Here is a 140,406-nt window from a genome sequence, read left to right on the forward strand (position 1 = left end):
CCAACAACTTTTCCAAACCCAGTTATCGGGTAATAATCGCCGTAGCCCACTGTACTTACAGTTGTTAAACTCCACCAGAATGCGTCGGGAATGCTGGAAAAGTGACTTCCGTCCATTCCTAGATCTGTGTAGAACACCGCACTCGAGGACAGAATAATTATCATAAACATAAATAACATCATCATTTCTAGCTCGCTTAGGCTCTCGCGAACGGTAAACATCATTACTTTTAATCCGCGCGAGTAACGGGTTAGTTTCAAAATGCGAAATATTCGTAGAAGTCGCGCGATTCGGAGAACTGCCAGAGATACCAGGCGACGATTCCCTCCGATTAAAATGGTGAAAAACGGTATAATGGCTAGGAGATCTACAAAGTTTAGAGGCGATAGAAGGAAATGGAAACGGTTCGGAGCCGATGCGAAGCGCACCAGATATTCAATTAAGAACCAGGAGTAACAAATAGTTTCCAGAACTATAAAAACTTCCAAGGTCTTGTAGGTACAGTTTTCCAGTTCCTCGCTCAACTCGGTCGTATTGCAGGTCAGCATTACGTTTTCTCCGTCTTTCTGGGCTGTTGTGTCGTTGCATCTGACATTCACTTTAGGGTCGCATTCTTTGGCTCCTCTAAAGCTAGGCAAAGTTTCGAGGCAAGATATTATGACTGATGTGGCAATCATGAATATAGAAAACAAGGAAATGACTCGTGCAAAATTGGATGTATCGGGATGTTCGAACAAGTTCCACACTCGAGTTTGAAATGTCCATTGGGGAATAACACGCTGACGCCGTCGATCTTGATACAAGCATTTTGCTACACTCTTCAGAGCTTGCTCTCCCAGTTGAAAAAACTCAACTTCCTCCGTAAACACGCTGGCTGGAATGTCGTCAGGCCATATGAGCCTACCACCTGATTGGTAATAAAATAGAATCGATTCGAAAGCCACTCTGTGGCGATTAAAGAAATATTCCTGAACGGTAGGATTGTAATATTGTTTCCTTCTCGAGGGGCTACCGAGAAGAGTGTCTGGAAAACGACGAAGCGTTTTTTCTTTCGTTTCAAATGTCATCCCGCTGACGTTGATCACAACACGCTCGTCCATTTTATACATTCATGTTCGTTGTCTCGGCGAAGGAATTTACGAAACCCACTGAGCAAGCCACTTTCGAAGCTTGTAATTTATGGATAAAAACAAACCCCGATTGTACCTGTAGAAATTTGTTTGCCGCCGCATTCATCACGTCAATTGTGACCCACTTTTTGCGGTGCCCAAAGTTCGATTTCTCGTCAACGATTCGCCATTTTCAAATGGTACGCAAGGCCTTGTTTATAAGTTAAAATGGTCTTGACAGTCACTCTTAGCTTGAATGCAGCTGCACGATTGTTTTGAATATCGAGAAAAGGAGAGAGACGAAGTGATAAGTAATTTAATGAAATATGGATAAGCAGATCTGGTGCCTACGCGCAAAACAACCAATGAACGCTTGTGAAAACAATAAAAAATTTGACATCTGAATGTCTAGAATTAACCTTCGGCCCACTTTCGACTAAATTGACAAGGCCCTTCGTTCACTCAAGCAAAATAAAATACGGATGGCTTTTGGACAAGAGGAAATATTTTGGTAAGATGGATTGAAAACAATCAATGTTATAACTATAAGTGCTATTTTATTGCTTAAAGGAAAATCTATGTACAGCGCAACAGCAGAATTATTTTTTATTTAACGTGGACGTAAATTTATACACAACACCCCGATGCGGCAGGTCTAATTTAAAGGAATACGTATATCAGCTTAGCACCTAAAATTGTTTGACATCTACTTCTGAATTCCTGGTCATTTAATTACAATAACAAGATGATCAGGAGAAATGCGAGTATCTAGACAAAAAAAAAAAAAGAAAAATAGGAACAATTTCATATTTTGTTAACTATCAAAACGAAAACGCACTTGGAATAAAAAAATATTGATCAAGGCTAGTCGAAAACCAATAACAGTTCATCCATATTTATTGCAATTTCACATGTCATAGCAATATTGAAAAATCCTCGCCATAATATTGTAAAATTGCATCGTTTCGAATTAAAATATTTACGAAGACCACCAGTCGGCGGGCAAAATAAAGCAGACGGATTTTTATCAAATAAACGCAAACAATTTGTTGCGTACATCAAACAAATATTGAACAATGTGGAAATTATAATAAGCAAGATTTAAATTTAACCAAAATTAAATATGCCATGACGACATAAATGAAAAAAAATAATGAAACGTGGAAATATAAATGATAACATAGATTCCAAACATTTCTTGTTATTTCACTCCTTTTTTTTTCAGTGTTAGCGAATTTACATAAACATTGGAGAGCCTATCAGCTAGCATAATAATTATTATATTCCTATAACGTTAAATTCCACTCACGAAATTACCTTGTTATTTTCCTAAATTAATTAAACAGCATATGGTCCCATGCCAGACTCCTGAGAATTTTTATCGGTCAAGGTTTTTAATTTGTCATGCTGGTTAGTACGCAGTACGCAGACTTTCACCATTTCCTCTTACGCGCAAAGCAGGAGTTTTAAATTTATTTTTGGTCTTACAAGTGAGGGGTTTATTACAAGGGGGCTTACTTTAAACAGAATTAAATCGCCGCTCTTCAATTAGAACCCAGCGGTCCGATTCACAGTGCTATGCTGTTAGTAGCCCATATACAGTAAGAAAACTTGCTGATTGATTTTGTTTAAACAAATCCGCAAAATTACTGTTGAATTAATAGAATACAGCATGACCTCTCAGCGGCCGTGGGTGTAAAAAAAAGTTATCTACGATTAGTCCATAACAATGCAATGGGGAGAAAATATGGGGCAGTAGGAGGGGAAAGGGCGATAAATATACCAAGTGGGTCACGTTCGATATATTAATATTCTAATATGGTTTCAGGACAAAATTGCAAACTTTTTAAGTTCCTTTTGTCTTTAATTCCCAATGAGAGACTTGGATACACAGAAAACACCACGAAATATAAAACTGAGTTTGCCCTGAAAGCCTCGGAGCCATGTTAGAATGTTGATATATCGTGGCCTATTGAATTTCATTGTTTTTATCCCGTTAAGGGGGCATGCAAAAAAGACGATTTTATAAAGGAAGATGGCTATATGATATAGAGGATATACTGTGCATATGCAGAGACGTAAGCCGACTAAATACAGTTGAAGCTTATCCAGAAAATATATTTCGGGCAGAGCAAAAACGATGACTAGCTTAGCGAAAAGGATAGATCAGGTAGGCTCTGCGGACATTCAGTTATTACAAAAAAATAAAAGGTGCAGCTTTCTTTGGAAGTTTGCGATTGTTAATGTTAGATATTCCTTGTCGTGAAAGTTTGCATCATATCAAACTCAACTTTCCGCCAAAATGCCACGACAGCATCCACAGAATTCGACAACCAAGCTTTGACCTTAGCACAGCTAAGCTTACTTTCGAAGTAACCCTAACCCTAACCCAAATAAAAGATATTGTTGTTGTTGTTGTTGTTGTTGCGATTGTTGTTTATGTCTAATATTCCTTGTCGTGAAAGTTTGCATCGAACTCAACTTTTCGCCAAAATGCCACGGCATCGGCCTTAGAATTCGACAACCAAGCTTTGAACTTGCAAAGGTAATCCGTCAACAGTTTCCTAAGGTAATCATTGTTCAAGCATTCCTTTTCATGGTTCGACGTGATGAGGAAAACTTGACACAAACGCGCAGAGACAACGTCATACAACAAGTCGAACTCCAGACCGGGAAGAGGATAAACAGCCTGGTACCCAGCTAGGAGATAACCGCTGACCAATAACACGTCTTCTTCGTTGATGAAGGCAGCTATGCTATTTGCTAATTCGAACAGCAAACACGAGTGACGTATGTCCCCAAAATCAACCAGTCCTGAGATTTTAAACTTGTCACTGCTCATGTCGATGAGGAGATTGTCTTTATTTACATCATTGTGGATGGTTCCCCGACGCAGAAGCGAAAGTTTAGGAGCCACCTGTGTGGCAAAAGTATCTAGTGCTTCGCGGACGAGATCTTTGTTTTCCTCGCCTTCAACGGAAGTGACGTAGGATTCGAGCGAAAGAAACTTTTCCATGCTCCATCTATCCAATTTTCCACGTAATACGGGACATTGGAAATCCTAATTATAAACAAGAAGAAAATTAAATGCATGATCTTTTTGTGCTCGTAAAACTGGCATATTATGTTGAAAAAAGGACCTTTCACCCTATAAATTTTTTCTGTGAAAAAGAGGAACGGTCATTCCAAACGTGAGAGGACGGAAATAATAGACCTACATCTAAAACGTGTTTTTGCAGGATGTTATTACTAAAAACCGCCACCAATTCCTCAAATAATGGCTCTTTTCCGCTAAACGTCACGTGACATGTCACATGACCTGTCAGAAGTACCAATTCTACTTAAAAATGTCCAGGACGTCAAAACCTAACTGTGTGCTAAATCTGGTTCCATTGCCATTTATACATTCAGAAATATGACTAGTTCGTATAGTTTGATCGTCCGGGTGAGTGTAGTTCTGAAAAGAACTGTTGTTGGTGACTTCAAACCATTTACTGAGAAATATGACTAATAAATTATTTTCACTAGTAAAAGCCTTTGACCCAGGCCTTAAACTACATGAGAAGTGTGGTCTTGATTGACACCAATTTTCTTTAACCAATAGAAATCGTAAAATATAGATTTAGCCAAGCCTAGAAGTGGAGCTCCTGATTACAATAATTAACCATAAATGAAAATCGGATTTTTTCCCCTGGATCAGAAACTCAAAAAATAATCAGTTGCGAGCATGTGATTGTTCTGTGTGAGATTTCACTATTTTTTCTAGTTACATTTTAACAAACCATACCAAATGAGTGTACCCAAGATTATAAAAATAACTACGTACGTAATATATCAGTGACGATTGTGCAAGGAATTTGTCAGAGGAAAAGTCAACAACGCGTCAGGGTTTAATTTGCGCCGAAATTTTGCCTTTGCACGTACTCCCTCCGTATCCCTCGGAGTAATAACCTGGCTTGAGCCCGCGATCCAATCAAAAACCTTGTACCGGGTCAACGGTAGACTTAAAAAAAATACACGCGACCTCGATGAGCTCTTGATCTGAGCCCGCGACATGGTCAAGTGATACTGGTCAGCGGATACCTTTTTTTGACAGCTGTCAATTAATCATAACATGGATGTCCAATATCAAAGCTATACCCATGATAATTGTGCTACTCTCCTATTTTTCAAGGAATGGGGTTTGGCGTACGGACGTACGAGCAGTCACGTGACAACCAAAATTTTTGAGATCGATAGGTTACCAAATTTTCTAAGGTATGGGGCTCCGCTCTCACGCCCTCGGCGCGCAGAAGCTCCGCTAATACTATCACGCCAAAACGAATTCAGTTTGAAGTTTAAGGTGCCTTTTTGAAAATCTCTTTATCCGCAGGCTTTGGCCTTTTGTCAGTAATGAATAATTATCATGTTTATGCTGTGTGAAGGCCATGTCCGTTGAATACAAGCAGAAACACTTTATAGTCTTCCAACTTACAGCACATCTGCCGCTATGTAAAGTTTCCGATGTTCGTCCTCCTATCTTTCATTCGTTTTTTTCCTTTCGAAACAAGACAGCTACGGGGCGAAAGTAGCTTTCGTCAAAACACAAAATATGCCGTTTAAATCTTCGATAGGTGATCAAACAGTTCTTCAATATCGGCGTTATTATTTTCACACGCCCCACAACGTCGATGGAGAAGGAGTTTTCTCACAAATATCAACTTTGAAAACTGTTCCGTCAGATCAGAAATCAGATTGGCACACATGTGCAGAAGGCCCGGTGTCAAATGCCCTTTAAGGTGGGGGTACACATGAATTGAAGTGAAATTCTAGGAAGTTTAAAGAGGGATTAAAAGGATAAAAAGGGGTTTGGAACACCACCAGACAGTTGATTGCCCCCGAAAGGGCACCCCGGGTTGGTGGGCAACTGTTTGGTGTACGTCTACCAATTTCTAATTTCAAATTCTAATTTTAAAACAACATCAAATCTTCAAAATTTCCTATTTCCATAATTTTACTAATCCTTTGAGAAAAACTATTTATCCCCAAATATACCCAAAAATCACCAAAAAAATTACAAAACAGCCCAAAACGTAGCTATGTGAAATGAGCAGAGAGATTTTTCACTGCTTGAAACGTCAACGAGATATTTGCATTCAAACCATAATACCCAACAAAAATATGGCCTTCATGTTAACCCCCGCCTTAAACACAGCAAGAGAGTTTACATCAACAGCGGGAGCTCTCCCGCTCTTGATGTAAACTTTCGCCCAAAAATATCGCGTCGCCCAAAAATATAGCGTCGTCCCGACTAGGTGTCCTTAGGGTCTCCGAGGATGCACTCATCCTTGACCGTCACGGGTTTTACCAATGTCCATTATGCATACCTGAAAAGACTTGCTCAACCTGCCAAGAAACTGACCAATGTTGAATAAATTTTCACAGCTAAAATTCCCCAAACTCTCGGCCGTTACGCCGGGGAGAAAAGATATGAGACGAATAACACACCATTCATCTTTTATCGCAAGACTTCCGCTTTTGTCTTCCAGAATTGAGGGCCCTTCTCCAGGAGAATCACTACATAAAGGAACTCGAATGAGGCGTTTGATCTCTGAGCCTCCATCCACCGGGAACAATACTGGACAAGGGAAATTTCTTTCTCTCAAAAATGTCATTGCTTCGTTTTCAGTGTCGACAAAATCTCCATGCTCACTGTCAACTGAGTTTAATATCTTGAGGACGTATTCTCCTTGTTCCGCGATTTCTTGAGGTGTGCATAACTTGTTTCTCCGTCCTCGAACGTAGAAGTTTCTGTCGCTGTAACGGCTCAATTCCTTAATCTCGCTTATTCTTTCAAAGTTGTAAAACTTCTTTACTAACTGCGCCGCGAAGTCAATGTTGACGCAGGGTCTGTGAACAGATGAACTCATAATGTTTAGTAGGTGATGTCACCACATTGAATCTCACTATCAGTGTTCACCGAACCGAAGCAAGTAGATACGTAAAATAAACATTCATCTAAACAATGATCTCCACAGATGCTCTGTACAACACATGAGCCTCACATTCATGTGAAAAAATTCTTTGTCTGGAAACATGAGTACGAGGCTAAGGATGTACAAAGCACTGCAGGGGAACCGCTATTCAAATTCAGACGGCATATATGGAAAGGTCTACTTGGCGCGAGGGTAAAGCGGCCTTCACTCGGCAACTCGGCTTCAGTTGGCGAAATCGTGTTCACAAACTTCAAAAAGTTGGCAAACTCGTTCCTTCACACGTCAAACTCGCGTCAAGCCACAACACACGGTAATTTGCAGTGGCACTCACGTAGTACAGTGAAACAGAAGAAGAAAAGAAACAGAAAGCGGTAGAGAAATAGAAAGGTTGGAGGAAGCCCAGTTTGTCCACTAGCTCCTCCATTTTCTTTTGTTTGTCTTTAGTATTTTTTGTAGGCTTCAGATGAAACGTCCTGCACAGCCGGACAATTGTGAACCTCTTCGATAAATTTAAAAGTGGCCTCACGTTCATCTTGACTGGCGTACGCCATTTTGTGAAGTGTCGCGCAAATAAATCACGTGAATAGAGCGCGTGTTTTGGTTGGTTGACAGTTACCAAGACGTTTGCCAATCATTCACACGTCAGATACGAGCTTACCAGCGCGAAAAATTTGGTGAAAATGGTGGCGAGAATAGAGGCAAGTTTATCGCCAACAGTTTGCCAACGTGCTCGCCGACTTTTTTATGCCTTTCGCACTCAACAACTTGAGTTTGCCAACACGGGTTTGCAAACTTCAGTTTACCCCGTGAAGACCGCTTAAGGGCCGGAGAAGGGGAATATCGGACCCAGGCCTTGACGGTACAGATTGCCGGAGTGCAGCGAGGGGTTCGCACAGAGCTGATATTCCGCTAGTATCGTCCGAAGCAAGGCTGGTTTATAAAAGATTTATTCAGGAGTGGATTCATTACCAGATCAGTACACGACTTAATAACTGAAAAAAAGCTGTAGGATATTTACCCGGTCCGATCCATTACTTTGAAAATATCAGACCAACGACAATCAGCCTGATTTGCTGAGTTATTCAGTTATTGGCTTCTCATCTGTCTCGGCAGTGACTGAAAAGCTTTTCAAGAGCGATGCTCAGAATGAGACCAACTGCGAGCCTTGAGGGACTGATAATTCCTGCATATTTCGCGTCAAACGAAGGCTGCTGAGTTAATCCTTAATCAATCCTTCAACAAAATTTTAAGAAAAGGACGACGCTTTTCAGTTTTAAATGCATGTTTCGACAGTAGGGAGTTTAATTAAGACGCTTCGACGGCGACGCCGAGCACAATTAACGTAGATTGAATTATGACTTTACATTTTACCTACGAATTTCGCGATTCTCTAAAGTCATTTAGTTTGTTTCGCTTTGTCAAAACTATTACGAAACTGGTCATGGAACACAGCGTAAAATTCGAAATATAAATTTTAAAAATTATCCGCTGTGGTTCACGTCCTCCACACGACGCAGAATTTGGTCGTTTCACGTTGTTGTTTTACAGAGGACGGCAAGAAATGTTCCAAGACTTATTATGCACGTGCACAGCCATTGTCCTGCTCATTAAACCTTTTGTTTCGCGACGTTCCCGTTACCTTTGCCGTCGCGGTTTTCTTAAACTTCCCTGTAACGTCTGTCACAGTTACAACTGGAGTGAATTTGAATATACAAGTTGAGAGAACAGTTTTGCTTTAAATCAGCAAATTAATCATGTTATTTGTCTCTTTTATTTTAATTTTTCTGCACGTTTTTTTCTGCATTTGCCTTTTGTTCTTTTGTTTTCAATTCTAGGTATTTTATTCGTGTTATGTAAGTTATTCTAGGTAACATCTAATGTACGTATACACCGACTTGTCGAAACATGTATTTAAAACTGAAAACCGTTGTCCTTTTTTTAAAATGCATTAGTAGCTTGCTGATATGTTAAAGAAGGAAATTTGGATCAGTTATAGAGAAATCTTCTGGTGGAAATTCTGGGTGGAAAAACTCTGTAAATATTAATATTTAATTTGTATGTGCTTGGAATTAATTTAGCTCAAAGAGAATGAGTTTCATCAAGTTTATGTAGTTGGTATTATTTAAATCTGGGTGGTTAGCTCGATTTAGGCGTAGCGTCCTAGCCAGGTGAAATAACAAAATGCATTTTACCTGACCAGTTTCCTAGAATAATTTATTGCTATTGATGGTACATGTTCTGTTCCTAATTTAAAATTATATTTTCTACGAAGTAAAAACCACAGCAGACCATATTTCTTTAGTGAAGATTGCAGATGGACAATTTTAACTACGTTAATTAAATGTCTCCTTGTAACACTCATTAAAAGGAAAAAGGTGTTATTCACTGAAAACCTTTTGGAAGTCGGTTTCCTTCAAAGGACCTCCGTACAGTAACACATACCTTGCCACTTTTTGATTTCTGTTATTAGAACTAATATAATAATCATTTAAATACTAAACTACGGTAAAGGTGTAGCCAGTAAGACCGCCTTTCTTCTCCAATAAACTAGCCCGAGTTGTTTTTTGAGAGGGAATGCACAACAATCTCTGTTTGAGTTTTTCTGTGCATTGCTGTAACTTGTGTTTTAATTTAATTTTTTAGAGGCAATTCTTGTAATTTTTATACGCTCTCGCTGTTTTAATTGGCCAGACTCTCTTGGAATGATATAGAAAATATAACATGAAAAGGATTTCGACTCTGGTACTCGGTCGAAGGAGAATATGGTAATGATTCTCATGCGCAAGCGTAGTGCTGCTTAGCGGGGACTGCGCAAAACCTTACGTAAGCCTAGATTTCGTGGTATGATTGTCAGTTTGATGCTTGATTGACAGTTTTCACCAGGTCAACCTAAAAGAGCGAGAGCAGAATCTTAGGTTCCAGAGTATAAGAGTTGTAAGAGGTAATGTTGCTGTAAAGTCAATGAAGAAGAAGCATAAAAAGAAGACAGATCGAGTCGTCCATTTGTAGAAGAGGTCGTTTCTCCCCCACGATCGTTTCTTTTACAACTGCGAGCTTTGAGGGACAAATAATCCGGCCGTGCGTATTTTCGCGTCAAACGGAGCCTCAGTTATTGCGAACTTATGTCAATCAATCATCATTCACTGAGAAATTCACGAGTTTCCCCATGGAGCAGTTTGAGTCTGTATCTGCATTGTACGTACGTTAATAATAAAAAATTGCGAAATGACACGTACCTTGACAATCTCTTGCTCGTACATACAATTTCAAGCGAAAATGTTATTAGCATCGAACATACGACTAGTGCTGTTTTTAATGTTTTATTTTTTGGAGGGGGGGGGGGAGGTTAGTTTGGCCGTTTTCTGAAAGAGAGAATTCTATACGGTTTAGTTAAAAACATACTGAATTGTGTTGTTATTACATTTTTACCGCACAAAATTACATACTCTTTTCAAAATCTCGGCCTTGAGCGGTTATTCTTAAAATATCCTAAACTTTTCGCAAATTTCAACGCCGATATTCCTATAAAATATAGCATTCCTCTAAAAAAAGAGTGTAAATATTCTGTGTGGGACGTGAACAAGAGACTATGATATAGTCTTCTGGACGTTAACCAAAATTTAACCAAGTAATGGCACGATGCGGGATTGAAAAGCCTGTGTTGGAACCAGGAAAAAAGGCTGGAAAGACGTTTATTCGAATTGCATGTCCAATTTAGTCCAGTCCGGGTAGTCTGGAGCCTAAATTCACAGGATATCGCCTAATTTGACTGTATTTCATTGATGGGTATCGCGGGCTCATTTCCAGTGGCTGGTAATCGAGCATACTAACAGCGGACCATTATTGTTTGACTGGAGAAGTGGGGGGGGGGGAGGTTTGGTGGTTGGGCAATTTTCTGGGGGCATGAATCATATTTGAGTTGCACATGAGTTTTTTTGATGGGCAATAGTTTGTGTAACATCAAAAAACATAGTAATGATAGCAAGAAGCACTTGCTCCATTTTTTACCCCTTGGCTCCCCTTACACGATTCTTTTCAGCATTTTTTGCTGTGCAGGATTTTGTTTTGGAAATTACCCAACGCCCCCTCTCCCTGCCCCTAAAAAGAAAGGGCCCGTCCCTAAAGCATGCTAAAGCACCCCTGCTTCGTCGATTTTTTGCTCTCGCTCCAATTTAAGCGCGGCCAGAATGAGGAAAAGCTCTTCCAGTATGGGAACACTTGCTACGCAGGCTTTCTGTAGATAAGCATCTCCTTTGAGGTGTTTTGCTTACTGTTATCACGTGGAGGAAATTAAAAGTGCTAGCGGTAGCCCTCTGTCACGTAAGAAGAACCAACTTCCTTCACAGCCGATGCACACTTGTACTTATAAAAGCAAGAATGGCTGCTTGTAGGATTCACAAAAAATTCATCACTATTTCAAGCCCAGGGTTCTTAAATAAAATACCGCTATTTGAGACCCAAACGATCAAAAGATTACAATACGGTAAATCAGTCGAATTAGCGCCGAGGCGCTTATTTCAAATTTAGGAGAAGACGGGGGCGCTTTTTCGAGGGGGCGCTTATTTAATTTTTCCCAAATCGTGGCCTGATATGATCATCATCTGCGTCTATAAACAACATAAGCTTTTTATCGATATAAAAAGCTGATCCTAAAGTTTAAATCGCGGCACCGCGTGTTCACAAACTGAAACAATATACAAATCTAGAGCCACGTGACGAAAACTATAAATCCTCAACCTTTGTTGTCTCATTACTCGGTCCAAAAAATGGGGCGGGGGGAGGGGAGGGGAGGTAGGCGCTTATTTTAAATTTCGGCCGATAGGAGGTGCGCCTATTTGAAGGTGACGCTTATTCGACGGGAGGCGCTAATCCGAGGATTTATGGTATTTTAGAAACAAGCCACATCAGCCTTGGCTGGTTTTCATTCGGGTCTTCTGTCCTGTTGGAATCGGCATTTGAAGATGTTGGTTTTTGTACACGGAGAGAGGAAAACCGGAGAAACCGGAGAGAAACCCTCGGAGCAAGACGAGAATTGAACCAACAACAAACTCCACCCACATATGGCACCAGGCCGGAATCGAACCCTGACCTTACTGGTGGGTGGCGAGCTCTAGCACTCTAATGGAATGTCCCCACCCCTCCCGGGTTAGTTCCGGGTTGTGGTTTGTCAATTACGCCATAAAAATACGACTTTCGAACGGAAATATTTACTCGAAATAGTTGGAACCGAGTCAACGAGTTGACACACGGATAAAATTTCGCGCTGCGCTAAAGAATTTCCGGTAAACATAAAGAAAATAGAAATGTCGTTCCTACTCAGTGGAAGTTCTAAAGGCAAAACATCCTCGCTCGACAACTGGACGACCATAAGAATTCGATCCTGAGCCTTCTTACCTATGAGCGCTCCCTTCCAATGTGGTTTTGTTACAAGCGCCGCGATTCCATCAATCAGCCTGGCCTGTACCAAAAAGCGACCCCTTCAATTCTACCTAAGCCTATCTTGTTTTATTTCAATTACAGAGCCAACAGAGCGCACTGAGATAATCCGTCCGTCTTTCATCTTCTTCAGGACATCATTCCTTGAAACGAAAGATCCTTCTTTAAACACGTTAATGTCAAAAATAAGTAAGCGCCCCGTAATTTGCCCCCTTCCTATCTATTTTAGCAACAATTTCACTTCACATTGGGTGGTCTATCTGACAAACACCAGATCTTGACGTCATAGGAAATGTTTCCAATCAAAACATTCCGCGGGCGCCATATTGGCGGGAATAGGCCACCCAGACGACTTCCGGAATGCAGGTGTTAAAAGTAATATAGAAGACAATAAATACCACAAATTCGATTTCTATTTTCCTTCCTTTACTTTTCTCGCCATCTTTCTCTAAAGGTTATGTTAAAATAGTTTGAGCTGCACGAGTGAACTTGAGAGAGATTCTTGCAAGTGATACTTTATTGTACGTATGAAATTTGGCCAAGACAAGGCGGCATAATATGGCGTTATGTAATATTCAACTGCCTGATAGTTTTATACACAGCTGCCTGGAAGGTTACAAACTTCTCCATCTGTAGTAAGGTCAGTCGATTTCGTTACGTTCGCCACATTCTCAACCTCTTCTTTGATCGCTGGGAGACTCCACATGCTCTCGCTTTCTCTTCGAGGTGACCAGGCCATGTCGAAAGAATTCACAGAACCCTGAGAGGCCGATCTATTTCTGGGACATACTTGAGTTGGAATTACAAAGCCAGCGTCGCTCGCTGGACGAACCCTGTTCTGATTTCCGCAAAACAACGAGGCAAGAAGCCTTTTGATGTTCCTTCTGATCGCTTTTATGTGAAATCCATAAATAACAGGATAAAAAAGACTGCTTGAATAAGAAACCATAACAAACGCAGTCTGCAGTTCATATCGTACACACATTTTTTCCGATTCTAAAAGAATCGCTATGACGTAGGGTAGCCAACAAAATATGACGGTACCAAGAACGAGAAATGTTGTGCGTAAAGCCTTAGCACCGCTGAATGCGCTTGAGTTCGACGCTATAGAGCTACGATTTGTCCGCGGACCCATGATCGACGCGGGCAATGCGGCCAGTTGTCCGACTCTTGCTTGTCGTCGTGCTGCTTTAACAATATGATAATACGCGTATAACATGACCAGTAAAGGTATAAAAAGTGTTAGACTATAAAGTTTCGTATAACCCTGGCTCATGTTGTCGCTCCAAACAACGGTACACGATACCTTCGCGGGTTGATAACCATATTTTCCCCAGCCGAAGAGTGGAAGCGAAGCTAAGAACAGACTTGCTCCCCAAGTACACACGGTGAAAAAGCACGTACAACAAGGAGACATCCTGTTAGCGTAATTTAGCGGGTTGACTATGCAGTGATACCGATCAATACTCAAAAACATGACCGTACCCAAAGATGTCGCGGAGAAAAGCACAGTGAGAAATCCGCTCGCTTGACACCAATTGTCGCCAAAGATCCATTTCTGCTTGACACTCGAAGCGAAAACGAACGGCAAAACAGTGAACGAGAGGAGAAAACTGGATGCGCTCAAGTTCAGAAGAAGCTTGCTGGAAGAATGCGACAACAACTCCGGTTTTTTCGAGAGGACATATCCTACCAAAGCATTGCAGATCAAAGACGACACCGAAAGAAGCAGGAAGGCTGTGGATTGAATCCCAACGATAGTTCCAGGCAAAGACGGCATGTCTGTTGCTCCATCGTTACAACTTGCATTTAAATCGCCACTCATACCTCTGTTCTGTTATTCGGCTAAGCTCACGGCACATGCAATGAAGTCGTGAAATTTAATATAATGTTTTCCCCACAGATATGACCCTGGGCCAGAGGCCGAAAAAAAACGTGGATTTACGGTGTGATGACAAAGGTGTTAGATAACATCGTTGTTACAAATTAACAGAAATCAATCAGAAGTAGTCATTTGTGGTTTTCTGAAAGGAGACACCTCCGAATATTAATTTACACTCGCAACTTTATAGGTCCGACTGTTGAGCTTCCCCGAGGTAAGAAAACATCACAAAAACAAAAAAAAAGTACCCTCTCCAGCTAAAAACGTATTACGCCACACAGCTGGTAAACAATTTCTCTGAGGTGGGCCGATTGGAAAAATAAATGATAGCGTTTTCTCCACCGACTCACCCGGTAAGATGAAACGGAAAGCGCCCATTTCCCAGCCAGCGGTGAGATAAGCCAGATATGTTCTTGTGTCACACCGTGGTGGTCCGTGCAGATATGAAGATTTGTGGTGGTTTGGGTCACTCGACCCAGCCGATTTTCTGTATTTAGGTTATAAGAAGATCATCCCTTCTTTTGTTCTCAACAGAAATTAGTTTATGAGGTGTGTGGTTCGTGACTTGACCCTTTTCAGATTGGACTTTTTTGGGGGGAGGGGAAGGGAGAGAGGTGGGTGGTTATGGAACAACAGTCTCAGTTGAAATAAAATGAGAATTTTAATCCTCATTTTCTTCCCTTTTTCCCGAATAAAAACATGCAATGTTTTCCTCATCATTGACCTGAGGGAAGAGGTTTTCTTAATTTTTTATTTCAATTGGAAATAAACCGCCCACCCCTCCGAATCAACTGTTGAAACCCGTACTAAAACCAAAACGCGTCATTTTTTTCATCATTGAAATGGGGGAGGGGTGGTTTTAATTTTTCATGCCTAGAATTGACCGTTATTATTGCAGGTCTGATATTTATAACACGTCCAAAAATATCTTTCTTTGAGTACCGCAACGCCATATGACGTAGAAATTTCGTCATTATTGTCGAACAGCCGCCATCTCCATGTGCATCTGATTTACTAGACAATCGTTCCACCAGCCTGTTGTCTGTTGTCCTACTTTCTGCTGCTACACCGTGCGGACGAGACCCAAACAGGTTGAAACAGTTGTCCACAGTTACATTTCTTGACTTTCAGTTTCGACTCTATCATGTCGTTGTCCTGCGATCTTAGCTTTCTACGTAGTAATCATCAGCCTTGCTTCATTGTTTTAATAATATATCTCCAGAAACACAGATTGACTTGGATTTCGTGATTTTTACAAAACGTCAGAAAACTGTCAAAACTGGTAATCGGCCTTTTCTATGGTTCGATTGCAATCGCTATGCACTGGGAATTGAAGAAAAGAATTAAAAAGTCGCGAATCAAAAAAAAAAAAAAAAAAAACCTTCAGCTCTCCCAACCTCGTTCGCATGGTCTTTCCAAGATGGCTGACACTGGGAACGAGGTTACCTGTGCTGAATCAGCGGACTGTCAGCGGTGATAGCAAAAAATGCGGGAATACTTTTACAAACACCGGTGACAAAATACAAGAAATCTCGTGAAATTCTGAAAATGTAGTACACTAAGTCGTCAATTTCAGCCGTCAGAAGTCACTAATGGCGGTTTCTAGTCCAGAATCACCAGTTCCCCAGCGCCGGATCTTTATTAACCGTGTTGAAAATCCAAGCGAGGAACATGAAGAACTCAACAAAATGGCGCACGGTGTTATCGCAGAGAGTCGAAGGTAATCTTGGGGGAGAACCGGTGAACTTTTCAAAGCAGTTGTTTGGGTTTCATTGTGCAAATTAGTGGAATTCTAACGTATGCACGATGAAATTTGAAGGCTAATCAAAGGAAGTTTTCAGCCAATGGGGCAATTTTGGGGTGGGTTGTGGCCGGGGGGAGATAGTTTGGGTGTCTAAATGACTAACACCTAAGACCCCCTCTGAATCTAAAAATTTAGGACCTGGGACCCGCTCTGAATCTCAAAAACTAAGACCTAAGACCCCCTCCGAATCTCTTAGGTCTTAGGTCGTAGATCTTAGGTCTAAGGTCTTAGTTTTTGAGATACCCAGATAATTTAGTGGTAAGCTGCAGTGACAATCATAAGCTTAAGTTTATATTAGTTGAGGAGTCCTTAATTGATGTACCTTTAACGAGTACAGGAGACATTGCAAGATTTCTTATGCACTGCTGTACAAATTAGGGTGATCACCAATACCATGGGGACAGAGGGGTAGGGTCAGGGACAAAGGTGGAAATTTAGGAGGCATTGTAAACACTATGATGTAACATTGGTCCTTTTTCAAGTGAGTTTTGAATCATAGTACTCAATAAAAAAATTTCTTATCAACAGATCACACTCACACAAACCTCTCTTCTGTTTGCATTAGGCTTTGTACAAAAGGCATCCCAGGTCAATGTTCCCGTCTGGCCTGTTTTGGGCACATACTCAGGTTTCATATTAATATTTTGGATTAAGTAAATTTTTATTGACAGTTACTTTAACAATAATTAGTCTGGGGTGGAACAATCATTTGGCAATCGTAACAGAACATCTTAGTTTCCCAAACCATTTTCAGCAGTTTTGACAATCAACCTTTATGTTACAAATGGTTAGTTCATTTTTTCATGTTTGATTTTATTTGCAGTGAAGATGTCTTTTCCAGCTATGTATGCTATTCTCTACACCAAAAGAATATTCAGCGTCATCCAGGAGACATTGTAGAGGCTGGATGTCTGGCAGTAAGTTATTAGTAGTAAATTATAGTTAGTGATTCATCACCAGACTCCCAGAGTGTGCCTGAGCTTTTTGGAAGCACTAATGGACCATTGTGTTTTTCCTGTCCAAGGGGAGTACTGTTTCTCCAGATAAGCTATAATTTTTGGGTAGATTGGACCAAAGTGATACCTAATTGGCCACTTATGCTTATTTATAAAACACTATCTGCTCTGCAGGCTCAACAGTTACCAGCAGCCAAATATGCATTGTTTGAGTCACTTCCACAAGATTTGGTAGAGACAGGTGGGACTTCAGTTGTAATAATCATTAGCATTGTCTTCTCCTCCTTCTCTCTTTTCCCTCTCTTCTCCCTTAGGCACCACTTCCTCCCCATTAGCCACCTCTTCCTCCCCCTTAGCACTTCCTCCTCCCCATTAGGTGCCTCCTTCTCCCCCTTAGCACCTCTTCCTCCCTCTTAGGCACCTCGTCCTCCCTCTTAGGCACCCCTTCCTCCCTCTTAGATACCTCTTCCTCCCTCTTAGATACCTCCTCGTCCTCCTCCTCCTCCTCCCCCCTTAGCACCTCCTCCTCTCTCTTAGGCACCTCTTCCTTCCCCTTAGATAGCTCCTTCTCCCCTCTTTGGTACCTCCCCCTTCCCCTTAAGCACCTCTTCTTCCCCTTTAGGCTAACAAATATGGCACAAGGAAATTTCACTGGAAATTATTTAAGCATATTTGATTACTGGTATATTGCAACAAGTGAAATTGTAATTATTTACAACACTAACTCCAACACAAATAGAATCACATACAGGCTACTATTTACATGAAAAAATCTATAAATTTAAGGCGATTAAAGGCATCAAATGCACTCAGACACATAATCTTTGGTTATTCCTTGTAATAAGTTATTTATGCATATCATTCTTTCAGGTAAACTGAGTGATCTACAGCTGGAAGGAGTTTTATATGCTGTAAGTTGATCATGAGTTCCAGGAGATATCGATAGTACCCCAAGGATAATCTTGACAGGGAGGAAGGGACTTTCCTAAAGCCAAAGTTTTTAAAGAAAAGTATGAAGCTAGGCCAGGATTTTCAGAGGAGTAATAGGGCTGAAACCAAAAACATTCTGTGAGATGGCCAAAGATATTTTCTGTATTATGTATCACAGTGCATATTCATGGCAAATTATCCTTTCAAAAGTAAACCAGTAACAGTTTTCCTTAAGAATTTTTTTTCTTCCAGCTCTGTGTTCATCCTTGTTTCACATGGTATATTTCTGTCATTACTGATTTAATCATTGTTAGTAGTCATATTGGTTTCCCTGACGTTTTCTTTTCTAGTGTCAGAGACATCAGATTGTGCTTGCCAGTGGACAGAGGGCAGGGTTCTTTATTGGAGATGGTGCTGGTGTTGGGAAGGGGAGGCAGGTAAGATACTGACAAATATCAAAACTAGCTAGAAATGTGAAAACCATACACCTTATCACTGTAAGTGGTTTGACGTACACTGTATAATACACATTAAATGCAGGTTGCAATTGTACCAACCACATAAGGTGAATGTGAATGACCCAAAGAGTGGCTCATGTTTTTTTTGTTCTCTTTCAAGACAGTAGACCTAAAAATTATCCATGGTAAAATGTGGTAAAAGTGGAATATTAATAAAATGAGTTATCAAACAAAGACATGCCAAATTATTCTTACTAATGTCTAATGACATTTTATGGTGTCATGAAATTATCTTTGGTCCATAAGAGTGTAAACCATGGAAAATGTGGCTATTAAAAAATAGAACTCTGAAACTTTGTGTTAACTAATTATAGAAGGCAGATCAATGATAAATCAAGTGGATGCATATCTACATGAAGGATTGCTTTATTTCTACTTGAAGCTGATGAGTTCTTTGGAAATTGTATCCCAGATGTCTGTAATTACATGTTTCAAGGTTTTGCATTTAATTGGAAAAGTCAAAATGTTCTCAAGTTTTCTGAAAACTTGCCTTGGTTCAGCATGCTACAGGCAACCAATATTTATGCTGGCCATTTTCATGGTCTATACTCTCACTGATTACTTTCAATGAGTGTACAAGAGTAATTGTGAAATGCCATCTTGACACTCCTTTAAATAACAGTTTCTCCTTGTCTTGATATATTGTCAGACTTGAATGCCTTCAGGATTATATTTTAAGGTAAAATTGGATGCTGATGAGAGCGACACTTCATTGAATCTCTCTGACATTGCCCTTCATAATTGACCTAGGATGGAAAAAATGGTCATGATAAATCAATTTTTTTTAATCAATTTCCATTCTAGATTTCTGGAATAATATTGGACAACTTTGCCCGTGGAAGGTGCAAACATGTGTGGTTTAGTATTTCAGCTGACCTCAGACTAGATGCACAAAGGTTTGTCTTAATAATAATAATAATAATAAATAATAATAATAATAATAAATTATAATAAAAAATTATAATAGCAATAATGGTTTATTAGCAAATCCGAGTGAGTTGGCTCTTCTGATGTGGCTAAATATAATTTAGGCAAAGTTAAAACCGAGACAATGCGGGCAGCGGTCTTCATCATGGTGGCTCATCTCAGACACAAGTGGCGGGGCCTAACCTTTGCACAGGTCTGGTTTCTGAGATTCATTGTGCATTCACTTTTGTTGGCATTTGTAAAGCCCTTTGTGCTGTTTTGTGCCTCCCTTCCCCTCCCCTTATGGTATCAATTCATCTCCACTGAATTCTCGTTCAGTGTGATGGTGCCAGATGGTGGTTGCCACTCACAGGGTTGCCATGGATACTTTGGTGCTTGGCTCCTACGCTCTCGGTCCCACCATCCTTCTAGGTGCCAACCCCCAACCTCATCTATTGTTAAACAGTTTAATGCTAATATATGCTAAAAAAAATACAACTTTTTTTGTCTAGCTTACCATAAAAGACTATATAAATTGACTATAAATTGTCACCTTTCTCTTAGCCTTCTCATGGCAGCCAGCCATGTTGGATTCTCATTTGCCTGGCTTGTATATTGGAGTCATTGTAAAGAAGTTGTCACATCAAGTGTTCTTGACGAAGATTCTCCTAGCTCTATCTTTGAAACTTTAACCACTCATCTTTAAAATCAAAAGTTGTTTTCAGTTTTTCAGGATTCTTTCCAAGGTTAAAACTGATTTTTACAACCAACATTGCAGCAAGTTTGTCTTACCTTCTTCAGGAATTGAGAAAAATAAAAGATCTTTATCTTGACTTTTTAATTTTCTCAATATTTTCTGAAGTCAAACTGGCCAAAAATGTCACTTTTAAAAACCAGTTTTAACCTTGGAAAGAATCCCCCAAAAAAACAGAGAGCAACTTCTGATCCTCCTATAGCTAGTTAGGGGATAGCCTAATTGGACACAATCGATATTATTATTAAAACATCCTTAGTTAATTTCAGAGATTTACATGACATTGGTTGCTATGCAAAAGTGATTGATGGTTGCCAGCAGCTTGACAAGGAGACAAGGTAAATAAGTACTCCAAAGGAACATTTTACAGACTTCCTTTTCTCTTTTTCCGATTCCATTTATTTTCTCCTTCCTTCCATATTTTGAACTCTACTCTAGCCAATTAGTTTAAGAGTTACTCTTTGATTTCGGACTATTCTCTCATTTCTAAAGGGTAGTAATGTGCTGTTCCAGCCCCACTGAAGGTTTTTTTGGCTTGAACAAAAATATGTACAGTAAACAATGCACAAGTAAAGTTTGCTTTATTTTCAGAAATTTGTGAATTTTGAACATTGTCAGCAATGAAGGGTATTGATATTATATTTTTTTCAGAGTATTTGGTTTGCCTGCTGACTTCAAAGAAGGGGTAGTTTTTAGTACATACGCCACTTTAGTATCATCTGTCCAAAAAGGTACATATCAATTTATTATTATCCCTTTGGTGTCCCATCTTAGTAAAGTACTATGTTTAGGTTTCCTTCAATTTAACTCGCCTAACTAGATCCCTTAATAATTATTATGGCCAGAGACGACATTGGAGTAATTAGGGAAAATTGACATGTTGACCTTAGTTCAGTGAACTCAGATTTGCCAAATGAATGTTGTCCTTTTTTACCAGGCACTAATCGTCAAAGCAGACTGCAGCAGTTGATCGACTGGTGTGGCGGAGAGCAGTTCAATGGCTGTCTAATATTTGATGAGTGTCATAAGGCAAAGCATTTTGTACCAGTAAGTGACTTACTTATGTTTTCCGTTGCTGTAAAGCATCTAAGATATGTTATTTTGATAAATTTCTTATTACACATCAGTGTTGTTGAACTGAGTTACATACCTATCTGGATTAACCAAGGTACCAATGTGGTGACTGTTGATTAAAGCTGCAAGATTTTATCCTTGGTCTTTTTGGTCTACAACCATCTTGTGAAAATACCAGTCTCCTTGCATACCAGTTACATGTGACTGGCACCCAATTATCATGATAAAAATGTAAATTTTGTCATGGTTTTTCAATTTTGTCTTCACTGAACCAACAACAAAGCTTCACTTTTTTGAAAATAATGTGAATGAAGTATTCAAAATTTTTGAAAATTTTATTTCATTCTTACTTCACTTTTTGTGTTGTGCTATTTTTAATTAAGGGCAAAGAGGAAACAAGTACAAAAGTTGCCCTTGCTGTCACAACGCTACAAAGGTAATATTTAAATTGAAGAGGTAAATTTTGTAATGATTCCCTATTATGTTTTGAAAGGGGCTTTTTTGGTTGGAATGTACTTATCTCTGGAAAGGGTTTGAGAATCGTCTCATTATTACTTGCCCGTTAGACACAAACTTAGTTGTCTCTGCCAATCTGCTCATTAAAACATGACCTCAAGTTATAAGTCACTTGACATGTAAGGCTAAGTAATAATAATAATGATAATAAGTAAGTGTTCAGACAAATTATTTGCAGAGAGCTTTTTTGACGCATAGTCGTAGAACACAACACTTTAATCCAGGTCATCTCATGATTGTGTACAACTTTCAAATTACAGACATTTCCACCATTTGTGTTGTCTTGAATTGATATATGCCTACAGTAAAAACTGAACAAAGAAAAGTACCTAAATTAACAACACATTGGGGTAAAGGGAAATTGTAAACCTCATACTTACATATTCTGTGCGATAAATGGGGGGGAAAGTACAAAAACTGTTACAAACAAACATAGAAATCGCAGTCCCTGACATGAAACTACTTTTCAGACAAAAACCGTGTTAAAAGGTGAACTGATCAACATGACATGAGTGTGGGACGAGGAAAAAATCTGAGTCCCCGGGGCACTCAGATTTTTTCTTTGTTCCGTGCTCATGTCATGTTAATCAGTTCACTTTTCACATTTCATTACCAAGCTTAAAACTCACCATCTTTGTTCACTTATCACAAAAACCATATTCTACCGAGCCACATGACCTAATCAATATCAGTTTGTCCATTTGGCCACTTGTTGGCCCCAGCAGTAAGGCGTCCAGTCTGATATTCAGTATCTCAACTTTGTAGGATCCTTCCAAAAGCTCGTGTTGTGTACTGCAGTGCAACTGGCGTAACGGATGTTAAAAATATGGTAAATAAATATAGTTTTAAGTATACATGTAAGTTCATTTTAGATGACAAAATTTGTAAAGAAATGGCTGCGTTTCAATTCTTACGTGATTGCTTGTCATCGTTTTGAAGATAGTATTGGGCAGAATATTTAGCCAACTATGGGTGTTGTTTTTTTTGTTCCTAAATACTCCTAGTACTTCATGCTACGAAAATGGAGACAAGTGCCAGCCCGATGTGCCACTAGGCTGGTATGTCTAGACTATACCTAGGTTTGATTCTTCTTTTTCCTCAGGCATTCATGGAGCGACTTGGTCTGTGGGGAGATGGGACGGCATTCAAGTCATTTGATTCTTTTCTAACCAGCATCAGTAAGAGAGGACTCGGTAAGATTTTAATTTGCGGTTTTGTTGTCTAGCCTGTAGATTCGTAACCTAAGTGCTACATGTATGTAACATGAGCCAAGTGAAAGTAACATACTCGACAATTTGGATCCAGACCTGCACACTATTTTGGTGTTCAATGTGCATTGGACCACTGACCCACCCAAAATATAACTTTGCTCTGTATTAGCTTTTTGAATTTGAAGTAGTCTCTTTTGAGGGTCCAGGTTACGTCTCAAGGGGGCCAGTTTGCTGAACCCTGACTGGATTCATTGTGTTATGTTCTTGGCCATGACATGTTATTATCAAAGCGCCTTTCTTCACCCAGGTGTACAAATGGATGGCAGCAAATTTAGTGCTGGGGTAACCCTTTGATGGACTAGCATCGCATCCAGGGGGAATAGAAGTACTGCTAGTTGCTTAATGATTTGAAAAGCTCAATAAGCTCTGGCAGTGTGGACCACATGGCCTGATGAAGACTTTACCTACTCTTGATTTATGCAACCAACCTACCTCAGGCTCTTCACTTTAAGTGGAGCATAGGCCATCAACAACTCTCCTCCATTTCACTCAACTCTGGGCTGTCCTTTCTGCCTCGGACCAGGTGGTGCCACTTCTCTTTAGTTCTGACTCAGTGTCACACCTCCAGCTATGTCTTGGCCATCCCCTTTTCTTCCTCTTCCCCCATGGGTTCGGCGGGGTCCAAGTCAGTGCCAGGGGAGTGATGTTTATTTATGCAACAGTGGGGACAAAATCAAAACCGATCAGTGAACCTTCATTTGCAGAAATGCACATGTACCATACTACATGTATATTATGAACACTTTCATGTCCATTTCATTAATCTTTATATTTTAGGTGCTGCTGAAATGTTAGCTATGGAGATGAAGGCATCTGGAATGTATGTCTCTAGAGGACTTAGCTTCAGACAAGCTGAGGTATAAGAATATTATTGCACTGAATGTTATGAAACTGGATATCTGCTCAAATACTGGCCATAAAATGAAAACAAAACAAAACAAAAGTTTATTTGAGATTCATGGTGTCTATGTTACCTTAGCTTGGTAATTTTTCAAGTTTTACATTTGGGTTAAGCAATATAATTTGTACAAATCCTCAGCTATTTTACAGTGTATAGTAATAGATGTACAGCAGGGGTTTCATTGAAGGCGGGACACCAGGCAAATGAACTGGCTGTGAGGATGATTTTGCCTGACTGGTTTGACATGCTAGAGAAAAGTTTTTCTTATAAAGAAGTTATTTTCAAAAAGTTTGGCTGCCTTTGAAAACCAGTTGCCCTCTTGCTGAAAACAGTAATGAAAGCCCTGTTAACAATTGAGCCTTGGTACTTCAAACTCTGATAGGAAGAGAAAATCAGTTTCAAACAGCAGCGGTTCAAAATAAGCAGGTCAATTTTGAATATGAAAAAATAATCAATAATAATTAATTCACCATAAACAGAATGGAATGAAATATTTTATTGACCAAGAGTAGGAAAGGAACATCCTATAGACAAGACTAAAGCATGGTGAAAAGATCAAATTTCCATATCCCAGCTTTAATTTTGTGACATAATGATTGTTTTTGTTTTTTCAACTTTGTTTTGGAAGCTTGAAAGTTAGTTCGAAATAGCCAAATTTGATACTAAGCTTAAATGACTGTAAAAGTAAATCGCAGGGAAATGGATCTAAGTTTGAAGTAAGTTAGGGAAGTTTGAATTATCTGAGTTCAAATCAGCTATGTCCAAGGTTTATTATTTTGTGCCTCATGTTGTATCTATGTTTTTCATATTTTTTTCTTCAGTTTGTTAATGTAGAGGCTCCTTTAACAGCAGATCAGATTAAAGTTTATGACACAGCAGTTCATGTTTGGTAAGCATGCAGCAATCAGTTTCCATTTTCTCATTACTATCTGATAACAACTCAAAGGAGGTAGGCTTTGAGAATGAAGGACCTGACCATATTCTCAAATCCTAGTGGGATGTCAGCTTTTCTTTTTGTAGTAAGTCATGTTGTCATTCTCTTTCCAATCCAAGGAGTGAGTTAAAGAAGTCACTTGAATATGCCATTGGTCGAACTACAACTTCCACACCAAGAGTATGGTCAGTGTTCTGGTCCAGTCATCAGAGGTTCTTCAAACAACTCTGGTGAGTATTGGTGCCCCCACAGTTGGTGCACTCAACTTTGTATCAAGCAGTTAGGGTTCAAGCCCTGGCCAGGGACTCATGTTGTGTTCTTAGGCAAGACACTTTCCTCTCACAGTGCCTCTCTCCACCCAAGTGTATACATGGTTACTGGCAGATTTAATGCTGGGGGTAACCTTGGGATGGACTAGCATTCCATCCAGGGGGGAAGTAGAAATACTCCTAGTTGCTTCTTTCTACAGAAACCAGAGAATAGCACCGGCCTGATGGGCTGCTTGGCAAACATGCTGACTTTACTTTACCTCTCTTATGCGTAACAGTATAAGTATACTCTAAGAGTATGATCCAGACAGTTAGTTTTGAATTTGTGTTGGGTTGCCAACCATACACTGTAAGTGAGTGTGGGGAAGGGGTGGAGTTGGGGTCTTTTAGAATAGAGAGATGTGGGCTTTTGTTCAAAGAAAAATTTGTCTTTAAGTGCATATAGCTGAAACATATTTCATTTCCTTTTTTGATCTATTGCACAGTATGAGTATGAAAGTACCTACTATTGTACAGGAGGCCCAGCAAGCGCTACAGGACGGCTACTGTGTAGTGATTGGTCTGCAGTCCACTGGAGAGGTTGGTTTAGCTTGTTTGGAAAAGAACTGAACAAACCCAGCTCAAGAAAATGATTACAGAAATAATTGTTTCAGTTAAATTCCGATTTCTTGAATACTCCCGATAACTCAAACCAGAAGTTGTTTTCCTCCCGACCCTTGAGTCTAACTTCTCGATTTTTCAACCAATTTTCGATTCCCTTGGAGGTTCGAGAAAGTAGGATTCACTGTATGTTCAGTTCTGGTGTTTTTTGATGAACAAGCTAACAACCATCATTCTTCATTAAATAAATTACAATATTTAGAGAGCAAGCCACATCAGCCTTAGCTGGTTTTCATGCAGGTCCTCTCTCCTGGTCCAATTGGAATTTGGACATGTTGGTTTTTGTGGAGGGAGGAAAACTGGAGAACCCGGAGAAAAACCTTCGAAGCAAGGCGAGAACCAACAACAAACTCAACCCACATATGGCACCAGGGGCACCTCGAGGGGGCACCTCGAGGGTCCTGAAAAGTTTTCACACCCGAAAAGCCATAGCAAAATCTCAAACTTTATGACGTCAGAGCTGTTTTTTGGACATTCTTAATATAAACAGAGGCACTTTTCATAAAAGAAGTTTCAGGCGTATACACCTCTCTGTCTTTAATACCGATGAACAAAAACTGGCTTTGCAGGGCCCGAAAAGTTTCCGGGGCTTTCGAGAAATGGGCCCCAGGCCTGAATTGAACCCAGGCCACATTGGTGGAAGGCGAGCACCTGTGCGCCATCGCTGCTTCCCTCAGTATTCCTTCTGCCCTCAGTATTTCTACTTTTTGTGTGCACAAGTTAACTGCCAATTCTATATCACGGCTAAGAACTGTCTTACGTTTTTTTTTTTTACAGTTTTGATTTATTTTCATCTCATTGTGTTTTGTGTTGTTTTTTTTTTCTAGGCGAGTTTAGAAAGTGAAATAACACGGTGCGGTGGAGTATTGAATGGTTTTATTTCCAGCACAGAAGAAATCCTCTCTCGGTTTATCACACAATATTTTCCAACTCAGATAATCAAATCGGTAAGTTGTTCCATGTTCTAAAACATTTGAATTCAACCAACATTGAGTTGATTTTATTATTCCACTATTATGCCATTATTAGGTCAGGAGAACGCGCAAAATATGAGCCCGCATTGCAGTGTAGAGTCCCGTTTCCCTTTTCTATTATTATTTTTGTCGTGTATGTACCAAGGGTAGGAGAATTTGATTGCCAGTATATAACTTTGAGGTGGGTCATTTCAAACATATTTTGGCCCAGGAGATGGGAATTAGTCCCAACTAAAAATTCAAAATATAAAATTCCCGGGGGAGAGGGGGATTGCCCAGGAGAGATGTTGAAGTTTTGAATTGACTGGTGCATTATGTTCAGTTGACCGCCTACGTATTCATGGACCTTCACTACACTGTGGGTACTCACTTGTACATCAATTTTAGTAACCATGCTGCCAAAGTTGACTTGACCATTTTGTTGTTGTTGTTGTTGTTTAGAATGGCGATGTAGTTGAAGATCAGTGGAGCATCCAAGCAAAGAATCTTCTGTTAACGTTTGTCAGGAAAATTAATCTTCCAATTAGGTTTGTACTGACATGTTCAGCCTGGCATATACAGAGCTTTTACCATCTAAGCTACAAAGGGCGCTGTTTCCATCTCACCGTAGAAAGATTTTCCACAACATTTTGCAGTGCTTTGCGATTTGAAAGAACAGTAAAAGAAACGTGTACAATTTGAAAAGTGAATACAGTATAACATTACAATTAACAGGAAAATTAGATTTTTTTTGGTAAATAGTAAAAATGTGTTGAGAATTTGAGGTAGAATTGTTCCATTATTGTGCTTACTCTTCTTTATCCTTCACCATACTTGTTCCTATATGGATTATTATTAACTTTTTAGTGTTTTTCTATCTTGGTAAACTACTATTTTCAGGTTTCCTTCAATTTAAAGGCCAAAATAACTCAAAATGCCGTGACCGAGCTCCTTTTGCCTTTTCTCTTTTCCAATTCCCAACCTATATAAAAACGTTTTTTTTTTTAATTATTTGCACACCTTTAATATATATTGTAACACTTTTTCTTCCCCAGTCCCCTTGATGACCTCATAAACCAACTAGGGGGACCAGGGAAAGTGGCAGAAATGACTGGTAGACGTGGCCGCGTGGTAAAAACCGAGAAGCAACCTCAACCTCATTACGAGGCTCGAGAATCAGACAGCAGCAATGTGGACAGTTTAAATATTCAAGAGGTGAGAGCTATGGTGTAGCGCAACTATCATGTGGTGTCTTCCTTATAGCTATCGAATCTGAATCCCAAGCAAGTGCTCTGGGCTTTTTTTTTTCGACTTGTCTCTCTTCAGCAAAAAGGCGCTAAACTGCTTCGTTTTATTAGTCTCCGGCTTTCATCCGCACCATTTTAAACATCAGAACTCGCCTGCCCTGTCAGAAGTGTTGGGCTTAATCTTGCAACGTGTTGCATCTACGGAAACTTTTAGCGCTGTAATGCTGTAGCATTTACATTGTAAATAGTCCTTACAAAGTCACGTCTCAAAAGGATCCGATCGCGGACAATTTGCATCTCTTACTTTCATAACTGGAGCGAAACATAGCTTGTTGTGTTCACTGTTGTAGCATGTGCTCAGGTCTTTATTTTTACTAATTTAATATTCTTATTTTAGAGAAACAGCTTCATGAATGGAACAAAACACGTAGCTATTATATCAGATGCTGCTAGCACCGGTGAGTTGCATTCAGTAGAACTGCTAAGTATGGGTAAACAGAAGACCAATTACGCTTACAATCGTCGGGTTTTGACTTGTTTGTTTTATCGAGAAATTTCGCGCTAAACTTTGCCATTGGAATTTTGGTAATTTCACATGTGAAATTATAAATTAACGCTGAAATTTCGCGCCACAATTAAAGATTAATTTGTCTCCCATGATATTAGTTTGATTATTAAGAATCAGTTTATGAACTCGAGATTTTTATGAGGTGATAATTGATGAGGCCGAAGGCAGCTGTAGTTGGAACTTGCCGTCGTGCACGTGCGCTCATCGGTTCATCAAAAAATTTCGAGGTTTTAACGAAGTCGCATAACGGTTAATTTCCTTTTTTAGTATTCTAGGGAATTTAATTATCCAGTAATGTTTCTAATCTTCCTCGAATGAGCAAGTGAAAATAGAAGGCCCCAACAAACCGCACATCGGCAGAATGAAGAATCAAACAATATAGCCAAAGACTTTGTCCTTATTTGTTGATTTGTCCGTTACAGGAATCTCATTGCATGCTGACCTCCGAGCAGCCAATCAGTGTCGTCGTGTTCATGTGACAATTGAGTTGCCATGGAGTGCTGACAAGGCTGTTCAGCAGCTGGGAAGATCACATCGGTCAAACCAAACGAGGTATGAACCCTTTCTGAAGAGTGCCAAACTTCAAAATTGAAAAACGTCCCGAATGATGCTTTGCAAAATATTGGACATCCTAATTAAAAGTACCATATTAAGTACCAGTCAATAGCTTTTGAATGGTCACACACTAGAGTTTGATGTGAAGTATATATGAAATAATTCATATATGAACTGCGGTTTTAGATGAAAGTGAAGAATGATCATCGCAGTAAATTTTCCAATTTAAGCAATTGGAAAGAAGCAGCCTGAAAAAATTCAGGGCTTCAACGGGATTCGAACCCGTGACCTCCGCGATACCGGTGCGATGCTCAACCAACTGAGCTATGAAGCCACACATTGGGAGCGAGGTCAATATATTGAGTTCATATATTCCCGTAAGGAGTGAAATGATGTGAAGTATATAATAATTCATATTTGAACTGCGGTTGTAGATGAAAGTGAAGAATGATCATCGCAGTAAATTTTCCAATTTAAGCAATTGCAATTTTTTCAGGCTTCTTCTTTCCAATTGGTTAAATTGGAAAATTTACTGCGATGATCATTCTTCACTTACACTAGAGTTTCATCCGTAGCCTTAACAGTTAGAACCACCTTGTACAGAGCAATACACAGGACCACATAAAAGTACTGCTCCATAGCGTTCATTTGAATTGTCACACACTGGTTTTTTCACAGACCTGAGAGAGCTGTTTGCTGTTCATTTTTGCTTTCATGAATTTTTTGTTCTTTGGTTTTTAGTGGTCCAATCTATAAACTTGTAACTACAAACTTGGGTGGAGAGAGAAGATTTGCAGCGGCAGTTGCTCGCAGGCTCCAGTCACTAGGTAATGTAACAAGAAAACCAGCTAAGCAGGTTATGTTGAAATCTGTACATTTTACATTAACCAATCAGGATGAAGTTGTTTCTTTTTCTGCAAATTAAGAAACGCATATAAGGGCAAGAGGAATGGTGCTAGGCAGGAGAAGTCTTGAGGATTCTGTTCTTCTTTTTCGATAATTGTTTTAAATTTATTTAGTTGTCATCACTCAACTGCAATGATATATTTTTTTACCAGCAAGCGACAGCAAGTTAATGTTCACTCTGCGAAGGGGATTCAGGAGGGGAACTGGGGGGGGGGGGAGGGGGGGTTAGAAATACCCTGGTCGCATTATGGCACTGAAACGGGAATAAGATCCCGGGGTATGAGACACCTTGGCTCGATGCAGACCTGGCAGCGTTCCTTAAAACGTGTGCAATTTTTGCATTCTATTTAAAATGGCGAGGAGTTATAAGGCTCATACCTCACCAACGTAGGGCTAGTACAAAGGAAAACGTTGATGATACTAATACCTCATGAGCGTCTTAACGTGGAACGTAAAGAAAAAGCTAGAAAGACAGAGCTGCTGCTATAAGTAGTGTGGCATATGTCTTTTCCACAGAGTTTAGATACCCCACCTGTCTGCAAATCTGTCGTTCGAGAATCGGACTCCTCGGTCATCAACTGGACACTACCAAGTAGACATTCTTCTCGATATCGAGGGATTGCTTACTACCACTATATGCCTTTTCACAATCGTCCACATCTGCTACATCATTCCAAGCTTTAGTTTCTGTTTCAAGGCGGTAATGAGTGGTGCTACAGGCGGTATATTTTATAGGAAAATTCATTACCTGACGAGGGAATTCTACCGGTTATCGCCTGTAAAGGAGAACACTGCTGACTCTGGACAATCCATTAAAAAACGCACCTTGACATAGACCCAATTATAGTGACTCTCCTAGCTGTAAGTGTATACAATGTGAATATTGTGTTGGTGTTTGTTTGTTTGTTTGTTTGCCAGGTGCACTTACCAAAGGCGACAGACGAGCTGCAACTGGGGCCGACTTGACTCAGTTCAATTTTGACACACCGTATGGCCGGTCCGCTCTTAGAAACATGTACCAGTCCATTACTCTGGTATGTTTCATAGTTTGTTGAAAAGAATAAACAATATTTGGGTCGTTCTTTTAACATTGTGTTATTCTCTCTCCTTCATAGCAATCCATTTGTCCAGGAGTCGCTTTGTCCAAGGTCCTCTCAGCAGCTCATATTCCTGATAAATATGAATTTACAGAGTTTAACACAATAGCCAGGGTATGTTAAGTATTTCCTTATTCGCTCACCGTGATGCATATGTCTGTGTGTTCCCAGACAGGTGTACGTAACTTCCCACTTCACTGAAACTTTTCTCTCTTGTTTGCGGCGACACGTTAGGTAAACACGCACCAGTTTTCAAGTGAATCTCTGCTACTATCCGTGTTTAACTTTCCCTCATTGGCATAATACTTTGTGGACAGAAGACGTCGTGCCTTCAAAATACACTGAAAAACTTGTTAAAAGGAAAGGAAAGATTCTCAAGTATTTCGCTAATTTGTTCACATACCTTATCTTTTCTCTGCAATCCTCTATAAAGCCCTGACAAAACGGACTGACTCGTAGGTAGACGCAAGTTGAAAACTTGGGTCTGCTTTCGACTCCGTTTGGTTAGGCCTTGCGTGCACTTGCGTGAATTGCGTGAACCTGTGTGCAAGTCATGGGAAGTCAACGAAAGTGCGCGCAAGGCCTGGCCAAACGGAGTCGGAGTCGTAAGTAGACTCAAGTTTTCAAATTGCGTCAACTTACGAGTCTGTTTTGCCAGGGTTTAAGAATCAACCATGTCATAATACCTTCCCTTGATGTTTTTTGTTTGCTTTTACTGTTTTCTTTCCCAGCAATGTCTTGTATCCATGGGTGTGACCGATGCAAGTTTTGTAGTAAAAGACAAAGAAGCCAGTGATGTTGGAAGATTTTTAAATCGCATTTTAGGGCTAAGTGTGGAGCGACAAAACTTGGTAAGCATAAAACAGCTGCCTGTTGCCTTGTAAAATTGACAAACTTTGGTTTTCTTACAATCAGTCGAAGCAACTTCATTTAATATTAATATTTAGTATTTAATAATATTTTTATAATAATATATGCCTCAAATTAACATGCAAACATGATCAAATGCGCCTTTTTGTAGAGCAGTTCATCACTTCGTAATCGTCTACTGGAACTTTCGCTTTGCTTAGCGAAGAGCTAAATGTTAAAGGAACAAATTTTCGAGGTATTTACGTTTTTACATACCCGATTCGTACCGACCAGAGCACGAACGGTCCGAAACACTCCTAAACTTGTCACCAGATTGCATCCGTCACTTAGCAACGTATTTACCAGATCTCTCGTACTCGGCCAATCATTGAACTGTAAGCCAGTGATGGATAATAATTTTAATTTTATTGTAGTTTCTTCCCTTATTCTGAGAATAACTTAAATAATTTCTTCTCACCTCTTTCGTCTGTAGTTATTCTCGTATTTCTGTGAATGCCTTAATGCAGCAATCGAAACTGCAAAACGAGAAGGCAGGTAAGTATTGGTTTGCTCTGACTACGCCTCGAAGGAATTTACTTTAAATTTACACTGGAACTGAGATTCCCTTCGTTAGCTACCTTGATTTATTGAACAAGGGAATATTTCCAGATGGTTGACCATTTATTTCCTAGTAAGAATGTACATTCGAGTCCATTCGAATCAACAAATGGACGTCAGTTTTTCATGCATGCGTCTGTCCTGTTATTGATCGTGAATTTCGTCATAACATTGTCAAAGTAGCTGTGGATCTGCAAACTACTTTGACAACGTTATGACGAAATTCATGGTCAATAATAGGATAGACACATGAAAAACTGACGTCAATTTGGTTTTTACAATAACAAAAAGCATAAATCATAAATTTATGTGCCTGTTCTCTTGTTGACAATGGAAATTAACCAATGAACGCGCGAGAATTTATGCAATTATTGTAAAATTCCGCTTCACAACTGTGACCACGGTATACAGAAATTAAATCTAAACAAAACTGAAGCCCTTAAGTCTCCCTCAACCATGTCATTAAATAGTGCGTGACGTTACATAGGTACAGTGAAGGCGTGACAGATGTATCTGGATCTTCAATCACGATGGTTGGCGATCCTAAACCGGTTTTTACCGACTTCCAAAGAGGCCTCATGGAAACAAAGTAAGCGATTGAACAATGTCAGCCGAGTTTCGTTTTAACTGACAGCTGTCAATCACGGTCATTGTAACATAACACTTTTCATCAACAGACACGTGACTCTTAACGTCGACCGCGGGATAGACTGGGACTCGGCCGTGAAGCAGTTTCAAGAGAATGGTTCTAACAAGCTCGACGGCTTTTATTGTTCTAAAAGGGAACAGAAAGGACAGCGGTTGTACCTGTTAGCGATACAGAAGAAGTCCTCAACACGTCTTTTCAACGTTACAAGGTAACAAAGTCTGGAGAATATGCCTAAGGCGGTTTTGTCTCCTAGAATGTTTCTGAACCCGTTATATTTGACTCAAGGCAAGAGTCCTTATACACTGTTTGATTGACTTGTTTGTCCTCTCAGAAAATGAAATCACGTATTTGGCTCACCTTAATTTGTAATACGAAAACCATGATGCCAGCTGTTGTGAACACTTCCCAGGGTTGTCACAGTCAGGGAAAATCAGATTTCATTCAGCAATTTTGTATCAGGTCAGAGTTTCTTAGTCCCTGTTCAAAGTCAGTGAAAAGGCAGGGAATTTTATCCTCAAGTAACTGCAAATTATTTTCATATAGCCGAGGCAATTTTGTATTTTTTAATTATCTTAATCATCTATTTTTGTTGATTCACGGCCAGAAAAATCATCCTGCACGGTCATCTTGTTTAACAATCAGTGAAAAGTCAGCATTTTTTTATTCTGGTAGGTGGCAATCATGCTTCCTTCTGTCCGGGGTGCAGTCCCGTCCGATATGAAAGAAGCAATGTACTTTGGTTCAGTTATAATTCAGCTTTGTTCTGATGTTTCATCTTACAGACCAAACACAGGCCGGTCGCCATTTGAGGAAGAAAAGGCCGATCTGCTGCATAAGTACAACAAGATTTCTTTGCCAGACGCAGGTAAGAATTCTATGAATACGAGAAGAGCTATCGTTCAGTTTTCTATGTCTGCCGCAGGCTCTGTCTCTCGTAATCGTAATGTTGCACTTCTTCACTGCAATGCGGTAATTTAATTCATCTGTAATGTGAGTATTTGTCAGTACAGTTGGACTGATTTAGCGCTCGCCTTTACAAATCCAGGCACCAGTCCAGCTGACTCGGGTTCCATTTCAGTCAGGTATTGTGGTTTGGCTCTCTCCTTAAAACCAAAATTTCCAAATTCCAATTAGATTCCGGTTTCCTCTGATTCTCTCCTTGAAAACCAATAGTTTCAAATTCGAACTTGATTCCAGGTTCCTCTGGCTTTGTCCTTAAACATCAACATTTCCAAACTCCAACTTGATTAGGATGATGGACTCGAATGGAAACCAGCTGTAGCTGAAGTGCCTGTCTTCTCTAAAGATGTTAACAATGCTAACAGTCTCTATGCTATTTCTATCATCTCTGTTTCTACTTCAACAGAATCGGGATGGAAAGCTCAGTATGAGAGAACAAGGGATCACTGTATTCATGGCTTAGGATGCAAGACTGGACGTTCTTGTAAAAGTAAGTCTTGTCCAGTTCTGGCCTTCTCTCTGTCACGCAATGTTAGGGAGAGACTCAGGGTCTCTCTCTACCGACGTTGCGTGACAGAAGAGAGGGGTTCAGAACTGAACTAAAGTGAGCCAGACTGTGCCAAGTCTAACTTCGTTTCCAGGTTCTCTCCTTGGGATATAGTTTTCACTCGCGTGTCGAAAAGTAATTGGTTTTGCATTACTACACTACGTGATTGGCTTACAAAACTCGATCCACTTTTTCATCCAATCAGAAGTAAAACCAAAAGCAATTTGCGACTCGCACACACGTTTTCCCGCGCTTCACGTCAGTCAGCTACGTGTAATTACTTCGAATTTTGATTGGTTCACTGGATTGTCTGTGTCGTTTGTGATTAGCTAGAGTGATTAATTTGGTTTTGGTTTTACGACAATCAATTGAAAACCGCTGTATACGTTTCAAATTAATCTTTATGTTAAATGAACTCATGAGCTGTGCTATTTTCGTTCAACTGCCTTTCAGCTGGTTGTCGTATCACTCAAATTAATTTATTATGTGGTGGAATTATTCCTCTGTTATCTGCCTTGGAACTGGCCATGGCAAAACACGCCGATAAACTCGGACTTACGTAAGTAAAGCTTTTTGTTTGCTTGTTTCTAAGTTGCTACTGTAATTTCGTTTTTCTTTAACTGATATCTTCATATTAAAAGGAATGTCGGCCTTTTTTCCTCCACTCTCTTATCTTCTTTTTGTTGCCTTTCTGGACTTTTTTCCCCCGTTCTTTTATAATTCGATTTTAAGGCGGCCTTCCACGTGAAGTAGTGATACCTAACATGTTTTTTTCTTTTTTTTTTTTTTTTCATGTGCTTTGCTTATAATACTTGTGTTTGCTTTCACAGTAAGGAGAGTCGGTCTTTAAGAGTAGTCCGCGTTGAACTGGATAGTGGTCAGCGGCTAGTTGGTTTGCGTTACCCAGAGCAACTCATACCGGAAGTAACCTTATTTCTCAAGGAACAAAAAGTTATCGACTCGGTCTTAGTAAGTGTGATTTTGTGTCCTATGTTTTGCTCATTTGCTCTATGAAGTTTGTGAGGAAGTAGGGATGTTGCTAAGCGACGTGACGTTTGCCAATTAAGACACAACCTAATATCTTTCGGAATGTAAATGCTATTCCTGATTGGTCCGGAACCCATCGGCAAATTCAAAGAGGATTTGCAGAAACTTTCTTTTACCCCGAATGCACTTCTGGCATCTTCTCCTAGTCTGTTTTGTTTACCTTATTGTGTGTAATGATTATTTCCCTCTTTAGGAAAAACAAAGTGGTGTTTTAGGAGTAGCTGGGCCTTCACAGGAGACATCAAAAGCCAGCCAAGCGTACGAAGAAGCGGAAGCCCCGATCAATCCAAGAACTTTAACAAAGGCGACAACACCACTTGTGACTATTAAAAATTTCTTTAAACCAAGGGTTGTTGAAACAAGACCGGAGCACGATGGAAATGCCTCAGAAAAAGTCGAAGAAGCAAGTGGAGAAAATGGCTGTACTAAAAAAGACTGTGGCATGGCAATTGCAGACAGTCCTTTTCCGTCTACTAAAACTACGACGAACAAACAAAGTGTGCCTGAGAAAAATAGCAAAGGAGTTAAATCTGTTTACTTTAAATCCCAGGGATCGAATCACGAGAAAGCTCCGCAGGAAAAAACTTCTGTGGGTGGTCTTTCAAGAATGAATGGCCTTGTAAGTCATCTTCCTGACTCCCTTTCAAAAGAGAACTTGCAAAGAAAGGCATCATTGAAGAGGGCTAACTCTGACACGGCTTCAAGGACCAACAAACGGCAGAAGCAATCAAGTATTCTATCTTCGTTTGGGAAAAAGACTGAAAAGCTTGTCGATGAGACGAAGAAGGAAATTTACTGTCCCGTTTGTGGTGTGAAATTTGCCAATGAAGTGAAAAATGTGGAGATAAACAAACATATTGATGGCTGTCTCACTAAATGACGACCTTCTGTGGAGTTAGTGCTTGTTAAAATCTGTGTCAACAAGAAAGTAAGAAGAGAATTTTTATTTTAAAAAAGTATCAGTGAAGGGAACCATAAACCAAAAGCTACTCAGGTATGAGTGAGGGGGAGGTAAGAATGAGGCCTAAACGTTAAACCGAAAGCGAAAACCAGACCCAAGGATGTCCAACGAACTAGAACGCACCCCCGCCGCCCCCTTCCCCCCCCCCCCCCCCCCCGAAAAGAAAAAAAATCGTTTTTGTCTGCATAACATCAGTTTAAAAAAACAAGAACTCTTCTTTTTCATGTAGTTTGCATCAGTCCGGGACGTCTGTATACGAAACTTAGCAGTTGTGTGGGGCAAAAATGAGGGAGGGTACAAAAGAAAATTCTTGGTAGTAGTAATTCTGTATTATGACTAGTAATTCGGTTAAAATTAGAAAATGAATTTTCTCCTATTTATTTCAATTCCAATCAATCCCTCTTTTTAAACAGTGCAAAAATCGTCAAAAGGTTTCCTGGGGCAGCTACGGAAGGGTTAGATTTTGTGAAACCTCGAAAAGAATGAAAAAGGGATTAAAAAAAACTAAATCATTCATCTATTTATTTTTTTTAAAAGTTATGAAGACCAGTGTTTTTAATTAATGCAGATTGTAAGCTATATGAAGCTTGCCTGTTATATAAAGGATTGGAAAATACAAATTGAATGCTCTGAGATACGAATAAAGAGTATTTTAGAAAAGCGCTGTGATATTGTTTTATTTTCTTTTATCTTTGTTCTTAGCCATGGTCTCCTTAGAGACTCTGGGAATGAGGTTGGATCTAAACTTCACTTTAGGTCTCTTGATCACCTGTGATTAAAACATCACGCAAAGAAGTGGCTCGAGATTGCTAAATGAAATATTTGCAAGACGAAGAAAGTCGACGAGCTACCCCTGAGAGGTACGATGGTCACTCCACAAGTTCTATGTGAGCTGTCCTTAATCTACAATCATGGACAAAAGTCTTGGGACAAATTTGCACTTTTGGCGCTTTTGCGCACACGCCCGGCGGGAATACAACTTCACCTGCGGCTGCCTAACCTCGCCCTCCACACCCCGTACAATGTTGAAAACTAATACCTGCAATGTCACCTGATTTTCAACATTGTGTTGGGTAGGGAGGGAGGGGGGACGGCAACGGGTTTTCAAAGGATATAGCAGTTCTAGAACACAGATAACTCGTTACATTACGTAATTGTCCATGGACTTTTGTCCACGATTGTAGCACCGTTAACCTCGGAGCCGGAGAAACCCTTGGCTCGAGATTGAGCTGACCGCTGTCCGCCGTCCACTTACCGGACGCGCGCCTCATGACTCTCCGAATCCAGCTGATAAACAGCCAACACGCAACCATTATCAGTGCTTACGCTCCCACCCTCAACGCTGAAGATGAAGTCAAGGAAGCATTCTACAGCCAGCTCAACCACGTTCTCTCTACCATCCCGCGAGCCGACAAGATCATCCTCCTCGGAGACTTGAATGCCAGTGTCGATAAAGAGCGCGATCTCTGGGTAGGAACCATCGGAAAGGCAGGAGTAGGAAACGTCAACGCCAACGGGACTCTCCTTCTGACCACATGTGCCGAACACAATCTGGTGATAACCAACACCCTGTTTTGCCAGAGAGACGGCTGAAAGTTTCCTGGAAACACCCTAGGGCGAAACATTGGCATCTCATCGACAATCACTTCTGCTATCGTGGAAGCCATCTGCCAGCAAATGTCGACCTTCAGGATGAAATCTAATATCGCCTGAAGTGCGCAGGGACTGCGTTCGGCAAGCTCCGTACGCGAACATTTGAGGACCGTGATATTCGCACGGAAACAAAGCTCCTGATGTATAACGCTTCTCTTTGCATCCGAGACCTGGACACCCTATCGTCACCATCCGAAATCTCTCGAGAAGTTCCATCAACCCTGTCTCCAGAAGGTCCACAAAATCAGCTGGGAAGACAAGATCCAACGTATTACAAGACGCGAAAACAACTGGCATCAAAGCCAGCATCATCAAGAATCAACTCAGGTGGAGCGGCCATGTAATACGAATGCCAGACCAACGTCTTCCTGTGCAGATGTTCTACTTCGAACTGGTAGAAGGCAAGCGTTCAAGAGGGGGCCAGAAGGAGCGCTTCAAAGATGTGCTGAAAGCGAACCTCAAGAAGTGCAGCATCAATGTCACTCAGGAGGACAGGCCTCTCTGGAGAACCACTAGCGGCGAAGGAACTGCAACTTTCGAAGCGAGAAGATGTCAAGGGTTGGAGGAAAAACGGAGACATAAGAAAGAGCGCCAACAACAACCACGGCCTGCTCTCCCGCCCAGTACCAGTTGCCCACAATGCGGCCGAGCCTTTTGGGCAAAAAGTGGACTGATATGCCATCTGTGGACACTCCGCTGATCAATACGAAGATTATCATCCTCGACCAAAACCGGGGATAGCCAGGACGACCGGAAGTGAAGGCGTGAGACGAGTTCTTATAAATAAACGCTTCGTAAAAACTTAACTTTTTCCATATGCAGCATCTAGCAAAAGCTGTTTGTTGTCAAAATTGATAACTTTAATCTTTCTTCTTATAATAGGCGTTTTGACTTGTTTCTCAAGAACACACTGATTTAGTCATTGGTACTGCATAATGTTATCGGAAATGGAAAGAACACTTACAATTAAACCTACATGCAAATTTCCAGGATTATATCCTTTAAGACGGAATTTTTATGAACGTTAGAAATTAGGATGTGTGAGGGAAGGAGATCCTTTGCCCTCCAGTCACTCTCCACTGGTCTTTCTTACAAATCCTTGTAATTTTGCAAGTTTTTAACCTGCCAGGAAATCCTTGCCTTATTCGGTTGAAGAGCCTACAAAGAATTTTCCACTCTCTCCCAATATTTTACCCCTTTTAATACATATTCTGGCCATATTCTGGCCACATTCTGGCCATGCACACATGCACGCTCTCCAGTTCTGAAATCGGTCTCGTGATCAATATTGATGCAAAAGCGTGACCTCGTGTTGATTTGTGTTAATTATGCAGGCAACACCTTGCCCCCACTAAATCTGCATACGTTAAGCCACGCATGGTTGCGAACGTAAACAAGAGTCTAACAAGGAAAATTCTTATAAGTGAAAATCAAAATGGCGTTTACTTTAAGTAAGCTTATGACCTCGTTCCAGTCGGCTTTTCAAAGCCATTCTGGAGCAATCAGAAATACGACTATAGCACTGATCGTTTTTGGCATCAACGCGGTCGTTCAAAGCGAAGACTTCTTCCAGTGTCCGCCGGACGGTTTCGCATTTTATGGAGCCTGTTTCTTTGTCATTCCTGCCCTGTTTCTGTTTCTGGTCACACTATTTCTACACAATGGATTTTGGAATCTTGTGCGTGGATGCTGTTACTATGAACAACACGAAAGACGAGGCGGCAAGCGGTTCTGTTGTTTCTTGTACCCTCGCTGGCCCTGCGGCAAGAATCTCGTCGAAATCATTTTTCAGAGTTCTCTGTCTGGGTTTATGTGGATTTTCTGGGCCTTGTTACAACGCGATTATTTCATCTGCGCCGCTCTTGGAGGCACGAAGGAAGCAAAGTTGATCAACGCTTCTGAGGCGGAGAAATTGAAAATCGAAGCCGACTACGCGAATGCGGGAAAAAATTCACAAGCAGCTGCTCTCCTGTTACTCGCTGGGGCATTGATTATAGGCTTTGTTGTGGTCTCCGTTCAGCGCTGCTGTTTTCAGCGAGAAATCGGCTCTTTACCAAGTCCTTATACCTACCAAAAGCTCGAGTCGGAAGCGGCAGTCGAAGCTTTCAAAGCCAACATGGAAAAACTTGCACAGGGGCAAGGAAAAAGACGAGCAGATTTGTACTTTGCCTCAATGTACCCAAAGAAAAATCCCTCCGATATACTCAAGAGCGCTTATCAAGACCTCGTAACGGTGAATAAATTTGACAAAGCGTTCCCTTCCTTGGAAGACTACCAAGAGCTTCAAGCACAAGCTGCAGTAACCGCTTTCAAGGAAAAAGTGCAACAGGAAGGCAAGCAGAAAGTCGAGCTGACATTTATTGACACTACGTGGCGAGAATACGAAGAAAGCGATGCGTTCAACCTTGTCAACAATGCGTACGAGGCAATGGCAGAACGATATCCACGATCAACAGGCGACAGAACACAGCCATATGTCAAGGAAAAGACCGAGGGATCGAACGGCAGCAGGGAAGGCGGTCTTTCTCACGGTGTTGAAATGCTTCCAAGAGCATAAAAAGTTTTATTGCAAGGATAAACCGCTCTGAGATTGAACAGATTTTACAGCATGCTGAGAACATACCCAAGCTGAGAGTAGACATTTTTATTTTATTTTCTGCACTCGTTTGGATCAAGTCTTCCTTCAAGTCTTCAATTCAGCTGTACTTTAATTTCAAATATATTTTTATATATGTTTTTCTACTTTTAAAATATTGTCTTTCGTTAACTTTTCGTTATGTTTATCTTCGACCTCCGTTCTGCATATCATATTAATATTTTTTCCAAAAGTGTGATGTTGCGGGCAGTTAACTGGAAGGGCCAAAAAGGGACTGGCTGAGAGTGAAGTGACCGAGGGGGAATGGTGTAGAGGCTGCCTGTAGACAAAGGTTGTAAGCCGCCGTTCCGATGCACCCGCTGTGCACTAGGATATTAGAGGTTCAAGGTTTATTTTTCTCTTTCAGGCAAACAGTCTTTAGAACATGACAGCTAGCCTGTGAATACAGCCGCCTCTCATTCGCTCGCAGTAGCGGGAGCGAATGAGAGGCGGCTGTATTCGCAGGCTACATGACAGCAAATTATTGAATATATTGAAATGATTTGTCGATCAAATCGCGAGCGATGCTGGATTTGAACGAAGCAATTTTTCAACTACTTCCGTTTTGTCAGTACTGGCCTAATATTACTGAACTCACTGCAGAACGAGAAAAATGCAAGTTGTTTCCCTTGGCCATGAATAAGTGGAGATAAATTAAGTGTCCTTCTTGTCGTGAGTAAAGTGCAAAACAGAGCTTTTGTTCGCGGTAGTAAATCTATGAGCTAAATATTTGGGTTCCGATTTGAACAAATTACACTGCAATATTCAGGCTGCATCAAAGGATAACATGGCGTGGCATGTGAAGCATGTGAAACATGTGTTGAGCGATGTCTTGAATTAGAAAATTTATTGCGATTGTGTCACTGACTTAACGTTGATGGGCGACCATTCAAATAAAAATACAGAACAAAGCATGAACAGTTTTGTCTCTCATTTTGTGGCTGTTCAATCTTTTTCTTCTATCGTTTGTATTTTAACTGACTGAGCTATTAGTCAGCTAAGGCAACTAACTGGCAATCTGCAGTTTTTGCGTGATCCAAAAGATTTAGCTCATATCTTAGTATTGGGCAATGTTGAAACTGGAAACCTATTAAATACCCAAAACAACTGAGAACAATAGACTGATAGCTTCTCGTGATGGCAAGTAGTAACGGTCATTGTCAGCCTGAAGTGTTAACAGAAGTCATTTGCATTGCCTTTGCACAGTACTGTAGTATAAATTAAGTTGTCATGCTCTAGGCCGGATTGCTGGTCTGGAAAAGAAAAAATCTTAGCACCTTGACTAACAAGTACTGTAATTACAGCATAGCACCTGCTACAAAAACATTATGCAACATTGCACCGTCATAAAAATTTTTAACATAATATGCAAACCGTAATTTGGCCGAGGAAAAATGTAACTTAATAGCGCTACATGAACGCTAGAAAAAAATTAAAAGCACATGAACAATTTTTTTGAAAGAAATTTAATGAAAGATTTGCTCAAGGCCCGACGAACAACGCTTATAATTTTTATCTTAACTCTAATTTGGTCTGTTTCTGGTACCTTAAAAGAAGCTAAATAGACTGCCTACTGTACGTTAATTCTTAGGGCCTGTTTACAAGGAGGGAGGGTTACCCTAGCAAGCGGGTTACCCTAGCATTCATACATTTCCTCTTTTTTCCTTCGTCGTGTTTACAAGGCAGCCAGGGTTACCCGGGTAGGCGGGTTACCCTATCTTCGTGCTAGGGTTACCCTGGCAGGTGGGTTAACTTTTTCCCTCGTAAACACCCCAGGTAGGGTTAATCCGCCTACCCGGGTTAACTTTCTACTTGTTTCCAGACCCTTTGAGTGTGATAGTGCGGTCCGCTATGTCCGAAAAATCGCTCCCGTAGGACTTTCGTGCCGAAATTGATTTTTTTGCTATTTTGCACTAATTTTGGGTCGAATAATAAAAATCCGATGGGGTTCAAATTTTCCGATTCCGTCTTCCCATGTTTCTGGCTCCTCAAGAACTAAATTTATGTTAATTTATGCTAATTAGATGCAAAAATAGGTTTTGCGAATGTCTTTGCTCTTAGATTCAAGGTACAGAGACCAAGCTTTACACGAAGCTTGCTCTTGGTGACGTTCGTCGTATAACTTAGATTGGTTACCATGGCAGCCAGCGATGACGTCAGGATTAACTACCTACTAATTTGGTGGCGCCCATCTTGGATCCGCCATCTTGGATTTTCGAACTCTCGTACTTCTAAAGGAAAAAAGTGCATTTTTAATAAACTATAAGGGTGCGTTTCTTTAAGAAAATCCAAGATTGGATTCTTAAATCCGAAAACGGATCTTGTGTTTCTTTTCTAAACAGATTAATCCAAGATCTCTCGGATCAAGGAACCAAAGAATCCACTCTGGGCAAGGATTTTTCGGTTCCTTTGATGCACCATGATCTGAGTGATCTCGAATTGATCTGTTTTAGTAAAGAAACGCAAAATTCGTTTTCTGACTTAACAGTCCAATCTTGGTTGTTTTATAAGGTCATTCCGCTGAAATAGAACCTGCACTGAGATTTTTGTCAAACTTTGCCTATTGATTGTTTATATTATAGGAACTTAAATTTTGAAATAAAAATGAGGGGTCCCCATGTACTTTTAGGAGCGACAGCACCTTGTTTGTACCCAATAAATCTTTATAATAGCACCATGATTGTAGTCACAATTGCTTGCTAAATTCACGTTTCCGACCATTGTTTCTTGTTCTACTCTGAGAATTGGTTCATATTTATTTTACACAGAGAAATTTATTATTCAATTCAAAACAACAGAAAAAAAATGATAGGTCACCGTACTCGATTTCGAGGAAATGACGATTTACCTCTATGGCGAGGTCCAGCCGTAAAGGGAAAGCCGCCATTTTTTAATGCGCGCGCGCTAATCACGTGTGAAATTATGCGCAGTAGGGATGCGCAGTGCAATACTGGGGAATGATCTTAACAAAGAAACGCACCCTAAGTAACGAATGATAACATGTGCTGCTCGAACTGACAAGTTTCTTTTCAGGGCTTAAAATTGCGAAACACGCCTCGAGTTTGGAGTTTTACGGCTGGTTTTTTTTTTTTTTTTCACTTAGGCCTGGTTTAGACGTCGAATTTCATATGCGCCGAATCAAATACCAACTTGAGTCGCTTCGAATGAAAAACATGCGGCATTTGATTTAGACGTGGCATTTCTCATGTGCCAAATCGAAATCGTGAGCGCAGGAAGCACAGTAATGGGCATAATAAAGTTTAGTTTTTTCCTCCCGATGGCAAGTTTGTAATGGAAATTATTTAGGCAAGGCTAACGCAGAGAATGGTGAACAACTGAATAAAATGAGACACTCTATTCGTAACTTTGTATCCTTTAAAGAGGCCCTCCACGAGCGTAGTCCAGAAATGGTTAACATCTATGACGACATCCAGCCCTGGTACTCTGAAAAGGTCAAACCACAAGACCGTGAAGAACAAGGACTTGAAATCTTGCGCGATTTATGATAGAGTACCTCAAGTAATTGCACAACCTGTTACAGCTCATCCATGCTTGCCGCTCTGGGGACTGGGAAGGCTACCTGGCAGAGATGGAATGCCTGATAAAGTACTTCTTCGCGCACGATCTCCTCAACTGCGCTCGGCCAATGCCAGGCCACCTCGCGCAGATGAACGCACTCGAGCATGAGGACCTTATGAGATATGAGGCATTGAAGTCCGAGGATTTTGTTGTAGCGAAGTCAGAGATCCCGTTCACGAGGTTGTTCACAGATCAGACGCTAGAACAGGAGATCAAAGTATTAAAGCGCCACGGAGGTATGTTCGGGTTAAGTCAAGACGAAGCCGCCCTAGATCACCTTCTTGTCACGTCACTGTATCTCTACCGTATGGTAAAGCAATAAAACGCTTTCCTAAAGTGTCCGAGGCTTCTGAGCGGAACGAGCACTATCAGCTCTCTTGGGATGTTGCTGTAAGAACGCGAAAAAACGCCATGAAACTCCGCCAGTCGATAGAGCTACACTGCGAAGGTAACCCATTTACAGTTGAGTCTCCCTTGAAGAGTGTGTTGTCGTCAGCTCTTGTGCCTGAAAAAGCAAAGGAAGATATCCAGTGCTACGCAGAGAAGGGCCAAAAGCGGTTTGAAGCATTTGTTGAAGACAAACTGTTGCAATCTTCTAAGTACTCCTTATGGGACGCTATGAAAAAGCTGAGACTGGTCACTTTGTTCGCCAATGGATTATTAGCGCGCTTCTCCAGCAACACAACCATCAAGCTGGTCATGCTTTACAATAACAAAATCAAATGTAGTTTGATATTGTTGCGCTCATCTAGTGAACGCAACACCTTCCGATCCCTAACCAGGTGTTGCGTTCACTAGATGCGCATTTGTCGCAAGAGATTTGTGTATCCTCTCCGGACACTGACGTACTAGTCCTGCTACTTAACTTGGTTTCCAGGGGACGTCATGGAAACCTGAATAGCCTGAATTTTTGACAGGCAAGGATGCAAACTACAGAGAGATTGATGTTACTCAGCGAGTCCAAGCGATTGGAATACACAAGTGTCAAGGTCTGATTAGATTGCACCACCTCACAGGAGCCGACTGGGGAGAGAAGTTTGTTGGTATCACGAAAAATTCCTGGGTGAAAGCTTACATGGCACTCGATGACGACCATCTCGCGATCGACTGTTTCAGAGAGCTTGATGAGGGTCTTATCCAAAACCAGTTAGCCAACAGAGAACTGCCAACTCAAGTTAAAGACCTAGAGAAATTTGTCTGCCAAGTGTATTGCAAAGTGGGACCTACCGACCCTTCCTGAACTTCGATGGGAGCTCTTTTGACTCAGGAACTTGGAAGGTGAGATGCTGCCATCAAGCGCGCAAACTTCCTAGCCATGCGTGACAAATCTTATACCACCAGCTGCCCAGATCTTCCCCTCATTAAAAAGAATGGCTGGAGCGGAAACTAAGGAGCATACGTGCCCGTTATATGCTTGTCTCTCCCTACATCCCAAGCTGTTATTGAGCTTACCAAATGCGGCTGCAAGTCAGACTGCAAGGGACTCTAGCTGTTTCAAGAACGGAATTCCATACACTCCTCTTTGTTAATGCTTTGGAAAAATCTGTACAGATCCATTCACAGACGGCACATGAGTTGATAACGAGGATGGTCTTGGTGCATAAGAACTTCAGTCACATTTTATGCACGAACACTTATAACGGAACTGTACATTAGTATTATACATAGCAGAAAGAAGACGAAAAGCGTCTGCGTTTTACTATGGGACTAACAAAAGTCAATGATATTTTCGTATGAGAAACTGAAAGAGTACGTGCGTTTAGCAAAAAAGGAAAATAAAAGAACGTTCTGCACTTAACTGGACATCGCTCATAACGGAAATCATTCGTTAGTTAAAGTTTATTTAAAATTCACTGTTTTGCTTTAGAATAATGAGAGTTCGAAAATCCAAGATGGTGGATCCAAGATGGCCGACACCAAAATAGCAGGTAGTTAAACCTGACGTCATTGCTGGTTGCCATGGTAACAAATCTAAGTTATACGACGAACGTCACCAAGAGCAAGCTTCGTGTAAAGCTTGGTCCCTGTACCTTGAATCTAAGAGCAAAGACATTCGCAAAACCTATTTTTGCATCTAATTAGCATAAATTAACATACGTCATAGTCATACGGCTGTGAATCTAAGAATCTAAGAGCAAGGATATTCGCAAGACTTTTTTGCATCTAATTAGCATATATTAGCATAAATTAAATCCTTAGAGTGGCCAGAAACATGGGAAGACGGGATCGGAAAATTTGAACCCCATCGGATTCTTATTGTTCGGCCCAAAATAAGTGGAAAACAGCGAAAAAATCAATTTCGGCACGAAAGTCCTACGGGATTACACGCCGTACCGCACTACAACCACGCATTAAGTTGTCCTGTGAAATTTTGCTTGTAAACCCGGCTATCTTTTGCCCTCCAGCTAGGGTTAACCCGCTTGCTAGGGTAAGCCTCCCTCCTTGTAAACAGACAAAATAGATATTGCAAGTGTTCTTGTGTTGACGAAGAAGAAGGAAAAAAACATGACTTACTGTACCACAGAAAGGGTTTCCCTAGAGCAGTGCGAGTTGTAGCTAGTTGGAAAAGGTTATAATAACTGGAAGAGTGATTAGCGCTGCATAGTGTAGCTATATGTCATCACCTCCCGAGTGGAGAGAGTAGCGCTACCAACTTAGCATGTGTACATCGGTTCATCATTTGAATTTAGAAGCCGTTGCTCACAGTTAACTGCCCTTGAACCTAAATTTTTAAAAGTAAGCATAAGTATTTAGTCGCGGACAATGGACGATTTAGATCATAATTTCTACTCGCGCGAGGACTGCCCACGCTGATTCCGATATTGGGTGCATATCGGAGTTAACATGACCCAGCCGGCGCGATTTTGGCCTTTCATATAAAATCCTTCATGACTCGTTAAACTCTCGCACTGTCACCAATTACTTCATTTTCTTTATTTAAATGCCAGCTCTGTCTAAATTACAAACACAGGTAGGCTGTCAAGCGTTGCTGCCAAATTTTTTACCTCCTCGCCAATCTCCACGCAGCCAGTGTGCGGTGCTGACCGCACTCATCTCTCTGTCACCCAGCTTTGGGACTTTCGAAGCCAGGACTAGTGGACTAGTGAGAACGCTTGTTTTGTAGCGTAGTATACCCACGCAGCAGGTACAAAATGATGCGACAAACTAAAAGATACTTTTATGGATAATACTCGTGAAAGCATTTGCATTCTGCTTTAGAGAGGATCGTACAGGAGGAGTCTCCGGCACGGTTCACGAACGGACAAAAAATAGAGGATCACGAATATAAAAATTTCGTTTTCCCGAATCACGAAAATAAGCAAGTAAGATACTCTTTAATAACCTGTTCTTACACTAGAAACAGTGTTTGAAGAAAGCAAAACCACAAATGGCTAACTCAAGGCTCCATATTGCAAATCGCATACCTAAGTCACTCTCGATAGACGACTCTAACCATTCGGAGGACTTGCGTCTCAAAATTACGTAGAATAGAGTGATAAAATCACGAATATCGGTTAATAATTCAGGTTCTTCACGGGTTACGCAAAACCTTCAGGTCACGAGTCACGAAGATTCACGTTTCACGGAAAATAAAATCAGCTAATCACGCATCACGAGAATAGCCAAGTACGACCCTCTTTAGAGCAATTATCAATTCAGTTTCGAAGTAATCACTAATCAGACAATTAATTAATTGGTTTTGGTCTTGGTTTTACTACGATTTAAAATTGGCTGAGTAGTCTAATTGGTAAGCAATTGGTTTGGTTTTGGTTTCACGACTTGAAAACCACCCCCTATCCCTGATTTCAATTTATTCAGCCACTGATTCGCTTGGTAGCCGAGCTTTTGCCTTACTCGCGTGCCACTCTCGTGACAACCTCCTTTTCACTTTCCTGCATTTTCTTTGCTCAGAATAGACGGGTTTTACAAAACCATGAAAAAGGTAAGTTTTCCTCGTTGTTTTTCGTGCTAGAGGTAAATCGTCAGGCGCGAAAAGCAACTGGCTACATGCTCTCAAATCCTTATGGCGGACGGTTTTGCCGCCCCTTTAGTAATATCCACTAAAGTTATGCTAGTGAACTTCAAGGTTTCAACAGATATGATCTCCACTTGTTTCTTTCTTCGTATAATCTAGTGGGTGAAAGATTATACACTATAGAATACCTCGTGATCAGGAGATGATTTGGGGGAAGTTAGGAGTAGAAAGGGGCCGGAGCCTGGTAGAATAGCGGGCGAGTGGGGTATGGGAGACGGGAGACGGGAGGGCCACATTTTACCAAACCTACGTTGCGCGCACGAGAAATTATCGAATGTTCGGGTATGTCTAGTAGAGGGGGTAGAGAGGAGGGGAAGTTAGTTTTAATTAGCACTGTAAAAGTGCCGTGGACAGTAGAGTACGGCACTCTTACTTGTCTATAAATGAATTATCAGTAATTTTTTTAAATTTAATTTAAAGTTGATGTCTCTATTTGATGGATACATTTCGTGTGACCATTCTTAAAATGTTGACAAGAGTATCAGTTTTATCTTTCAATCTCAAATATAATAAGCAGTTGGTCCTTTAATCTGTCATAGAAAGCTATATAATTTAGTGAACATTTTTTCCCCTGCCCTCTTCCAGGCCACTTTTTTGAACAAGAAAAAGAGTCATCTTCACATTGGGATCTGGTTCTAATAATTTTTAGGCAAGATGTCTTGCCTGCCCCCATGTTTTTTTTTTTTTTTCAGTACCACTGGATGTCACTGCTTAATAGAGATTAAAGGCAAATCAATGTCTGGTTAACAGTGCTAGCTATCTTCCTTTGGGCCTGTCAAATTTTCAGACTCAAAAGAAGATTGCTTTATTATTGATCAAATGTCTTTTGGAATGGCATCACAGTATATTATCCTTAAAAGTATAATATGTAGTTTCAAAATGCTAACTGCTGTCTTTCCTCATTGTCTTGTTATAGATAGAAGGATTACTTGCTGCAACACTAACTCCATTTTATAAGAATGGGTAAGCACTTTAATTTGTAATGTGATATTGGAAGACATTCTTTAATTTATAGCTTTTCTCCTAGCTTGCATTGTTCAGGGAATTAATGGATTATAATACTTTGAGTGTGTAGAACGGGACTGCATTAAGGCCCTATACAAATGCTATTATTTTATATTTTAAAAAATATTAAAAATTATATCCTTAAAAATTACGAGGTATCCCTTTATTAAGAATACACAGGAAGGTGAAAGGGCCAATGCGGTGGTCAACACAATGCATTGTTCCAGAAAATATCCATACCCCAGTCATGAAGCAGGTTTTTGGTTCAACTTCCCTCCCCCCTCCCCCTTCCTGCCACCTCTCTCTGGAAATTCCAGTATTTGTTTGCATAACTTGAAATCCTATTAGAATTTTAGCTTTTGAAACCCCTCTTCCCCTGGAATTTCCCTCCTTGGGGTGGGTTTGGAAATTTTCTTGAACCTTACCCAAAGCAGAATAACCCTGTTTGTTTATGAAAAGGTTGAGAATTGCAAAATTATAAAAGCTATAATTGCAATTTTAAAAGTTGCACTCTTATAGGTTGTACTCTAGCTGCTATTGCATTGTCATCTATATCTTAAGGCACAGTAAGCCAGGTAAATAAATACCTTTGTAAAACAATGATTTAATTTTAAAACATAACAATTTGTCACCAGGGAACTAAATTTAAGTGCAGTAGATGAATATGCTAGACACCTTGAAAAGGAGAACATTAAAGGATTATTTGGTAAGTCTCAGTTTAAAGAGAATCTATATTTTATAGTAATTTAGACTTCCACATACTCAGATCATGTTTATTATAAATAATCTAAACTAAAATGTATGGTTGCTGTTTATATAGTAATTTCATAACAGAAAGTTAATGATTAACTTGCAGATTATATCCACGGTAATAGATACTTTAAGGTTAGCTCTCTGACAGGATGAACAAAGCCACAAAAAAGTACAAGCCTGGAGTCTATAGAAGCATCTTTAAATAATAATTCATTTTGGAAACTTCCTTGGACTGTCTTAGTTTTCCATAAGCTGGGAAAAAGAGAGACATTTTAGAGTTTTGACAAAACAACTGTCTATCATATAATTTTCTATAATTTTTGGCTAAAAGATGTACGTCAGGTCTCAAACCAATGATAATAAGTGATAGTAATTGGACCGAGTGGAGTACAATTTAGGGGGTAATGGGGCAATTAATTTCAAACTTGGAGAAGTGTGCATTTAGAGGCTGATTTGAAATTACAAGCACAACTACTCCCTGAATTGTTAACGTCATGAGGTCCTGAGTTACTAATTAATGATATCAACAACAAGTCCAGGAGAACTTCTTCGGAGCAAAATGTGAATAGCACTTCCCACAAGTTTCAAACAATGTAGGAAATATTAAGAAGGAACCATTAGAGCATGTATAACTGATGTTCAAATTTGTCACTGGATAACTGTATTTGGACACCCACATAATTACCACCTATTATGTGACAAATCGGTGTACAGCAAACCAATCTCGATTAAGAATTTTGTTATACATACAATTATAATAATTATAATCATGATCATGCCTCTTAATTAGTTACTTAATGTACACTGTGAGTGGGGTATTTAGTGGGCTGCTTTTGTTCGTTTCTACGTGGAGTTACACATCTTACTAACCTCATCTTCTTGGTTTGTACTGTAACTTATGGATCCTTGTTTTTTCCCTTCAGTTTATGGCCTCAGAGCTTGATAGGCTTTGCACTGTAAATTGAAAGAGAAAATTTCCAGGCTGTAATCTGCAGGACACTGACCTCAAACTTGGGTAGTAAGAGGTATTTTATCTTTCTCAACAGTAACAGGAACATTTGGGGAAAGCACATTACTAACAGTGGAAGAGAGAAAGAAACTGGCAGAAAAATGGATTCAAACAGGAAAAGACAGGTTAAATCAAATCACTAACAGTATTTTTTTTTTCTTTCCACTTACAGTATTTGATGAACAGTAAATTTCGTCAAATTTACAGTTTCAATATCAGTACAATATCAAACAGACTTGTAATGCAATGTCAATGGACTAGCATCCCATCCAGGGGTAGGGGGGGAGTTGAAATTCTCCTAGTTGCTTCAAGGAAATCCAAGAGATTACAAGTGCCACCTTGATGGGCTAAGGCTCAAAATAATGCAGACTTTACCTTAGATTACCTTTGTCACGAAACATAATTCATCGTAGACAAGCAACTCTGACTTCAGTGAGTGTTGCAATCAAATTGATAAAATTAAAAAAAAATAAATACATTTGTTAAATGTTGAATATTTGTAGTGGTCAAATCACTTAACAAGCGACACCTAGCTACATGTAGTTCTCAGGCATGCTACTTAGACTGAAAGAAAAAATAATTCAAATAAACATAGTAGACTTAAAATTCCCAACTGTTGGGAGGCAGACCTGTTGGGTATTTACAACCATGACCAAGGAGTTGAACCAGTGTCTCCCAAAAAACACCTCCAGTTTAGTGGTCAGGGCAGAACTTGAACACGCGACCCCCGATTTCTGGTCTGGTGATCTAACCACTCAACCACATGCTGCCTCTACATAAATGCTAGCCAAAGACTGAGTGTCCACCTTGGCTTGCCCCACCCACTTATAGGTATGTTGGTATATACAGCCATAGCTATGCCCATTGGTGGAAAAAGAAAGTTTGAGAGTATGGTTTAACACAATGGCTCACCACAATCTCTGTGGCCTGAGAGCTTGACAAATTACATTTCCTTCCAGATTTGATCATATCATAATACAAGTTGGGACCTCCAACTTAAAGGATTCACAAGAGCTGGTAATTAACAGTTAACAATATATTAAATTACCGCATCAAAAACTACTTAGAGATATATTTTCAACAAATCAGTTTTAATCCTTTAGGAACTAGCTTTTGTTAGATAAGTTTTAAGAATACAAAATGCAACAACAAGTCAACAACAAAGAACAAACAAAAACAGAAACTTCATTTATACCCATAGTCATCCTCGGAGTCCCAGGGGCAGTTAGTGGGGGCGGGGAAGTCTAAACGGGCGAAGAAAAATGCCTGGGTCTCCGAGGATGACCCGTAGTAAAATGTTTGCAAATAGACCAAATAAGTAAAGAGAAAAGAGAATTTTACTTTACTTTTACTAACTGAATTTTGTCGATTTGTTTTTAATACTTTTAAAGGCAAGACATGCTGAAGATACAGGTGCGACAGCAATTGGTTTAATGGCCACAAGCTACTTTTCTCCAAAGTCTGTAGGTGTGTATTCATTTCCTCCTCATAAAGTAACACGACACATTCTGAAAGGATTCCGTTTGTCCCTAGTTGCAAGTTGATGCGGAATAAAAAAATATGCAAGTATGGAATCTCGTTTAACCTGTCAGAGCAAATATCGGTAAAATACTGAAACAAACGAAGCAGAATTGGTTGACTTCGAAATGTTCGTCTCAGTCGCTTTACAAACGGAACAGTGAAGATACAACACGCATATACATAGACGTTTTCCCGCGCTTTTAGCAGGGACATCTTCAAGTCTTTCTTCAAGCCTGGATTTGCTCCTGATTGATTAAAATTACAGTATGTGTTCTCTGATTGGTCAACGCAGGGCAATAGAGCCCAACAGAAACAAGTCAAAGAGTCAGTCAAAGGTACCCTCCATTATGCCACATTTCCGGGGATCGGTCGGACCGAAGTTTGTCGTTCCACTTTGTCAAGTTACCGATTCGTTCCCCTACTCCTCTTCAGTAGATTTCACTCATTCGGCTAGAGTAATTGCTTTGATTTGGTTTTACGACCCTCAGTTGAAAACCCATCTAAAGTCAGTCGAAGATCGCTATTGTAGTAAAAAGTACATTTATTTTCTTTCTTTTCCACAGATGACCTTGTCGAATATGTTCGTCTTGTGGCGGAATGTGCACCAAACACTCCGCTGTTTTACTATCATATCCCAGCTTGGACATATATTCCATGTAGGTGAAGAACTTGTGAGTCAGTCTGCAATGTAATGTGAATTTGTAACAAACAAACAAACAAACAAACTAGTAAGCTTAAGTCTTGAGAACATTTGGACAGTGTATCGTTGAAAACGAGGCGTGCATTGGTGTGTGTTGGGAAGTGGAGTGGGGGGACATAATCCGAGAGAGAGGGGGGAGGTCACACAGTTATCCAATGTTTTAACTCAGTTTTGTTGTCATCACAGTTTTAATGGAAGACTTTTTGGAAGCTGCAATGCCCAAGATTCCAACGTTAGCGGGATTGAAGTTCACAAGTATTGACTTGTTTGACTTGGGCCGCTGCCTTGTTCTCGGCGAGGAAAAGATTCAGATTCTCTTTGGAGGTGACGAGGTTGGTAGCGAAGGCTTACGCCTAGTGGAAGAGCGCTAAATTAAGTCATCACAAGATAGGAACCTGAAATAACGGCGATGATGGGTATGCCATGTCAAAGAGGCACTCTCACGGGCGTTACTGCTTTTTAAGTCAAAACAGTACTAAAATTATGATGAAGTGTGGACAAAGTAAGGAGAATTTTGGTTTTGAACCAAGGGCTTATCTTTTGTTTTCTGTAGATTCTCGTAAGCGCTTTAGCTATGGGGGCTCGTGCTACCATTGGAGGGTAAGCAAACTTTATCATTCGTTTCTTTTGCTCAATTTCACCGTCTTATTTTACGTAATAAGCTGAAAAATGTGGAATTTGCGGGAAGAAAACATAACAGAACATAATTAACTGATGGCAAGCTTGACAGAAATGCGAGCTCGCAGATAAACTCAATCGGTGGTTGAGTTCGTCTGTGCCTCTGGTTTTGGCTTGTAGATTGTTCCACTGACCAATTCTGTTCTGATCTTTCTTTACCTCGATAAACTATTGGTTCACGGTTTCGTGTAATTTGGTGACTTCAAACATTGCAAAAAGTAATTTTCTGGTTTCTTTTGTTTTTGTTTTAGAACGTATAGCTTCGCTGGGAAGTTGCACAGTCGAATTATAGATGCCTTTAACAAAGGAGATATCGAAACAGCAAGAACAGAACAGGTATTTAATCGCTCTAAGGGTTATCATTGTTCGTGTTGTAGTTAAATTTGTCTCAGTACTAATATATTGTGTACAACGACTAAACCCGATTTCAAGAAAAACCATTCCCGTAAATAGAACAGAGAACTTGTTAGAAGTTGCATCAGTTTGGGGGTAGCGAATAAAAATCCATCCAGTGGCAGAAAGAAGGATTTGAACCAGGGGCCTCGGGAATAAAAATCCGACGCCCTAAATTAAACCACTAGGTCACGCCACCATGGCATCCTGTTCAATACTTTAGTCATCCATGATAAGCTTGCTGTTCTTTTGTTCTCACATTTAGTATCGATCTCAAGCCATGATCAAACTTTTCATTAAATACGGTATGTAAAGTGATGGAGTGCTTTGACAATAATGTGTGCAGTTTGATGACTAACTTGAACTTTTTAACTGAAAAGCAGGCACAGTTTAGTGTGTACTACATGACGGTTTTTTCTCTGTACTTCCAGGAGGCCATCCGGGCGTCGCGAAAGCCATCATGAGATTTCTTGGCTTGGACCTAGGGCCTGCTCGTTCACCTCTTTCGCAGTTAAGCGAGAGCGTGGAAGCAGGATTAAGGGAAGAATTAGACGGTATTGGATTTTTTACTTGGCGTTAAAAGAAAATAAACGCGTCAATTTTACTACGAGGCGCGAAGTAATTTTTATTCTCGTAGTTAAAGTTTTATGGTGTGAAAATTTTAAATTAACGTGTTAACAGAGAAAATTATAAGTTAATATATTGTGGCAGAACTATGTAGCTGAGTAAGGACTGGAACATTTCATAGGAATGTTAGACATGCCGTGAAAACAGTTACAGGCTTTGCCTAGCAGAGTTTTGTTCAAATAGCCAACACAGCTTTTTTTTAACACGTCCATACAGAGAAAAAAAAAAAAAAAATTGACGAAAGGTTTAGCAAGAAAAATACGTTTAGAAAACAAATAACTCTGTGAGAGCTTATTCATTTAACTTACATAGTGAAGCAACTATTTTCTTCTTGAAATAGCCAAAAATATTGTTTCAACACAACAGAAGTGTTAAGGTAAATCTAACAAGGGGAGAACCTCGTTAAAGCGGACACCAAAGAGACAGACAAGAGTGTCCGTAACGCAGAGGTGTTGGTATTAGGTTCGACCAGAAGCATATTACCTAGGTGATATGCTTCTGGTTCGACTGAACCAAATTCTTAGTTCTTTGTAATTTTTTCCTTTCCAATAATCGTTGACGCATTTAATAATATCGGGTTGAAATGACTGCTCAGGACAACAATTGCATCATTTTGACAACAGTTTTATTAAAATATATCGATTTCCACAACACCCTCGTGTCTATATCTCCTACGTCTATGATAGAATTCCAGTATTACAATGAAGTATGTTACATCATTGACTTTTATCATAAGCACATTATTCAAGAACGAACATCCAGCCCATAATAATAAACATCTATGTACTAATTAAAGGTTGTACAGGTTAGTTCCAGCACCCCTTCAGTGCACACAACTTATGCTGCCTCGTCTCCAGGCTCGGGGAGTGCGGAGCTTGATGGCAAGTAGGCAAAACGCTTTTCTTCTCTATGTCCGTCCCAGAACTCCACGCCCACCGCGTAAAGCGAAGAGAGGGGCCAGGGAGTGGACCTAGTGCATGGTGATATGGAAACATCTAACTGTAATCTTATCGAAGTGAAATTCACGAAATATAAACGACATTTTTCTAGGCATAATTATTTTCTTAGATAATTTTTCTATATTTAATCTCTCGAATATTAAAAAAAGGATCGCATCTTTGTGAAAAGTAAGTGCAACACACATTGTAAAAGAAGGATTAATTAAAAGAATTGCTTTCCTAACCTGTATTTTAATTTTTTATTATTATTTAATCGTTATTTGCACTAACCTCTACCACTAACCAGAGGCTTTTTCGTGTTAGGATGACTCGGCATCACTGGTCTGAACCCCCTCCCCCTCCCCTCTGTGCAAAAAAAGCCTCTGTCACCCGGCAGTAATAGGTAGCCATTTATCAAGAGAGAAAAACCTGAGTAAATAAAGCGAATTATTTAGGACTCGAGTGTCTCTTAGTTAATCATTTCTTTACACCTGAATGGATTAAAGAAGCTCAGTCACGGAATTTTGAGTTATTATGGCCACGTACAAAATTTCCATACAAATTAAAGGAAATTTGAAAATAGTAGTTTATAAAAAAAAGAAGAAGAAGAAGAACACTTACAATAATAAACCATAAAGGAACAAGGATGATTAAGGATGGAGATTTATACGGATTACAAACGAAGAACATGAGAAATTTGGGCTCAACTTTTCGAGATGCGGAAACGGTGACGTAGCTCCTTTAATTTGGATTTCTTGCCGAGAGAGAACTATGATCGTTTAAGTCACTACAAGTACAAACCGACCACAAGGAAAAGCAAGAGGGAACATCCAAGCACACCATGAAAAGCGACAAACAATGGCAAGTGTAGGAAAATTTGAATTTGATTTCACATTTCGTATCTAGTCTGACTTAAAACTCCATTGTAACGGTAAATATTAGTCAGTTACACGACTACTTTCAAACCTTGCGGAAGATAAGCTCTATTTAAGACATTAATAGGCCGCTTTACAGTTGTGTGCTCGGTTACCTGGTCTATGAATGTAAGCGAGGCTGGAGTTGACCTTGCTTTGATACAGACCTCTGCTCTTCTCATTTAAATGCAAACTAGTTAGCATCAGAACACCTTGATTTGCATCAAAACAAGGTCAGCTCCAGCCTCGCTGCCATTCAAAGGCCAGGTCACTGAACCGACAACTGTAAAATGGTCTATTACGATTTCAAGGCGCGCTGACCATCACATTGTAAAGTGTCGGGTGTAGTCGTATTCTATCGTAGGTATAACAGCCTGAACAAATTTGAGAAAGATGAGTAAGTACCTAAAAAAAACGTCAAGGAAAATGTTATACAATAGTCTGAATACACGTAGAATTAGAAGCTAGCCTCTTCCAGGCGTTCAGTTAGATGGGGCGCAGCGCAAAAAATGGCCCATGGAAAAATAGGGGAGAAGCGTAGCGCTCCTCGCACCAAGCCTCTCTCTCCTTTATTTCGCTAAGCCGTTTTCTGCGCTGTGCCCCAACTAAATGGTGAAGACTTTGCAGGGGTCATAGGTTCGAATCCCGTTCTAGCCTGATATTGTAGGCCTGCTTGAGATAAAATGTAACTCGAGAAAATCTTATTCCCTCGTTGCCTCTGATTTTGTCTTCACGTGTCGAAATAACACATGGTTGTTTCTCATAACGCGCGATCACGTTATCATAACGCCTAATCGTCACGCACGATCACGATAACGATCTTAAAGGATACACATGAACACCAAGCTCTCCTCCGCCGTCAGCTACTGTTTGGATAATCTTCTTCATTACGTCTGCGTGCCTGCCAATAGAAAACAACCAAGTGACTGATGGGATTATCCACTGTTAAAGATCTCCCAAGCGTACATTACTTTCTGCAATGTTTGATGGTATTACAATTTTTCTTGATTAATTCTCTCAATCTTGCCACGACTGAAAATAAAATCATACACTAAAAAAGGCCTTCATCAAGCTTAAGTGCCAAAAATAGTCCTGAAAACCCGCCTGAAGATTTCCGATTTCCAATAATTGCCGACAAGGGACTAAAAGTCAGAAGCCTAAACTTTTTCTTATTTCAAGCAAAAAATCAAAACTTTCCTTCAAGGATAACGCCTGCAAAATGTTGGTCTATCATTAAAAAATGATGAGATAACGTGTGTTTGCAACCCAACGTATTGGGTGTTCTCTGAAATAAAAAAGGCCTCGATTAAAACTAAATTCTCTCAAGGAGGATAATTCAATTAACCATTTTTTTTCAAGGACACGGTAACGAGTCCTACAATCTGATTGGTTCTTAGTGCGATCCGGACAGTCACGTTAAAGAGCGCGCGATGCGTGTGTGGAAAAGGTCAACAATTTTGAAAGTGACTTGAGGGTGTGAGGAAAAAATAAATAAGTTATTTACCGGCTCAGAGTCGGTCCGTATAGTGAAAAACTGTGACCTCGCACTTGAAAATACAACCTTTGGCCTGCAGCATTTTCCAGACCTCGGTCACAATTTTACATTATATGTACTCCCAGCTGGTAAATAAAATTTATATGTATGTGCTAAAACAACATGGAGAATTATGATGTCGATCGCGAGACCTCACAATGATAATGACTCACCTACAAGGATGAACAGACGCCATAGTCATAGGCAAGTGAGGATGGGCTTCTACTGTTACAGTCTTTTTAGCGTGATCCTTGAACATAAACAACATTGTGTCAACACTGTCAACCTTGCAAGTGAATATATGAAAGAACACATATTTGAACTGCGGAGAAAGATACGAAGATATGTACTGCGATGATCAATCATATCTTCATATTGTCAACCTTGATGCAGTCTGTACCTTGGTGCAGTACAATCAGGTGTGGAGAATCAATTAATCAAGTATTGTGTTAGGCACATTGTTAACTTTGTGCATCATAAAATCTTGAAGGAGCGCATACACAGTATTTTGAGTTATTTTGGTTACGTTCAAAATTACCTTTAAATTGAAGGAAACATGAAAATAGTAGTTTACTTAGATAGAAAAACACCGAAGAGATAATAATAAACCGTAAAGGAACAAGGATGGTCAAGGATGGAGAAGATTAACACTGATTACAAATGACGAACTCGAAAAATTTAGGCTTAACTTTTCAAGATGCATAAACCGTGACAGCTCCTTTAACTTTTTCTAGGGAACCTCAAAATCTCGGGGGAGGGGACTCTCATGCAAAAAGGTCGGGAACCCCTCGGAAAATTTGAATTAAACCCCTGACGGAAACCAATCTGGGTGTGGTTTGAGCTTTGTTAGACACCTTAAAGATACCACTTTAAAAAGAGGACATGATTCCTGCAGTACAACCCATGAAGATGCCTGCTTTTACCTCTATTTTGAAAGGAAAAAGCAGTGAAACTATAAACCACCTAAATGGCCATAAATCGGCCTAACAAACTCACGAGAAACAAGGAAATACTGACACCTGAAATAAAATGAGCTAGTATATTTTTGTTCAATACTCGTTCATATTTTTCAGTTCAAGAGTAGAACTGTTTTTCCCATACAAATCCTTACCAGAGTTAAAACTCTTGTGTAACCTCACAACTGTTTGTACATGCAAACCCATTATCTGAGCTTCGGCTACCTGTGTTGTACATTAATGCAGTCTACAGGGAATATTATATTTAAAATAGAACATTTTTACCTGACTCATGTCCTCATACATCTCTTCCACAGTAAGTGGCTTTCGGTTCTGCAAAAGACACATTCAGCAAATAAAAGTCACTGACTGAAAGACTTTTCAACAACAATACAACTGCTGATGGAGGGTTGTCTAGTCCTGGGATTTTCGATAAGTCAGACAAGTAAAATGATAGAATATACAATGTTGCCTGGTATGGGTACAAAGAAAATAAGTTTTCCAGCCTGCTCCTCAGTTGCTTAAGGTGTTGCCCAATGCAGGGATACCCTCCAGAATTAAATTCGCCAGTCCCCAGGGGAGGGGTTGGGGGTTGGGGGTTGCAGTCCTGTCTTTGTGCAGAACTTTTTTGCTATTTGTTTGACTCTTCATAAAAATGATAGAATGTGTTATATAATTATGTAGTTGTTTCACTTCCACCAATAGAATGATTGCCAAGTGGCTGAGAAATAAAGTAAACTCCAGATTTTATATCATGCCTTCAAAAATGCTTTTCAAATGTCAGGAATGCTGGAAATGGTGTTTTAGAGGGTAAAATCAGGTTCGAAATTTCCAGGGAGGATTCCTTGACCCCTCTAGAAGCTGAAGGCTGATGGCATTAAAAGTCATTAAGGTGTACAATCCCCCTTTCAGGAATTCCTGAATCTGTCCCTGAACCCATTTATATACCTCAGTGGGGAGAGGCAAAGTGAGAGGCAAGTCTCTTGCCAAAGAACACAACACAATAATGCACCTAGCAGTGGCATCCAGACCACTTGATCCAGAGTACAGTGTGGTAACCATTTAGCCACTGCACCTTAATCCACTTATCATTTGAAAGGCTAGTAATTAAAATTAACTAAAAGCATTCCTACCTCATTGTAGCCAAACAGCCATAATCTTGGTGTCTGATAGTATTTATCATATGTGATGTACATGTCGTAAGTTCTTGTTTGCAGAATTCCACCGGAAGCGCTCGCATCTACTGCACTCTCCCCTGACTCAGTTTTTGAAGTTGGTTGGATTGATAGGGTGGCCTACAACATTCAATAACATTTGATATACCTAGTATACATGTAATCATGTGACCCAACATTCACGTACCTCAATAACTGTAAGCCCAGAAAATAGATACTAAAATCATAACAAGGACTTAATGCAGTCAGGACTTATTGAGGAGCTTTTACTCATGTTCTGAACACTTTCCAAACAAGAATACCAGCTTTACGATGAATTCAAAATACCTCATCACTCTCCAACATTCCACTTTCTTCAAAAGCTGAAAACAAAAAACAAGAAAAACTATATTTTAACCATATAACTATGCTTAATAGCAATTTAGGTTAAAATCAAAGTCTGCTCCAATCCAGAGGGGAAATGCCATAGAGATTAAATGGAGACACTCCCAATATTACTGCTTTGCTAAGAACTTGACACAATGACATTAGCCAGCCTATGCGGCCTGGCTAAAACTTGGCCTGTGAACATTATGCACAAGCTGGGAAAATTTGCTGGTATAATTTGTCAAGGCCACATGCATCTTCCAACCACGGGTGTATGGCTCTGATAATCATAGATATCAGTAACCGATAAGAAATATCTAAAAGGGGTGATACCTTCCATATCCACTGCCTCTTCTTCATCATCTTCCTCCTCTTCATCATTTTCTGCAGGTGCTATGTCTTTTGTGGTCTGTGTAAATAATACAAATAAATGAGAGCATGTTTTTACGTCTGTTCTGAATATAAATTGTAGGATTTTTCTATGATAGCAGGGTTGTCATTAAAGGCAGTAACCATTAGCACCTGTTACAGCTAAGAATGACTGTCACAGAGGCCTTGATGTTACAAGGGAATATGCCTGTTGTTAGACAGGCATAATTCACCCACGAGGGAACACGTTAGTTGCAGGTGTTCAGAGCAAGGTAACAGGTAACTCAAATGTAATCTTAATATGACAGTACAAAACTTATACATCTCTATTGATCTTAGCAAATATTTTATAAATCTTAGCAAAATGTTTGATGCAGGAGGGCAACTGGTTTTCACAGGTGGGCAAAACTATTTGAACTGAACTTCTTTAAAAGGAAAGCCTTCTGCTAGCAAACCAAGTGGGCAAAATCATCCTTGCAGCTGGTCAAATTGCATGGTGTCAAGCCCTTGATGAAACCCCCTGACATACAGGCAAATACCTTGTCAGATTCAAGCGTCATCTCTGCAAATGATTCCTGGGCACCAGTCACAGCCTGCTCGCCACTTGGGTCAACATGGTGATGAGTGTCCACCCACCCACCATCTTCATCAGGTTCAACAATGGCCTCATTTTCTTCTTGATGTTCCATTTCCTTGCACCGCTTGTAGCATGGAACTACATGTTAGAAACAAAACACACTGAATACTCACAACAGGAGAATGCCATTAAATTACACAATTTTCAGTTTTATTTTATCTGCATTACTACACAACTACCTGGTATAATTTTAGATATTTTAACAACTGTGTCCTGTCTAGTGCTTTGGTAGCTACTTAGAAACCAGTAGTGACTGATACATTTGGTAGGTTGATTGATTGATTGATTGATTGACTGACTGACTGACTGACTGGTGGACGGATGGACGGAAGGACAGACGGATGGGTGGATTGATTGAGTGAGTGAATGATTGTTTGATTGATAAATTTTGTTTTCAAGATTAATTAGGCAAATTAGCTGTTGTTGCAAATTTAGGAAACTGGTGTTTCCAAGTAATTGCCCCTTAATTAGATTGCAGTGAAGAATTGTTGGCTGCAGGCACAGGTCGTAGTTATATATGATTGTATTACTGGTTGCAGGATACATAATGATGGAAAACACTTTTCTATAAGTATTGATGGAAAATTCATCCTAATCATGAGAAGTGTACATAGATCTCATGAAAGGAAATATAATGTTTTGGGGTTATTAATGTAGCCTTTACGAACTATAAGACCAGGAGTTTGAAATATTTGGAAACATGATTAGAAGCAACTTTGAGAAGTGATAAGGTTAAGGTTGAATCCAAGATATACACTGTACAGGGTGAATATTTAAGCTTGGAGCCCAAACATACCATTTTTTGTATACAAGAACTGCTTGTCTGCTGGGAGATAACTCTTTATTTTGCTTTCATCTGGACCTGTGTCCCTGAAAAAAAAGACAGGGTCAAAGGAGCAATCTACAGTGCAGAGAACCTGTCCAATGGAAATCTAAGGAAGGCGAGGTAGTTAGACAGATGGGGTAACAGTCTCATTCCCAGAGCTGCCTGTCTCTATGTCCAAGCTTGGTGTCCAAGTACGATTCTTGCTGGGCACTAATGTGAACACACCTTTTTTCCAAGTACTTCACCAGAATTTGGGCACAGTGCCCATGCCTGGGTACAAGGTCTTGATCTTGTCCTTGGGCTCTAGATGGTACTTTGATACTTGGAGTATCGGTGTCTGAATGCATTTACTATTTTGTGCCGATGCCCAGGCACCAGTGCCCAAGCACCAAGTGTGGACATAACTTTAGCCAGTTGGACCTTGGCTTGAGGAAAAGGTGACTCTGGAGACACATGATTTGGTAAAATAAGATCCTTAGACTAAGATTTTCATTAACTCATTGTTGGTTTCCTTCTCAGCTTGATTATCAGCTGGACCCTAAAGAGTGGTGGAAATCGAGCCTGGTTCCCTTTCCAAAAATATCACAATCTGATTGCTACCTAAAACTGTTCAAACACAGCAGCTACAAACCTTCAGGAAGTTAAAAACTGGCTCACTGGGAAAATGTTTAGGTGAGTCCACCATAACAAAACATATTTAAATGCCACATCCAGTGAGAACTTTACTTCAGTTTTAAATTCCCCTTATGGAATCCCTTAAGGTCTGTAAGCACTGTAATCAAAGGGTTTTAGTCAATGATAAACCAATACAAACCATTTCCACGTTGGACAATGATGTACTAAATGATCACCAGCTGCAACAAACTGTGAATCAAATGCACAAAAATAATTAATCCAAAAAAAACAACTTGGATAAAGACAGTAACAAGTGCAGTAATGAACTAAAACTGCTAAGGTCTCAAGCAAGGTAATGGTTTTAGTATTACTTCATATGGAGAGGGGAGGGTATGGTGAAGGGCATGGTTTTCACGCAATGTTAAGTCTGGGACAGGGTACTGAAATCAGACAGTTTTGGTCTAGAATAGAGTATAATTTACCAGAAAATGGCCAAGTTAGTCTAGAACAATATTCTTCTCCAGCAGTTCTAGAATAGAAATTGAAATTCAGAAGCGACTTTGAAAGATATTGGTTTAATTAGCGTATGCTAGACTATGATGATGATAAAGTTTCTGCACTGAAAATAGCTAGTCAGGGATGGGGTAGGGGTTTTTGGTGCCTAGTCTAGACTATGGATGCAAAATCAAACTTATCAAGGTCTAGTATAGGGTAAGGGTTTCAGTGTGCCAGCGACAGACCCCCCTACCAAAAGACTTACAGAGTACTTCCTCAGGCTTCATACTGAAGTTGTCAGCTGTTTTAGACCAAACCCGAAGTTGGCGCATAATTGAAGGGGTGCATAGAAAAAGACCCTAAGTGACATCTGATAGACGGCAAGATTCTCCTAGCAAATTGCTTTTCACTTCCTCCTACAGGAAAGGAGAATTTGACATGAGATCAAGAGTCACTTAGGACTTTTTTTCTATGTACCCCTTTAATTATGCTGTGGTCCACTGGTCCAGACTAGATTGATGGTTCATTGGTTCAAGTGCTTTACTTTAGTTTCTGTAGCATGCAGTGACAAAAAGTATCCTTACTCTTCCCTGGATGGGATGTTAGTCCCTTGGACCATAATTAATTACATCCACACTTTCCCTCCCAAGGCCCTCCTCCCCCATCCATTAACTCCATCAGTCACTTATAACCCCTCAAGAACTCCTTAATGGCTTTGCAAGCATTTCTCATCTGCCCTTCCCACTCAAGTTGAATACACTGAAATTGCCTTCTGAAGAACTCCACATAACCCTGCAGGGCCGTGATGTCATCCCTGGTCCTCAACAGCTGCATACAGAATTTCTTGTGCAATGGTCCATTTAACAAATTGAAGTCAGTTTCTCATGCACCTGTCTTGTTATTGATCATGAATTTCATCATCACATAGTCACATAAGCAGTGGATCCACGACGCAAAACTCATCGTCAATAACAGGACAGATGCATGAAAAACTAACATCAAGTTGTGTTTTACAATAACAAATTGTCAAATTGTCCACTCTCGCTCGTTGTTGCATCGCATAAATTATAAATTCATGTGTCTGTCTGCTTATTGACAATGAAAATTAGCCACTGAGCACGTAAGAATTTCTACAGTTATCATAAAATTTAGGTTAATCCCCAGCTTTTTGTCAGGTTGCTACAACCTTAGGCCATTCAATGTTACATCCCCCTGCTTCTCTCTCTCTCTCCCCTCCCACCCTCCACTGACTGTAGTGGAATGACATGGGACAATATCGTCACCTGATCAATCACGTGATCAAAAGCAAAAGGGAAGATGTCAAGCAAATGAACCAGTCATGTTAGCACTCTCTAAATTAGTCTTAAGTTACAAATTCCTCACAATACGTCTACAGTGTACATGATGATAATAATTATTATGTTTCCTAAAGGGGCTAAGAAAGTAATTTCTAAGGGGTTAACTCTGTCTGTGTTACTTAAGTATTTCGGAGTAAGTTTAGAAGGAAACTGAGGGAGTGAAGAAAAATCAGGTTATTTTTGGTGGGGGCGGAGGGGGGGACACATTGCTTTGTGACTCATCTTGTCCACTGGGAGAGGGGATGGTAAAATGGAAAGGCCACAGTTTGCAAGGAAGCATTTAAGCTTATATTCCTGGCTGGAAAGAAGCACTGTAGGATAGTAGTTATTACACTTATTTCGATCTGATAGCTGCGTAGTGGAATAACTAAAACATGATTTATACTTTATACTTTATCCAGGATCGCCAATTATTGGATTATTAGATCGTGTCACGAAACGAATACTATTTCGTTTTGGTTTCGTATAAGCACCGCTACAAGCACTCAAAAGTGAAATAACATGTCCTAAGATCAGAAATAACAATTGCAAAATTAAAAAGAGTAAACGAAACTCAACTATAGCTATGAGCTAAGTTCAAACCCCAGAGCTGAGCAAAGTTCAAATCCACTGTGAGAAAATAGCGTATAGAAATACCTATAAACATACCTCTTCCGGTGTAATCACACCAGTTTCCTGAAACTTCGATTCCTGTATACAACGCAGGAAAATGAAATCCATTTACGCGGCAAATCTACAAATAGTATAAAACAGGAACTTCCCTTCGCGTTTATCAACAGGGGTATACACTACCTTCAAAACCGGAGTTAAGTATTCCGCGACTCCAAGGGCAGTTCCCTTCATCTTATTTATAACGTCTTGCATCGCCATAATGAAGATCTGGTCTACAATATATTTCTTTCCGTGCAGTAAATCGCAGGACAACTCCAACGTCCTCCACTCGAAAGGACGCAATTGACTGCTACAGACGGCGAAGACAAAAACTGTGCATATGTTTAAAAGTACGTCCGCTGAGCAGTTTAGTTCCGAGGAGCGCGTCACACAACATCCAGATATCACTAGAGTCACGCACAGGGTCACGCATGGCAAACAACCGTCTGTTCAAAAGAGTTTCACCTGAGAGATTTCTTTTTGATATTTTTTTCTCTTTTTGCGTCCCCGTTTCCAACGTCCCCTTCTTTCCATTGAATAATTTAGATTTTGACCCCCCCCCCCCATTTTTTCTGGGTGTTATTACTTTACATTCTGCCCGCTCATTCCGTTTAATGTTTATTTACTCATTTATTTATTTATTTATTTACTTATTTTCATTCCGTTTACGTCGTAAAACCAAAGTAACCATTCTGCCAATCGCAAAGGATACAGACAATCCAATGAACCAATCAGCACTCGATCGAAGTAATTACAAGTAGCTGACGAGCAAGTCACGATTGGCTTAAGTTTTACTTCTGATTGGATAAAAGAAAAGTGGCGCGAGTTTTTTTCAAGGCAATCGAGTAGTGTAGTAATGCACAACCAAACCCTTATCGACACTCAAGCTAAAACCGCTCTAAGTGGTAGTCGTAAACCCGGGGGGGGGGGCACTACCATATATGGGTTATATAGGTATGTGCCGCTGTGAAGGGTATGGTTTTCAAGCAGTTTACTCTAGGACAGGGTATATAAATCAGAGCGTTTGGGTCTAGAATAGGGTATCATTTTTCACAAAACTGAGTGGTTGGTTGAAGATTTTATCTAGAGTAAGGAAACCAGTAATTGCCACTCAAAAATATAAAAAAATCAAATCGGCAAGTTTAAATTTACGCAAATCAGCCTCAACAGTGTCGATAGATGGGGGAATTTGGGGAGTTTACTCTAGTATAGGTTAGCAAAATTCAGCTGAACTAGCTCTGGTATAGGCTAAGGGTTCCAGGGTCCCAGCGGCAAATCCCCAGCCAGAAATTCCCAAAGTACCCCCACCCCACCACCCAGGGTCGTAAAAGACTTATTCTTATGTATTTTGATATTTTTAATATTATTTATTGTAATTTATGTTATTTCTTATTTATGTTGTGACTAGACGTTTAAAGTAGCTTTATATGTAGCTAAGAGTCAGCCACTTCTTACATCTTGTTCGCCATTCGTCCACAAGAGATCTCTGTCATTCCACTAGTAATTCAATCTCGTTCCCAGAGTCTTCGTTTCCCTTGACCAGCGGTCGGAAAACGAGAGCTCTGGGAGCAATCATTTTGAAATGTAACCGAATTCTGGTGATTCTGCCCATCCGGTTTCACTGCGCAGTCTGCATCTATGGCGCATGCCTGAAATGGTTGCTCCCAGAGCTCTCGAGCTCGTTTTCCGACCACTGGTCAAGGGGAACGAAGACTCTGGGAACGAGATTGCTAGTAATTTGGTTGTGTACGCGTGCGTAAGAAACTTAAGTCAAGGCCGGTGATATGGCAAGTCACCCGCTAATGCTTTCAATGATTTTTAATCAAAAAACAAGAATGAAAAATATATAGGTCCATAAAAGGGCCGGCATATTTCACTGGTTATTAATTATCACCTGCACTAAAATGATGTTCACGCAGAAATATTTCTAGTATAGTTCGGATTCCAAATTTGTCACTGAGATGGTTGCCCTGATTCACTCCATTTAGCACTTCGTAAGAAATCTTTTGACCTAAACTTCAATATTCGTTAAATTGCACGTTAATAAAATTCCATATTCATTAAGTTGCATATTCACAAAACTAAGGTCGAGTGCTAGTGAGTAAAATGAACATCTCGAAAGGAAAGAATGATTTTAGTTAATGTTGATCAAGGTGGCATTTTCTTTGTCACTAGCCCATGTCTTTGTGCAATGCTTTGATTTCTCACTGATCTCTAGAAAACTGCCGCTAGGAAACTTCTAACTTGTCAATATTTCTATTTCATTGATTCAATACTATTGTTATTTTCAACATAGTTTGTGTTGTTTATCAAGCTCTGTCAGTTCTTAGTCGTCCTAAGCTTCTCCACTGACACCATTTTCGTTCTCCACGGGCTCATCCTTGTCTGCTGCATTCTTCTCCTCTGCTTTGCCGCTGTCCTCGTCATTCTTGTTCACGGGCCCATCCTCACCTGTTGCGTCCCTGTCTTCGTCTTTGTCGCTGACCACATCTTCCTTGCCTGCTGGCTCATCCTCACCTGCTGAACTTTTGTTCCCTTCTTCCCCGCTGTCCTCGCCTTTCTTGTCCGCTGTGTCAGCATCTTTTTCACCGGTCAGTGCTTCTAAGATATCAGTCAGAAGGCGCTTTACGTACAAACAGAACTCTTTGACAATGCCTGGGATTTCTTGGGCCTTCTTGCGATTGTTGTTGAACTTTTTTATCTTCCCTGGCAGAGTTAATACATCGGTCTTCTTCTTCAGCAGGCTGTGGAAGTCACGCTGTGGGTCGATCTGTGTTACTCGCTCAATGCACTTCCCGATCCCATGCTGCACGTCCGGTTCAAGTTCCACAGTTTCACTTCCGGCCGATTTGAGGTTCCGGAGTGCTTGCACTGCATCGCGGTACAGCTTCGGAGGTTTGACGCCCTCGATGGACTTTACCTTGATTTCGCCATCCGTCTGGTCGATGTAGATTGTTATGTTTCCCTCCTTGGCGTCTTTCTTCAATTCTTTGATGTAATCTTTGAGCTCTTTCTTTACGTCAATGTTGCAGATCGACTTTACAATATTCTCAAAGGATTCTCTCGCAGCTTGAACGCGCTCGCGCGTTTCCACGAAGGGATTGATTGCGGACGCGAGGGATGTGAACACGTTGTCGATATCATCAAGCCCAAGTGACTCAAACTTAAGCTTCTTATGAAATTCTTCTTTATCTTTGTCTTTCTTGTCCTTCTCTTTCTTGCCTTCTTTCTTCGAATCACTATTTCCAGCCGCGCCTTTCTCCTTTTTCTCCTCGTCTTTTGCAGTATCATCCCCCTCAGACAGCTCCTCTTCCATTTTTCTCTGATCTTCTTCATCAGCAAAGGCGTGATAAATTTCAAGAATGATCTCCTTGGTTTTGAGGCAAAAATCCCGCACCATTTCAGGAGCTCTCTTCACTTGCTTCACATTATTGCTGAACGCTCTCTTTAACTTCGGGATTTTGCCCAAATCCCACATGCTTTTCAATTCTCGTTTCAGAATTCCTTGCACATCCAGTTCGTCAGCCCTCTCAACTGCGTCCTCGCTGCCATTTGCAATGGTCAGCGGCATAGCCTTCAAGTCTTTAGCCAACTTGAGCATGGCATTTATGGCGGTGACCGCATCAGAGATCCCTTTAACTGTCTTCTTTCCCTCTTGGTAAATGGTCGCAGCGCCTTCTTTAACCTTGACTGTAATCCCCTCCGTCTTCAGTCTAGTCTTTAGAGCAGCCACGTATTCACCGAACTTGGCGCGCGGGCTGATTTGCTCTAGAGACATGACTGCTTTCTTGAATGAATCTTCGGCTTTGCTCATCTCTTCACGATTTTGAACGAACGGGTCAAAAGTTGTCTTGAAATCGCTAAAGATGCAATCCAACTCTGGAATGTCGAACTTTTTGAATTCAAGGACTTTAGCTTTCTTTTCCTTAGCTTCAGCTTCTTCCTCTCCAGACCGTTTTCCTTTCTCGTTCGCCTTAGTTCCTTCCTCGTCCGACTTAGCTCCTCTCTTGTCTTTTGTGACAGGTTTAGCTCCTTGCCGAGGACTGGCCTGTCTGAATTCTACACCATGCGCAACATTTTCATTTTCTTTTTCATCACTCTGCTCAAATCCAGTGGAAGACAAATCCCCTGTCAGCGGGTTCTGCAATGGCTTCTGAGCACGCTGGGACGGCTAATGAACACAGAAGCAATTGATCAATGGCTGTGAGAAACAGAGGAAGACTTAAGGGTAACAGAGGTTATCCCTCATATAAGCCTTATTCCCAAGGTAATCCCTCTAAAGCTATTTTCAGATCACTCCTGGTTTTGGAAATCCTAGGAGAGTCTAGAAACAGCCAATCCTGTGACTCGAATTTTGCTCACGTGTTCAGCCCAGGCCGCCTTACGCGCATTTTCACCCTGCACTAGTATAGGGCCCCGACCGCACTGACGCATTTTTAAAAGTACCCGTTTTCGTCTCAACGAGAACGAAGCAAAATATTTTCGCTGACACTAGCGTTTTCGGTTTGTTTTCACCTGTCCACACCAGTGCGTTTTCGTATGAAAAACGCATACTTTTTGATACGTTTTCGCCTTTTACCCAGGGTTGAAACTCCCGAAAACGCTCTTGGAAACGACGGTATGACGCGTTTTCGGCAACGTTTTCAAAAGCCTCCGTTTTCACCTGTCCACACTAGACACAGAGCGTTCTCAAAACGATCTGTTTTCAAAAGGCTCCACTTTTGAAAACGTTTTTGAAAGCCTCCGTTTTCATCAGCGTTTTCGGTCGTTTTTAGTGTGGACGATAGGTGAAAATGCAACGAAAAGTATGTGTTTTTATACGAAAACGCATTAGAGTGGTCGAGGCCTAAAAACTGACGGGAGCACATGCAACGTGCATGATAACATATTTCGTCCGGCGGAGAACTGGTATGGTTACCATTGCTAAAGAAACTTTAGAGTCAACTTTGGAATAAGGCCTGTATGGGGGACTTGAGAACGAATCCACCACAAGTTCGAGTATATATGTAACAAGCGGACAAAAACTTAAGAATGGCTGACTGTTAGGATCGAGAAACGCCGGTCAACCTCCCATTTGACAAATCGCTCATATTTTGCCTAAAGATACCCTTAGGTGACCTAATTCTAAAAATCATATTTAAAGGTTCCAGCGAATTTTTATTTTTCAGAAATTCGCGAAAATTTGAAAGCGCGGTCAAAGTGCGGTTTTTCGTGTAATGAAATGACCGAAATAAGGTGCGAGGACGAAGCGCTGCTTAAGTCTTAAAATAAACTCAATTGACTTCAAACTTCACACAAATGTGGAACAACCACTCTAATTTATTCCTCGCTTTAAACTAATCTCAGATATGTTGATATAGTGGTTTTACGAACCATTTTAAAAACAACTATGAAGCGTGTGAAAAATAACAGCAAATTATAGGTCATGTTTAACAGCATAAAAATGCGTCTGGTACCTCACTTTCCGATTATTTTACTTTACAGCCTTAAAATATCATTATTAAAGATATACCATGCCAAGTTTCATGCTCGAACTCGCAGTATTTCCCTTTGTGAAAAACGAAAATCTATGTCAATGTGTTGGGCGCAAATAACACAATAATTATGCACGAACCAGAGACAAATCAATTTCAATGGCGAAAGTAAAAGGCTATCATTAATTAGAATCCCGTCAATTCACTGCTATCAGGAGAAACATAATGTCCACTGCATAAAAACTGTTTGCAGACGTTTTCGAACCATTGCGCCTTAACTTTGTTTAATTTCGTGTCCGCCGTCATGTCTAGTTTGTCATCGCGTGTATTTCCTTAATGTCAACAACACGTGAATGGTTGTCATAACAAACGCAAGAGATTTCCTGGAACCTTAATGTTTTCGATTCACCAAAACGCTTTAAGTTCGTTAAGACACAATAATGGGTCAACTTGGAATGCTTTTTAGCATCAAGGACGTTAAAGGACTGTAAATTAATCGAGTTGAAATATCTTGAAGCAAATCAAAATCGCGCCCTTATTCTAATTTGGTAAACAGCCGATCTCCGTTCAAGTTAGAGAAGTCGAGAGGTTAATCCGGCAATGTATTACCGGTACAACAACAAAATCAAACCGAGGTCATCAAAAGTGTAAGTTTAAAAGTGTAGTGGCAAGTTCTAAATAAATTTCGCCTATATAAATTGGAAACAAGATGTGAAACGGTCGGACCCGAAACAAATAAACAAAATAATAATACGACTAATTTAACCCGAAAATGTTACAGAAAACATACCTAAAAGCCGTCGATTCCCCTCGATACCACTCCGCATTGCCTTAAAGAGCCCAAGCTTTCTGCTGTAAGAATCAGGGGCCTCATGAATCTGTATTTGTTATATCGGCAACCATGCTGCGTGGCTGATATTCGAGACTCAGTAAAAGTTGTCACACAACCGTACGAGCAGCCCAGTCACGCTTTCACTGCTCTTGCGCAAATGTTCAACAATTCGCAGTTAACATAAACCGACTACAAGTTTAAAGTTGTGACAGTAGATTGAAATGCGCTTGTTAAAGTTGTCCTATCGAAGAACAATTATTTCTTGTTTTTGAATGGCTCTTAGTTGTAGCTACAGTCGGGGAGGGGGGAGAGGGTATTCCCGGAAATTTCGGATATCTGTATGCCGTGGAAGATTAAGTGGTCTCCAGCTCTTAACGCCAACACTGAAACACTAGATGATTCTCGAAGTATCACAGGGGTCACTAAGCTAAATAATTTTGAGTGTAGCTCCGATGAGTCAATTAACCGTTGGCGCGCATATTGCATTGACCGTGGACAGGTGGAAAAACAGTTAAACCGGAAAAGCCTGTTGCACATTGTAATTTAGCGTTGTCCAACACGCAGTCGGTCTGGTTGTAATGTTAATCGTATTTGAGAGAATCTCAAGTTTTCTTTCGACACATACTGGGGTGACATACTGCTAGATGGGCGTGGCCGGGAGCCACGAGTCAAGTCAGTCAACTCGCCATGCTTAACCGAGGGACTGAGTACATTTCTCCAGCGACAAGTGCCTCTCTAAAGTAGACAGCCTATAAAAGACACGAATGCAGCGGCCTTGAAGACATCAATACACCCCTACCGTGCATGGTTACAATCTATGGAAACCTCAGCAGACGCTTCCTCGGTCACACCCGTTGATAATGGCACTGATGTTAAGGTCGCAGTCACTCTTCTCGGTTAAGCATGGCGAGTTGACTGACTTGACTCGTGGCTCCCGGCCACGCCCATCTAGCAGTATGTCACCCCAGTATGTGTCGAAAGAAAACTTGAGATTCTCTCAAATACGATTAACATTACAACCTGACCGACTGCGTGTTGGACAACGCTAAATTACAATGTGCAACAGGCTTTTCCGGTTTAACTGTTTTTCCACCTGTCCACGGTCAATGCAATATGCGCGCCAACGGTTAATTGACTCATCGGAGCTACACTCAAAATTATTTAGCTTAGTGACCCCTGTGATACTTCGAGAATCATCTAGTGTTTCAGTGTTGGCGTTAAGAGCTGGAGACCACTTAATCTTCCACGGCATACAGATATCCGAAATTTCCGGGAATACCCTCTCCCCCATCCCCGACTGTAGCTACAACTAAGAGCCATTCAAAAACAAGAAATAATTGTTCTTCGATAGGACAACTTTAACAAGCGCATTTCAATCTACTGTCACAACTTTAAACTTGTAGTCGGTTTATGTTAACTGCGAATTGTTGAACATTTGCGCAAGAGCAGTGAAAGCGTGACTGGGCTGCTCGTACGGTTGTGTGACAACTTTTACTGAGTCTCGAATATCAGCCACGCAGCATGGTTGCCGATATAACAAATACAGATTCATGAGGCCCCTGATTCTTACAGCAGAAAGCTTGGGCTCTTTAAGGCAATGCGGAGTGGTATCGAGGGGAATCGACGGCTTTTAGGTATGTTTTCTGTAACATTTTCGGGTTAAATTAGTCGTATTATTATTTTGTTTATTTGTTTCGGGTCCGACCGTTTCACATCTTGTTTCCAATTTATATAGGCGAAATTTATTTGGAACTTGCCACTACACTTTTAAACTTACACTTTTGATGACCTCGGTTTGATTTTGTTGTTGTACCGGTAATACATTGCCGGATTAACCTCTCGACTTCTCGAACTTGAACGGAGATCGGCTGTTTACCAAATTAGAATAAGGGCGCGATTTTGATTTGCTTCAAGATATTTCAACTCGATTAATTTACAGTCCTTTAACGTCCTTGATGCTAAAAAGCATTCCAAGTTGACCCATTATTGTGTCTTAACGAACTTAAAGCGTTTTGGTGAATCGAAAACATTAAGGTTCCAGGAAATCTCTTGCGTTTGTTATGACAACCATTCACGTGTTGTTGACATTAAGGAAATAACGCGATGACAAACTAGACATGACGGCGGACACGAAATTAAACAAAGTTAACGCGCAATGGTTCGAAAACGTCTGCAAACAGTTTTTATGCAGTGGACATTATGTTTCTCCTGATAGCAGTGAATTGACGGGATTCTAATTAATGATAGCCTTTTACTTTCGCCATTGAAATTGATTTGTCTCTGGTTCGTGCATAATTATTGTGTTATTTGCGCCCAACACATTGACATAGATTTTCGTTTTTCACAAAGGGAAATACTGCGAGTTCGAGCATGAAACTTGGCATGGTATATCTTTAATAATGATATTTTAAGGCTGTAAAGTAAAATAATCGGAAAGTGAGGTACCAGATGCATTTTTATGCTGTTAAACATGACCTATAATTTGCTGTTATTTTTCACACGCTTCATAGTTGTTTTTAAAATGGTTCGTAAAACCACTATATCAACATATCTGAGATTAGTTTAAAGCGAGGAATAAATTAGAGTGGTTGTTCCACATTTGTGTGAAGTTTGAAGTCAATTGAGTTTATTTTAAGACTTAAGCAGCGCTTCGTCCTCGCACCTTATTTCGGTCATTTCATTACACGAAAAACCGCACTTTGACCGCGCTTTCAAATTTTCGCGAATTTCTGAAAAATAAAAATTCGCTGGAACCTTTAAATATGATTTTTAGAATTAGGTCACCTAAGGGTATCTTTAGGCAAAATATAAGCGATTTGTCAAATGGGAGGTTGACCGGCGTTTCTCGGTCCTAACAGTCAGCCATTCTTAATTTGTACCGAGCAGTTATTGACATTATATTGCAAACTTCTGTGCGACCGTTTTAAATATCTTCTCAAAATTGTACTGTAATTCTGTTTTTGTTTGTGGCAAATTCAAACAATAAAATAAAAATAAAAATAAAATAAAATAAATCATTTCTAATAACACCAAATGTTGAAAACAAATTTTGGAGTTCACGTGAAATACTTGAAAGTACTGGTGAAATGAAACTGATGATGAAATTTTATCTGTGTTTGCACAATTTCTCTGAACTTTGAAATTTATTTTCTCGAGTTCCCATGGGAAACTTTTCGTGGTGTTATCTCAGGCAACAGTTTATATCTTTCGCTTCTAGAAAATACAAAAAGGACTGTAATATACTTAAAGTTATTCTGGTACAAGGTTTCTGTCCATTAAAAACTGAAAATTCCCGATTTCCCTTCATGCGCTCTTTCTGTGAGTGAAGGGTACAGGCAACAGACCTCTGTCTTAAATTCAACTGGCAAACCCTATTTCAACTAAAGTCTCACTGTATTAAAAACTGACTTTTACATCTCGAAAATCCCGAAAAATATCCCATATATTCATGGATCAGCAAAACATGCCCTAGGGACTGCCAAAACGTAGCAAACAATTCTAGTTTCTCATTTATGTATTTTCGGACCGTAGGTCTTTTCAGATCCGATACGCTGCGTTTTTAAAGTATGGTACTGGCCATGCGGTTGAATGTTTAAATGTTTAGGCTGGCCTTATCCAGCCACATTTATTCTTTTGCTTTTCGAGACACCAATCTTGACACTTTGTCTCCTTGCGCCCCGAAACACGTGATGTGGCAACGCGTTTTGCGGGGCGCAAGTGAGTTCAAAGTACGGAACTTGATATAGTGAACGGGTCATTTTGCAATTTATGTGCGTTGGCTGTTGGGCTGGCGTTACATATCTTCGCTACACAGTGCTGGTGTCTCGAAACGTTTTTCACGTAGTATCAGCCTTGCAGTCTATTGTTTGTCTTCAAATAATTCCCTACTACGGGTGGGGCTATGGGTACACCCCAACCTAAGCAGGCTAGCTGAAAGTCCTGTTCATTCTCAGTCAGAGCTATTCGTGGTCTCAAAGAAGCTGAGTTCACCCACAACAGTTACTGTAGGACACGCGAGTGATTTTCCTGATGTTCCCTGGCCAGCCGATGTCGACAAAACTAGGATCGGACCGGATCGGACCGGATCGGACCGGACCGGATCACGGACTGGATCACGGATCGGATCACGGATCGGATCACGGCTCGGATCAAAGAAAAAAATTCAAAATTCAAGATTCAAAATTTTGCTGAGCAAATTACGCTAGAGTGACTACTGTGAGCAGAACGTTTTATTTAATTCATGTGTGATATTCCTTTATTCCTTTGTAATATCAAAGGTAAACTGTCATAAAACGAGTCAGCATGGTAATAATAGAAAGAACGTATGAATCGAAACACAAAAAACTAAAAGCACACTAAACAAATTAAACACCTGATGATTTCAAACAATTTCCGTTTTTGAGACAAGTCTATACTTTTACAAGACGTGAGTTTGGAATACGATATTTCGCACTGGAATAAAACTAAACGAACCATTTGTATTTCAAAGAAATATAGCTGTTTTACAAAAATTCTAGGAATAACATCGATAGTCTGAACGATAACGCAACCCGAGAATAAACAACATTTTAGGAGTTACGTCACGATTTTTACGGTCGTTAAGAGCTGCCTTTAAATGGAATAAAACCTTGAAATGATCGTGTTCTAGGGTAGAAAAACACTTAAAGAGGCAAGAACAAATCAAAACGGAATGAGGATCGTTAAGGATGGCAAAGATTAACAAGGACTGCAAATGACGACCAAGAAAAACTAGGCTAATTTTTTTCAAGATGCGCAAACCGTGACGTAGCTCCTTTAAAGCAAGTCATGTCCTTGAACTTTCGTACGTAAGTTTTCTCATTAACTGTAACGCCAACTGTAACGCTCACATATGACACGAAAATGTAGCCGAGAATTAGCTACTGATACTAACAACAATTTCAAAAACGAGCATGGGAGGTTCACGCAAGCTTCGAGCCAACTATCGTTCAAATATAACTACATCTACCTGTTCATTACAATTTAAATTCGTCGTAAATTAGGCGCTTATGTGGCTCTTTAAATGACCTCTTGTCATTCTCTGTAATTAACATGTCATTACTTGCGTCAATTTCGGGATTCTTATTTTCATTTAACATATTTTAGTTTTCCACTTTTATTTTTTATTTATCTTGTAAACGATTTGAATTTTTTTTTTTTTTTTGGATTCTTCTTTCTTTTAAACTTTTTTTTTTTCTGTGGTCTGATCCGTGATCCGATCCGTGATCCGATCCGTGATCCGATCCGTGATCCGGTCCGGTCCGGTCCGATTCTACTTTTGTCGATGTCGCTAGCCAGCAAACAAAACACATCTTGACCGACAAAATTAACTCAGTCGCCATCTAAGCGCTACGTGACCCGAAGAGGAAAATTTCGCGGGAAGGAGACTGTTCTGGAAAAGTTGAGAGGCACTGCTTGAGATCTATTACGTACAATATTTACCAGTATAATTCCTAGAATTTGTTACCTAAGGTTGTAAGTTTTAATAGCGGCAAGAAGGAAATTGGTTGAACAAAGACTCTTCCAATAATTTCGGTCTTCAATTCAATTCTTAGACAAAAAATTTAAAAGTTTAAATTAGCGACAAGAATAAGCCTTGTTCTCCCCTACCTCTCCTGAAAGAAGGGGCTCTTTTTCGTCATCGGGTTCCTTACAAATAAGAAACAAAGGATTAATGTCAATGGTTTAATTTCTTTCCGAGGGGCTGTCTACTAGAGTGACTAGAAGACTGAAATACCGGGTACTTAAACGATTAGGTTGAGACGAAAACTGTTGAAGCACATAGCTGACTGATTCTTTATTAACCGCGCGGCCATGGGCCGAGCGCGGTTCTAGGTTTACCCGTGGTTTATTAACCGCGCGGCCATGGGCCGAGCGCGGTTCATGGTTTACCCGTGGTTTTTAACCGCGCGGCTATGGGCCGAGCGCGGTTCATGGTTTACCCGTGGTTTTTTTTTTTTCGACTTCGGTGCGAGCAGACCCAAGCTTCCACTCGGCCAAATTTTGGGTCACGCAACCTGTGATGTTTACTCGCCAAAAGCTGTTGAAACAATAAATCTCATCTTTCGCGGGAATAAATTAAAAACCCAGCGCTCGTCAAAAATTATATTTTTTCAGCAGAAATTTAGCTCGGAACATATACATATTTATATTTGTTTGAATCGTCGATAAAATGACCTTTTCCGGATATTTTTTTCCTTCGGGGTCAACCGAAACCTCAGATTACAAAATCACGCCGAACCCACATGTTGCAAAAAAATCTCTTCAAAACCCTGACTTCGAAGCGATATAACACTTCAGCGTTAATAGCTACCACACATCGGCAGGAGGTGAATCTATTCGTTAACAATCCAGCTTTATCGTGTTAAAATTTCAGCGAAATCGAACAAAACCAGAATTAATTAGAATTTTTTTGTGACCTCACTTCCCAGACTTGTCCTAACAAAGGAAGCAACAGTCGCCCATAGCAACCGAAAAACACCAACATAACAAAGCCGACGTTTCGGCCAAAAAACTCCACAATTATCGCCTGAGAGTTTAAACTTGAATGGGAACATCTTTTTCGAACCTTTTTCAACTGATTTAGACGAAAGACTGGCCTCGGCGGGCTACAAAAACGACAAAGAGAAAAAACAGAACAAGACAGCAGAACAAGCCGATAATATTTCATCGCATGGCTTTCGACACGAAAACGAAAATACAGCTTACTTCTGGATAAATTCAGCCTTAGAAGCCAGCAACCGGTCCCAAATTACTTTCTGTATCCTTACAAATGTCCTGATTTCCATCTCCGAAAGATTTTGCCCCAATTTTGAGCAAATAAACATTTCGCCGGCGGCTACCGCCATTACGGTGGCTTGCATACTAAATTAGCTAACTTAACAAAATTCTCCCAAGGGGGGGGATACGACAAATTTGGTGAGAATCAAAAGTAACGCCAATTTTCTGTCACGTTTTCAATCTGTGGTCACTGGAGTGACCAAAATCGATACATCGGTCGGGATAGGGTTTTTTTATGACTTGTGTGACTACTTTGCTAGCCCTTTACTCGTGGAAAACACCAGTTAAATCTAATCATGACTTTTAAGAAAGAAAGCTGTTGTTAATAGTGTTATTATTGTGTCGTTGATATCGTTCATGCCCATACATATCCCGAAGAAAGTTCTAGATTAAGACCATTAAGTCATCGGAGATTTGTCAACGGCTACCACTGATGGTGCAATAATACAGTTTGTGTTGATCAAGTGATGTGATGTCTACAGTAAGAAAAGAATCATCAATGACTGCTTTGGAATGTGCACTGCGTTCCGACGGTAGTGCTAAGCGAACAGTTAAATTTTAAAAGCGCGGTTATAAGATCTAACAGATCTTCTTGTTTTTTTTTCGACTTCGGTGCGAGCAGACCCAAGCTTCCACTCGGCCAAATTTTGAGTCACGCAACCTGTGATGTTTACTCGCCAAAAGCTGTTGAAACAATAAATCTCATCTTTCGCGGGAATAAATTAAAAACCCAGCGCTCGTCAAAAATTATATTTTTTCACCAGAAATTTAGCTCGGAACATATACATATTTATATTTGTTTGAATCGTCGATGAAATGACCTTTTCCGGATATTTTTTCCTTCGGGGTCAACCGAAACGTCAGATTACAAAATCACGCCGAACCCACATGTTGCAAAAAAATCTCTTCAAAACCCTGACTTCGAAGCGATATAACACTTCAGCGTTAATAGCTACCACACATCGGCAGGCGGTAAATCTATTCCTTAACAATCCAGCTTTATCGTGTTAAAATTTCAGCGAAATCGAACAAAACCAGAATTAATTAGAATTTTTCTGTGACCTCACTCTCCAGACTTGTCCTAACAAAGGAAGCAACAGTCGCCCATAGCAACCGAAAAACACCAACATAACAAAGCCGACGTTTCGGCCAAAAAACTCCACAATTATCGCCTGAGAGTTTAAACTTGAATGGGAACATCTTTTTCGAACCTTTTTCAACTGATTTAGACGAAAGACTGGCCTCGGCGGGCTTCAAAAACGACAAAGAGAAAAAACAGAACAAGACAGCAGAACAAGACGATAATATTTCATCGCATGGCTTTCGACACGAAAACGAAAATACAGCTTACTTCTGGATAAATTCAGCCTTAGAAGCCAGCAACCGGTCCCAAATTACTTTATGTATCCTTACAAATGTCCTGATTTCCATCTCCGAAAGATTTTGCCCCAATTTTGAGCAAATAAACATTTCGCCGGCGGCGACCGCCATTACGGTGGCTTGCATACTAAATTAGCTAACTTAACAAAATTCTCCCGAGGCGGGGGATACGACAAATTTGGTGAGAATCAAAAGTAACGCCAAGTTTCTGTCACGTTTTCAATCTGTGGTCACTGGAGTGACCAAAATCGATACATCGGTCGGGATAGGGTTTTTTTATGACTTGTGTGACTACTTTGCTAGCCCTTTACTCGTGGAAAACACCAATTAAATTTAATCATGACTTTTAAGAAAGAAAGCTGTTGTTAATAGTGTTATTATTGTGTCGTTGATATCGTTCATGCCCATACATATCCCGAAGAAAGTTCTAGATTAAGACCATTAAGTCATCGGAGATTTGTCAACGGCTACCACTGATGGTGCAATAATACAGTTTGTGTTGATCAAGTGATGTGATGTCTACAGTAAGAAAAGAATCATCAATGACTGCTTTGGAATGTGCACTGCGTTCCGACGGTAGTGCTAAGCGAACAGTTAAATTTTAAAAGCGCGGTTATAAGATCTAACAGATCTTCTTGTTTTTTTTTTTTTTTGTCGGTGACCAGACGCAGACCTCCGCTCGGCCAAATTCCGAGTCACGCAACGTGTGATGTTTTTTCCGCCAGAAGCTGTTAAAACATTAATACACGGATAATTTTACGGATATTGTTTCCTTTGTTGTGGGTAAAATATATTTTCTTTTGGTTTTATCGAAGCGTTGGATTCAAAGGGATTAATAAATACGCTAAAAAAAGGTATTACGTCAGCCATGGAATGCGTTAACGTTGCAGCTTTCACTTTCGCTACGTGACTAATAAGATCGTGTTTACTTTGGAAGTTTATTTCGCCAGAAGCGACGGTCATTAATTTATTTGCAAGTTTGCGAGTATTTCTTGTGGTTTTAGGCAAATGAAGTAAATTCTTTGGCTCTTTCATCGCAGCGAGTTCATAGATCGGAAGGAAAATGAAATGTTTGCAAGCCAAGCAAAGAACATGTCAGGACATGCAATGATTACGTCATTGGTAGGGAAATAACCACCGTACTAAAGATAGCCGTCGATAACGCAATTCTTGAATTATGTGACTCGTGTGACTTCTTTGCTAGCCCTTTACTCAAGGAAAATATTAAATTTAAACTTGACTTTTAAGAAAGAAAGCTGTTGTTAATAGTGTTCGTATCTTCATGCCCATACATATCCCAAAGAAAGTTCCAGATTAACACTATTACGTCATCGGAGATTTCGCAACGGCTACGACTGATGGTGCAATAGTACAGTCTGTGTTGATCAAGTGATGTGATGTCTACAGTAATCAATGAATCATCAAGGATTACTTTCGAATGTACACTGCGTTGCAACTGTAGTGCTAAGAAAATAGTTAAATTTTAAAAGCGCGGTTTTAAGATCTAACAGATCTTCTTGTTTAATTAACTCTGAAAGCTGAAGAGGCACGTGCAAATATCTAACTGGTTGTGTTACTTCTCACGCTGGTGAATATCGCCGTTGGAAGTTAAAACAATGTATGGAACATTTTCTTTTCATTTTCTTTTAAGAGCGTAAAAGCGGTTTCTCAGCCTTCATTTCAGTTTTAATGTTAATCATGTAGCTGATTGTTTGCGGGGCTGTATGGCATAACGCCGAAATCGTTACACTAGTGACACACATTGTCCCTGAATTGTCACATTTTTGTCAGAAAAGGAGAACCAACACCTTTTAATAGCTCCATTAAAGTACCTTATTTTCCCCATTTAATTTAAAATCTATACATTTTAACCAGGCAGGGTTAATTCTAAGGGATCGAAGCGAAGTCTTTTCTGATCCACGATGGCGTTACCAAGCCGATTATTGCGTTATCACACAACTTAAAGCCACGACCTGTCTTGATTGCACGTTTATCGTGACTAATATTTCTATGGTAAGTATTCATTACACAAAACACAAAGAGAATCTCTTGAAAACACTCAATGCAAGCCAATACAGCAAGCTCATTCTATGACATTTTAAGCCAGTGTTTGTTCAGTCCACTTGCAATTCTTGTATTGATCTTGCGCAAGAAGATGGAATTGTGACCATGTGATCTTTGCCGCTTCTATAACCAGACACAGCAGGCACAATAAGATGAGCGGAGATCACATATTTACGAGTTTGGAAAGCGAAAAAGCAGTTCCTTTCTCCTAGCTGGTTTATCCAGTGTTTGTACAGATGCCTTCGGATGAGGCTTTCTACTTCCGCTTTCGAAGCCCTCATTCGATCCTCTCTATTATTTTCCACACCTCCATAAATAATATAGCACTTAAAAGTTAACAATAGCCTCATCTGATTCACTGAATACTTACGTACCTTGGAACAGCAACAAAGAAACTTCATGTCTTACTATGTTTCAGCCAACTGATCATCAACAGACACCTTAACCCACTCGAGTGTAAATGTGTTTGCATCTGTCGCCAGTATCACGTGACGTTAATTCTTAGAATTGGGGTTAGGAATTAATTTTTTCCTTTTTGTTTCTATGAAAGGTGAAGATGTTACGAGTTTAATATGAAAATGAACAATTGTATAATGCCAATTGCTAATCGCAAGTTTTATTTTTCTCGTTGTTTTTTTATTTGACTGACTAGTCACTGTTCCAGGACGGAGCCCAAAAATTGATCTAGTAAATGTTTTAAGTCATGCTGACGTCACGCAATTCTTCACCGGTCTCATCAACCTCAATCCCAGGCTCTCTCTTTTGCCTCCATTGTTGTTAAGGAGTGAGACCCTGTGTGGTTACGGCTGGTCACGTGATCCTGGTCACCAGGCAAAGGAGAGAGAGCCTGGGAACAAGGTTACAGTCATATTGTCATATGCAGTTATCAAGATAGCGTTCAAATCCACATACCGGGAAACAGAGAGAATTAAATCATGTTCATGATTTCGATTGCGTTGCACCTTTAATTCAAACTACAACGGCAACGACAACAGGGCAGTCGCGTTGTCGTACCGCTCAATACGATACGATGTGATACATTTTAGTCACGCAACGCTTTCGAGTGTAGCCTACGTAGCAGGCGTTCCCGTACGAAGAGCTTTTCCGCATTCTGGCCGCGCGTGAATTGGAACGAGAGCAAAAACTCGTCGAAGCAGGGGCTCATCGATTTTTGCTCTCGTTCCAGTTTACGCGCGGCCAGAATGCGGAGGTACGGGAACGCTACCATACCTTACCATACCATAGTGGTCAACACAATCGGTTCGACATAAGCGTGGCGCATGATGCAGTCACCTCCGCAGCCGTTATTAGGGTCGTCACGCAAAGCGTTGCGTGACGACCCTAATAACAGCTGCGGAGGAGACTACGCATGATTGGAAGTTAGATGTAGAATAGATAGGCACTGCGGCCTACTGGAAACCAGAAACCGCCCCAAGATTTCTTTGAAAATCCAGAAAACTGCAATAACAATCGCTACGTCTAAGAACTAGGCCCGCGAATAACCGATTGTCTTATCGCTTAAACGCGAAGACCAACCACTGATAAAGGAATTAGGAATTAAGACCGAAAACTGCATCATACACCTAAACCGAAAACCGGCATGAGTGCAAAAACCGAAAAACCGGTCTCAAAAATGACCAAGACTGAAAACCCCAATCTCAAAAACAAAACAAAACTATGAACTGACAAAATTCTGCGTAGATTAAATGAATTTTTAATTCTAAATTCTAACAAGTTTCGTGAATAAAATATAAATTCATTTTAAGTTGAAGCTGTCCTTGTCGTCGGCTACCCAGGTTGAGAATCATGTTTATTTCCAATTTCTTACCACTGGAAAAACAGAGCTCGGCCAGACCCGCTGTCTTCATCCCTTTCCCCCTTCTGAATTAGAGCAGGCCTGGAATTTTTTTCGCTGGTCGACTCATGGCCATGGAGCAATATTCGCGATAAATTAAAATCTTATTTTGTTATTTTGTATTTATAATTACAGATGGAGAGATGAATATTAATGTAAAATAATAAGTGAAGCTAAAAAATATGTTCACTAAGAGCTAAATGTAAGTGAGAGGGGTGATTAAAAATAGAAAACCCCTTGAAAACTTGCAGGACGGTCTGTTGGTATCCGGTTTACAGTAACATACTGACTTAATTGAGTTACACTGTATCGTGAATAAATTCCGAAAAAATGCGAAAACTGAGCTGAGCGAGAATAATAACATCGCCTCCATGCTGTGCAGTACATTCAGAATTATATCCATTTTTTTTTTTACTAATTGACAGTAATTTGCAACTTTTGTGGTCCGGGCATTTATCGAGCAGTCTTCCTGTAGGAAGCAACCACGACGCCCTGCTGATAATAACGGCTTCAATTGCTTCGTTCCACCTGCTGCAAACGACTCAATTCTGTGAGTGTTAACGTGTTTTCATGACAGGAAACCAACTGGAGCTGTTATTGGTATAACTCTTTAGTTTAAGGACGCCATGGGACAACGAGGGCAAAGCGAGAAAACGAAACCATTCTCTAAACATTGGCTCATGAGTGATGCGGTTTTGCTTGTAGAAAATGAAACGTTTCACGTCCATCGGAGTATTCTAGCGTCATGTTCTCAGGTGTTTGAGGACATATTCATCACCAAGAATGCAGATGCGATTTCTTTACCCGGTAAAAAGGCAGACGATGTGAGGGAAATGCTTTTTGCAATCTACCCTCATGTATGGAAAGACATCTCCGACGAAAATTGCGTGTGCTTAATCGAACTGGCGCACGAATACAAAATTCAAAGCTTATTGGAAAGGTGCGAGAATTATTTGAAAAACAGGAAGAATTCTGCTGAGGAAGCACTACATCTCATCCTGCTGTCTCAAATGTTTCATTTGAGCGAAGATTTTATTCAATTGTGCATGGAAGTTGCCAAACGAATTCCTCCGTGTTCCCTGGAGGCGAGCGATGTCTTTGGCAAGCTAAATCCGTTAATTGCTCGAGAACTTCTCAAAGAAAGCGTTGATTACTGGGAAAAGCAGAGAGCACAATCTCAGATTTTCAACGCGTCTATGCAGAAAGCCATTCTATATCTTCAAGCAAAAGAGTTGCTGCGGGAGCACAGAAAGCAACGCTTATCTCAATTACGATTTGAATTGACTCAGAAAAGGGCGTTTAAATCTCGAAAACGCGTTTATTAGCAGACTTCAAGAATAGCTTTTCGACATCCAGGACATTTCGCGATTTCGCTCTCAGTGAACTTAAAAACAATTGTTTGCCCTGCCGGCTTTTCTTCCTTCTGCGATTATTTTTTTGCTTTACCCAAAATAACGAAGGGGGGCGGCTGTTGATGTTTTCCGCGTGATTGGCAAGGTGCGCGCGAGAAAAAAAATTTCTTGTCTCAAGCCGGGGAGTGTGTTGACAGATTATGATGTTCGCCGTGTGCAAAATCCAGGAGTGAGGTTGGAAGACCTGGACAGCGTCTCCCTGAACAAGGTGAAAGCCGTGAGCGTGGTATGTTAAATCAGCTAAATTCTGGAATGTTCTTGACTTGCAATACAAACATTAATGTTAACTGCAAAGAATGATTACTGTAATCCTGGAGGATAATAAACATTTGTTCAAGTACTGCATTCTTTTGCAAATATTTCTAAACACACGTATTTGGATATCCTAACACATGTGTTTGGATATCTAATCACGCGTGTTTAAATCTGTTCTTTAAGGATATCAAGGGACATCCATGTGACCCAAATGAGGCCACACAGTTGGTCAATTACCTCATCCATAATTAATGAGTTTGAGAAGTATATTTACTGCACACCGATTTTATATGCATGAATGAACCGCGCGCACTGCAAACTAATTTACGAATGGAGTGGCAGCACCGAAATCCAAGGGTTCACATCATATCCTTGTTGGATTACTTTCAGACAAAAATATTTAGCAACCTATGGAGGTTGATTACTCATTATTTCTTTGTCAAAAGTCAAAAGTACGCGCAACTGCGAAAAACAAGATAGACACCCCAAAAGAAAAACAACGCACCCGCTCGTTGGCTCTTGAATGGTTTTCTCTCTACTCACGAAAAGAAATTTTCTTTTTTGAACGAGAAAAGGCGTTTCACGCCGGGACGCTGAATAGATTTTCATTTAAATTTAAACAAACAAAACTGCGACTTCTCATTTTAGTGAGGAAAATTCATATTTTGGCGAAAACAAAGTGGTATCCCGCGTTTTCCACGCAGATCCCGTGTTTACCACACGCAAATTACTGCGAAAAATAAAAGACGCCCCAAAAGAAAACTGGCAATGCACGGCACGTTGGCTCTTGAATGGTTTTCTCTCTACTCACGAAATGAAATTTTATTTTCTGATCGAGAAAACAACTTACACGCCGAGACGCTGAATAGATTTTCACTGCATTTTTAATAAACCAACAAAATTTCGGCTTCTCGTTTTAGTGAGGAAAATTCATGTTTTGGCGAAAAAAATGGTACCCCGGCCCGTGTTTTCCACTTAGACCCCGTGTTTTCCACGTGCACTTGCCCCGTGTTTTCACGTCAAACCGTGTTTTCCACAACCCGGGACCCCGGCTCCCGGAGTGTATGTTGCTTCTTATCACGGATATCATATTTATCCTCGTCCGGTTTTTCTTCGGAGACACCGTAGCTTTACTTCGAGAAAGCTAAACGTTTCCGTAGAGACGTTCTTATGTTTCTTCCATCAATTTGATCAAGATTATGTCTCTCGAGCTCGATGTATAGGTTTATTCCTCCTTTTTCCCTTCCGGTACCATATGATCAGCTAATTAATTTAGTAGTTTACGTGCTAATCAGTTGACTGTTTTGCTTGTTGTATATCCCATTGCTGACATTGTTTGACAACAGTTGCCAGTATTTCTAAAATACTCTGTACGTCTGTAGTTGCTGGTACAACTCGTACGTATGTGAGAATATTAGACATTCAGAACAGTCCGGCTTTCCACGAATAGGAAGAGAAGCTATGATTGGCTAACCGCCAGCGAACGGAAGTGACTCGTCCATTGAGAAGACGTTCGCGGGGCCGGGGAAGGAACGCGTGACGAGCCTCTTGAAGAGCGTATCCAGTTGTTGTTCGTAATTCGACCAGTCTCAGTGTTATATAGGGTGAATGATACGCAGCCCATTGAGATTCGCAAGGAGAACTGAAGAAAACCGGGACATTCAAGTGTTGGTAAGTAAAGGAACATTGAACTTAAGCTGTCCGGTCCTCGACTTCATGAACATAGCAAGCACATGGTCCACAAACCTACCGCAGTGATCAGTGATAAATGGTTTGGAACAGCATTGTAAATTGCAAATCGAAGCTCGTTTTGGTTTATCTTTTGCATATCTCCTTACCGTTTCGAATTTGTAAAACACGCAAGTACGATTGTGTGCCGTTTTCTTAGCTTTTCCACCGAATTAAAGCTTGTAGAGAACTAACTATGTCGCCTCCACGAAAAAGACTTCCATTTCTGATTTCGTGACTTTATTGTATGTAAGGAAAATTAATTTCGGGGAAACGATTGTTTTCCAGAGATGTTTGATAAACGCGGCACACAATGCAAATCTCACTCTCCCAGGTGAACAAGAGTTTCAAGTTTGGAAAACTACTCGCCTATTATAGTCCCGGCTGAACGATCAAACATTTCTGTCCTACGTCGTGTTGGATAAACACGCACGCTAACAGCTCGCGCACGATGTTGGACGAAAAATTAGTCGTGTATTTCCCTCATTCGTGATGATGGCGTTATGGCGACGCCGAAACGTGGAGCAATAAATTTATCTCTTCCCTGATTTTTCATGTCATTGCGTTAGCAAGACTCTTTTCAGAAAGTAAAGTACTGATTAAAAAAATACAATTATATTTATAATGGCTAAATTATCGCCGTCTCGGATAGGCGTTTTTCACGAAATGTTTTTGCTAATCAAAATAGGTTTTGGGGTCAAATTAAGTAAGATCATGGCCAATCAGAACCTTCCAACTGTTGCTTGCATCGCTTTACAATACGAGATTTTCAGGATTTTATCTGTCTGACGTTTACAGGGTGAATGATACGCTGCCTATTGTGAGGCAACCCGCCTAGAAAACTCAGTGGAAAAAAAACTAAGACATTCAAGTGTAGGTAAGTAAAGGGACAATGAACTTAAACTGAGCGGACTTCATGAGCGTTGCAAGCACAATGTCCGGTAACATATTGTAGTGATCCCTGAAAAACAGTTTGTAAATAACGTGAGTCGATTAACGCGTATCGTTTGCATGGAGCTTTAACGGTATGCCTGCAATTCTCCTTGTCCTTGTGAAGCAGATGAAAGGTAGGTTGCTGTAAAATACGCAGGTACGACTTAAACTTTTATCTGGAGAAGTATTCGACGAACCCTTTTGTTTAGAAAGACAACACAGAACTCGAGACCTTTGTTTATATTTCCTAAAAATACTGTCAACCGTGCCTTCCATAATCTGTCATCCTTCCAACCACAATTTGAACTGCCTGGACTCTTTAAGCTTAAATAAATAATCGAGTGGAGGATAAGTTGAGGTAACGAAATATACAGTTTTTTTTTCCTGAAATAAGAGCGTTCACTTTCCGAGAAAAATTGAGCTCCTGATGTTATCGTTACTTCCGGTTTTCCGTCGTCTGCAAATGAACTGCTTCCCGCCTTTTCCCGTTAGGACGCCATTTTGATTAATCCGTTACATGAATAAATTACACACTTCAACTTGAATAGCCCTTTTCACTGTTAATTTTTCTCATTTGCATTACAATGTAATCCAACCTGGATGCGAGGCATTCGGGCTAAAACTACAAAATAGCCCGAAATTGCCTCACATACATGCCAGATTTTATCGTAATGCAAACGAGCACAGGTAACCATGCAGGCGTACCGCGTAGCGGGTAGACTTTCTCAAAGCCCGTTTCCGCTAGATTAGATATTTAGGTGGTCCGGTGGAGAAAGGACTTTTCTTGCTTGCAGCGCGCCATTTTTAACCGACCAGTTTTCTGGTCGGTGGTGTGTCGGGGGTGTGTCAGAAGCTATATCCAGTCAGATAATGGTCTATATTCTGATGTCATTTTTCGAGTAACTTGATCGTGTGCAACATGTCGATTGCTCTCGAGGTAAAGGAGACTCAGTGAGGAAAATGAACGTGCGAAAGGCTTTGTTTTGCCTTTGCTTTACTTTGCTTTACTTTGCCTTTTACTAGGCTCGATTACCAGCCGCTGTGCGGGAAAAGAGCCCGCGCTCCTCCCCTCGGGGAGGAACGTAGACCGGACTCGAGAAAGCGGCGGAAATCGAGCCTACCTTTTTACCGACTCAATGGAGCCGCAAGCTGGTGACTTGGTTAAGCCTGTAAAAAGCCTTCGGCGAAAGTTCGAATTTAAAACGCTCTCTGCACTCAAGATACAAATTGATTCTTTTGATTTTGGGGAGAGACTGACTCGAGAAACAGATTTTGTTGGGGTCGGGTCATCTCCACATAGATTCATCATGGAATTTAGACCGTCCAGTCTTTTGAGAACTGTTTATTTCACCAAGCGACCAGCGGGCGGCCCAGGCTGTCAAATATTTACGTCACACCCAGTTTTTTTCGCGCCAACAATATGCAAATTAAATTCAATATTCCGCAGGCGGAACAAGTCGACTCGCGACTCCCTCGCTTTCCTCGTCTTGGGACTCGCTCGCTTTCGCATTTTCGCAGTCGACTTGTGGCAAGTCTACACAGCGGGCTACGAATAATTTAGATTGAGTGAATTTGTTTGGTATCGTAACTTAGCTTCTTAATGGAAATAGCGTTTTGTTTACGTCGCCCAACCCTGACTTTGTTGCGAATGCCAAGAGTCAGAGGCTGTTCTTCCCAAACTTCACTTGAATCTTCACATAAATCAGAGATTTTCCACCCAAGGTTTGTTCAGAGTGACCGGATCTTTGCGCGTTACACTCTCTAGATCTAGACACGTAAATTTAATTCTAATTGGTTGAGATTCGTTCTAACTAAATCATGTAACACAATGCCAACTGTAACTTTCATGACAGCTAGCTTGCTGGATCATGCTTAGTTTTGCTCCAGCGCTTTCAAAAAGGGAAGACATTAGCGTTCAACCCCAGACATATCTGATAGAATAATGGATTTCCATTAGTAATCCCCTCTTACCCTAGGATCAGGGCATGAGGGGTAAACCTTCCAAGTTTGATTTTAGTCTTGCAGCTATTCAGTGGGATTTTCTGTTTGTCCTTCAGTTCTGAGTTTGAATTATCTCAAACTATACAAAACATAAGCAGAGAAAAACATGAGGAAAACAAGAGAAGTGAATACCTCGGCTAACTTTTATATACTGGGTTAGCAATAACGTTAACTGGCTTTTGAACAATCTGACCCTGAATAAACAAAGAAAAGTTGTACCATGAAAATTTCATACTGATCACATGTGTGCTACATTGTGTCGTTTAAAGCTTATTTACCCCTCTTGTTTGAAAAAACAAAGCTACACAGCATTCCCAAATTGTTTTGATGCTGTGAAGCATTAATTTGTTGATTGGTCAGTGAAATTAGGAAGCTTTTACTTCCAATGCTATTTGCGTTCGAATGAACGCAGTTCTAGTTGCATAATGCGGCAAAATTTGAGTTTGCGTGTATGTATCTGGGTACAACAATTTGGCCTCCCAAAAACCTTCTTCGGGGGCAAATGACGTGATCTCCATGTTTGTCCATGTGCTTTCTTTTGACTGTTATGCAATATTGCGGACTTTCGAGTGTCGAGGAAGCTTATTGTGGACTGTAGCGGATAAGTTGTTTATTTAAAGTTTCAGGTCAGTGATAATGGCATTTAAAAACCTTGCAGACATGTCTTCAAGAAATGTGTATGACTTCTCGTAGAACAGAAAGCGGTAGTTTGGCTGCGTGTTGTGTTCCCTCTTCTCTTACTGAAAGAGGGAAAAGTGTAGTTTCACTTCGCTGGCCTAGATTTCTGTACACAAATTATGTAACATAAACCCAACGGAAGTGTTTACATAGGAAAAGAGTTCAACTCCCACAGGATTGCTTTGGTACACCAACATGTCCTCCGTTTCAATGTTTCGGAAGTGAAAATGCCCTGTAGCTGTTCCCCCAAAGCCAAGTCGGGTTCGTAAACGTAATAATTGGCCTAGTTTTGGTAACAAAAGCATGTTGTCTCGCACACATACTGGATATGAAACACGGACCTTGGTATAAAACGCGGGCTATTTAGCATTACCGACTGGGTATAAACACGGACTTAGGTATTAAACGCGGACTGCGAACTAAATGCGGCCTACCAATTTGCAGTCCGTGTGTTTTACTGACCGGTCGTAACTAATATTACATCAGTAATACATGAATAAACAAGAACAAACGCTCATGTATGCAGGTGCTTTGCGATCAATTCGTTTGTTTTCACTCCTGCTATTTCACGTTAACCTAGCTAATATCTCAGGCACAACATGCTCTTCCTAGAATTTTTGCCTTTTTAACGTACCAAACCTATCAATACTCAAACGCGCTCTTTAATCCAGGATTAATTCTAGTAATAATTGCGTGCAACAGAACGCAGTTCTAATCAGGTAATGGAGGAAAATCGACTTAAATTCCTGTATGTAGCTGGGGACACCAATAATTGCCCCCCCCCCCCCCCTACCCCCAAAAAAGAGAGAATATATTCTTCAGGGGCAAATGACGTCATCCCCATTTTCGTCCATGTGCTTTTTTGCGAGTGTTGTGCAATATTAAAGACTTCGGACTTTTGCGAGTTGAGATAGCTCACAGTGGGCTGTAGCAGATAAGTTGTTTATTTAAAGTTTGAAGCCAGTGTTAATTAATGACATTTAAAAACCTTGCAGACATGCTGTCTTCATGAAATGTGTACGAACAGAAAGCTGTAGTTTGGCTGCGTGTTGTGTACCCTCTTCAATCTCTTTGACCAAAACCAACACTGCTTTTGAAATGTGTACCTTTCACTTCGCTGGCCTAGATTTCTGTGCGCAAAATATGTAACAAATTGAAGTAAATGAATGTGTTTACATGGGAAAAGAGTTCCACTCGCACCGGATTACTTTGGTACACAAACATGTCCTCCGTTTCATTGTTTCAGAAATGAACATGCTCAATAGCTGTTTCCCCAAAGCCAAGGCGATTCAAGTCGTGTTACAGAATAGTTGTCTTAGTTTTGGTAATAAACACTGAATAAAGGCACGTCGTCTTGCATATCGACGGAACAGGCATCGTCTGTGTCAATTTACACGGTCCAGAATCGTAGGTTTCCAGTCAGTATAAGGCATGGACTGCGGACTGCGGACTGCGGACTGCAGACGGACTGGGTATAAAACACAGACTGAGGTATAAAACGCAGGCTAAGCATTACGGACTGGGTATAAAACATGGAGTTATGTATAAAACGCGGACTGCAGATGGCCTACCAACTATATACAGTCCGTGTTTTATACTGACCGGTCGTAACTAATATTACGTAACGTTTTGTAATCAATTCATCAAGTTGTTTTCGCCCCAACAGCTCAGGCACAAAATGCTGTTCCGAGAATTCTTGCTTTACCTACCAATGCTCAAAGGCACTATTCAATCTACGACTACTACTAGTTTATAATATATTCAGCAATATGGTCGTCTAGTAGAGTCCTGGGAGGGATGACAGGCTAGTGCCAGGCTGTAGAAAAGTTGTTCTCTTAACCATATTGAGTTGAATTACACATTCTAGAAGAAGAGAACAAAAGTATAAGTTTTTATGTGCAGGAATGTGAAAATGAAGGCTTTTGTTTATTTGTTCTCAGTGTACGCTAAAATAAAAACATAAAAATTATGTTGGCCACAGCTATTTATGGTATATTTTAAATTTCCTTACTTAACTCAAAGGCTAAATAACGGCTCTAACTGGGATCTCTTCTAGTTCTCGAGTCACTAGGAAGGAAAAACCTCTGCAGGCAACCCTTGGTTCACTGACACATTTTGGGTCAGTGAACCAAGGATTGCCTGCAGAGACAATCCTTGGTTCACTGTCCCATTCCTCATCTACTACTGACTGGGTACTTTTGATTACTTTTTACTTGAAATTGAGGTTTTTCACCAATAACTGTGTCCATACCATCACAGCGCCCTTCCCCCTCCCCTTACCTGTGCGGTATATTATGTAAATTATGAAACTGACTTAATGACTTGGCTAACAATGGGAATTTTCACAAACATCTTGACTTTTCCAACAATGAACAAATGATTTAGCCTTTATTAAGTTGGTCCAATATTTTGAAAATGGTTACAATATTACAGATCCCAATCACTGTGGACTTAGAAATTTGAAGCCATGAAAATTGAGATTGTCTCTGACAATGTCGAAAATAAATTTTAAAATAGTCATGAAACTATCTGAAAATGCTGAATTGTAAATTAGGTTACATTGCATACGCATTGCATAAAAGAACAAAAAGGGAATCACATTTTCAGAAATATTTCTTTATTTTTCTCACAAGGCAACACGAAAAAAATAGTCTGAAAAATTGATCTAACATAACGTGGTTGAAAAAATATATTAGAAAATACTGAAATGAGGAATAATTCAATGTTCACTATGTTGAGAATGCATCCAACAAATAGCCGAGATCGAGACAAATTTAGGCAGGAAAGTCAATGTAGGTAAAGTAACACGACGTGTCGACGACTTTGTATTGTCATTGTCAAATGAATAAATTAAAAATAACGGCAAGGCATATTTATAGTACTTATTTAGTAAACGTTACGTATATTAAAACATTTGATTGAACACTCAAGCAGATTCCATTTGCGCGAAACTTTTTACATTAATCTTTTAATGTAACGTTTGCTAACTTTATTTTCTCACATCCTATACTAAGTGCTATAAATATGCCTTGCCTTGAACTATTGATGATTCACATTCTATTAACGCCAGTTCTCTCCAGAATAGTTTTGCACTAAGCAGTATAGTGTCGTTTATTTGCGTTAGGCGCTCTGTAATTAATTTAAAGAGCTTAGTAGTGGTGCATGTGCTCGGAAACCTGCAATGAATCTTGCTTTGTGTGGTGTTTTGTGAAGTTAAGGTATCAAATAAATTTTTGGCAATTTTTTTTTCTTTCTGGTGTAATTCAATGTTGAATAATTAAGCTTTGTAAGGTTGTGTCGTGGTTCTGAATGATATCGTCAGCCCTGATATCCTGATCTTCATATGTAGAATTAAGGTTGCAGTATACCTTCGGGTCGGCAATTTTCTTCAAATGTGGAGTTTTGGGTCAAAGTAGTGGTCGAGGAATAATCTCTAATTTCTGAAAAAAAATTTGAAAAAGGCTAAATATTGGCGGAGAAATGGCAGTTTTACGTTTTCGCCGGAAGTAAAAGTTTACCTTTTGACTGACAGCCCTATGGCGCGTAAGCAATCAACCGAGACGATTTTCGCGGGAATTACGTGTATGGATATCACGAATCCTCCGTGAGAAAAAAGATGGCGACAAGTACATTTACCCTTAGTTCTTAGCGCACGAAAACCTTAACAACGTTCATAAAAACGCACAGAAACGTTATAAAATCTTCAAACCTAGGCTACTCAATGTCCTTAGTACAGGGACAAATACTTTGAAACTTTGGCTTTCTTTGTGCCTTTTAGGCTGTGTTAGGTTCGCAAGGCATTGTGGTAAAACGTACAGCCGCCATCTTTTTTCCTACGGTGGATTGACTACTCAGTTGTTCAGCATTGTTGTGCTGACTACCCAGCATTTTTGGTATTAAGTGTAACTCTATTAAGTTATAAGTAAACATAGACCTCATGGACTAGTTCGAAAAAGCGAAAACAGCGAAGGACGAATGAAAATACATCAATGAGTGAAGAAGAGAAAGTTCGCCATGCGGATGAAGCTTTAGCTATCGTTTAAGGCGGGCAAAATATTCGTAGTAAGAGAAAAGAGAGGGTCTGTAAAAATTTCGGAACTTGACAGCAATAACAGGGATGTTGACAGAGACTCTTCTGATGAGTCCGATATCGACGAATCGTCGGACTCATTGAGACCATTTGAAATATTATCCATAAAGAGTTGACCACACACAGTTGCTCCCCACGCTTTCTTTTGTTTGTTTTCTTCGCTCAGCCACTCTAGCGTTCGTATCCTTTTTAGTCTTCACCATTTTGCCAGACCAGCTTCAAGAAAAACCGAGCAACAGAAAAAGTATCTTTCCTCCTTCGGCGCCTTGAGCGCATTGCAAAGCACAAGGATTCGTGCGTAAATTTCACTAGGAGGTTAACGGTGGTAAACTTTCCCTGCAGTCTGATTGGCTCAGTTACCTGAGAACCCAGTTGAAGGCGTTTGTGGGCGGAGTTTGTTTGCGAAGCAGAAGATTTTTCTTAGCGCTATTTTCTCAAATAAATTTTTTTACTTGTAGCAGACACTTTAAAGAGTTATAACTCAAAGGGAATTTGTTCAATTGCCCTCAAATTTGGACAGTAGCTAGTTTAACATATAAACTACAAACGTGTGTCTGGGAATTGTTAATTCCAAAATCGTTTTTCTTCCTATTTCGAAAATGTTCTGTAACTTTTTACTACAATTGAATATGCCAAAACGCAGACACATTTTTAAAGCGCCTTGGGCCCTGAAACCAAGGAAAAAATTAAATTGGCAAAAAACGAAATTAGTTTTTTAATTTGACTTGTAGCTTTCGAAAGGTGATTCGGGCGCTCGCATTTAATGGTCGTGAAAAATTCGACAATTCATTTTATTTCGAAATTGTTGGCATATTTTGATAGTCAGCTCTATAAGCTTTAATTTGATATAGGGGTTAGGTATCCACAGCTTAAAATGCACGTGCTACATCGCTTGGACACGAGACACCCCTGAAGGTATAACTGTAACCTTAATGGTCTGGTTGGTAATCCTAGAGCGTAGCCATATCATGCTTTTGAGTCTTGCACAAACTCAAGTGGTGAAATTGAAGGCAATAAACTGTGGGTATGTGTATGAGTCTTTCAATCACATTCTCGTTCTTGGTGGCAACCAGTCTTGATAGCATTGATCTCGAGGTCGGGACAAACTTAAGGTGACACGGTACGGGGACGGGGCGCAGGGACAAGTCGCTTCTTGTGACATTCAAAAGTTTTGGTTAAAATGTTTGGTACCGTGACAAATCGCACAGATTCACAAAAAGGATTCAGATTTTTGCAAAACCTCATTTCTTCTTATTTTCTAGTTATTTCTAGTTGAGTCATTTGATTTCTAATTCTGTACCTTAGTTGCATTCCTAACTCAATTCCTAACTTTACCTCGAGAAAATATCCGAGAATTGTAACCTGTTCCATCCTGAAACAGGCTACAATTCCTAAAGTTCATACAGCATGGCAATGTTTACTATTTCGTGGTAACTATATAAAATTAGCTTCCCTATTCGTTTTTTTTTTAATTTATAGGTAGACAACTCCGTCATTGAAGATGGCATCTGATAAAATAAGGAGCGTGATGGCTGATTTACCACAGAACGATCCAGCAAAGTGTGAAGGACTGATTCGAGACCTGCATTACAAGATAGCTGCAATGTCTGATACAGCAGAAAAAGAAAAGCTCTTAAATGAGCTCAAGACCGTTGCCTGCTTTGGATTAGACGAAGAGCTGAGGAAATTGCTCGAGAGGAAAGGGTTGGTAATGGGGGCTCTCACCCTTGTGGTAAAATACCTGACTAATTTACCCGAACTTGCTCAATATCTTTGCGGAGAAGATTCCAAACGGAACTTAGAGGACGTCGGATTGGAGAATCTTAAAAGAAGACTAGCACCAGAACTTGAACTACTTGGAAGGCTCACTGAAGCAAATATTGATGTGACAAAGGACTGGGTTAAAAGGCTTTGCAAGAGAGCGCCGTCCCTGAAGGTGCTTCCGAGACTGAGCTTGGGGGAACTGGAAAGCTGCTGCCAAGGAGCCAATGAAGGAGAAATGAAAGAGGTTTACCGACTGGTTACAGTTTCTGAGTCACCCAAGGAGCAGCTGTTCGCTGTTCCACAAGATGAAACACTTGTGAAGAAAAACCAGGAATCTAAGGCTGTCGACGGGCCAAAACTAGAGAGAGCCAGAGAGTTGATGACTGCAGCTAAAGCAATGGCCACAGAACAATCAGAGTCGTCAAAAAGAAATGTGAACTACAAACTAACTGAGATTTTAAAAATTCTAGAGCTACCGAGGGAATGGTTCCAGCCAGAGACAGTGAGACCAGAGGAAACTTTTCATCAACTAGAGCAGATAATTAATCATTACAGTATAGTCATGGAATTAGGTGACATGTACCTGAGCAATGTAGAAATAATTGCAAAGGCCAGCGGCGGGCGAGCACTTTGTGGGGTCTACTATTCCGAGTATGAGCCACTTAAAACAGCAGGAAGGCCCCTCCTCTTGGTACCTGAGAAAGTAATTTTGACCAATCCAAGTGCTACTCAAGAGATCAAGGTCATGAAATTCTCTGCCAAAGGGGTAGCTGCTGATTACGTTCGCAACGTAGAATCATCAAGCTCCAGTGTTGGTGGCAGTGTGGCAGGGTTCCATGGTTTATTGGTCGGAGAAGTGAAAGGAGGTTATGGCTCTGAACAACAAAAACAAGCCGTCAACTATGCTAAGGCTTCAACCACAAGTGCATCAGTCCTACAGTACATTAGAACTGCGAAGAAAACATTTCAACTTGATCGACAAGAGATGAAGCTCTCTTTGTCTGCTAGAAGAATGGCCCTGTCTATTGCCCAAGGTAGAAATGGAAGTGTAAGCATCCCAGGAGGCAGTGGATTTTCTTTCTGTGGCCTTCTGTGCAATTCAAGCTTGTCGTCAAGGGACAAGGCAGCGGCACGCAATTTCATGAAACGTTATGGGAGTCACTTTCCGTCAGGACTTCAAACTCTGGGTGGGGTCTTCTTCAGCATTGCCGATGCCCAAAATAAAAGCGAAATAGAAGTGTCCACCTTAACCGAGGCTGCGGCAAAACATCTGCAGCACCAGATTTCCATTGGCTTTCTTGGTGGAGCATTTGGGGCTGGAGTGAGTGTCAGTGGCAGGAGTACTAGTGGTGCAGGACGAAACACTACTTCCCACAAAGAAGATGCGGCGATTAGCTTTACCTGTGAGGTTAAATCCGTTGGACCCCCGGTAACAAACCCTGTAACATTTAATAAGCTGTTGTCCTATAATTCCACTTGGGCATTGATTGACCGGGGAGAAGTGGAAGGTTACATTCCTGTCTGGGAGTTAATCAGGAATAGTGGCAGCGAGTTTGAGAAAGCAGCGGAAGTCTTGGAAGCAACATGGTATTGGGACGAAAAGAAAAGGAAAGATCACTGGGAAAAGCAGATCGCCAAAGAGAAAACTCAGAGAGAATTAGGCAAGGCACAAGAGGAAAGAGGAGAAGAACTAGAAAGGGCCAAGGAGGAGTTACTGCACATTAAGAAAGAACACCTTCGAAAAAGGGATGAATTTCTTAGAGTATCGGTAAGACAGCTAATCGCAGGGTAACCAGTATGCCATGAAATGATGTCTCCCTACAATTTAGCCCAAACCCACACGTATATAAGGGTTTCTGTTACCCATTTTAATTTTACGAAATAACGCTCTCACGAGTTAAACAAAAATTGTATAACCCCTGGGAGCCTTATTTGTAAAATTAAAATGGGTAACAGAAACCCTTGTATATGTGTGGGTTTGGGATCTCGGCTTAGAGCCACAGTTTGCAGCACGAGCATGGATATGCAAATTTAAGGTTGTCAAGTAGACTTGCCACAAGGCGACCACGTGGGTTTCAGTGTATAGTAGGTAAGCGAGCGAAGCGAGCTGCGAGGTTTTAGGCTGCTAAGCGGCATCACTGCGAAGGTTGCGAAGCGGTTGAGCGAGCGACAAAGTCGCGAGAGGTCAACTTGTCTCGCTTGAAGGATTTTCGTTTGCGTTTTGCGCCAAAAATGAGGAGTGGCGTGACTTGCAACTGCATGCGATGTCTCAGATTACCTCTGCAAGTCCTTGCCTTGTGTTACAAGTGGAACGTGAGGGACTGGGCCCAGCCCCAGGTCACTTATTATTATGGGATCGAAAATCCCACGCGTTGGCGAGAATAAAAACGAAACGAGGATCGATGAGAAAACGAGTTGTCATTGCAGTTTTGTAGTAGTTCCTGTGCGAGATTGAGTAGAGTGTAACATTTGGTGACCCCGACGTGACAAAGGAACCACCGAAATGTCTATAGAAGTCGTCGAAGAGATTCAGATAGAGGTGAGAACAGCAATTTGTCAGCTTAGCGAAGCGAGTCTTCGAGAAATCTGTGCGGGGCTACATATCGAAGTTAAAGAGACGGATACAGGACGCCTGGCGTTAATACAAATCCTAACGAAATATTTAGACGCCGAAGAACTCGGAACTGAAGCACTAACGAATCTCAGAGAAACAATTAAAGAAAAGAAACCGGCAACGAAGGACGCGAAGAGTGAACAAGAGGGTGGTGTGAAAACCGAACATGTGGATCAGAAGTCTGCTGTCAAGTCAAGCACAAATGCAGTTACGCCTAAAGAAACCACAGCGATTCCACCGTTCAGGAAGGAATTTAAAATATCGGGACAGATTGGAGATTCACGTCAGAAAGATCGCTTGAGCTTTACCAGTCTTGCTCACCAAATTAACGCTGGATTGAAACGGGGCTATAAAGAAGAAGAAATTGTCGAGGCTGTTATTCGAGCTATCAATCCAGGCCTTAGATTGAGGAGCTACTTGGAAGGTAAGCCCGATCTAGATCTTGCCAGATTACGTAAAATACTCCGGTCACATTACCAAGAAAGGGGGGCTACGGAAATGTATCAGCTGCTCAGTTCGGCAGTACAGGAAGCTGGGGAGACCCCTCAGGACTTTCTTGTTCGCCTCCTTGATCTAAAGCAGAAAGTACTGTTTGCATCTCAAGAAGCAGGATCTGATTTGAAGTATGACCCAAAGCTGGTACAGTGCATGCTTCTGCATTCATTATTAACTGGGTTACGGAATGATAACATTAAAATGGAGATAAAACCATGCCTGCAAAACACCCAAGTGGAAGATGAAGAACTTTTTGAGAAATTGAATGCAGCAGTTAGTAATGAAACAGAAAGAATGCAGAAGCTTGGTTCCCGTCATGACCAGCTCACAAACCGAACCCCCACACAGCTTGTAGCTCAATTGGCCACCCATGATGACAGCCATGCCTCAGTTGAAGGTAAAACCCCAGAAAAGCCACCAAAAGTTAACCTTCTTACTGAAGTTAGAGAGTTGAAAGCGGAATTGGCTGCTATCCGGGAGGGCATGGAACAACAAAGCCGCGCTAGCCCTCACCCACAGTACAACCCTGTAGAGCAAGGGAGGGTTCGCCCTAGAGGGTGCTGGAATTGTGAAAGACAAGGAAGGGGTTTCCGTTGCAACCATTGTTTCAACTGTGGTGATGTCGGCCACTTCAGTTACCAATGCCTAAGGTCAAGCCGAAGGGGTTATAACTCAGCAAGCCCCCAGGGAAACAGACAAGGGTTGCCCCCACGGGACAAGGAGCAGCCCCCCCGATTCATGAGCAGTCCCAACAATGCATGAACTGTGGAAAGAGGGAGGATTGGGCACATCAATACTTGCGGTGTTCACAGTGCCATACTAGCCACTATTGTTCAAAAGTTTGTCAAAGGGAACATTGGGAGAAGCATAAGAAACTATGTCAAGCCATTAGCGAAGTTGAACTGAGGGAAAGGGCAAGTGTTGAAACATTGAAAACGTCGTTCAGTTCCCACCTAACCCCGAGACAACGCTCTAAACTCACCAAATTAGTGGGAAGAAAATGTGTGGTTTCCTGCTTGATTCAAGGGGAAAAGGTGGATGCCCTGTGGGATACCGGAGCTCAAGTTTGTGTTGTGTCCAAACATTGGAAAGAAATTAACCTACCAAACGAGCCAGTAAGAGACATAAGCGAGTTATTGGGGGAAGATGGATTAAATCTCCAGGCCGTGAACGGTACAAAAATCGCATATGATGGCTGGATTGAGGTGGAGTTCCAGTTGGTTGGGGAGGACGGGTACTCGGAGCCATTGACAGTACCCATACTAATAGGAAGTGAAGATAATCAGGAGTATCCCATCATTGGCTTTAATGTCATTGAAGAGGTCATTAAGAGGAGTAGTAGCCCCAACACAACCAGCCTATTGCCCCGAATAGTGAATGACTCGTTCCCATCTGTGAAAGAGGGCGAAGCAAGAGCGCTGGTTAATTTCATCCAAAGTATGGATGATGAAGCTGACACCGGTATGCTCAGAGTCGGCAGACAAGACATACGTGTTCCACCAGGAGAGACTGTGAGAGTCAAATGTCAGGTACACTTTGGACTACTAGAAGAAGATTTGCCTGTTGTGTTTGAGCCCAAAGAGGAAGGGGCGTGGCCTGAGGGGCTAGAAGTTCAGGGCTGTCTCCACCGAATCTCCCCGAGGTCTTCGAGCCGAATGTATGTTCCAGTATGCAACAACACCGAACGAGAGATGACCTTACGTAGGCGGACAGAACTGGGCACTATACAGTTAGTGCAGTCCGTCACGCCACTGCCAGTCGAAGCTGAACAGAAACAAGAGAAAGAGGAAGGTGAAACTTGGAGTGAGGCAACCAGTTGTGAGCGGGAGCCAAGTCAGCCCGAACAAAGTAAAGCAGAGTGGACTCCCCCAGTTGACTTGAGCCATTTGTCAAGTGAGCAACGGGTGATTGTGAAGGAGATGTTGAGGGAAGAATCCGGGGCCTTCGCTATAGATGATGGTGACATTGGATGTGCCGAACATTTGAAATTGGAAATCAACCTGAGAGATGACGTCCCAGTACAAAAAACATACAATTCAATTCCAAAGCCCTTGTACGAAGAGGTAAAGTCACACTTGCAGGATATGATCAATCGTGGTTGGATAAGCAACTCAAAGTCACCCTACTCTTCCCCAGTGGTGTGTGTGAGAAAAAAAGACGGCAGTCTGAGACTATGTGTTGACTATAGGCAGTTAAACAGCAAAACTGAGGATGACCGCCAGCCAATCCCTCGCATCCAAGACATCCTGAATAGTCTCAGTGGGAACACTTACTTTTCAGTGTTAGACCAAGGAAAGGCATATCATCAAGGATTCGTAGCAGAAGAACACCGACATCTAACAGCGTTCATCACCCCCTGGGGTTTATACCAGTGGAACCGGATTCCTTTTGGCCTTAAAAATGCACCGGCAGCTTACCAGAGGTACATGGAGAAATGCCTAGAAGGTCTCCGCGATGAAATATGTATTCCATATCTTGATGATGTCCTGGTGTACAGTAGGACATTTTCTGAGCATGTAGACAATGTGCGAAAGGTACTTAAACGTTTGCAGGAGTATGGTATCAAGCTGAAGCCAAAGAAATGTGAGTTGTTTAAGCCCCGTGTTCGTTACTTAGGCAAAATAGTCTCAGCAGATGGCTACACGATGGACTCAGCAGACGTTGCAGCAGTGGCAGCCCTTAAGGAAACTAAACCAAGAACTGTTGGTGAATTGCGCAAACTCCTGGGTTTCATAAGCTATTACCGCCAATATATTCGCGACTTCTCCAGATTAGCCAAACCCCTTTATGACCTACTTTCAGTTAAAGAATGCAGTGACCAGCCCAGCAGAGCTAAAGGACAGAAACAGCACCCCAAGTGGAAGTTGCCGACATCGAAAGGACAATCGTCATCAAATCACAAAATCCCGTGGAATGAAAGACACCAAGAGCGATTAAACTTCCTAATTGAACTTCTTATGCAGCCAGGGGTAATGGCTTACCCTGACTTTGAACGACCATTTGTACTGCACACGGATGCCTCAAGCGAAGGACTTGGGGCGGTGCTCTACCAAGAACAAGGGGGGAAATTGAGAGTTGTTGGCTATGGCTCAAGGACATTGACGCCCGCGGAACGGAACTACCACTTGCACTCAGGAAAGTTAGAATTCTTGGCCCTAAAGTGGGCAATTACTGACAAATTCAGGGATTACTTATTCTATGCTCCATCCTTCGCTGTTTTCACTGACAATAACCCGTTAACGTATGTGATGTCATCAGCAAAGTTGAATGCCACGGGGCATCGGTGGGTGGCCGAGTTAGCGGATTATAACTTTACAATCAAGTACCGACCGGGCAAGACTAATGTTGACGCGGATGTTCTGTCAAGAATCCCATTGGACATAGACAAGTATATGAGCGATTGTACAGAGGAAGTACCCAAAGATGTCCTTGAAGCAACCGTGGAAGCAGTTAGGGAACAGGCAAAAGGCACAATCCCATGGGTTACGGCAATTGCCGCAGACTTGACAACTCCTGAACCGACATTAAAGGATTTGAATCTAAAACCCTTCAGCCCTAGTGAAATCAAGGAGGCACAGCACTCGGATAGTGCTATATGCCGCGTGCTTTACTACAAGACACACGGGATCAAACCGGGTGGTGGCCAACTGAAGAATGAACCCCATGGAGTTACCAACCTTATGAGAGAATGGAAGAAACTGGAAGTTGATGAACATGGTATCCTGCGACGAAGAACAAGCTCTAAGATACAATTAGTTCTGCCACACAACTTCATCCCAGTGGTACTTAAAGAACTACACACAGAGATGGGACACCTTGGAGTGGAGAGAGTCGCAGAACTTGCAAGGTCCCGCTTCTACTGGCCACATATGTACCGTGACATAGAGTATTTTGTGACACAACGTTGCAGATGCATCAAACAGAAGAAACCAAACACAGTCACGAAAGCACCTATGATGCACCTGATGACATCAGCACCCTTTGAAGTAGTTTCCATTGATTTTCTGCATCTGGACAAGAGCAAAGGTGGATATGAATATGTACTGCTGATTGTTGATAACTTTACCAAATATGCCCAAGCCTATGCAACGCGCAACAAGACGGCCCGTACTGCTGCTGAGAAGATCTACAATGAGTTTATCCCAAGGTTCGGTTTCCCAGCACGAATACATCACGACCAAGGTGGTGAGTTTGAAAACAAATTGTTCCACAACCTAGAACGTCTCAGTGGAGTTGCCAGCTCGCGAACCACTCCATACCACCCACAGGGCAATGGCCAGGTAGAACGCATGAACCGAACGTTACTCTCGATGCTAAGGACCCTCCCGGAGGAAAAGAAATCGAACTGGAAAGATTCCTTAAACAAGCTTATACATGCGTACAACTGCACAAGACACGAAACGACTGGGTTCTCGCCATTTTACCTGATGTTTGGCCGTTCCCCACGATTACCAGTTGATTTGCTGTTTGACCTAGACAACGACCTTCAACAGGGTGATTACCAGGACTATGTAAAGACGTGGCAAGCAGATATGAGACAGGCCTACGACCTAGCATCTAGGAACACCCAGAAATCGTCAGCCAGGAGTAAAGTGTATTACGACAAGAAGGCTTCCGCAGCAGTCCTACTCCCCGGCGACCGCGTACTTGTTAGAAACCTTTCAGAAAGGGGAGGACCTGGAAAGCTCCGTTCACACTGGGAAGAGCAAATTTATGTAGTTGAGGAACGCATATCTGATAGTCCAGTCTATCGAGTAAAGCCAGAACTTGGCCGTGGGAAACAACGAGTGTTACACCGTAACTTGCTACTTCCTTGTGATGCTTTACCACTGCCTAAACCAACGAGAGCATCATCCAAGACCACCCAACTAAGACCTAGAGTGCCACCTCAGCCTGAAGACATTGGAGAGAGTTCCGATGATGAGTATGAGATGAACACACTGTCCTCTCCAGTCACCCATGAAATAGCCTTTCCGGCGGAAGTAGACACCCCTCCTATGGACCCACAGGACCACTGTGATAATGAAGATTGTGCCACTATGTCAGATACCAGGGACCAACCTGACCCACAAGTGGACACTGGTGACTCATCAGTGCCAAATTCATCCGTCCTAGATGTGACTGATATGGCCCCTGAGGAAAGTGACAATTCAGATTCAGAGGAACACCTAGAGGGAACTACCCGACCTAGAAGGGAGAGACGACCCCCTCGGATTCTGACTTACAGTCAGATGGGGGTACCCGAGTACCAACGTTTAAACCCAGTAGTAAACGCAATTCAATGCCCTCAGGTGATACTTCCCTACCAAGTCATGGCCAACTGGCTTGTACCTCACTGCCGGTGTGTTCACTGCACCCCGCACATCCCATTCATTCCACAGCTGCAGTATATACCACAGCCCATATGGACAAACCAGTAATGAACACTCCTGAAGTCACAACTGATTACTCCGAGTATTAACCATGGACAAGCAGACCTGTTGCTCGCCTTCTGTGACTTAACTCATAAGCGAAATTTGTGTTGGATTTTCCCTCTAGTTACAAACTGTTAAAGACAAAACCTGCGGATCATGGAACTGCCACAATAAGTATTCAGTTTGAAACATGACGAGAACTGACGCTCCCTCCTAACCATTGTTCTTTTTGGTTTTGTATTTCCTGTTATAATGTCGGGACGACATTTCTGTTGGAGGGGAGTGTGTTACAAGTGGAACGTGAGGGACTGGGCCCAGCCCCAGGTCACTTATTATTATGGGATCGAAAATCCCACGCGTTGGCGAGAATAAAAACGAAACGAGGATCGATGAGAAAACGAGTTGTCATTGCAGTTTTGTAGTAGTTCCTGTGCGAGATTGAGTAGAGTGTAACACTTGCAGAATGTATTGATATCTTAAATAACTAAAATGTCTTGCAACTGTTGTTCTGAACAATCTTCTACGTAAGACCCTGAAATGCCGAGTGGATTTAGGTTCAAGACCTGATCTTTCATGAGCGAAATCAGCGGAACCACCATCAAGACGACATTGTTGCTATTACAGCTACTCTCTCCATTTAAACAATCAAAAGCGTCAGCTCCGGTTGGGGCAGAAACAAACACATCTCTTCCGGACAGATATTGTGCTGGTAGTCTCGCAATATAGAATATTCCGCGGCCATTGTATTAATTTGAGGACCCTTTGAGGCCTCTTAATCGCTTTCGCAATCGACCCTATATTGAATTCAAATGTAAGTCACGTTTTGTTGACAGTTCTTAGCCAAGTTAATTCTCCTAATCCTTGTTTTGTTTTGTTTTGTTTATTCAGTTGATGGGTTATTTGTTCATATTTGTTCTAGAGGTATGAACGGGAAGACATAAGGTCATTTTGGCCAGCAAATGGAAAGGACATCTTCACTGGGCCTCGGATGAAAAGAGCAGAGGCCTATGACAGAGGCATCCTTCACATCATGGAGGATCCAGAACACAATATTTGTGGAATTATTGGGGATGTGCATAAGGAGGGTCTCTGCACTTTGAAATGTTTGAAATTCAAAGCTAAGCCCAATTTCAAGCGTGTAGATTATGAGTGGCCATCTTGGAAATATGGCGATCGCGTGGCTCTCTTCTTCAGTGAAATGTTCTTCAAGTGGAAGGATCTTGTTCCAGAGCGAGAATAATTGCATATGTCAAACATTTTTTTCGAAAACGTCTGGAAGGTAAGCCATTAGGCTTTGTTGTTTATGGCTTTAATCTTCAGCGTCCTTGATTTCTAGGACTTAATATAGATTTAAAACCGAGTACAACGAACCTGCAAGTTATGATCTTTGGTCCAGGTCAAAATAATGGTGATATTAATCAGCAATAATCATTATTGCTGGCAAGCCACAGGGATTCACCACGCTATTCCACACAGTCCTTGTGTTAGGTAAGGTACAAGCTGCGAACAACCTCGGTTTCTTGGGTACTTGTCATTAGGGACATGCTCACTTCACCGACTGGTTTACTTCCCACAGTTGGGGATCTTAACCTTATTATGTTCAACTTGTTGTGCTTATTTCGGGGAGACAGCATGTAAGAGGGGCACAGAGGCACATTTATGGTATGTAGAGGAAAACAGACCCTAAAACGTCAATTTCTGTGCAGTCTTTCCTGACTTGGCGCGCCAGACGTAGATGTGCTTGGCCTTGACTCAAAAGTAGAGTAAAAGTAAAGTAGACAATGCCCTTCTCGACCTCTCTTTTCTGATCTTTTTGGCTTCTATAAGTTTTTGTGGTTGAAAAGTCCAACGGTGATGCTTTGGAGCCGTGCGAGTGTCACAACAGCGGGTTTCTGGTGTTTTCAAAGAGAACGTCGCGGCAACCAATGCAGACGTGTAAAGAAACCTTAAGCAATGTTTCAGTCCGGCAGTAATTCAGTCTTCTGGTAACTTTCAGTCGGCAGGTATATTTTGCAGGTCGCGGGTTGCAGGTTGCAGGTTGAAATTTAATTATAATTGGAAAACCGCTGGCACTTAAAAGAAACGTACAGTTGGTAGACTTACCGTGACTGTTACATGACACTGTTTACAGTCGCTCAGAAAGGTGGCTTCCACCTAAATGCCAAGCCGGCCGAAGCGATGAGAGGAGAGTATATTCCTATGATTTTAAGCCTGCAATGAATTATTGTTTTTGAAGAAACATCTGAAATATCATCTGAAATATCTGCTGAATTTGGTTTCTTCCCTGTGAGTAAACCACACTGAGCTTGTGCTAGTATACTCCGTCAGTTAAAATTTTATATTATTTCATTTCTTCATTTATTTGCTCCATTTGTGATGGCAATCTTCTGTTGTTGAGGGAAGACCCGAGCCAAATCTGGAATCGATGGAAACATCTGTGGAGCGGCCATCCAGATGGCTTTGAAGAGATTTCACGGGTCTCGCGTGTCGATCGATAAGTACTTATAGCGGATCGATCGTGTTTTTGATGGACATGAGAACATCGCTCACACCAAGTGCGATCATAAACATGTTGCGAAGCGTACGAAGTCTCTGGTTTCTGTACACGGCGTAACAAGTTAGAAGATTGCCAAAGAAGGCCTCAATACTAATAACAGCGTGTTTTCACTATGTGAAAGAGGTGAACTACCTTATGTAAGAACCCCTGACGAGTATGTAGGTTATCAACTATTTTTAGTGCCAGCGGTTTTCCAGTTATAATTAAATTTCAACCTGCAACCTGCAACCTGCGACCTGCGAAATATACCTGCCGACTTCCAGTGCTCTTCCTCATAATATTGGTATTTGTACGACTTCACTGTTTTGCACTTTTCTGTCTACACTCATTTTCTGTCTTGTTTTTGTATGTCTCATTACGAGCAATATCCACATTGCCAGCAATCGCTTTCACGCTGAGCTATTTGGTGTATTTAGACCCCAGGGGGGGGGGGGGGGGACTCCGATATGAAATGGACGGGGATGCTTGTCGTCTCGCTTAGGGGTGTAAATTTCGGATTTTGGTCTCGCTTAGGGTGTTCTGGGCAAAATTTTTATTATTTTTAGCCGTCAAGGTCTCGTTTAGGGTTGCACGCGAAGAAATAACAAAAAAGAAAGAATTTTGATTCTTTATATTTACTCGGTTCATATAAACAATAAAGTACACTGTAACAAAATGTCTTTGTCTATTGTTTTACAAGAGTGTAATACGAAACTCGGCGGCTTACACAGAACGGTTATTTGATCACTGCTAAAAATATCCACATGCTTTGCTTGCTATACGATTCTTATTATAAACTGGTCTCTTTTAGGGGTCTGTATAAGCTTCGGCCACGCCCAGATTGGTCTCTTTTAGGGTTTAAATTCAAAATTTCCGACGAGCATCCCCGTCCATTTTATATGGGAGTCCCCCCCCCCCGGGATTTAGACCTATTCACAAAGGAAATCACAAGCAGCCCAATCTCAGTGTGAGAGTCGAGTGATGTAAACAACAAGGTTGCCAATTGAGGAATTCAAGAAGATAATTGCATGCAAAAGTTCTCAACAACAAAGCCATTCCTTATTGCCATGGTGTGTTTCTTGCTTCCTTTATAGCTATTTTCCTGACCTAATGGGATTTAAGCGATTTTTTTGCTTCCTGGGTTCATAAATAAAAGAACATTAGGCTGAGTACTTGTTTCGTTTAAGCCCACCCAAAATTTCCCCAGCCAAAAATCCACCGTACAATCCAATTACAGTGGTTGAACTTTCATTTCAACTCTGGAGCCACGCAATAGTAGCCTTGCGAGCAACGTCAGGGAAAGAACATGATGAAAGATCATGTCACATTTACAACGGTTGAAATTGGCAAACGATTCATGGGGCATTACCAGACTGAGACGGAAATTTGTCATCAAGACCCTGGGTCCCATCAGGTTGAAATCGCGCCACTAAGTGTTTGCAAACTCGGAAGAATCTCCCGAAAAAAAAAAATCAGTGTTTTTGTTTTGTTATCAGCAACGGTAGTTGTCTTGTGGTGGGTGGGTTCACAAGGATCCCTTCTATCTTTTAAGCGGTGTACTGGGAAACAAACTGATGGCTGACAGAGTTGAAATGAAAGTTTAACCATACTAATTGGATTGCATGGCGAAATGTTGGTCACTGGGAAAATACCATGTGCACTGGTATGGAGCCAATGATGGCAAATGATTGCTCAGAAGGGTTTGCTGCCACTGGCATTAAATCTAGTTTGATATGATGCTTTCAGAGGTGAGCTTTCTTTTGTTTTCTATTTGTCAACGGCAAACGTATCAGACCATGCCAAGCAAACTAACCTGAGGGAAAGCAAATAGTGCTTCTTGAGAGTTACTGAGAATTCTCTTGTATCATTAATCCATAAAGCATCAAAACTACATGTGACACTCAAAACTGCTGGTTTAAGCAGCCAAAAGGGTATCAGCAAGGGAGGTTAGACAGCAACCCTAAAACACAGAAACTGGAAACTGAAATCCAGAACCGGAAATCCAGAATCCGGAAACTGGAATCCGGAATCCACAAATGAAAGAAAATAAGTTCTTCACATATGCGAAAATTATTTTGCATAGCTTTTGCCTGTAAGAATTGAGAGGCCAAGTAAAAAGGACCTCAAACTTGACCTTTTTTGAAACAAGGATTCCCAGTCTGCCGTACAACCATAATTTCTAGCAAAGGCTATGATTTTGAGAATCTAAATAATGTGCAAAATAACAACAAAATATTTTCCCCTATATCTGTTTATTAGACATTGCTGGAGTGAATTATTTCTATCGTCATTCTGGATTCCGGATTCTGGTTTTCAGTTCCTGATTCTGGTTTTCAAATTCCATGTTTTAGGGTTGCCCGAGGCTAGATCAAAATGAATGTACCCATGGGCACCCCATCATAACTATCCCATATGCCTCAGAAAACAAATATTTTTTTCTCAAGGCTTTTTAGGATGTTTAAGTGGATTTTGACCTGAATTATAGCAGCGTAATATTCTGAGAAAAGCAAAATGAACTAAAATGCCACAGGAAGACATGTTTTGGCATTAGAGAGGTTCAATGGCTTTCAGAATCTTATCGAGATATCATTGTACAACACATTTTCTAGTCTTTTATGAAAGTGATTTGGCAGATCTTCCACAATGATACTTTGCATTTTGATTTGTCGAGTGCCCCTGGCTACAGAACTTGGCATATTTTAGTCTAGATTATAATAGCTTTGTAAAGGAATTTCCTTTGCCAATTCAATGTATTCACTTGTTTCAGGCCTACTCTGATCTGGGACCTTAAGTCGCCATAACTTAAGGTGACTTTGGGCGATTTAAGGCCTTAAGCAAAATTGGCCAAAAAGACATTGTGACTTTATGCGACTTAAGGCAATTTTAGGCGACTTGAGGACATTTCACTAGAGTGATATAAATTTAAATTTAGCAACAGTCTCTCCATATATCTCTTGCAATAAACCTATATTGTATCAATGGTGGTACATAATTAAGTTACCACAGTCTCAAATATCGTGGGCTGGGTTGTTCAAAGCCTTATTAAACTAACCCAGGATTAGAGAGAATTTTGATTTCAGTTTTGTAACTTTTCGGTCCAGTTTTCTGTTTATGTTGTTTGTCTTTCAGTTTTGATCAAGTTTGATTCATCTTAACCTACACAACCATAAGCAGTGAAAGATATTTCTATCCAAACAGTATATATATTACTTTTTGTAACTTTTAACTTTTAAACATTTACTGGTTTTCAAACAACCCAGGTCAGGGGCCCGTTTCTCAAAAGCCACGGAAACTTTTCAGGCCCATAAAGCCATTTTTAGTTCATCTGTATCTAGAAATAGAGAAGTGTATATGTCTAAAACTTCTTGTATGAAGGGAACCTCTCTTCACATAAAAGAATATGTGAATAAAACAGCGCTGTAATTGTAAGGTTCAAGACTTTGCTTAATGGCTTTACGGACCTGAAAAGTTTCCGGGGCTTTCGAGAAATGGGCCCCAGATTTCAAACCATTTTTAAAAAAATTCTATTAAAGAAATAATTACCACAACACCGAACAGTTAGTATTATAAGAATAATAATAACAATAAATACCAGCAAGGTAGCATGAATATTAGTGAAGATATCACAACAACCAATATCAAACAAAACTATTAAAAAATATATTCACAGTGACAAAAATTTTAAATTTAAGATATCTTGATCTAATTTGAAAATTATATATTTGTATATTTTCCATAATTCAAACAACAGGGAAATTAACATTAATTTAGCATATTTACATGCATTTATTTTACAATGCTTCCCAAATTATAATCAAAGGGCTCTTAGAGCCAGCTTAGTCATGTTATGACTAATTTGCATTATGCTCTTTGCATGGTTATAGTATATTGTTACAGTTGAACCCTGTTAATTGGAACCCTCAAGGGAAACAACAGTTTAAAATAGTAGGGGTTAAGTTCAAGTAGACAGTAAGACATCATTATTCTTGAGAAAATGTCCATATTCCTCATGGGGATTGGAAATCCAACAGTCTCCTCTGTGGGGGGGAACAGGCATTATCTGGGATCACACATTGTCGATCCATTCCCAAGAACACCAAAACCTAACAAATCACTTTGAACTAATTGCCAATGGCAGAAACTTGGGAAGATTAGAGGTCAGCTTTTGGCACTAGGAGCTCTGGGATGGACTGAGTAACCAACGTGAGCTATGATTGGTCGATGGTTGCCTTTGAAAACCATTGATCAATCAGAGCTCACATTTTGTATCTGAACCATATCTGTAAGTATCTGGGTACAAACCAAGTGGCCTATCAGGCCAGAGCTAATATCCCAGTTTCTGTAGCATGAAGTGATTAAGAGTATTTCTACTCCCCCCCCCCCCCCCCTGAATGGGATGCTAGTCCATCGCAGAGTTACCCCCAGCACTAAGTTCACCAGTACCAATTTATACACCTGGGTGTAGGGAGGCACTATGAGAGTAAAGTGTCTTGCCCAAAAACACAACACAATGTCTCTGGCCAAGGCTCGAACCTGGACCTCTCAATCCAGAGCACACTAACCATGAGGTCACTGTCCTCCCACCATCTCAGTAATGCCAGTGCCAAAAGCTTGCACTCAGTCTCCCCAAAGTTTTTGTCAAGGACAATAGGTCGCCTAAGAGTAGCAAAATATGAGGGTGTCCGATGCAAAAATCTTAATAGGATACTTGGTGAATTATTAAGGATATCTAGTTAAATGACAATGCTGTTAAATAGTAATAACTTTTTAATAATCTTTATACTGTAGCATTATTTACATACACTGATCAATAGTGGTTTACAATAAATTCATCTAAGACTAAATAAGAAAAATATAGGAATAAAAACGCTCTCTGGTTAAAAATATATTGAAAACATAAGCTTTCGGCTATCAGTCTTTAGTATATTCTCAGCTCCGACTATTGCATTTCTAGCTCTCTGATTGGCTCAAAAACTCCGACTATGAGCCATTAGTCGGAGTTTTACCTTATATGGAAAACAGTGCGCCAAGTTTAAAAATTTTCCGCTCTGTAAAATTGTTGAAATAAAAATCGGCGGCAAAAACCCGATTAAGAATATACTAAAACAATTATTCCATTCGACCTTGTTGGATATGAAGTGATCATAACCAACTCGCGCTACGCGCTCGTTGGTTATTTATCACTTCATATCCAACGCGGTTTCATGGAATAATTGTTAAATAGCCTGTCACGAATGAAAAATGTGGCGCGCAAGCGAAAATATATACGAATGGGGTGCGAAAAATTGAGAATAAAAACAAGCGTGAAAAAAGCTAGAAGATAAAAATGTAAATGAGGCCTGATTACAATAAAATCGAGTATTGCCTAGGCAACGGTTTTGAGTTGTTTTCCGCGTCGACGGTTTTTGCTGTGTGCCAAGATTCTAGTGTTTTCCGAACGCGGTAATTACCTTTGTCAATGACACAAGCATTGTCGAAATCAATGGAGTGATTGTTTTGCCACGCATGGTTGGCAACATTAGAGCCATTTGAAAAGTTCTTCAAGTTTCGTTGATGTTCCTTTTTTCGGGTTTGGAAGCATCTTCCGGTTTCTCCTATGTAATTCCAAGGGCAGTCTTTACATGGAATTTTGTAAACAACATTACATTGAAAATCTGAGGGTTGTCTGAACTTTGGTGACGGGAATTCTTGTTGAAGGGTTTTAAGTGGTTTGTTGACAACTCGGATATCATTTTTGCGGAGTAATCTTGTGAGGGGCTCGGTTAGGCCGCTGATGTAAGGGAGACATGCAAAACCCTGGTACATATTAGATGGATCAGCCCATTTGAAGAACATAGAAACCAGTTCTTCTGATGGAGGAACTGTAGATGGGGGTGGCTTCTTATTGAGAATGTTAGAAATAACAGCCGGTGCGTAACCATTAGCTTCTAACGCGGCCCTAACATGATTGGTTTCACGTGTTTTTCCTTCAAAGCTGCTAGCGAGGTTGGATGCCCGGAACAAGAGGGTCGAGGCCGTGCTGATTTTGTGTTCTTTTGCATGATGGGAAGAGAAATCCAAATAACGGTCAGTATGGGTTGGCTTCCGAAATATATCAATAAAGGCAACTCCATTTCTTCTGGAAACCAAGGTGTCTAAGAAGGCAATTTGGCCGTTGTTTTCAAGTTCGATTGTGAAAGAAATTTTGGGATCACAGGCGTTAAGAGTATCGTGGAAGGAAGAAACGGCGTCCTTCTTGATAATCACAAAGCTGTCGTCAACATATCGTTTCCAAACCCTTGGTGGGACTGGTGAGGTACTGATAGCTAAATCCTCGATCACTTCCATACAGAGGTTAGCAACAATGGGGCTAACTGGACTGCCCATTGCACAGCCATAGATCTGTTTGTATGTGCAGTTATTATAGACAAAATAATTGTTTGAAAGAGTGAAATCCAGTAGAGAAATGATGTCATCTGTGCTGAGAAATGTTCTGGATCGTAATGTGTTGTCATTGTTTAATTTGTTCCGAATGTATTCACAGGCTTTGTTGACTGGAATAGCTGTGAAAAGCGACACAACATCAAATGAGACCATAACTTCATCATCAGAGATTTCCATATTAGCCACTTCTTTGGCGAACTGTGAGGAATTGAGAACAGAATATCCATTGTGGTTCTGTATCGGCGATAGGATTTCCGAAAGGAACTTGGATGTATTGTAAAGGGCGGAGCCAATGGAAGAAACAATCGGCCGAAGAGGGAAGCCCGGTTTGTGGTGTTTAATAGAACCACGGATGGCGGGAGGAGAACCGTCTGTAGAACGGAGTTCGCGATAAGTCAATTCATCAATCTTATTTTGTCTTTTAAGATCGAGGAGTCTGTTGTTCAATTCTTTTTCAATTTTAGAGAATGGTGACTTGTCAACTGGATGGTAGGTGTCACGGTCAACAAGTAGGGCTTCCATTTTTGTGTCATAGTCTGTTTTGTCCATAACAACAAAACAGTTGCCTTTGTCAGCTTTCATTATCACACGTTCATGGTCATCTTTAAGGTTCTTTAGGGCTTTCAATTCGGCTTTGGTGATGTTGCTATGTGGTGGAGGTCGAGCTCTGTGGAGCAGAGAGGCAGTGGTAGTTCTATTAAACACCACAAACCGGGCAAAACAATCACTCCATTGATTTCGACAATGCTTGTGTCATTGACAAAGGTAATTACCGCGTTCGGAAAACACTAGAATCTTGGCACACAGCAAAAACCGTCGACGCGGAAAACAACTCGAAACCGTTGCCTAGGCAATACTCGATTTTATTGTAATCAGGCCTCATTTACATTTTTATCTTCTAGCTTTTTTCACGCTTGTTTTTATTCTCAATTTTTCGCACCCCATTCGTATATATTTTCGCTTGCGCGCCACATTTTTCATTCGTGACAGGCTATAGACTGATAGCCGAAAGCTTATGTTTTCAATATATTTTTAACCAGAGAGCGTTTTTATTCCAATATGTCTTATCCTGGTTACAGTTCTATTTTTACAAGAAAAATATACACCAGTGCTAGTAGTAAAGTTATTACAATAGCTGAGTTGAGAAGTAATAGGCATGGACAATACACAGACTATCCTCAGATATAGATATCTTTTAATTTTTCTAATATTATGTAAAAGAATGCACTCCTGCATGCCTTGGTGATATTTGTAGACATGGGTATTTTTTTTGACCAAACCATAATCCTAAATTTCAAGCACAGGCAATATAATAATGTCATTAAAATCAATGTGTAAACAAATGTTGTGAACTAACTTATTTAGCTGATACCGTGTTCCAACACATCGGTTTTGTCATCATTAACCCTTTGAATACCAAGTACGCATATATGCGTAATCAATAGTCGTGCTCTTTGTACCGCTTGTGACGTCATCAATTTAAATGTCATCAGATATTCTTGATAAGCAGATAGTAGTTCTAGGCTAGGCCTTTCCATACAATGGTCAGGTTTAGATATCGACGACATTCCGACATCGCAAATCGAAAAACAACGTTATCAGTTTTGGTGCAAAAACGGTGGTAAAATGGTCCGCTACGCCTATAATTGATCAAGGTCCATTTCTAGGCTTCGCCCGTAATTAACATCCAACTTTTCACGGCAGCCAGAAAGAACATGCAACGCAAAAAAACTCCTATTTTCCACTAGTTCACTTGCCAAGTTGTTATCGGGCAGTTCAATAAGCCAATCACATTCAAAGTTGTAGTTTAAATCAACCAGTCACATTCAAAGTTGTAGTTACGTGTGTGCGTGTGCTTGCTTTTGTGTTTTGGCGCCTAATTGCCGGTAGGAGGTGCGGTGGCCTTAAAATGTTTACATCTCCTTTGTAGGTATTTTAATGCCAATTGTCCCTTTCTTTCATAACTTGGCTATTCTTCTTTTCTCAGAAATTGTAATTTTTATGATTAATTGGTAATAAGACTTTGTGTCGTCCAATTCGGTCTGTAATCATACTCGTGATAAACATATCGGACTCCCGTTACGCGGTCGTCCGATTTTGTCATCACTCTTATGATAACAGACCGAATTGGACTCCACTCAGTCCTATTACCATTACTTAGTGCGCGCGCTCATGCATGACGTGGCGTGTGAATTTGCGTGCGCAGTAAGGATGTCCTTATAAATGAAGATGAGTGTGGTCACAGGGCACCCATACAAGCGGCATCTGTCTGTATGTTCGAAATATAAAGAAATGTTAACCTTTATCGAGTAATGTCTTTGTTAAAGCTCAAAATAAACGTAAGCCTACCTCAGTTGTTGTGCATTGTCGTTTCTGCGGCTCAAAATTGCGAATTTGAGCGATTTGGTGGTTCTTGTGTTGACTGTTACTCCACGTCGTAAGAGAAGACAAGGGTGGAAAGCTCATTTTCGACCGCTCCAGCGCCAAGCGGACTTTCATCCAGAAATTAGAATCGCCCGGCTTCCAAATCGAACAACAGATAAACTGAGAGGTTGACGCATTCTCTCGCGGCATTCAATCGAAGATCCATTCAAAATCCAAGCGTTAACCGCCGAGTAATTTTCGAGAAATACAGCTTTCGAGGCGACCAGCATCGGGCGACCCTAAAAGTAGTCTTCGCAGCCGTTTTTTGGGATGTCGCGCAACGCTCGTTGCGTGACATCCCAAAAAAAAAGGCTGCGGAGGAGACTACCCTAAAAGCAGGAATGATGGATCAGTGGAACAGCGGCACGGGGGAATGGCGGAACGGCGGAAAATCCCCATAAATCCTGAAAGGCGAAGTCGCGGAAAAGCGGAAAATCCTCCGAAATCCTAAAAGGAGGAATTAGGAACGGCGGAAAATCCCCGAAACCCTAAAAGACGGAATGACGGAAAATCACCCAAAATACTACAAGACGGAATGAAGGAAAATCCCCCGAAATTCTGAAAGACGTAATGACGGAAAATCAACCGAAATCCTAAAAGACTTTATGACGGAAAATCACCCGAAATCCTAAAAGACGTAATGACGGAAAATCACCCAAAATACTAAAAGACGGAATGAAGGAAAATCCCCCGAAATCCTGAAAGACGTAATGACGGAAAATCACCCGAAATCCTAAAAGACGTAATGACGGAAAATCACCCGAAATCCTAAAAGACGGAATGACGGAAAATCCCCCGAAATCCTGAAAGACGTAATGACAGAAAATCACCCGAAGTCGTAAAAGGCGTAATGACGGAAATTCCCCTGAAATCCTAAAAGACGTAGTTACGGAAAATCCCCCGAAATCCTAAAAGACGTAATGACGGAAGATCACCCGAAATCCTAAAAGACGTAATGACGGAAGATCACCCGAAATCCTAAAAGACGTAATGACGGAAAATCACCCGAAATCCTGAAAGACGTAATGACAGAAAATCACCCGAAATCCTAAAAGACGTAATGACGGAAAATCACCCGAAATCCTGAAAGACAGAATGACGGAAAATCACCCGAAATCCTGAAACACGGAATGACAGAAAATCACCCGAAATCCTAAAAGACGGAACTATAAATGCTGTTTTAGGAGAGGAGTCAAGGAAAGAGAAAAAAGGCTTTGTGAGACCCCCCTTCCTGTGTAAAATAATAATTTCTTTTGTTGTTGTTAAGAACTTGTTATCCTTTAGATTTCTACTACCGATTCTCGTGTAGCATTCGCATAATACAGTCGAAACAGCAATCAGGCAAAAGGACCATAATCCTGTCTAAGGGATCATGTACATCTAGTACTAAGCTAAATCCATTTGGTTCAGGGTTTTGAACATGAATAAATTAAGTTGTGCGTAATGTATTTAGTAATCAGTTTTGTCTTTATTTGCTTTAGCTCTAGACTTCTCAAAACTAAAAGAAATTGTACTTCTATTTCATCACACTGCGGTAAGAAATAACCTTGCATCAGTGGTCTAGTTTGGTTTGTTTTTATTTATCTACACTTGTAGACCTTTCTAAACTAAAATCCACCATATTGAAAATGGCGCAAACCTGGCTCAATTTAGAGTGTTGTATGGGAATTCAGTGTCCCGTAATTTCTGTAACTACTCCTCTGTGTTGGCCCAGAAATCTTTTGACAGACATCTGGAACGTACCCAAGAAAAAAGGTAAGAAATTCGTTTTGAAAAATACCGCGAAAAATTGTTGATATTGCGTGACATAGACAAAGTGGTCATACCGTATTAGAATCAAGCTTCTTTGGGTGAACCAATTTTTTTCATGACAACAGAAATGGCTATGTCGTCAACTGCATAAGAAATTTAATTAGTGGAGTTATGGCAGCCACTGGCACCTGGCAGAGCTCCACATAAGAGAAATTGGTAACGCTTCTTTAGTTGTCACGTGATTGTACGTAAAGCGACGTACACCACTTGCACTGCGGGTGCGATAGCTGAGCCCCACAAAAATGAATAAAGAGAGAGAAGTTGAGTAGTCTGTCCATAGAACCTCTATTTTATCTTGAGTTCGTCGAGATCGCAAGCAAAAATATTAACCGCTGGGAATTTGAAAAAACCCGAGTCGTAACTGCTCTCACGCTCCGCGCTCCAAGGAGAATAACTCGTAGCGAAAAAAAACTCTTTGTGGACAGACTATGTAGAGAAGAGTAAAGTTGGAAAATATACAAATAAAATAGATGCATAAATGGAAACCGACGAATTAATTTTAATGCTGGAGGAAACCCGCGGGTGGGCTAGCATCCCTTCCAGAGGAGAGTAGAAATTCTCCTAGTCGCTTCATGCCACTGAAAAAGTTCCGGTTTTATGGGCCACTGGAATGATGCAGACTTGATTATCCGAGCAACCTTACAGAAGGCTGGGGGTATCCCTTCAATGGACGAGTATCCCATCCAGTGGGGAGGAGGGTTGTAGTAACCAAACTCCTTGACACTTGTGCTTGAAAGGCTTTACTTTCTTATGTCTTCGCCTTCATTTGTCATGAGTTTGATTTTTTATTGCTAAGCCGAGGAACCTTACATTATGCCTTTTGAACGAAATAAAGAATATTATTGCTGAAACGAATATCCCCGGGCATGCGCAGTCTCGTCGACAGAGTCATTCTCCATTTTTTCTCGTCAAAGCCCGCATATGTTTTACCTCGTGTAAAATTCTGCCATCAAATTGCTTTGGCTGAAAGTCGAGGGATTTGATTTCAGGGCTTCGTGGGATCTTCGTTCGCACGCTATACCACGAGAGTCTAACGCTAGTGGCGACGCCACGGCTCCAACTCCCGTTTTCCCGCACATTTAAGCGCGGGAAAGCCAACATAATGTGATGCGGCTAAAAGCGAGGTGAAAAAATGCACCAGTATATTTAAAATTAACGCCAAGGGAATTAAGAGGCAATTAGTAGTCTCTAAAGTATTACTTTACCTGTTATGTAAATGATGCAATGAAAACTTAAATGCGCTGATTTGATACTTTGCAAAACTTATTCCTTGATATGCGTGAGAAATTCACACATTTGATAATGAATTCAAAATTAACGACGCAGTTTCCTTTGTCCATGCGCACCTTACCCAAATTTCATTTTCAAATTTCTCAACCGACGTTTAGTTCAGTTTGAGCTGTATCCACTTCGCGTCAAGTTACCCGACTTTTACCAACGCGAATGAAGCTTTAAAGGGATACAGCAAGTTTTGTTTAGACATTGAGCAAGATCGCCATTTCACGTGAAAAAGTTTCTTGAAGCCATGAAACTGAAAGTCCGCTTGACAAGATGGCAACGTTCCTTCAAACGGTTTGATTCAAGCATTGCTGGACTCTGTAGCACTCACCACTAAAGACATTTCAGAACTGTGCTGTGCTAATCTTTAGTGGCAACCGACAAACAGGATAAACGGTGCTGAACGGATGTAATCCGCAATATAATTCCTTCTTCACCGGTGAGACATTTAGATACAGTCACCATGTTGAAGTAAGCGGAGACATAAGAGAGGCAGGGCAATGGAAAGCCTTCTTAGAGGTAAGTAAGAGTTTCTCATTCTACATAATCAGCAAATAGACTGAACTTTATTCCAATACCATTTCTGGACATTGTACTGCTCATATGACGTTTCAAAAGAGAAAGGAACTCAATTAGTGACTTTCGGACTCAACAACAATTCAGTGTGCCAGCAAAAATTCGATGGTTAATTTTCCTAGAAAAACTTCAATACCATCGGACCTGAAAATTATATCAAAATGCTTGAGTTAGAAATCGAGTGTATGGAAAGCAGTTACTTTATCCAAAAAGATGACTCTCACACATTTACCCTTACACTCTTCGTAAATAAGTTTAATTTTTCATTAAACTCTATGTGATAAGACACGAAGAGACCGAAGGCAACATGTAATTATAAAACGTTTAAACTTAGTTTTCCTTTGTGAATTATTAATCTAAACTTCTATTTTTCTCTAGATTAGTCCTTGAAGCGCTGATTACTATGTTGTACGTACATCACATGTATATTGGTGTCGCAACAGTCTACTGATCATAAGCCTGGTGCAGTTGTGACTGATAAGAATCCTTTCTATGGAAAAACTGGAGTGATTCCTGGCCGGAGAAATGTCCCGAAGAGATCAGAATGCAAGGAAACAGGAAATCTGAGAAAACCTTCAAGTGGGAAGGAAAGCGGAAAAGTTTTGCTAGAGAATTAAGAACAACCCGGCTGTGAACAATTCTGGTGACGACAGGATAAGTAAATATATGACATAGGTATCGACTTGTTTCTGGAAAAATCCGAGATCAGTGCTAAATTAAAATGACCTAATGAAAGGGCCACTTTGTTATCGGAATGATCGCAGACGGCAATCACGCATTCCTAAGCTGGGTGGAGGGTCTCGTGCGCTCCTCTTAGTGCTTGTTTTACTTTCACGTCCAGAGGAGTGATTGCAGTCGAGAAGTCGACTAGGCCTTCCGTGCCGCGCAATTCGGAACCTATCCTGTTGGACACAGCACGCAGGTATCATGAGTACCATGCGACAATCCACTGGAAGCATGAGTCTGGATGGAGTGTTGGAATAGGGTGGTTGATCTCCGGTCGGGCCTGTAACTCGCCTCAGCGCTTCTGGCTCATATGGACCCTCCGAGGGCTGTCTGTATTCAAGCTGGGATTGCAGGTTGTCGTTTCTGTTTTTGTTTTTGTTTTTTTGTTTTTGCAGCCGTCAAAATCCTAAAAGAATGAACAAAAAATTGATCTGGGTTTTTCGAGAGCGAGTTGTACTTCTCAATAACTTGAAGGAAGGAAGAAATGTGGACACAATTTCACATTGTACGATCAAGCACGAGTTGGCATCCACTGCATGAAGAAGAAATGTTTAGTTATTGGGTAAATCGACAATGAACAGAACTTCTTTATGAAAAGTGCTGGAGTTACGCTAAAACTTGTGTGGTTGTAGTTAAGTTACTAATTATTTTCTTTTGTTGTTTCTAAACAGTTTGTTGACTTGTTGTGAATTACGTAAGACAGGAAATACTTGCTTGCTGCATCCTCAGGATCACTGTACTCTACGACGAAACCTGTGCGATTTCCCGGCCTCGACGAACAAAGAACTAGGCTAATATCCAGCCCTCTTGACCTTACCCTTAGTCAATAACCTATATGCAATGCAATAATATGTAATGTAGGACTATGTAAAACAATAGGGAATATCTAATTACGTATCGTCCCGGAAGGACTTTGTAAGGTTTTGATATGACAATGTACTTTAAAGTTATTTTCTGGAAGGTAACCAAGCTTAAAGTTTGGTTATACAACTGTATTTGGTGATATGAGTTTATTATGATATGACTTTATGTCTTGTTTTGTTTTATTATTTCCTCGATTCATTATTATTTTGTTGGTATCAGGAAGATGCTGGAAGATGTAGGGCTCTCTGTAGGGCTATATCAGCTCAATTGTATGGAAATGTATTGTTACGTAGGGGTATATAGGCCTATGTGTGGCTACGTCAAGCAATTTAGGGTTGTAGAGTCTTGGAATGCCTGAAAAATAGCTCTCTATGACTATTTCTAACTTTTGATTGGGCTTATATCACGTTTATTCCAGACTCATTCGCAGCCTTGTTATGGGAGTTTGAATCCCCCGAACTGTGCCTAAACGCATTGTAGAACAGGAACTCACTCACAGTATCATTCATTATTTACTCGTCTGATCTTTTCTGACCTTCGGAATACTTCGGACATCTTGGATAACCTCCGAGAAAAATGGAACGTTGTCGAACATCTAAATCTAATCGGCAATCTCCACTCATCTTCGGTCATCCGACTATAATTCGGCATGGAAATCCGCCTAGTTCGGCGAAAAGAGCATCTTCAGTAATCTTTGATAACCTCTGGGAAAATCGAACATTGTTGAAGATCTTCGAAAACCGACTAAATCGGCAAATTGAGCACTGTCAAAGCATGCATAGAATATCTTCGAAAATACGACTTATCTGGCAAATCAAACATCGTCGAAGAAGTCAATATTTGGAAATCCGACTAATTTGGCCAAAAGAACATCTTCGGTAACCTTCGGAAACCGCCGCGAAAAGCCGAGTAATTCTCAAAAATCGAGTATATTCCCAAAGAAGACAATCCTCGGAAATTCGACTAATTCGGCAAGTGAAACATCTTCGGTAACTTCTGGGAAAATTGAACAATGTCGAACATCTTCGCAAATCCCCTATTTCGGCAACTCGAGCTCTGTCGAAGCATGCGCAGAGTATCTTCGGAATCCCGACTAGTTCGGAAAATCGATTACGAACTGCCAAAGAAGACAATCCTCGGAAATCCGACTAATTCGACAAATAGAACATCTTCGGTAACCTTCGGTAATCTCTGGGAAATTTCGAACATCCCCGGTAATCCGACTATTTCGACAAGTCGAGCACTGTCTGTCGCCTTCGGATGGTATACTTAAACAATAGACCACAAGTTTTTCTGGTTTATAGGCTGATAAACCACGCGAGTGGTATTTTCTTGGTATAAACACTCGCCTGAAGGCTTGTGTTTATATCGAAAAAAATTCAAATGACTCATGGGAAATAATTATTCCATAAGGGGTCACTGTTCTACCGTTTTGCTACTTTCCGGTAGTAGCAAAATTCTTACATTATCCGTGTCATCTGGAGCCCTAAAAAAACGTGGTAAGGCCATAGGCCTTCCTCCCCGTTTCATTTGCGGTTTTGTACAGATCTTTCAGTAGCCTGAAATGCCAGTCATCTCCCGCCCTTAGCTTAATCCCTGGAGCATTGGGCCGAAGGAGGAAGATGACTCACATTTCAGGCCAACCTTTCAGCGTCCTCGGAGACCCAGAGGCAGTTAGTCGGGAAGACGCGATATTTTCGGACGACGCGATATTTTCGGGCGCCCGAAAATATCGCGTCGTCCGAGAATATCGCGTCGACTAACTGCCCCTAGGTCTCCGAGGATGGACTTTCAGGTTCCAAGCGAAAGCAGCGGGAAAGCCTCTTGAGCCGACTGTTTGAGAGGATGACCAGCAGTTTCCTTCTCAAATTCAAGATGGCGGAAGGTGAGTACTGTCGTGAAAAATTGCTGTTTGAACAAAGGGTGTATTTATTCTGTTTTCTTTAAAGCAAAACTAGGCCGAAGTATAAGTCCTTTTATGTTAATTTTTTCGAACACAATTCCAGTTTCCTCTACGGAAAAGGGCTGGAAAATGTGCCCACCTTCTTGTCTGAAGGCTAGCGACATTGTCGAAACTGTACTCTCTCTCTCCCTAGAGTCAGAGTAGGCAAGTACAGCAAAGGCGCTGTCTGTAATTGATTTTCACCGAGTCACCATGTGGTTTTTGTTCGTACATTTCAGGTCAGTCGGAGCAAACTCTTGAAGAGGTGTTGAAATCGATGAAGCACGTGATCCTAGGTTTGTCCGGCAAAGGAGGAGTTGGTAAACGTACTGTTTCGACACAGATGACATTGACTCTTTACAGCAACGGAAAGGAGGTAAGCTGAAATCTTTGCGTTCTGTTGACTTATGGTTTACATTTCTACATTTGCCCTCATTATAAAGTCATTGATTCATACGCAGGAAGAGGGGTGGGGGTCGTGGATAAGCTTTATCAGACGATTTTCCATGTTTTGGATTGGTCTCGTTTTCGTGTTTTTCGTTTGGGAGAGAGATTGTTATCAGAATATTTACAGTATTGGCCACACGATGAATGAAATGGTGACACTTTGGGAAAAATCCCATCTTGGATTCAAAATGTTCACTTTGCCTTCCCTCGAGCACCGTCTGTCTTTCTTCCCTGTACCCCAGAAGACACCCACGGTCACCCCAGTGAAAACCTGTGGATCTGCCACTGGTAACAGAGAAGTGCCTTCAAGAATGTATTGTTGCAGCAGTACTAGCTACCTTGATCACAATAAATGACTAGTCTTTGTGTTATCTCTTTATCTTCTAGGTTGGCATACTGGATGGTGACTTATGTGGACCAAGCATTCCAAGGATGATGAATGTGGAGGGAAAATATATACACCAGTGTTCTGCTGGGTAAGTCATAACATAAAGGATCATCTTCTGAAGCCATTCCATGGGAGCCATTCACTGAATCATGAATGTACTTTCATTTACATTGTGGAACAACACGCATACTTGTGTTTGATACGTAACAGTAAAAGAGTGTTTATGAACTTAAATGGCTCATTACAGGGGAATTCCTTATCTCCATCCAGTGTGATAGCAACAAACTGACTTGAAGTATTATACCTTCTTCTGTATGGAATGTTGGTCTGTCAGGGGTCACTACCCCACTTTCTTGAAACTTTTGTAGGTGAACTTGCTTGATCTTGGGAAGTTCTTTAATTCACAAAATTTATATTATTTGCAATCTAAAAGCTCCTGTGTATTAATTAACATACTTTTTATATACATACTTCTTAAATTTCTAAGTTTTATATATAAGATCAGCTGATATGTTATTGACATCAAAGCTTGCCTGTGTTCTTTGGTGAAGGTGTTTATGAGCATTTTCTAAAGATCACGTGAATTTTTCTTTTTAGCTGGATTCCAGTTTACACAGACAAAAACCAGTGACTGGCTGTTATGTTAATTGGTTTCTTGTTAAATAACAGAGATGATGCTGTTGGATGGAAAGGACCTTAAAAAATGGTATTTATTCCTTGATGCTCTTTACTTATATTTTTTGACTTAACTTGACTTGTTCAAGCTTGTTAATCAAAGCTAGATCTGAGTGTCTCATCATTAGCAAACCACTGATATACATTATTTATGAAAAAAATTTATGGGACACCCACAGCTGGTCACCACTGGATCAAAAGTGTAACAATTTGTACAAAAGTTATGCAAATCTTTTGGAAACACTGTGGTCTTTCTGGGCTTTTGAATGAAAAGGAAAATGTTTTAAGTAATTTTTTTACTGTTATTTTAAAACAACTTTGTTCCAGGCCAGTGCACCATACTGTCTGCAACGTGAGCACTTTTATTAATGATTTTTAAAATGGAGCAAATTCTGTAGAGTGCTACAAACATTTTGATGTTCATGCAGACTTCCTTGAGTTCTCAAGTGACAGTTACCAGTATGTCTTTTTTTAGCAATGATCAAGCAGTTTCTATCAGATGTGTGTTGGGGTGACCTGGATTACCTGATTACTGATACACCTCCAGGTATGACAACAATATAAAATGTTATTTTTAGAGGCTTGTGATGTACTGATGTGTGAGGTACAGTGGCCCAGTACACTCCAGATTAACAGGTCAGTAGGTCTGGATTCAAGGCCTGTTCATGGGTCTTAGTACTGGGTTCTTAGGCACAAGAGACTTGACTTGCAATGCCTCTCATCACATAGGAGAAGAAATGAGTACCAGCACGTTGTTGGGCAACCTAAACTGCGAAAATACAGGGATACTAGGGGGTATTCAGCAATAGGCTGGCTCCCCATTAAGGAAATTAAGGGAGAGGTAACAATACTCCATACTAGGAGACTGGAGCTGACCTACCTTGATCGGAACAGACATGCTCTTTGTCATTAACTTTGCTGATAGTACAATAGTGCACATTAATTTTGCAGTTTGCGGTGTAATCCTATCATTATTGCTCTGTTCTAAGATTGGTTTTGTTCAGTCCAGGGACATCTGATGAGTGCATTACAATCTAGATGGAGCAACTCTTGTCACTACTCCTCAGGTATGCATAAAGTATTTATAATAAACTGTCTACATTGCTGTCAATTATTAATTAATAAGCCTCATTTGGATTTTGGAAAGTTTACATTTGCTTAATTTGTGTATTCTGACTAATACATTGTTGACTTAGCCCTAACAACATTGAAGAAAGGCCAACCTTTCATTGAGGCATTTAGCCTTTTAAAAGTCAATCAATTCAGGTGGAATTGGCTCTAATCACTTTTTGGCCAATACCCAAGATTAGTTTAATGTCAGTTAATTACCAAAATAGGTCTCCAGTTTTGAAATTTAACCCTCATATTTTCCCTTTGTTCTTCAAGACTTTTCACTGCACACCTAGAGTATCTGGGAGAAAACATTGCCTGAAAAGTCCATGTAAAATGTGTGTGTGGAGCAGGCTATTCCTTTATATTTAAAACACTATGACTTGTTGTATTTCTGACTGTTAAGTGTACTTTTATCTTCATAGTATGTAATATTATTATAATGTTCCACTTTCTTTCTTTTAGGGAGGCACAAATGTGTTTTCAAAAGGAGGAGGTGAAGCCTTGGCAAATAACTGCAATGTTCAATTTTTAGGTAAAAATACTTATTAACATCGGTGACTACACAGGAAGGGGGATAGAGGGGTTAAGTGCAATCTAGATCATGTTTCGTGGAAAATAGTCTTTTCACCATTTATTGCTCTCGTCTATATTAGTATGAAAAAAAAAAAAAAAAAACAGCAGCAAAGTACATGTATATTGTCTGGAAGTGCAAAGGTCTCGTTTGCTGGAAGCTTAAGGAATGTCACCGAATTCTTTGTTGTGTCAAGCTTATCACATAGCAGAACAGATTGTTCGTGATCTAGTCTAGGGGTCATTGCAAATTGCAGAAAATTCTCACTGATGTGATTTGTTCAATTTGACACTGAAATCAGTCCATTAAGTAGTAAGTAAGTTCCACAGAGGAGAGTCTTCTACCTATATCTTGCTGCTCGCAGATCTTGAAATAATTTTTTTTTCCTTTGTAGGTTCTATTTCACTGGATCCCAGTCTAATGCAATCCTTAGAAGATGGCCAAGCCTTTATTGACTTGTTTCCTAACTCACCAACACTAAACATAGTCACTTCCAGTAACCATAATCACTTCCAAACTGTTACAAATGGAAAGCAATGGAGATCAATGATTGAAGGAACAAGAACTTTTTTTCAAAAAATGGTTGTTGAGTATGTGGCATTTATACAGCTGGACAAATGCGACTGAAATGGCCAAGTGATCAACCACTGGTTTCTCCTTACAGTGCCAGTTTCTTATCAATCAAACCAGTGATGAGAATTATGGCAATCATCAACTGGAAGATATTGTCTTGATGTACCAACAAATTCTCAGAACTCTGATGTCAAGAGAGATGAAGGACAGTGAAGGAGAATTTATTTAGCAGTGTGAACATGGTACTGAAAATGGTGAAGGATAGGAAGTCTGTTAAAGTATATATATTCCTCTAAGTCTAGCCATTAAGGAAGAAAACGTAGAAAAATATGGCTTCACTCCTCTATGGATGCTTTTGCCACTCACTTAAACCAAGCATTGCATTGTTGTGGGAGCATATAAGCCATGCACAATAGCCTCCTTCACAAAGTTCTACTTGTTAAAGCAAGAAAGTATGATTACAGAACAGCATCTTGATTTGGGAAAAGCTTCGTTGGAATTTTCCTTCGATACATAGTTACACAGTATGTGCAACTTCAAGACTTGTTTTGTCTGTGACCTCTTCAGCTGGTCGACAGTAAAGATTTGAATTTGGGATGACTTCATGTAACCATGCACAAAAAATAGAACTTGATATAGAATAATAACAACTGACAATAATATAACCAGATAGAAACAATAATAATAATAAGATAGAAATAAACAAGTAAATAAATAAATAAGTAGAAATAAAAATGAAAATTATTAGGTTAGCACGTGGTATCAAGGTTTATATTTCATGCATGGTTAATTGAGGTCACCTTGGATTTCAATCTGTTATGGGGACCAAATTATGGGGTCATAAACGAAACCAGTTTTGTAGTTGTATATATTAGTGTAACTGTGTGTTGAAGTAAGATTTGAATGCAGTTTTTCCCTATCAAGATGACGTTCAATGATTGTACTATAGTGATTTTGACGAGCTGACTGTTGCAGAAATGATTTATAATCAGAAAAATAATTTGAATGAGGTCTTTCCAAATCCGGATAGATCGGGTAGTTGCAAATCGCAATTTTACATGGCCAATAATATGCCTGAGATTCTTTGTTCAGAAACTCATAAAATGTTGCAGCTGAAAGGTCAATGAAAAAATGGAAATAAATGCAAGTGGTACTACCTCAGTTATCTGCATGGTATTTTGTGATTGTTAGAATTGCAAACACTAGTCGTTTTTCCAACGTGTCCTGGAAAGAAGGAGTTTAAGGAGGGGCTGACAATGGGCTCATGTGAATAATCAACGTTTGAGTTACTTTTACGCGTAAGAGAAATTAACGCGGGGATGCCAGATTTCCAATTTTGTTTTAATTTGGTGGGTTACTGCGCAAGCGTGACAATATAAGCGTTATTTTTTTGTGGGTTAAAAAGCCCTGGAGTTAGCGGCACTCAGTGGACTCTTCTTAACAATTATGATAAGATTAATCCAACACGTTTATCTGGTTACGATGTACAGCGAAAAAGAAAACAACTTAGTTAAGAATTCGTTTCAGACCTTTTTATCAAGGTTTGAACAGCGACTTTGTTTGTTAGAACTACATGGAACTGTTCCCAGCAAGACAGCTAAACATCATGCAGTCTGTAATAGTAGCTAACGGTTAACGGCAGATTGATGTTGATTTTGGATAATTTTTCTGACTCATTTTAAAACAAGAACCAATTTAATTATAACATCGACACGCAATAGCATGGTCTTATTCTGTTGCCAGCAATAATGGTAGGTTTTTTCGGTTTTGAAATTCCACAAAACCACTTCAGATTAATATTTCAAAACCCAGTTACACAAAAATACATTATTGAAAGCAAACAGCGTTACCTAACTTGAGACTTGAAACTACCAATCAAACGAAAAACTGATGATTGCCATGAGGATGAGGATGCCATGAAATCTGCAGAGTTTGGGAAGTTTCCTTGTCACATTACCCTTCCCAACACCCGAGAGCCTTTTTGGTGAAAGGAGTCAGTTTCACAAAAAGTTTTGTCCTTGATGAGACGTAAGTTTACTTCTTTGAACCACTCATGGAATCTGTTGCAAAACGAAAGAACCACTGTGTTGCCTCAAAGTAGGCCTTTCCACAAATATTTGGATATTTCTCAGGATATTTAGAAGTTTCCGAGATATTTAGAAAATATGAAGACACTTAGAAAATGTAGGGATATCTAGAAATATTTATAGCCTTTTTGGCTTGGCCCCGTGTTTTCCTTGCTATTTCTTGAAGCGATATTACAGTTCTATGCTAGAAACAATTCAGTTCGTGGATTTCCCACTCGAAAAATGTATTCTATATCACTAAAAGCGCTAAAGCAACAATTTTCCAAAATGGCGTATGCTAGTAACATTGAAGCGCCTGAATAGAATGTTCTTTCTCAACTCCTGCCTCTACAAGAAAATTTTGAAAATTTTTGCCTCAGAGGTTCAAAATTGGTGTATTTTTAAGGTAAAAATAAGAGACATTGCAAGTTTGATTTATAGGAAACAATTGGAGACGTCGTAATCTTGGCTAACTTGTAGACAGCAAAGCAGTCGTGTTTTCTTAGCGCCGTAAGCGAGATCCTCGCGCGAGAAGCACGCGAGCCAGGGCGTCTCTCCCCAACCTCTCTCACCGTTTCTACACGCTCTCCAGACCTTTCGTTCGAATACCGCCCGCGTCACTCGCGTTCGCAAACTACGACTGTCTACCTTGAGGCTTCAAATGGGCACCAGGTCTTCCATCGGAAATATGGAAAAATCGTAGGGGCGAGGCTGTAAAGACTCTAGCCGGGAGGTCGCGACGACCTTCCGGCTAGAGTCTTTACAGCGGTGGTCTTACTTATTTTATAGGTACCGTATGTCAAGTAGTGTTGCTATTTTACTAGTGTTCCCAAACACATAGACACTTAAATAGAGTTTTGTTGAAATAGACAAACAGAACTTTTCGATTTTTTATTATACAAACACTGGTTATAAATTAGAATCAGTGAGCATTAACAAAGGTCATCCTCACCTTCAAGAAAATCAACTGGCATTCTAAAAAGACAACAGCTCGATCATGTCATGTAAATTGTCTTGATTAAATTTTGACACCTTATTCAACAAAATCGAAAGTAGTTAAAGCTGTAACAACAACAAAAAAAACGCTACAAAGCCCCTGGGGATTGTATTATTGTTCCAAACTGCGCTAAATATGGAGTTGATTAAGGGGGCTTAATAGAGCTTTTTTTTTAATTATAAAGCACTCCAATAGCTATGTTTGTTATTTTTTTGGAATTCTAGTCGCATAGAGATCAAAAAGTTGTTTTGAGCCGTATTAGCACTCGGTTTTCGTATAAATTAAGCTTAACGTAAATCAACTAAGTTTAGCAAACTCGTCATCTTTTTAATCCTTTTTATCCTGTAAAACTGTGACCAAACATCGGCCTGTTTTAAGTCAGTTTTGGGTTCAGGTTATTTTGTATCAAGATACCCTGTTTTAAACTCAGCTATTTCTTTAGGAACACTCCCGGGTGGACTCCCATATAAAAAAGACAGGGGTGCTCTTCCGAAAAGTTGACAAAAACTCCTAAGTGGTACCAAGATCCTGTTTTGTGAGCGTGGTTTGAACTTTTTTTTCACCCCTACCAATTCTAAAACAACACCTCCTCTCCTGTCATATTTTTTCCCGCTAAATCATTAGCTTAAAAGATGCCGCGAAAGGTTCCACTGTAGACCTTGTGAAGATGGACACCCTAAGAGGCACCAAAACTAAAACAAAAGGTACGACGAACACCTCCGTCCTTTTTACATGGGAGTTCCCACCGGGAGAGACTATTAACCCTTCGTGATATTAGCATATAAATTCTCCTTATTGGTCTCGAAGCATTTATAACGATGTTAGATATGAGAATTTGATGATTTATCGCGACAACTTGTTGGCATGCCCGTAATGTCACGTAATTTGTTTTAAGGCCCCTTCCACACAAGGCCGAAGGAATTTGAAAACGGAGGTTTCACCTTGAAAACGTATCAAATGTTTTCGTCCACACTACGCCGGAGGAATTTGAAAACGCATCAATCACCGTTCATTTTGGATTCGTGTTTGAGGAAAACTCAGGCAGGAAAATTACTTTATTTTCGTGACGTCATCGTTTTCGAAAAGCTCTGTTTTCAAAATGTTTCCCGTCCACACTCAAACGCAAAGATGGCGTTTTCAAATTCCTCCGGTTTGAAGAGCTCCGTTTTTGTGACGGATTAGCGTGGACCGCAGGCCTGACCGTAGAAATAAAGCTGTGATTTCAAATTCTCCCGGCGTAGTGTGAACGGGGCCTTGGTAATTTGAGCACGAATCGATAACCTGCCTTGCGCGGACTTGAACACCATGACAGTACTCGATACCTTTTCAGATCTTTTTTTTTTATCAACTGCTATTTTGGCCAGCGTCCTATTCAAGGGCGCTTGGGAGATAAGAGAGCAATAAACTGCAATGCTTTCTTCATGTCCGGTTATTAAAAAGCCAAATTTAAATCTACTCTGCGCGCGAGACAGTGTGACTTTCTAAAATCAGAAGTTAAGCACAAACTTATGTTAGTCTTGCCAATTGAAGCTGCTAATTTTCATAAAGTTTTAGTTGAGGATTACTCAAGGGCTTAAACGAAGGACAAAAATGTTCGAGGCATTTAAACCTGCTCTCTATGCGCGAGGTCCTCAATACTAGCCTTCTAAGATTAGAGGTTAACACGTAGTCTTGCTAATTTAAGGTCATTCCGCTGAAATAGAACCTGCACTGAGATTTTTGTGAAACTTTGCCTATCGCATGTTTATATTATAGGAACTTAAATTTTGAAATAAAAATGAGGGGTCCCCGTGTTCGTTTAGGAGCAAAAGCACCTTGTTTATACCCATATAAATCCTTATAATAGCACCATGATTGTAGTTACGATTGCTTGCTAAATTCACGTTTCCGACGATTGCTTTTTGTTCTACACTGAGAATTGATCCATATTTATTTTACAGAGAGAAATTTATTACTCAATTCAAAACAACAAAAAAATGATAGGTCACCATACTTGTTTGCGAGAAAATGACGATTTACCTCTATGGCGAGGTCCAGCTGTAAAGAAAAAGCCGCCATTTTTCAGTGTGCGCGCACTAATCACGCGTGAAATTATGCGCAGTAGGGATGCGCAATGCAATGCTGCGGAATGACCTTAAGCTGCTAATTTTCATCAAGCTGTAGTTGGGGATTAGTCAACAGCAAAAATGAAGGGCAACAATATCCGTCGCAACCGCCGATGATCGGCTTGAAAGAATTAATTGCTATTAAGTTATACTAATAACTGTTATATTTTGGCATTTCTGCATTTAATTGTTTGTTATTATTTCTTTATATATATATATATATATATATATATATATATATATATATATATATAGGAAGTCTTTGTTTCGATTATACTGACTTACTTTCAATCAATAAATGGTGGTCACCCAACTAGTTTAGCTTTTTTAGCTTTTTCGGGGACCAGCTACTGTCTGTATTTTTAATACACATATTGTTTAATTAGCTAGTTACCTTTACAGTATAAATAAAACCTTGTTGTTGCGCTTATATTGTTTATCCAGGCTAGCCTCTCATTGCTCGTGCCCGACCTGCAAACATTTCACCACGTCAATAATATTTTGCCAAAGGCTGAACTCTGGGCGAGAAGAAGCCCACGAAGCCAGAACCTCTACGGCTGTCTCGATCTTTTGGCGTCTCAAAATTGCGCTGGGCTTTTTAACGATCTGCAAGCCTTCTTTAGCGTCCAAGATCACAGTCTGCCTTCTCAACCCAGCTAATATTTGCCTTCTCTTGAGTTCCACCACCACGTCTGTCGGGCACGTGATTTTAACATCTAGCGCCAAGAGTGTGGAAAACAGTTTGCTCGGATCAGTTAAGCTTGTTTCATTCAACACTTCCTCCGTCGAAATTCCCTGAACGATGACGTCATTCTGTGATGTGACGTCATCGTCGACCTCGTCGTCATCGGTAGTGACCTCATCACTACTGTTCCCAGATGTGAACATTTTTAAGACAGCAGTGAACACCTTAATGACGATTGCCTGGTTTTGGAGTGGAATGCAACTTAGGGCAGTGTTTAAGCCGGAGACCGCCTTTGTTACTGCACAGGGTACCAAGACGGCAACAGCGGCTGATTTGTGAATTTTAAGCTTGATGTTGCCCTTTTCTACGTCCAAAATGAGGCGACATCGTACAAGTTTCATTGCGGATTCAGCACAGGTCTTCACGGTGACTGAATACTCCCGAAATCTAAGCTCTGCCTCCAAGCTGCAGATGGACATCGTCCTTTTGAAGAACGTCAGAATCTTGGACACAACTTCGTTGCTACAAGTTGTTCCTTGAATCAGTTCACTTTCTTGTCCGGCCAAATTTGAGGGAGCGTCATTCTTTTCTTTCCGCTGAAACACAAAGATATATCTCTGTAAGATAGCCGGGGTCAGTTAAGTGAACAAACTTGGTTTACTGTAGTCTTTTCATAAACCAATTTGGGCAAGTGTGTCTCAATGTCCACGGGGGCAAGGGAAAGACAGGGTCGGCCATGGGGGTAGTGGTCTACCAATATACCTGAAAAGAAAAACCGATTGTAATCATAATTTCTCCTCAGACACGTATTCATGCGAAATAGCAAAATTTGGAACAACATGGTATACTTCATACCCATGGTATACTTTGCATCCATAAAAGACCCAATTTTGGCGTCAAAATACCGATTTAAAATCCTCTTGTATACCGTATACCCAAAAAGCCTGGTCGACCCTTGAAAGAGGTGGTGACTAAGCTGAAAAGGAAGATGGAAAGAGAAGATGAAAAGGCCCTCGGCTCCGCCGCTCATTTTACACTATGTAAAGATCTGACCTTTCCAGTATTATTATTCCTTATGTGTCCTTCGTCCAACGTTTGAAGGACTTTCACGGAGCTTGTACCAAGGTTTTGGTTGGTTGGGAAAGACTTCTCGCATACACCGATCCCCCTCTCCCCTATTCTTTCTCATGCCGCTTTCCTCGCTGCTTCGGACTAACCGAACGCCTAAAACAAACCGGCTAAGCTACGTCACGGTATATTGAACAAAACGTGATTTGTAATGTACAAAGTCATACTCAAATCTACCAAGGTAAGAAAAAAAAAAAAAATTAACACTGAAGAGGTAATAATAAAACAAAAAGCCCAACAAGAATTGTTATGGTTAAGACCGATTTAAACACTCAGGCCAAAATTTTTCAAGATACGTGACTAAGTGTTCGCTCTCCAGCCTACACAATTCAAGCCTACACATGAAGTCAAGGCAGCTCGACAGATGCCTCTGTGGAGGAGGGAGTCCTGGATAGGCAAAGTGTGGAAGTGAGGTGTCTTGCTCAAACGGCACTGCAAATACCCATATCAGCAGGCTCCAGCCTTGGCCAAAAGGGTTTAGGACAAGGGTTTTTGCACAAAGGTGTTTCCCTCCACACTCCCAGAACATGATTGAACTATGAGAGTTTTGTGAGACCTCTCTTGACCCACGACACCCAATAGTGTGATGAAGTAAATTGCTATTTTTATCCAAAAACTACAAAGTGGCTCAAACTGCCGTATGGTTATGGCCTCGATTGTAGAAGTCAGACCGATAGATGTCCAACAGGCCAACAACTAAACCCTCAAAATTTTAGCTTAATTAATTTCACGGACTCACCTTTGGTTTACGTTTTGTAATGGTATCCTTTTCCCGCCTGTCTGTTTGAATTATTCTCTTCGTTAATTCTTTGCTTTCTTTCTTTGCCTTTGCTTCCCATAACTTTGTCTGTCCGCTAAATACTTTTTCAACAGCAGCATTTAAAACCAAGCACTTCCATTGTGTAATGTCCCCATTCCCAAGCATTTCCATTGTGTAAAGATAGTTGCTCTTGTTCTTAAAACTCGGGCCTGATTTCTTTTCTATGTGAAGTCAATGAACACTTGTTCATAAATTTAGGATGAATGTGTTCCAAATCTCAGTCTAGTTCTTTTTCTTCTTTTGGATAAGCAATAAACTGAAGAGAAACTTTACAATTCTTAACATTTATACACTGATAATTAGAATTGCCTAAATAAAACATTCCAAATCAGTCCTAATCAGGACTTGTACTCCTTAGCAGTTTCCGGTCACGATTAGAACATTTGACTTCCGGTTGAAAACCATTCAACCAATTTTGGTCTCTTTTTGATGCGATTACGATTGCCTACCGATTTTCTTGGCATGTGGGATTTCACTACAATTTCACGTGAAACAGAACACTCATCTATAAACAAAATTACGCTGCGATAAATTGATTGCACCAAAAAAGGTCAACATTTGGTATCTTAGTTTGATCGGTTCTTCGACACGCACTTCCACCTACCTCTTCCCCCGTGTCGGAAAAGAAATTTTCTGTCATCCCAGTCTACGTGTTGCTAGATCGCCTATTTTTCCTTTTCCTTCCCCTGCATGATGAAATGCACGAGAAAACACTTTGGTCGCTGATCGCCAAAGCGCCAGGGCTTATAGTCTGGTCTGAGAGATTCTGTCTATAATTCTAAAAAATCAAATTATCGAGTGATTAACGAAGACCTATAAAATGCATCTGAAAAAAAAAAGAAAAAGACGGAGAAAAGGAAAAGCGCTTGCTTGAAAACTGGAAAAAGAGGTTTCCAACATGCTCTCGAGGGTTTCAGGCAAAAATGAGAGTTTTCCGGAAGTTACGTGACGTCATAGGGTACCGTTGCTGCAATTCTTTGACCCCCCCTATATACCGGCTCTCAGCACTTTTTCTTCCTTTTCCCGCTGCTTACTTCGTGCGAGATGTCTTACGATTCTTTTAGCGATACAAGGTCAGTATTTCGCTTTTTTACCGTATTTTGATGTATAAAGTATCCTCATACATAGCACATTATCATAAGCTTTAGTTGAACTTGTTTCTTGCGCCTTCAAACCTTGTACAGGGACTATTATTACCGGAGAAAATTGTGTCTTCAAGTGTGATTTTTCGGTACCATCCGCCATTTTGAACCACGTGTTTCAGTCGCTAGTGAGTATTTCTTAGTTGCAAGGCTTTTAATTCTTTTCTTTTGCCATTTGATGTCCTTTGTTTAGAAAACCTGACTCCGAACGGGGTCGTGAGGAACAAAATGGCGCACCAGGAGTCGAAGAAGACGATGATATCGAGGTTCGTTCAAAGTCTAACCAAATTAAATTAAAAAAAACAGTAAATTTTCCCTTCGCGTGCCGAACTTTGAATAGATTTCGTAATCAATTTCTAATAAGATGTCACGCCGTTATTTTTTCACTCTAGACTGACTGGAATGAAGTTATTGACAATTTCGATTGCATGGGTTTGAAAGAAAATTTACTCCGAGGCATTTATGCTTACGGGTGAGTGTACACCTTGTCGGGTACCTTTGTCGACAACTGCTTGATGATTCATTCAATTTTGAACAAAGCAGACTTCCATTGAATCTAATATGGCGTATACGTAATAGTTATAAGCTTACTTTTTTTTCCGATTGTAGGTTTGAGAAACCATCCGCAATTCAACAGCGAGCAATCGCTCCATGCTGTAAAGGTTTGTTTCAAATCGTTTTAAACACTCTACGTATAATTTCTGTCGCGGACTGGTATTTTATGAGAACCGTGATAAAGAACTCGTGGATGATCACTGGCTACTGTCCTTTTGTAGAACGTTTTGATAGTTGTATGGGGACTCTTCTCGATCAGATGTTTTACGATAACTGGTTGAGAAAATATTCACCAAAATTCTAAACCAAAACTTGACTATTTGGGCCTGTAATTGCGAGAGGCAGTACTGAAATGACGACATGTCAAGAAGCAAATACAAAATAAGCTGAAGTCAATCATGTTTCTGGAAAGATCTGTTGGTCAATACTGGTGATAAGTTGATGAAGAAATCCACTGTAAAAATGTTATGGTGACAGTAATTGAATTACATTCAAGGCAACAAGGGAATCCCATTCACATGATCATTGTGCTAAACCTTTAATATTGCTAAGCTCTTTGGATGTGTAAAGCATCACAAAGTTAAAGGCACTGGGGTTTTCAGAGGAATTGTATTATTGCATGTCACACAGAGTGGTAAAGTTGCTAAAGGGAGCCATGATGTTTTAAGGGTTGATCATTTTTGCTGTTAAAAGACAGTATACCTTGACAAACTGACCCTTTTCCTTGTAGTTAAACCAAGCCCTCATGTTGTGATTGTGGTTGGGAAATTACAGAGCCAAAAAAATGTTGCGAATGGACATATTTCAACCTTACTATTTAAAACTCATTGGAAATGAGTTTTCCCTCTCCAATAATCAACGAGTAGCTCTAGCAATTCTTTTATTACATCTCCAGTTGTAAATGAAGCTAAAATGTTGTTTCACATCATTCAACTGCTATGTCCAATGGATATAAGATGGCAGACGAGTGGGTTATATAAGGGGAACTTCTATTTTATCTCTTGGTTTTCATCCACGGCAATCAGCATAGGGTTTCATTTATGTTTTCACCTGGAGGGTAACTGGTTTTCACAAGCAGGCAAAACTATTTGAACTGAACTTTTGCGTAAGAAAAACTTCCTGCTAGATGGCCAAACCAGCTGGGCAAAATCGTTCTCACAGCTGGTTAATTTGATGATGCCAGGCTCTTAACGAAACCCGAATCAGTTTGTTTGACTGTTTGATTTCACAAAGCATATACTGCAAAGAATAAGAAACATACCTCTGAATTAAAAAATATTCAAACATTGGGTAAGGCATAATTTTGTGCTCAGTTGTATATGTAAAAGGACTACATGCTTGTCTAAATTCTACCGACAGCCAAATTGGCATCAGTGTACAGCCTCATCCAATTTTGCCAGAATCTCTTTCATACAGTTTTTTCTAAATTATTGGACTAGGATGTAGTCGTATTGCTTGTTAATTATAAGGCTCAAAATGCTCTTGAAAGTGTCAAATTTTTTCGGATAAACTAGGCTACTTGTTAATTATGCTGTGTATCGAACTGTCCAAATTACTTGTTAGTTTGGACACTATCCCTGGGGTTTCACTAAGGGCTGGTTGACTGTCAAATTGACCAGCTATGAGGATGATTTTGCTTGTCTGGTTTGATCATCTACAGGGTTGTCGCTAAGCGCGGGCTGCCAGTGAAATTCCACGGCTGCAAAAGAGGTGACCCTGCATCTAGAGGAACTTTTTTCTTGAAAATAAGTTCAGTTCAAAATTTTTTGCCTGCCTATGAAAACCAATTGCCCTCTTGCTGAAAACCTTTTTAGCTTGGGTGGTTTGTTGCCCCATTTCAGACCATATGATAATGCTATTGAGAATTCTTGCTTTCACATTTTCACATAGTAGCATGTATATGAATGAACAATTTTTAGATGGATAAAAGAGCAATTCTCTAGAGATTATCACATGGTCTCTAATGGGAAAACAAACTGCTCAAGCTAAAAAGGTCTATTGTCTGTGCTTCCCATAACTGACCAAAAAAATGCACTTTTAATGCTGTCAAATTGTCTGGTATTCACGGCTGGGTACACACTAAAAACTTTCAGGAGTCAGTGAGTTAATTAGCAATTATTCCACAAGCACACTTTGGATAAGAGATGGTAGATTACCAACGAGGCATGCAACACCATGTTGGCTATAATCATCTCATATCTGAGAAGTGTGTGTGGAATAAATTGTTTTATTAAAATGTTCCCAAACCAGAGAAAACTAAAATACAAATAAAAAAAACCCACAAAAAATTATGTGTACGCTTACCATATTTGTAGAACATGGTACATTTGCTCATTTACTATGATGGCAAAGCCAGTGGAAACTCTTTAATTGCATTATCCAATGATCTAGTTTTTAATATTTATTTTCTTGGAGTTAATTATGTCAGGGTTGCACCATAGTGGACTGTTGTTTGTGTACTTATACAGTCTGTATTTCCTTAGGTTATGACGTCATTG

The 140,406-nt window shown here is 40.5% G+C and overlaps 14 protein-coding genes across 15 annotated transcripts in view; 7 read left to right on the forward strand and 7 right to left on the reverse strand.

Annotated features, from left to right (window-relative positions):
- Positions 1–1,372, reverse strand: part of LOC145492832 (potassium voltage-gated channel subfamily A member 1-like) — an 86,429-nt gene extending 85,057 nt beyond the window's left edge. Inside the window, exon 1 of the mRNA XM_081472210.1 lies at positions 1–1,372. This exon is cut by the window's left edge and continues 2,023 nt beyond it. Within this exon, the coding sequence (XP_081328336.1) occupies positions 1–1,109 (1,109 nt within the window). The 5' untranslated portion in view covers positions 1,110–1,372.
- A 185-nt stretch (positions 1,373–1,557) lies between these two features.
- LOC145492833 (hydroxylysine kinase-like) lies at positions 1,558–8,730 on the reverse strand. The gene is made up of 2 exons (XM_081472211.1): positions 6,476–8,730; positions 1,558–4,170 (listed from the first exon to the last, which is right to left on the reverse strand). Exons 1-2 carry the CDS (start codon positions 7,016–7,018, stop codon positions 3,553–3,555), a joined length of 1,161 nt encoding a protein of 386 aa, XP_081328337.1. The 5' UTR covers positions 7,019–8,730; the 3' UTR covers positions 1,558–3,552.
- A 2,221-nt stretch (positions 8,731–10,951) lies between these two features.
- On the reverse strand, positions 10,952–15,609 carry LOC145493233 (G protein-coupled receptor 161-like). Its single transcript, XM_081472652.1, has one exon. The coding sequence runs from the start codon at positions 14,343–14,345 to the stop codon at positions 13,113–13,115; it is 1,233 nt and encodes a 410-aa protein (XP_081328778.1). The 5' UTR covers positions 14,346–15,609; the 3' UTR covers positions 10,952–13,112.
- A 193-nt stretch (positions 15,610–15,802) lies between these two features.
- Positions 15,803–37,512, forward strand: LOC145491905 (uncharacterized). The gene is made up of 33 exons (XM_081471195.1): positions 15,803–16,122; positions 17,030–17,123; positions 17,337–17,403; positions 18,033–18,073; positions 18,443–18,529; positions 19,415–19,506; positions 20,540–20,608; positions 20,922–21,001; positions 21,208–21,317; positions 21,728–21,780; positions 22,626–22,689; positions 22,963–23,053; positions 23,909–23,988; positions 24,854–24,921; positions 25,086–25,196; positions 25,721–25,814; positions 26,723–26,842; positions 27,311–27,396; positions 27,904–28,063; positions 28,493–28,553; positions 29,086–29,215; positions 29,960–30,045; positions 31,043–31,158; positions 31,240–31,335; positions 31,953–32,072; positions 32,564–32,625; positions 33,176–33,277; positions 33,366–33,545; positions 34,120–34,202; positions 34,704–34,787; positions 35,298–35,403; positions 35,675–35,813; positions 36,085–37,512. Exons 1-33 carry the CDS (start codon positions 15,995–15,997, stop codon positions 36,769–36,771), a joined length of 3,747 nt encoding a protein of 1,248 aa, XP_081327321.1. The 5' UTR covers positions 15,803–15,994; the 3' UTR covers positions 36,772–37,512.
- Positions 37,513–39,744: 2,232 nt separating this feature from the next.
- On the forward strand, positions 39,745–43,504 carry LOC145491906 (calcium homeostasis modulator protein 5-like). Its single transcript, XM_081471196.1, has one exon. The coding sequence runs from the start codon at positions 39,941–39,943 to the stop codon at positions 41,060–41,062; it is 1,122 nt and encodes a 373-aa protein (XP_081327322.1). The 5' UTR covers positions 39,745–39,940; the 3' UTR covers positions 41,063–43,504.
- Positions 43,505–47,960: 4,456 nt separating this feature from the next.
- LOC145491787 (N-acetylneuraminate lyase-like) lies at positions 47,961–55,957 on the forward strand. Its single transcript, XM_081471048.1, has 12 exons — positions 47,961–48,662; positions 49,672–49,718; positions 50,396–50,466; positions 51,560–51,647; positions 52,482–52,539; positions 52,914–52,989; positions 53,607–53,699; positions 53,930–54,075; positions 54,297–54,343; positions 54,673–54,757; positions 55,080–55,119; positions 55,246–55,957. Exons 1-12 carry the CDS (start codon positions 48,654–48,656, stop codon positions 55,392–55,394), a joined length of 909 nt encoding a protein of 302 aa, XP_081327174.1. The 5' UTR covers positions 47,961–48,653; the 3' UTR covers positions 55,395–55,957.
- A 92-nt stretch (positions 55,958–56,049) lies between these two features.
- Positions 56,050–66,846, reverse strand: LOC145491786 (ubiquitin-like-conjugating enzyme ATG3). Of its 2 annotated transcripts, XM_081471045.1 has the most exons (12): positions 66,417–66,846; positions 66,273–66,314; positions 63,971–64,020; positions 63,127–63,200; positions 62,233–62,408; positions 61,658–61,733; positions 61,286–61,320; positions 60,917–61,078; positions 60,069–60,116; positions 59,001–59,077; positions 58,126–58,194; positions 56,050–57,698 (listed from the first exon to the last, which is right to left on the reverse strand). In XM_081471045.1, exons 1-12 carry the CDS (start codon positions 66,492–66,494, stop codon positions 57,617–57,619), a joined length of 969 nt encoding a protein of 322 aa, XP_081327171.1. In that variant the 5' UTR covers positions 66,495–66,846; the 3' UTR covers positions 56,050–57,616. The 2 variants fall into 2 exon arrangements, with proteins under 2 accessions (XP_081327171.1, XP_081327172.1); XM_081471046.1 differs by lacking the exon at positions 66,417–66,846 and having other exon boundaries at positions 63,382–64,020; positions 66,273–66,317.
- A 156-nt stretch (positions 66,847–67,002) lies between these two features.
- On the reverse strand, positions 67,003–85,213 carry LOC145491916 (uncharacterized). Its single transcript, XM_081471213.1, has 3 exons — positions 83,198–85,213; positions 78,210–78,248; positions 67,003–70,446 (listed from the first exon to the last, which is right to left on the reverse strand). The coding sequence occupies exons 1-3, from the start codon at positions 83,222–83,224 to the stop codon at positions 68,611–68,613; spliced, it is 1,902 nt and encodes a 633-aa protein (XP_081327339.1). The 5' UTR covers positions 83,225–85,213; the 3' UTR covers positions 67,003–68,610.
- A 91-nt stretch (positions 85,214–85,304) lies between these two features.
- LOC145493946 (kelch repeat and BTB domain-containing protein 2-like) lies at positions 85,305–86,640 on the forward strand. Its single transcript, XM_081473441.1, has one exon. It carries the CDS (start codon positions 85,305–85,307, stop codon positions 86,001–86,003), a length of 699 nt encoding a protein of 232 aa, XP_081329567.1. The 3' UTR covers positions 86,004–86,640.
- Positions 86,641–87,408: 768 nt separating this feature from the next.
- LOC145493305 (interferon-induced very large GTPase 1-like) lies at positions 87,409–107,305 on the forward strand. Its single transcript, XM_081472744.1, has 4 exons — positions 87,409–88,016; positions 88,872–88,950; positions 97,255–99,307; positions 106,982–107,305. The coding sequence occupies exons 3-4, from the start codon at positions 97,277–97,279 to the stop codon at positions 107,300–107,302; spliced, it is 2,352 nt and encodes a 783-aa protein (XP_081328870.1). The 5' UTR covers positions 87,409–88,016; positions 88,872–88,950; positions 97,255–97,276; the 3' UTR covers positions 107,303–107,305.
- Positions 107,306–111,914: 4,609 nt separating this feature from the next.
- On the reverse strand, positions 111,915–120,336 carry LOC145492823 (uncharacterized). The gene is made up of 3 exons (XM_081472201.1): positions 120,188–120,336; positions 114,440–115,715; positions 111,915–111,929 (listed from the first exon to the last, which is right to left on the reverse strand). Exons 1-3 carry the CDS (start codon positions 120,334–120,336, stop codon positions 111,915–111,917), a joined length of 1,440 nt encoding a protein of 479 aa, XP_081328327.1.
- Positions 120,337–124,128: 3,792 nt separating this feature from the next.
- Positions 124,129–130,569, forward strand: LOC145493384 (cytosolic Fe-S cluster assembly factor NUBP2 homolog). Its single transcript, XM_081472844.1, has 7 exons — positions 124,129–124,586; positions 124,883–125,019; positions 125,478–125,566; positions 126,076–126,184; positions 126,629–127,220; positions 127,729–127,798; positions 128,232–130,569. The coding sequence occupies exons 1-4, from the start codon at positions 124,547–124,549 to the stop codon at positions 126,107–126,109; spliced, it is 300 nt and encodes a 99-aa protein (XP_081328970.1). The 5' UTR covers positions 124,129–124,546; the 3' UTR covers positions 126,110–126,184; positions 126,629–127,220; positions 127,729–127,798; positions 128,232–130,569.
- Positions 130,570–133,929: 3,360 nt separating this feature from the next.
- Positions 133,930–136,322, reverse strand: LOC145492826 (uncharacterized). The gene is made up of 2 exons (XM_081472205.1): positions 136,131–136,322; positions 133,930–134,859 (listed from the first exon to the last, which is right to left on the reverse strand). Exons 1-2 carry the CDS (start codon positions 136,320–136,322, stop codon positions 134,032–134,034), a joined length of 1,020 nt encoding a protein of 339 aa, XP_081328331.1. The 3' UTR covers positions 133,930–134,031.
- An 883-nt stretch (positions 136,323–137,205) lies between these two features.
- Positions 137,206–140,406, forward strand: part of LOC145493339 (eukaryotic initiation factor 4A-I-like) — an 11,478-nt gene continuing 8,277 nt past the window's right edge. Inside the window, exons 1-5 of the mRNA XM_081472788.1 lie at positions 137,206–137,284; positions 137,547–137,619; positions 137,746–137,825; positions 137,963–138,015; positions 140,392–140,406. The exon at positions 140,392–140,406 is cut by the window's right edge and continues 125 nt beyond it. Coding sequence (XP_081328914.1) covers positions 137,256–137,284; positions 137,547–137,619; positions 137,746–137,825; positions 137,963–138,015; positions 140,392–140,406 — 250 coding nt within the window. The 5' untranslated portion in view covers positions 137,206–137,255. The remainder of the gene's footprint in view (positions 137,285–137,546; positions 137,620–137,745; positions 137,826–137,962; positions 138,016–140,391) is intronic.

Source organism: Orbicella franksi, chromosome 7 (genome assembly GCF_964199315.1).
Source record: "Orbicella franksi chromosome 7, jaOrbFran1.1, whole genome shotgun sequence".
Classification (NCBI taxonomy): Eukaryota; Metazoa; Cnidaria; class Anthozoa; order Scleractinia; family Merulinidae; genus Orbicella; species Orbicella franksi.

What these genes read in the sequence shown, in the direction of transcription:
- LOC145491906 (XM_081471196.1), top strand. Translation starts at nt 39,941, where the DNA reads ATGGCGTTTACTTTAAGTAAGCTTATGACCTCGTTCCAGTCGGCTTTT.
- LOC145491905 (XM_081471195.1), top strand. Translation starts at nt 15,995, where the DNA reads ATGGCGGTTTCTAGTCCAGAATCACCAGTTCCCCAGCGCCGGATCTTT. An exon ending in GTGTGGAGCGACAAAACTTG is followed by an intron (nt 32,073 to 32,563) that starts GTAAGCATAAAA and finishes TTTCGTCTGTAG; the next exon opens with TTATTCTCGTATTTCTGTGA. An exon ending in AGAGGCCTCATGGAAACAAA is followed by an intron (nt 33,278 to 33,365) that starts GTAAGCGATTGA and finishes TTTCATCAACAG; the next exon opens with ACACGTGACTCTTAACGTCG.
- LOC145492826 (XM_081472205.1), bottom strand. Translation starts at nt 136,322, where the DNA reads ATGGAAATGCTTGGGAATGGGGACATTACACAATGGAAGTGCTTGGTT. An exon ending in TTACAAAACGTAAACCAAAG is followed by an intron (nt 134,860 to 136,130) that starts GTGAGTCCGTGA and finishes TTTGTGTTTCAG; the next exon opens with CGGAAAGAAAAGAATGACGC.
- LOC145491786 (XM_081471045.1), bottom strand. Translation starts at nt 66,494, where the DNA reads ATGGCGATGCAAGACGTTATAAATAAGATGAAGGGAACTGCCCTTGGA. An exon ending in CATTGTCCAACGTGGAAATG is followed by an intron (nt 63,201 to 63,970) that starts GTTTGTATTGGT and finishes CTTTTTTTTCAG; the next exon opens with GGACACAGGTCCAGATGAAA. An exon ending in GCGTCTGTTCATCCTTGTAG is followed by an intron (nt 58,195 to 59,000) that starts GTGAGTCATTAT and finishes TTCTATTGGCAG; the next exon opens with GCACGCAGACGTAATGAAGA.
- LOC145493384 (XM_081472844.1), top strand. Translation starts at nt 124,547, where the DNA reads ATGACCAGCAGTTTCCTTCTCAAATTCAAGATGGCGGAAG. An exon ending in CAAATTCAAGATGGCGGAAG is followed by an intron (nt 124,587 to 124,882) that starts GTGAGTACTGTC and finishes CGTACATTTCAG; the next exon opens with GTCAGTCGGAGCAAACTCTT. An exon ending in ATACACCAGTGTTCTGCTGG is followed by an intron (nt 125,567 to 126,075) that starts GTAAGTCATAAC and finishes TTTTCTTTTTAG; the next exon opens with CTGGATTCCAGTTTACACAG.
- LOC145493233 (XM_081472652.1), bottom strand. Translation starts at nt 14,345, where the DNA reads ATGAGTGGCGATTTAAATGCAAGTTGTAACGATGGAGCAACAGACATG.
- LOC145492833 (XM_081472211.1), bottom strand. Translation starts at nt 7,018, where the DNA reads ATGAGTTCATCTGTTCACAGACCCTGCGTCAACATTGACTTCGCGGCG. An exon ending in GGTTGAGCAAGTCTTTTCAG is followed by an intron (nt 4,171 to 6,475) that starts GTATGCATAATG and finishes GTTTATAATTAG; the next exon opens with GATTTCCAATGTCCCGTATT.
- LOC145493946 (XM_081473441.1), top strand. Translation starts at nt 85,305, where the DNA reads ATGGGACAACGAGGGCAAAGCGAGAAAACGAAACCATTCTCTAAACAT.
- LOC145493305 (XM_081472744.1), top strand. Translation starts at nt 97,277, where the DNA reads ATGGCATCTGATAAAATAAGGAGCGTGATGGCTGATTTACCACAGAAC. An exon ending in ATGAATTTCTTAGAGTATCG is followed by an intron (nt 99,308 to 106,981) that starts GTAAGACAGCTA and finishes TATTTGTTCTAG; the next exon opens with AGGTATGAACGGGAAGACAT.
- LOC145492823 (XM_081472201.1), bottom strand. Translation starts at nt 120,336, where the DNA reads ATGTGCGGGAAAACGGGAGTTGGAGCCGTGGCGTCGCCACTAGCGTTA. An exon ending in ATGGCAGAATTTTACACGAG is followed by an intron (nt 115,716 to 120,187) that starts GTAAAACATATG and finishes GGTGTTTAATAG; the next exon opens with AACTACCACTGCCTCTCTGC.
- LOC145491916 (XM_081471213.1), bottom strand. Translation starts at nt 83,224, where the DNA reads ATGAAGTTTCTTTGTTGCTGTTCCAAG. An exon ending in TTCTTTGTTGCTGTTCCAAG is followed by an intron (nt 78,249 to 83,197) that starts GTACGTAAGTAT and finishes CTTATTTGTAAG; the next exon opens with GAACCCGATGACGAAAAAGA. An exon ending in AGCCCCTTCTTTCAGGAGAG is followed by an intron (nt 70,447 to 78,209) that starts GTAGGGGAGAAC and finishes TGTGTTCATTAG; the next exon opens with CCGTCCCAGCGTGCTCAGAA.
- LOC145491787 (XM_081471048.1), top strand. An exon ending in GAACATTAAAGGATTATTTG is followed by an intron (nt 50,467 to 51,559) that starts GTAAGTCTCAGT and finishes CTTTCTCAACAG; the next exon opens with TAACAGGAACATTTGGGGAA. An exon ending in TTCTCTTTGGAGGTGACGAG is followed by an intron (nt 54,076 to 54,296) that starts GTTGGTAGCGAA and finishes TGTTTTCTGTAG; the next exon opens with ATTCTCGTAAGCGCTTTAGC.